The sequence below is a fragment of the Artemia sp. Qi Xiang Cuo genome, chromosome 2 (genome assembly GCF_049724085.1).
Source record: "Artemia sp. Qi Xiang Cuo chromosome 2, ASM4972408v1, whole genome shotgun sequence".
Classification (NCBI taxonomy): Eukaryota; Metazoa; Arthropoda; class Branchiopoda; order Anostraca; family Artemiidae; genus Artemia; species Artemia sp. Qi Xiang Cuo.
In genome coordinates, this window is record NC_142795.1 from 73,233,554 (window position 1) to 73,350,427 (window position 116,874).

The following is a 116,874-nucleotide window of genomic DNA, read 5'->3' on the forward strand; positions in this document are numbered from 1 at the left end:
TCGAACAGCCTTATTCTTGAAAAACTGATAGAACTGCAAGTATGCAGTCATATCTTACCAGAATTTTATCCACTGACTTATATCAGTAAGACCAACGTGTCACAACTGTCCTTTCAAGCGTTATCACGGATACGTTGGCAGTTTTCTGGGTTTCGACAAACAACTGGTATCGAGTGTTGCTGTTGGAGACAAAACCAAAAACTGTTTGCAAAACTGAAAACGAATCCTTTACATTTTCTGCATACAATCGCCAATCACAAGTTTAAGTCTATGGGAACGACAGTGAGTGTACACCACTTGCAGTGCTTTTTCTCGGAGACGGGCCTGTACTCCTGAAAAACGTCCGCTCGTTAGACTTGCCCCGTCATAGCACTGTCTGACACATTTTGACCAGTCAAGGCCAATATTCTTTATTTTGTTGTAAATAAAGTCGGCCAAATTCTCAACGTCAACCTTGCGCATGTGGTAGCAACCTATGGCTCTTTCTTTGATTTTCATATCATGAACATAGCGAATTAAGATTGTAAGTTGTTCCTTTTTTGAGAGTTTTTTTTTGTCAGCAAGAATGGCAAAATATTTTGATTATCTGACTTCTTTTGCGATAGAACTTTTAATTTTATTTCCTATGACCTCAATGTATTTGTTTTGGTACTCGTGTGACAAGTAATGGCCATAGGCCTTGCGAGACTTGTCCATCAGGCCCGGATTGATTTCCGTTAAAAGACCTCCCGTCTCAACAAAATTCCTTCGATTAACACTGGACACTCCTTCATCATGGCCACAAAACGCAAGACTGTGCCGTCCAAGTAAGGCTGTAGTCTTTAGAAGAGCCTTTACGTACCGTCTGTTCTGTAATATTTCCTTCTCCCGTTGTTTGGAGAGGCATGAGGCATCAGATTCGGCCGTCTCCGTCTGAATAGCTTTAAACTTGGTTCAGGAAATGATACATGCTATGTGCTGGTCACTGCTTTCGTACTGCCTTACCAGCTCTGAAATGTCTTTCCCCTTTCTCAATCCTACGTCGATGAACGCTCTTGTGCCATATGATTCGCCTGATCTTAGCGATGATCCACTGAAGTGTTAGCAGCAGAAGTAGAATATTGAGTCCTGTTCCTTTGAATATTCGAACCATGGATATGCTAAGAAATACGAGCTGTTGAATTTTCTTGTGCGATTCTTGATGGTAGTGACAGGATAATCAGTCAGAACTGGCTGACAGGGGTTATCCTATGGGTTCATGGATATATCTGTACTGTTTATGCTGGAAGCTGTTCCCTCCGTTTGGGGTTGACACAGATATGTCTCCCCAATGTCTCTAAAAAAAAGATACTGCAGTATACAGTGCACTAAATACAAAATGAGAAATGACACTCCAAGACCCTAGCCCAGATACCCCCTTTTCTCGGATGTTGCAAATGACTTTACAGGCTGACAGGGTAAATAAGTTATTGGAGACAGTATAATTTGACAGGCCGAATCAGACAAAACCATGCCAAAGGAGATATTCTTCAAATGAGTGACTTTGCTGCAAATCTTTGAGTGTCTTCAATTTTCTGCTTTCTAATGACCTGGTTTTAGGCTTTTCAGGAATAAATTGAAAGCAACAAAAAAATTGGAAAAGGAAGAATAAACTATGAGTTTCAGATTTGAAAATTGGGCCCCTAAAAAAATCAGGGGGGCATTCCCCCCTCCTCCCCCTCCCAAATGGCGCCACTGCTGTTTACTACAAAATTTTTCAACAGTAAAGGATTTTTCTGCAAAGATTTTGCAATGACCCTTTCTTAGAAAATCTATTATACAAGGTTTTCACATCCAAGGGAGCTAAGTACTTTGTCGAAAGAACCTAAATTGACATGTCTCAGACACATGTAAATATCTCAGAAATTATTACGAATGTGGGGTATCATATTCTTAGCTCTCATGGTGAGGTTGAAAACCCAGCTCCATGCTATTTTTAGCTCAACGGTAAGGTTGAAAAAATGCCTTAAAAATTTTAAATTAGTTTTATTTTTGCTAGGTTCTAACTACCCGAGGCGGGATTTAGCGTGTATTTCCATACAATTTTTTTTTTTTTTTTTTTTTTAGTTTTCAGTATAAAGAATGGGTCTAGTTAATTATAGATGGGAATTGTCTAAGTTAAATCGGTATCACGGCTGTAGAGATGGATGAAACCTGGTAAAGAATAAATCATGGCACACTTTGGATTTAGTCAGCTGCCTGATTCTTTGAAGTTCGTCTCTTACTATTCCAAATAAGAATAAGCCATAGGCTTTTTCCTGTTTGTAATCCAAGTTGCAGCAGTAGCTAGCAATCTGGGTTGCAGTAGTAGCTAGTATTATCAGAGGCAACGCTATAGCGTTGCCTATAGTAAAGATCATACGACTTCAATGTTTTATTATTTATTTTTTCCCAGAGGCACTTCATATGTAAGGGGTCGTCGTAAAAACTTCAAAGGAGGCTCGTTTGATTGGAAATCGAGAGTTCTAGTGCCCTTTTTAAGGGTCAAAAGTGATTGGAAGGCAACGAACACCTCTTCTACGCCCACCATTTCCCCAAACACATCCAATCAAAATTTTGAGATAGCCATTTTTTTCTACGTAATTGATTTCCAGATAGAAATTATGTTTTTGATTGGAAATTCGGTTGGAAATTCAAAGGGCTAGTGCCCTTTTTAGTAGTTGAAAGTGATCGAAGGGCAACTAACCCCCCTCTCATGCCCACCTTTTCCCCAAACACATCCAATCAAAAGTTGGAGATTGCCATTTTGTTCAACGTAGTTAAAAATTCGGAAAATTAGGTCTTTGAGGATGATACCCCCCAGCCCACAGGGCAAGAGAGTGTAGAAATTTAAATAACTAGTGCCCTCTTTAATAGTCAAAGTGATTAGAAGGCAACTAACACCCTTTCCACTCCCACCATTTCCCCAAACACATCCAATCAAAATTTTGAGATACTCATTTTGTTCAATGTATTTAAAAGTTCTGAAAATTATATCTTTGAGCAGGACACTCCCCCCACTGTCTTCACGGCAAGGGTTATGGTTTATGCCCTGGGGGCATATATGGTTCTTATTGAAGGAATTCTCGTATAAACTTCAGAGAGAGCTCATTTGATTGGAAATTGAAAGTTCTAGTTCACTTTTTAAGCATCAAAAGGTATCAGAAGGTAGCAAGCCCCCCCCAAGTTCTTTTTCCCAAATACATCAAATAAAAATTTGCAGAATTAGCTATTTACTTAAAAATAGTTAGTGGTCAGATAACAAAAACTCCGGTGTTAACAAAACCCCCCGGGCCCAAGGGTTGACATTGAAAGTTATGCCCTGGGGGCATATATGGTTCTTATGGAAGGACTTCAGAAAGGGCGCGTTTGATTGGAAGTTGAAAGTTCGACTTCACTTTTTAAGATTCAAAAGAGATGGCACCTAGAGGGCACCTAGCCCACCCCCTCCACGCCCTTTTTTCCTCAAACCCATCCGATAAGAACTTTGAGATAACCCTTTTTTTAAATAGTCCAAATACCATATAACGAAAAATCTGGGGCGGACACAGCCCCCAGGGCCCGAGGGCAGGCGTTATAAGTTATGCCCTGGGAGAATATATAGTTCTTATGGAAGGGATGCTCGTAAGAACTTCAGAGATGGCTAATTTAATTGAAAATTGAAAGTTCTAGTTCAGGTTTTGAGAGTCGAAAGAGATTGGAGGACAACTGGCCCCCCCACGCCCCTTTTTCCCAAAATGTATCAGATAAAAATTATCAGATAGCCATTAAGTTAAAAATTGTTCAAAAGTTAGACAACAAAAACTCAGGAGTCGACACACACCCCAGGGCTCGGGGGCAGGCGCTGTAAGTTATGCCCTGGGGCATATATGGTTCTTATGAAAGAGATACTCGTATAAAATTCAGAGAGGGTTTATTTGATTGGAAATTGAAAATTCGAGCTCACTTTTTAATAGCCTAAAGAGATCCGAGGGCAACTAGCCCCCCCCCCACGCCTTCTTTTTTTCAAACCCATCTTATGAAAATTTTGAGATAGACATTTTGTTAAAAATAGTTCAAAGGTTGGATAAGAAAAATTGCGGTGTCAATACAACCCCCCAGGGCCCAGGGGAAGGCGTTCCAAGTTATGCCCTGAATGCATGTATGGTTCTTATGAAGGGGATGCTCGTATAAACTTCATAGAGGGCTCATTTGATTGGAAATTGAAAGTTCTAGTTCACTTTTTAAGAGTCAAGAGATTTAAAGGCAACTAGCCCCCCCCCCTTCACCCTTTTTCCCAAACCTATCCGCTATAAATTTTGAGATAGCCAGGTTTTTGAAAATTGTTCAAAAATTAGATAACAAAAACTCCTCTGTCAACATAACCCCCAGGGCCCGGGGGGAGGCGTTGTAAGTGTTGTCCTGGGGGCGTATATGGTTCTTATGAAAGGGATAATCGTATAAACTTCAGAGAGGGCTTATTTGATTTGAAATTGAAAGTTTAAGTTCACTTTTTAAGAGTCAAAAGATATCCGAGCACAACTAGCCCCACCCCACACACCCTTTTTTCCCCAAACCCATCCCATACAAATATTTAGATAGCCATTTTTTTAAATAGTTCAAAGGTCATAAAGCGAAAACTACTTTATCGTCAATACCCACCAGGCCCCAGGAGGCAGGCGTTGTAAACTATTTCCAGAGGCCGTATATGGTCCTTACGTAAGAGATGCTCGTATAAACTTCAGAGAGGGCACATTTGAATGGAAATTAAAAGTTCTAGTACATTTTCTCAAAGTAGAAAAAGATCGGATGGCAACAAGCCCCTCCATGCCTTTGGGTTTATCTGATGGATAAATCCATCCGATAAAAATTTGAGGTGAAACTGTAAAAGTCTAAAACCTACTGCGTCATTGGCGCTTTACTGAAAACTATATGCGTCTTGAAAAGTCTTGGAAAGTATAAAAAAAAACAAATTGAATAATTTATGTATAGTGATATTAATTGTTTTTTATTTTCAATTCTGTATGAACTGACGCAGTAGCTTTTGGTTTTATTTACAGTTAAGGAAGAGGGCAGTATCCAACTCTCAGACGTCGTAAAACTATATTCATTTCAAACAACTTTAAATGGAGTGAATAAATTAAGCTTAAAATTTGATTCACAATAATATTGATTGCTTAAAGCTCATCCCCTCAAAATTTTGCTACAGTTTTAATGTTTATTTTCAGTACCAAGTACAAAAGAAGATATTTGTCATAAAATTGGTTTTCAGTAAAGCGCCAATGCCGAAGTAGGTTTTACACTTTTACAGTGAGAGAAGGAGGCCATACCCAAACTCTTGTTTGTAGTGATTTTTGTTCGTTTCAAGCTTGATTTGCATATTCAATATAATTTTCACTCGTTTTAAGATTTATTTATTCGTTTACAATAATATCTATTGCATGTTTGTTTGCATTGATTGTTTATTTTTATTCTGTTCGTTTTAAGTTTTATTTATACTTCAATAGCAAAATATTTGTTCGTTTTAAGCTTGATTTTCATATTCAATCTAAGCATTGCTCGCTTTAACATCTATTTATTCATTTATATTATCACTTGCTGTATGTTTTGCTATGATTGTTTATTTAATTTCTGTTCGTTTTGGGTTTCATTTATTCTTTAATAATAATTTTTGGTCGTTTTGAGTTTGAATTTTAACAGATATTTGTGTCTGCTGAGCTTAAGTTTAAAATGAGCTTATTTTTCGAAAAGCTTTTATTTAATTGATTATAATAAAGAACGAATATAAGGTTATTATAGAAGGCACTTTGATATAGGTACATAAAGGATCTATAAAGTTCATTATAGTATAAAATAATGAAAACTGCAAAAATATTTACGGTATCTGAATCTTATAATTCAAACTAGAAAATACCTTGAAATTTTACAGATAGTTTTATTTTTTGCTAGGTTCTAACTACCTGACGCAGGATTTAATGTATTTCCATACAAAAGACATTTTCTTTTATTTTAGTTATAAAAAGGCTCTGGCGAAATTTGAACTCAGCTCGCATAAGTAAGCATAAGGCTCATTTTAAAGGAAATAAAGAAGTTATAATTCGATGTGCATGTTGGCCTCCTATATATGGTTGAAACCCAAAGTAATTCAACACATAATCAACTTTTGGAAGAATTTCAGGAAGCAGGACATATTCAAGAATATTATAATATCGCATTTACTTTAAAGCTATATATGGTTACAACCTAAGAATATGAAGTCATTCGTCAATCTTGTCCATGAAATTACAGTTTTCCGTTAAGAAACTGATTCAATTTTAAATATTGTTTTTGTAAATTAGAAAAGGTTTTAAAATACATCAATCTCCTTTAAAATGAGTTGTTAAATAGCTCTCTGTGATGTTCCAGTGCCCCGCTAGCCGCGGAGGACAAAAAAGGAAAAAAGATGCCCTCGATGCAGAATATCGTATTTCAAGCAACTTTCCATATTTTTCAAGCCAATAGCTTTTCTTAGATAATTAAGCACGGAGCTGTAAGTTTCCTAAATAAGGGTTTCAGACAAGGTGATTCTAATAGTATACTTTGTGTTTAGAACAGACTCTATTTTTAGGAGTTATGGGCTAATGTATTTCTTAGTATGGGACGTGATGTTTTCTTACTAGGGTGCACGCTACCGCTGCAACCTGGATATATATATATATATATATATATATATATATATATATATATATATATATATATATATATATATATATATATATATATATATATATATATATATATATATATATATATATATATATATATATAAACAAATTTATTTGTTATTAGTAGGTTAAAATCACCTATCGAAGCTGGTTAGACCTGAAATAAAGGCATCAATTATGTTACGTAGGTATATTGTAAACTTTGAAACCGAGTGTACTAAATTAACCGGTATTTAATATCCCGGTAGCTGCAAACTAGTAAAAACCGAACCAAGGTCTATAGTATTATATATATATATATATATATATATATATATATATATTCGCCAATTTTTTTCAATGGGAAGACCATTCGCTAAATTTTCATTTTTCTTGGATAGATTAGAATGGATTAAATATTACGATTTGGCATTGAGTAATGAAGAATATGAACTACATTTTATTTGCATCTTAAATAATTTTCATAGTAAGAATAGTTAGATGGTGGTTAGGTGGCATTTGAAAGATATTCTGGAAACAAAGATCATCTGGATAATTCCTATAATAGGACATAACTTTTTAGTAAAAGCATATGATTCAGACACTATCAAACGTCTATCTCTTATCAAAATGTTATATATTGTGCTTGCTAGGTTTAAACGAAATAATGGTGCACGTTGACGTATTTTTCCCTAAAATCTCACGTAGACGAGATTAATGGTTAATAAACACACAATTTTAAAGCTTCATTTAAAAAATTTCCGGTACCGGGAACCGAAGGGGGTACTGTCCCGTAGTATCCAAAGGACCTGTACTACTGTTGCAGTCCTCCTCCACTAACTTCTTCAGCAATTGTCGTAAAATCCGATAAAATTATCTAAAGTGAAGGCAGAAGAGACGTAACTCTGGTTTACACCAGATTTCCAACTATCGTTTTTGCTATATTCTTCCGATGTTTATTATTTTCAGAGACTACGCCAGTTACTATAATGTAGTACTTTGGAATTCCATACCAATGAAGGACTTTGACAGTCTATCTATTCTATCTCTTATGTTCATAGTTGGATCTATTATAAAGTCATTCCAAATATTCAATTAGGTATAATGACGTCATTTTGAAGGTGCTCTGCGCAATGACAATTCTTTAAAAACTAAAATCATAGAAATGAGTGTAAGGCATCATATCAAGCAGGAACACTAAAAAAGGGAATGATGGAACCGTGTTTCCTTCCTCAAAAAATTCTAAATTCACGATCTGTGCCATTTCTTCTCTCTTTTTTCTTCATTTCTGGGCCTAATTTTGCCTTGTGTCGCATCCCTGCAGTTTATTTCTGTCTCCATATCCCCACTAGGTACTTGATTTCTAGTTCATCTGTTTACACGAAACTTTTCTTTGTCAAAAAAGAAAAAAACTTAATTCATCAATAGTGCAATAACATACTGCGAACAGTTGGTGAGTGGTACCAAGGTAGATAAGCCGATTGCCAGATCAAGTCAAATTCCTTCGGTCAGGCTAGTAATATTTTGATTTTTCAAAAATACACTATCAATTTTTTTTTCGAAAACCCGCCTGGCGAAGACATTGTTCCATCTTTTACAATCGTGGTCAGATGACTTAGCAAAAAAAAAAAAATAAATAAAACCTATGCCCAACTTTTAATTTGTATCGCCACTTTGAAAAATTTTGGCTCAATCCGGCTTATATATTGGCAGTACAACGCTATGAAAATATGTTTGTCTTTTTTTATAAGCTGTCTAATTTATTTTGACAATCTGATTTATTCTCATCGGGATGAGTTCTTTAACTACAATCAAGGACTTAAGCACAAATCAGAATAAAAAGACATAGTAGAACAAAAATAAAACAGTAAAAATTAAATATAGACTATTCACACGTACAAAAGATTTCTTTTTTTTTTTTGGGGGGGGGGGAGAGGAATGATAAAAGAAGGGGGAGGGAATGATAAAATATGGAGGGGATAATAAAAAGAAGATTAAAGGGAAGTTTTGGTTTCAGGGAGGATCTTCCCCCTCCAACCCTCTGTACTTTCCTGAGGCTGGTCCTTATTATTGTCAGATCCATTATACTGGCTAACTAATTTTGAGCAGACCTTTCAATAATTTAAGGTGATTTTAAAGATTTCAGTGTACAAGGAGAAGAATTACGACCAATCAGTCCTTTAAACATATTAGTCTTTCAAAAACAATGAGTCATGGGTTTTGAAGGGGGCAAGCTGGGGAGGGTATAGGACTACGCCCCTTAGACTTTGAAAAATACCTTCTTAATCCTATTTCATAGCTATTTTCTATTTCAGTTATGTAGTATATTAAAGCAGTGAGACTGTCTAACTGGTCGTTTCTATTTTTCACCACTGTGCTTCGTTTTTTTTTTATCAGCTTGTAAATAGTGATGTACTCCTAAAACTCATAAAAATGGTGCCAGATTGAAACACACATTAGAACCACCTTGTCCGAAAACCCTGTAAAGGAAACCGACAGTCCATTGGCTTGAACAAAAAGGAAAACGCACTGGCATGAAAAACAAGGAAAGTGGCTGGAACACCGGTATTCTGTATCGAAAATAGATCCCGGTGCCGCGCCGGCGGATCGACCAAACGCCGCCGACGAGAGGCCCGGTCGAGTCGCTACGAAACCGGCGCACCGCCACCGGCAGTGTTGGCGGCGTTCGGTTGACTTTAAATTAATTTCGCTGCAATTCTTTATTGCGTAAACCGTAAAGTCCGAGCTTTTCTTTCTCGTGTGGTTTAGTATTTCGATTTTCCTGATTAGAAATCAAGCAGGGTTTACACTATTCCCGAATTTTCGGGTATTTCCCCAAAAATCTATGCGTCACCTCGAAAAAAAATTTGGTTCCCCGAATCTCCGAAAATCACGCAATCACGATGCCACCCTTAGCGATTTATCACCAGTGACTTTCCCTGCCAAATATTACTTTGCATACCATAATTCTTCATTACTCTCTTGTTTGTTAATTTTCGTCTCTTTTGTTACTTTGCATAAAAACCAGACAGATGCAATATGCAATTGCAAATATTGCAATATACACAGTTCTTCATGTGTTGACAAAAAAAGTATCGTCTATATGACATGAGTTTAAATAATTTCGAATGCACTTTCTCAATCGCTATTTCTTACATCATTCGTAGTCAAGAATTTTATTTTCAAGCTGAATAGAATTATAGAAGGCATTCACTACTATATAGCTTCAGCATTCAGTTGGATCTTGAAATTGATAGCCGACAGATTGTTTCTACAGATGAATTGTAAATTTGCGGAATTTTTTTTCAATTGCTTTTTTTAAGTACGATTTTCTTAATGTTAAATAATCAATTGTTTAGCATCTTATGTATTAAAGAAAATATAATCTTCTTTCTGAAAAATTTTTACCCCCCCCCCTAAAAAAAAACTTCTATTAAGACAACATTTAGCTATAGACTAAGTTGGGGTACATAGTTGGGGAATTAAAGATTGAAACGGAAGTTACCCCAAAAATAGGATTCATAATAAAATTGTAAATTATTTCCTATAGGGGGGGGATAGGGGGCTATCATTTTTAAATGATAATACCTCTTTTTTATTGAAAGCAGGGATGCCAAAAAGATAATTATTTTTTTCAATGAAAGTGGAGACGGAAGAAAATGATATCAAATTTCCTGGGAAACCATTGAAATATTTTGATACAGCCAGGGCCCCCCATTGGGACTTGTTCATTGTCTTTGGTATTTTGCAATTTCTCATAGGCTACTGGCCTAATTTGGTTTTTGTGTGTGTTCCCTTTTAATTAGATTCTTTGGGTCTTTTTGAATGCCACGGCGAATCTATGACTCAGTTTTCCAATAATTGGGGGTATATCTGAATAATTTCGACATTTTTGTTGGTGTCTTTGTACCCCTTTACTTATACCCTCAATTTTTTTTTCCAAGGATCACTATGCTGTTTAACGTTATTTTGCGTGTTTGTTTGAACCATATAAGTGACCTAGTTATTTATTAAGTAAATTGTTTTTTTTAATGTACAGCTGAGACGGTATCCTATCAAGGTAGTATCCAGAGGGAGGTGGGTAGGGAGGTATTACATTTAAATGATAATATCTCAAAGTTTTTTTTTTTGAAAGAAGGGGTGCCAATAAGTTAATTATTTTTTTTTTTATTTAAAGCAGAGACGGTATCCTAACAAGATGGTATCCAGAGGGGGGGGGGCTTAGGGATTTATTATACTTGAGTGATAGTACCTCGAATTTTTTTATTGAAAGCAGGGATGCCAAAAAGTTGAAAAGTTGACAAAAATTAACAAGATTTTCGTGAGTTATACTTGATACAGCACTTGTAGGCTATAGTTTTATTGTCCGAAGGGAAAGGGACACATGCGTCCAACCCGTTTTTTTCTTATTGATGAAACAAGTTTAATTTGAAAACATTCATTCATAAGTACCAGACAGATTCACACTAAAACGAATTGGTGTGACGAACTGGTATCGACAACCAAACCTAACGTTGCGCTCGAGTGCGCCCTTGGTCCAGTGCTCAAGTTACATTAAAAGACCCGGTCATAATAAAAGCTTTCAATTTGGGAGGTTCAAGGAGGATTCTTTGACAGTCTTATGACCTCAGGGTACTAGATGCTGCAACTTTCTTACGTATCTACAGTGGTTTAAAAAATTCAATCACCCCACAAATGATGACCAAACATATGCATAAATATAAAAAATGTAATATTTGGAATATTAGAACACTTTTTTCAGAGCTTTGAAGAAAAACAAAAAAGGCTAAATACCCCTAACTATGCTTGAAAGCTATTTTAAAAAGAAACTCTTTGGAGATTTCCATGGATATGACCATAGCAGAAGCTTTGAACCTGAGTGGGAATCAAAGAGGAGTCTTTGAGTATTTTGACCACAGGTGACTTATTGTTACGACTTTCTTAAATTTGGTAATTTTTGTGAGCATTTGGAAATCAAAGCTTAAACTCAACAACTGACACTAAGTCTCCTAACATTTTGCTTGCATTAAAAGTGACGAACTAGGATGAAAACCTCAACATCTTCCTGAAGCTACTTCAGTCTGCATATTATTGCATTTAATTACATTTAAAACGGATGAGCTTTTCGTTTTTTTACCTAAGAAAATAGCTGGCACTTCATTTTTCTTCATACCGAATAAACCATTAAGTGTTTTTTGTTTTATTGTAATTGAAGTGTTCTCATGTGAAGTTTTCATCATGTATTTTTCAATTTAATAAATTTACTCCTTTTAGGTGCAGTTTATAATTTAGCTGATATAAGGTATTTATGTGTTCATAATTTGGAATGAATCCCCATTGGAAAAAATGAATAATATCCAAAAGAGCAGCCAAAAGCAAATGTATTTTTTTTTTAATTGTTATTAAAAACCAGTTTTTAATACAAGGAAGGCTTTTTAGGAATCCAAAAGCGCAAAAAAAAATCCATATCAAAGTCTTCCATTTCAACTGTTTTAAAGCTGACAAAATAGATATAGGCAAAGGCCATTATGAAAAAATTAAGCTTCCAAGTTCAAACTTGTGTTCAAAGTTTTTATCCAGATAACTGACGAATTTTGTGATACGGTATTTGAAGTTTTGTATGCAGTAATGCTCGATGAAAAAACTACTAATTTTGACAATTATTTATGTTAAGAATACATAGCTAATAGATACTTCAACTATTATGCAAGGGTTCTGAAACACCACAGCCATTTCGTTTGAACCAGATTTCTACTTCTCTTGATGAATAACGAAGAAGACCAGTTTCCAGCCAGCGACTTGTGACGTTTTGAACTCGTGAATAGACTCAAATCTGTTGTAAATTTAAGCTGTGATTTGAGAAAGACTGATGAAAACATTAATGTTTGCGGTCAACTTTAATTGCGCCGGTGGCGCGCCACCGACATCTTACCGGCGGCGCGCCACTGACATTTTACCGACGGCACGGCGGCAGAGCGCTATTTTTGCCCCCGCCGCCACCGGTCTTCCCTTATCGGCGCGGCGCTGGGGTCTAATCGAAAGCACCTGTCTTTCCGTTTCGTTGCCGATTCTCTACAGCTAGCGGGGCACTGAAACATCGTAGGGAGCTGCAATGCCTCGTTTTAAAGAAAATTGTTTCATATAGTTTCATATGTAAAGTTTCATATAGTTTCATAATTATTTCATTTGTAATTAACAAAAATATTTTTAATCGCTGTTGTACCGGTAGCTGCAACCTAGTAAATCGTGGTTCCTGCTGTAGCTGCTAACTAGTAGAATTAAGGTCTGTGATTAACCTCTCTTTTAGGTATATTTGCTCAATGTTGTTCTCTTTTATCTTCATTAAAAAAATCGTAAAAATCCCCCCCCCCTCTACATTTGCGAATCAGCGCCAATGACAAGGAGGGTCGCCTGACAAGGAGTAATTTCGACATTTCAAATTGAATCTGTGAATCTTCGTGTTAATAATATTAGATATCTTGGAGTTATTTTGGATAAAAATATTTCGTTTTGGAATATATGAAAACAAAGCCTCTAAAAATTTTAAAAATACTAAAATTTTCCCATTTACGTCAATTTTTCTTAATTAATATTTTAAAGACAAATAATTTTTTTTGTTACTCCATATTTCCTCTACTTTACTCTTCACTCTGCATTTAGTTTTCCTTTTGAAATAGGGTATGATTTTAGGATAGAGATTTAATTTAGAATTCCACAAGGTTCCATCCTTGGCCCTTTCCTCTATCTTGTTAATGCTAATGACTTATACTGGGCAATAAGAGACAAATCTAGGTTTAAGTATTGTAGTCCATGTGTCCTTAGTAATCTGTTTGATCCAAATTCAGAAACTGTACAACAGGATGTTAATCCGTTTCATATTGCAAATGCTCTTCAACTAGTGTGTACTGAGTATCATCAACCAGGTTTGTCAGAGAGAAGAAAAAAAAATGGTAAATAGAGCTTATGCATGTTTTGAAGCAAATAACTTTGCTCTGAATGTTAACAAGTCTCAGTTTTTAGCAGGGTTGCCACCAGGTGAAAATAAAAATCAGTTTTTGGTTGATTTAGAGATGTTTTTCCCAATAATCTAGTGATTTATGAACTGATTAGTGATTTATGTCAACAAGTCTCAGTTTTTAGCAGGGTTGCCGCCAGGTGAAAAAAAAAATCAGTTTTTGGTTTATTTAGAGATGTTTTTTTCCAATAATCTAGGGATTTGTGAGCTGGTTTAGTGATTTTTTTTTATTTAGGCAATAGAAAAAATCACTATAAATAGTGATAGGTGGCATCCCTGTTTTTAGTATGCTCAAGAGTAGGATTTAGCTTCCCATATTCAAATATGGGAAGCTATATCCTCATTATGAGAGATTTATTTCAACATTGCAGAAAAAGGTTAGTCAGGTATTTAGGTATCCTCCTTGATGCGAATATTTGTTTTAATGTTATATTAAGCTCCATCATATAAAACTAACATAAATTTAGGTACAATGCACAAACTCAAGCATGCTTTTCCTGGTTATGTTTTGAAGCGTATTTAAAACTCACATAAAGTCCTACATAAATGTTTTTTTTTTGTCTGGGGAGGGATGTCCTTTTCCTCTTTGTTAAAAACTCTTTCTCTTCAACTTGAAACAGTTCAGAAGTTTGCCCTCGAGATGAATTGGTCAAAGAGAAATTAAACAGTTCGTGGTAACGAACTGTAAATAAGGAGCGATGCGGCTCAATAGTAACCGAAACTAAAAAAACAAAGTTTTGATAACAATAGATACCTCCAAAGAATTCAATTTTGATACTATTTCAAAATATGTAAAATCCATCAAATTTAATTGTACCCATTAAAAGTTACGAGCCTGAGAAAACTTGCCCAATTTTTTAAAAAAGGGGAAAACATCAAGTGATATCAATGAAAATCACACCATCAGATTCAGCATACCGAAAACCCTACTGTAGAGGTTTCAAGCTCCTATGTACAAAAATATAGAATTATGTATTTTTTGTCAGAAGAAAGATCACGGATGCGTGTTTATAATTTTTTGTTTTGTTTTTGTTTTTTTGTGTTTTTGTTTTTATTTCCCCAGGGGCGATCAAATCAAACCTGTGATCGTATAGGATTGAGAGAGGGCTCATTTGATCTGAAGTCAAAAGTTCTAGTGCCCTTTTTAAGTGACCAAAAATATTGGAGAGCAGCTAGCTCCCCTCCCATACTCATTTTTTTGCCAAAGTGACCCGATCAAAATTTTGAGACAGCCAGTTTTTTTCGCACAGTCGAAAAACCTAATAACTGTGTCTTTCAAGATGACTCCCCCCCCCCTCCACAGTCCCATTGGTTATTAGGAAGCATACAGACGTTTTCAGTTGAGATTTTCTGGTGGAGGGGAATATTTTTTTATGGGGAAAGAAAATTTTCCGTGGATGGGGAGCCGGATTTCCCTGCATTATTTAAAAAACTGATCAGAAATTAAATAAAAAAACTAGTTTTTTTCAACTGAAAGTAAGGAGCAAACTTAAAACTGAAAACCAACAGAAATTATTACGTATATGAGGGGTTGGACCTCTCGTCAATACCTTGCTCTTTACACTAATTTTTTTTAGTACTTTTAAAAGAGCTTTTTATTCTAAGTAAAGGGTCTCTGTGATTCAGGAGTCATTTCTAAGGACTGGTAAAAAATTTGAACTTTAGCGTTCCAAGAGTGAGGTATTGACGAGGAGGTGACCCCCTTACATACGTAATAGTTTCTGTTCGTTTTAAGTTTTAACTTTGTTCCTCACTTTCAGCAGAAAAAAAACTTGTTGTTTTTATTTAATTGGTCAAGGAATTGGTCGAGATGAATTAGTAAAGCCTTTTGTGGGAATAATTACTAAGAGTTTTGATTTTCGCTAATCTAAAGCAAATCTAATTTGCTTTTTTAAGACAAATTTTATATGCTTCAACCTTTTTGATTTAAATGGCTGACTTTAAATTTTTTTACTTGACACCAGATTTTGCCACATTGCACCTCAGAGACAAAAAATGCAGGGTAGGGGCCTAGTCGCCCTTCAAAAGGGCACTAAGAACTGTTCCGTTCGAATAAGACTTACGCTGAAATTCTAGAACAAGTGAATCGACAAGTTCACCAATACGGCCACACAATAAGGCCAAACAACAATAAGGCCAAGCAATGTGCCTGATGACCAAAAGACGCAGAACTACACCAGACTTACACACATTTCAGAATTACACCAGACGAAGAATTTTTTCCAGGATGGGAAAAAAACAAAAAATAATGTTTTACTTGGTAATTTGAGCAAAAACTGCCCAGAAACTCAGGGAATTTTTTATTTCGAAATGGCCTAGGCCCCTATCCCCTGCTAAAGTCCCTAAATATTGCACATCAAAATGAGCGTAACGCATCCATCTTCATATTCTGCTTGAGTATTTCGTATAAATTAAAGCTGACTCAACTAAAAATTCAGTTTATAACTGGAATCACTTTTAATTTAACAGAAAACATACTAATTTAACCAAAAGTAATCCCAAGAAATTTAATTTGAATCTGTGAAAAAAAAATAATTTAAGTGGAGCATAAAATACTGAATAAGGTCATTAAATGTTAAAATATCGATCGCTTAAGTATTTTGAGTACCAATTGTGCTTTAAGTATAGATCTAAAGCATCCATCGTTGAAATATCGTTATCGATACTTTAGCTTTAAGGTAAAACCTTTGCTAATTACCATTTTCGTTAAAAAGGAAAAGAATCTTGTTTTTAGCAACGCTCGAAATTTAGAGTTCTAAAAAGGGTTCGTAAGTTACGTCCTATCCCATGGCTACACCGTTTGAATTTATGTCCATGAAGATCAAGATTTATAATCATAGTTATCATATAATTGTTGATTTTCCTAAGACACTCGAGCTTGATTTAGGGTATCAAATAAAGATTCTCATGAATACTTAACTAAAAATGTACTATAAATTTGACACGCGAATTCTGTTAGATCAGCTGAAACACCCAAGCCTCTGAGAGAGGACTGGTGCTTTTTATCATGTGTGGCTGGAGTAAATCATCAGTGTATTGACACCTCATCAGAAAAGTAGCAAGGGGAGGTCAATTGATATGGACTTTTTACTGGTTCATAGTCATTTATGATGCAAACTAAAATTTAACCAATCATCATCCGTTTTTACATCTTGAATAATAATAGCTGGGCAAGATTTTATGAGTGTACATTGCTAACAAAGTAAAGAACAAAACTATCAATAGAGAAAGCTTTCCTTCAACTAAGCATTTTCTGTCCAAAAATATTTGTTAAGTGGGGAAGAGAGAGACAAACCTAACACAGCCCCTCCTTATTCACTGGAAATTGTTAGTTCGAAGGATCCAAGATTCCTAGAAGAGTTGATTGGGTGCGCCGACTCTTCCTGAATTTGATTTTGAGGATGATGAGAAAGAAAGATTATATGAGTTCAGATCAAGGTCCTTATTCTACTTTTTGCCCTGCCACAATTGAACATAATACCCACAAAGTCGTAACTTATGACCTGGTCCAACCCTTTAATAAAATACCTTTTCTGTCATAAATTTGGCTCAAGAACCTTTTTTGGGGTTCCTTTACGTTGGGACGTATGGGGCTTCGTGCCCATATTTACCTTGAATCTCAAATCCTTTTTAGATTTGTTCTATGATCCCTATAATTTTACTACTGATAACAACTCAGTACCTAACCACCTGAGGCCAATACAGTTGCACACGCTCCTCCTTCAACCCAGTCCAATGCTTCACTCTTTACCTCCATTCATGAAGTTTCAATTTATGTATATCCTGCTTTTCGTTTGGCCCCATCTGTGTGGCCTAAAAGCACAGTCTTTGAAAATTTGTCTTTTTTCACCCGTAAATCGTCGTCATCTTAATATTTCTTTCAAATAAATAACAAAAATCAATAAACAAATAAAATCAACAATCTCCATAATGACGCCATGGCCTGTAAACGAGAGGGGTAATAAGATACAACAAAAATACAATAATTTATATTATTGTATCCCTAGAAAATGGGATTAAACATAATTTTTCGTACAACTAACTATTTGTTATACGGTTAGTTAAACTAGTATATAAAAACGTCCTTAGATAATTTCTTTGGAAAAAAATTAACAAAAGTTCTTCGGTCTTTCGAAGCGCCTACCTTACAGAACCACGCTTGACGATTGTCATGACGCTGGCTTCCCATCAGGGTTACCACCAGTAGCACGAAAGTACTATTTTAACACTGTTTCATTATGTGTAGCACTGTAGCATATGCTCAAGGTTTATAAAACAGAGCTAAAATAGCGCGAAAGTGCTATTTTAGCACTATTGCAGTCAATTTTTTTACTATAGCATCGAAAATCGCTGTTTAGCACGCAAATTTGGGCAATTGTAGCCCTTTAGCACAGTATATATAATTAGCAGTATGATCTTTCCATATCTCACCCATTATAAAAAATCGGACCGAATTGCGAGTGCTCCAGAGAACGTATAAACATAAGCGACATTATATCTTTTCACAGGTAGACAAAGCATAATCACCTACGGAACAAGTACTGACAAAACCACTTGACCGGCTCACCAATAAGTGGACAATAAGTGCACAAATAAGTGGGAGGAGCTTTTTGTTCGCACCGAGAATGAAGAGCCAGAAATCATCTGCGGTAAACTTACTGCTAATTATATAAACTATGCCCTTTAGGAACTAACCGTGGTGGCAACCCTGCTTCCAATAGCCTGACCAAATAATGAGGCCCGTTCTTTTGCACTAACATCTTACATCTAAGATCTCACATCTTTCTACAAAGATTTCCGTTCTTTCAACTCATCTTTGTTCTAAGATCTTACAGCTCACTGATGTTAGGAAAAAGTGTAAAGGACGCCATTTTTCTGCCATATAGAACAAGGATGAGAGAATTTTGATGATATAATCATCATTGTTCACCGCTGATCAGAGCAGAATGATGAAAGACGTTTGCAAAAGAACGCCATGATGTAAGATCTTAGTGCTAATATTTCACTTTTAGCGTTCTTTGTCAAAAGATGTAAGATCTTAACACATAGATGAGTAAAAGAACGGCCCTATGGTCTTCAGACGCAATTCGTGCGTTATGGCGTTGGCATCTAGAGTACATTTAAGTTTTTATTACACGCTTTTTCATAACCAAAAAAGTTAATTGACAACAACCGGGCAAAAAATAATGACAAATGATTTCTACTTCATTCATTAGGAATTTTTTAGTACCCCATGAGTTACGGCGCGTGGTTTAAGACCCAGTATTACTGGCAGATTTTAAAACAAATAACAATAAATCAAATGCACTACAACTGTTCAGCTCATACCAAGAAAACATGACAAATTAAATTTTAGACCACTTACTAAATAAACAGATTGACAATCACGATACGTTCAAACCCTCACTCTAGGTGGCAGTTATTGTGAACTAAATGTTTTTCGCTGAATAAGCTTTATTGCACTAGTCACTATAGAGTCCATTGCACGTGTGATTAATGATGCCAATTTTTAAGATACAAATCACACATTTTTTCTGTCTGAGGAAACCCTTGTTACACTCAGCTTGGAGCCCCGAGTTACAAATCGTAAAGTCAAACTCGCTTGAGCTTGGTTCCGTTAGAGCATGATGAAGTACATTTGAAAAAAATTCAACAAGGAACGTGGAATTTCTGTAATTTGGACGCCCCTTTGTGAATACTGGCAAATATCAAACAATTCACTGTTAAATAACTATGGGCAAATTACATTTACTTGCTATTTGTTATCTGATGCATTTGGTCGTATGTCTCTTTAACACGCTGACATGTCATGTACAAAAGCTTCATGATTATTTTTTTTTTTTTTTTTATTTTCACTTTCGTTCAGAGAAATTTTTTCATCGTTATCGTTGCTTTACAAAGTAACAGCTTTACCGGGAGTAAAGTAGAAATACTTTTTACGAATAATCTGATGGATTAATTTATATCAAAAAATTGTTTCACTGCATAAACATTTTTTGTAGGTTCAAATTAATCAGTCTTTTTTATTTCCAGTAAAAAATTAAGTTAAAAATTAAATACTCAATTTCCTGTTCCCTTTTGTAAAATCGTATGTCCACTCTAGTGTCGTATCCAGGATTTTTTTTTTTGGCGGGGGGGCTGGGGTTGTAAAAAAACACATCAGAAATCTGTTTATATTCATTTTTTTTACGTTTTTACGTGTCAGACCAACATTTGGGAGGGGGGGCAACCCCCCCCCCCCGGAAACGGCCTTGGTCCACTCTAATATCGAAAGGCGATATCTTTGCTAAGACGAACTTACGTAGAATTCCTTCTTGTTCGGAATCTTCATAAAGGATGTTTTGGAGGAGATGTGGGTGAGAGTCCCTTGTGTCGGCTCCACTACGTACGTGCCTGTTTGAAATAGTCTGATCAAAGGCTTAGGGAATTTTCTAAATGTTTAATGGAATGCCCTCAAACTACAACATTTTTCTCTTCATTCTTTGCCGTATTGTAGTATGTAGCCCCTGGGAATAGGGAATAGCACCATATCTAGGCTATCGCTGAATTCTGACGAAGCGAAACCATTCAGAACTGAAGTGCACAGTAAACTATATGCAGATTGCAGAGACGGTTTTAGGGGGTGAGGAGACAGAGAGGGCACTTTCCCCGGGAGCACAAATTTTAGGAGCGAAAGACTTCAAATAAATAATCTAACATTTATAATCGTTCTGTAATTTTTGAAATTATAATTTTTAAAATAAAGTAGAGGGCGGAGTTGGCAGTAGGCCTAAGTAAAAGCAAATTGAATCCGATTTTTTTATTTTCCCCAAATCTTTTCCCATATAAAATAAGAAAAGTCCGATTTAAATAAATAAAAAATTTTGTTAATAAATAAAATTTTTTTGATAAACGAAAATTTTATTAAGATTTGGCCTGAAAATTTTTGGAAGAAAGGGAGAAAGTGCTAATCAATATTTTGCCCTGGGCGTAAGAGGGCCGCAGCCGCCACTGACTGTATGATCACAGAACAACTGAGGAACGACCTGTAAAAAATCCTGCGACCCAAAAACGTTCTGTTCCTTTTACTGGCTTAAACTTTCGTACAGAAGAACCAATCCAGTGGGATTTAACTTTTGTTCTTTACACTGGCTTAAAATTTTACACAAAAACATGTTTACAAATCGAGTTTTTAACAGGCGGGGTTGTCTGGCTTCCCCTTCTAACGTGCACTTAAGGAATGATGTGATTGGCTTAAGAAAATACGTCACATAAGAAGACTAGTGAAATTAAACTTTTGCTACGAAACTAAAGGAAAGTAATCGCTCTTTTTCTTCTTGGTTTTATACCGTAATTGGAACAAATTGCAGCATCACCAAAGAGTACTTTGTTTTTGCAAAATCTATTTTTTGGTTGACCTGATAGTACTGGATCTTATCAGTATACCCCTTAAGGAGTTGTATCCACCTAAAAGACTTATTTTTCCCTGTTCTTGGAATTTTTCCTAGACAAAAACTTTCAAAGAGGATATGAGTCAATTCCAGTAGGAGGGCTCTACCCCTAAATTCACCAATTCTTTAACCTCAATTCACACCCTTGCTGTAAATTACTGCCGAAATAACCCATTGGTTTCTAGAGGAAGGGAGAACTCTATTTTGGAGGTGGGAGGTTAAAATGTACTTTTCTTATGGAAAAGCAGAACCTGTCTTAAAAGCCACTTGAAACAATTAACAATTTAAAATAATTTAGTGATGCATACATTTCATTAAAACGTCCATTGTCAAGAAATAGGCCTTCTTTATAAACGCCTTTAACGCTTACCAAAACAGGAAGACGACGCAGTTCTTGTTAAAAAAAAAAAAAAAAAAAAAAAAAAAAAAAAAAAAAAAACACTTCATATGCAAAGAATTTTCCCATGAAACCAAAAGGGACTCCTAATAATAAGGTGCTGGAGTAGATGAAAGATTTAACCCCTCAAACAAACAACCTTTAGTGTGAAAAGCTTGAAAACCTGGTTTTCGCTATGCTGTAAAATTACAGAAATCTCAGCTTGGCCTCTTCAGAATATCAGAATTTTTAAGATTCTTCCCGTAATATTTGTTCACTTCGTTTTTTTTTTTTATTATTTTGACAAAAATACAGACCCAAAACTAAGGGGTGGTTCCCCATTCTGGAAAATCATATACATGTGGATGGCATTCATCATGTGTGGTGTGAAGAGAGACAGCGTGACGGAACTGTGCCACGCTTGGCGGAACACGTGATACTTCGAGATATGAACCAGGCTCGGAGAGTACCCAACCACTCAGAAAAGTACCCCCTCCCTGAGGTTATTTCCTTTACAAATACCTTGTGATAAGGCAAGAAAAATAATGGGACAATCTCCCAACCTATGAACTCACCAGAAGCGTTAAAAATGGGGGGGGGGGTTAATGCCTGTAATTAACTAAAAAAAATATATTTAAAGTCGTCAGACTCTATTCACAAGACAAATCTTCCAATTCTCATTACACATTATGCCCCTATGTAACTTTATGCTTATGAGCATGCATCCCACTACAAACGGGCGCAGCTCTACATTGCAAGAACCATATCAAAATATTAACACTTTTAAGTCCCATCATTTACAATCGCGTCAGCCGTCTTGTACCGGCAGCGACTTTACATGTCTAGTTTTTCGTAATTTAGGATCTTCAAAATCTCGAAAAAGAATCTAATTTCAACTCTGTTAAAAATCAAACAAACCGCCCTGACTGATCCCTTTGTAGGGAATTCAATAAGACGATCAAACGAACTGTCTGATAAGGTTGTGTTTTCAGTGATACATTGCTACCCCCTTCGGAGCTACTGTAGACTTTTAGGAGCCATGCTCGACAGACACGGGTAGTCGAATAAGAGGAGTTTATTTAGGACAAAAAAGGATGAATTATCGAAATGAAGTTTCGCCTACCTGAAAAAATAAGACACCATTATCCCACAGAGACGCGCGCAAAATATGTTTGGAGGAGAATTGACGGGTGTTGTAGGGACGTAAGCAGGAATTTAGACTAAAGATGAAATTTCTTTTGGGATAGGGGGCGATACAATCTTGAAAAGAAAATAGGCGAATTGGACGAACGGTCTGTAAAATCATAGGATGTATATCGGAGGAGGGACCGGGCAGAAATTCCCTCCTCGTTACGCGTATGGGGCAGATTCTGCCAAGAAATACAATAATAATTATTCTAAATTTTCCGATGAAAAAAATTCCGAAGGTAGTTTACATCAAAGGCATTGCACATTTTATGCCTGCCTTCTAGGGACGAGAATCTCGGCATATCTACAATACTTGATCAGTGATCAGTTGATCAATAATGTAAACAAGTCAAGCCTATTGCTCTTCAAGGCAGGATTGTCAAATTAATTTTAATGTTGGAGCTTGCACGAAAAGCTAGAGCTATGGTTCCAGAGCATAGTCCAGATTGGTCTTCACCTCCGGCAAATATCAATTATCAATGTCTTCACCTCAAAAAATAAGCAATACAGAATATAATGGGAAGGTATCCGTTGTAAGAGCTATTGAAATTATAGCTGTTACGGGGGGGGGGGGTACGGGGGCTGTCCTAGATGCCGTAGTTGGGAAGAAATCTGAGGCCAGCGTTAGAAACGCGATTAAATTAGTCATTTGCTAATTAAAATTACAAAATTAGGTGGGAGGGACAAGGTTAACTTTATCCCTGACTCAAAAAAGCCATAGGAATGGTCCCGATTGTAGCCTATTTCATATAAAATTTTCCTGGGACACCAACATTAGCTAAAACTAAATGCGCTATGTTCCATTGAACTTTACTAAAAGAAAAAGGAGCGAGGTGGAATAAATGATAACTACATAACCAGGTTTACCATTCTTTTGTATTTCCCCTTTAGATCTTAGGAACAGTCCCAACCTTGGGATCTGGTGATATAATACATATTACACACTACCATTTGTTTCAAATGTTTAGTGTCCTCTTAAGCTTATATTGGGGTGCTGTAGTATCCGCAGCGGCAGCCCTGTACAAACCAAATATTAATGGAAACATCATAAGACAAGGTCAGACACGTACGCAACAAGTTCATACTTACGGTCCTAGTTAAAATGGCGTATCTAATAGTTTTGGATGGTCTTCCAAAGAAAAAAGCCTGATGAAAAATCATAGCTTATTCCAAATAAAGCTTCCGGGTTTCTATTTGATCGCACCTCTGCTTCTCCACCATAGACCTAAACTGAAGGATGTTTTTATGTCTTGCAAACAATTACTGGGAAAAAATTTTACTATCAAATTTGTTTCTATAAACGATCAAAAATCGTTGACAAATTTGCAGCAAACATAGCTGACAAATCGAAATGTACAAGAAAAGTATTGGTGGATGAAAGTAAAACTTGTGAGCTTCTTCATTTAGAAAAATAATTATAAACTGCTTTTCTGTTGTACAATTTCATATTTCATTTTTACAGTTGTTTTACCGTATAAATGCTGTTTCCAATCTTGTTTATCTCATAGAACTTAAATTTTGGATGTCCCACAAAATCGTGTTCTGATGGATCTTGAACGGCAAACTTTTCGTTTGGAATTGGCGTTTTCACACACCAGCAAAAATTCCTGTTAACACCTAAATAACAACAAAACTCTCTCTTCATCCTATGTCACTTGCTTCATTTGTCCCACAAATCGTCGTGGGGTCTTCTTTTCTTAAATTCTGACAACCAAAGCAATCATCAGACATGTAATTTGTTTCGAAAACTGAATCCTTTTTGTCCTGTCCAGGAAGTACGCTTTTGTCACTTTCATCTTTTGAAAAAAAGAACCCCTTCTGTTTGCCATTATTGTTACTGTCCAAGTTCTTTGGTTTTCTTCTTTTCTCTTTTCCTTTCTCGGTCGTCTTTTTCTCCTTCTTGCCCCTTTATTTTTTTCCAAATTATCAGGCTTTCTTAGTTTACTCTTATTTTAGCTTTTTTGCGTTAGTTAGACATCACCTTTTCAATTCTTTTTCTTTTCGTGGAGATAGGGAGTACTTTCATGGAGAACTTGTACTTTCAGGTCTTTTAAATAGTTAGGTTCCTGCAAAATACTCAAAAATATAAGTTAAATCACAAATTGAATTTTTAAAGTAAAAAGGTTCTTTGAAAAGGTTCTCTTCACCATTTACATCTCTTCCCTCTGATCAGCTAGGACATCAGTCCCAAAAATTGTTTGGGGAAGAATGTCAATATAAGAGTCAATATAAGAAGGAAAATGATGCAACAGTTATAGAAGATGTATAACCTGTAAAAATTCCGCGAATTTGGCATGCTCAAACACAAAGTGAACGGCATTTCCAAAAAATTTATGTCTTTGGATTTTCATATTTAATAGACGATTAAGCATCCATAAGCATTTTCTCGTTGCGTAAAGTTAAATTTAAAACAAAAAAGCGAACGCAGGGGGGGGGAGCTATTCAAAATAATTCTAAGGGGTATATAAATTGTCAGTTTAAAAACTCAGCAAGATATTTTGAACGATAAAAAGAAAAAAACTGCTTAGAACTGTTTCAAGCGGATTCATTTAAATTAAAAATAATGGATAGTGTAGTCAATGCCGTATTCAGGGGAGGGGTCTTGTCCTGAAATGTTTGTCCAGTTCGTAAAAGCGTAATAAAAACACATAAAACACATCTTTGATGCGCTTTTAAGTTTTTTGTACCCCCCCCCCCCCAAAAAAAATCCTGGATAAAGCCCTGGCTGTAGTGCATTTACGCTTAGAGTAGCATTTTACACAGACTTTCAATATAACTCCGTCAGCAACTATCGATTCAAATCTTAATAATGTCTCAATATGTTGTATCAAATCTTTAATCTTTTTTGCCTTTGTGGATTCAAAAATATATGAAATTGCCAAATCTTGGCAGGTGAAAATATCAAAATTATTAATGAAAGATCTTCAAAACCTTCCAAGAAGTTATTGCTCACTTTGCACTTTAGGGGAGCGGAATCCTAATACCTATTTTTTATACTTTAAAATAATGGTGGGTATACAAGAATAGTGAATGGCAATCGATACTAATCATAGTTCAGTGACTGAAATATACCCAAAATTGAGTCATTTTGATGCTCATTAGGTCTGTTTACACAAAGACCTCGCCGCATATCAGACTACTGGATATATTCTGGCGTTTTTACGATCAAAATTTTCACAGCGTGTCGCAGGTAGAGATTTCAATTGAGGACTATTTTTTATGTTTTATATTTTCGTTTTATGAGATCAGAAACTGCGTGTAAATTGCAAAAAAAAGTGATCTTGAATTCTAACTTGTTTTTGTTTTTCATTTTGCGCGTTGGATGCTCTTCCTTAACGATCTTCAACTGAAGGAAAAATGTAAAACCAAAGTACAGAAAGCCCAAGACGGCACGAACCCAGGCAAGGGAAGACTCCCCCCCCCAAATCCAAATACAATCCCAATTTTCTGGAGCTTCTTACATTTACTAAATTTTTTATTATTATTGCTGCCCCCCTCCCCCCCAAAAAAATGTGTAGAGGGCCGTATCCAGGATTTTTGTTTGGAGGGGGGTACACAAAAAACTTGAAAAACACATTGAAAAATTCTCTATATACATTTTTGTTACGTTTTTGCGAGTCGGAAAAACATTTTGGAAAGGGGGATTCAAAACCCCTAACCCTTCCCCTGGATACGGCCTTGAATACTTAGCCTACGTGCCTAAGCAAAGGGTATTGGTGGAACAGTTATCGGTTTTTTTGTGAACTATAGACACGCGCCTTAGAATAAATGACATGTTAATGCCCAGAACTTACTGAATTAATTAGTAAACTAAATGAAAAGGGTACCCTTTAATTTCCATTTTATGTATTAGTGATACACTCTTTAGTGGTAAATGCCTGTCGAAGGCGCTACTGGTACAAATGCTGAGTAATAGACCGTGACTGTTGTCAGAGGAAGTGAATTTAGTAACTTGATCTCATTTAAAGTGATCTAATAGGACAATGATGATGGAATTTTATGAAATGACGGAATAAAAACGATATTGCCATAGAATATCACATGTTGGTGTTGGATGACAAATACTAACGACTGAAGAGAAGTAATAATAAAAAGACATAAGTGTAAACTGGAAATAGACAATTAGTTAGATTTAACTGCTTGAATTTTGACAATCCTGAAGGAACAGCATTAGCATAGTCAACGGGGGGTAGAAGGGTTCAAATCCTCTGTAATTTAGAAACCACAGATTTTGGATAACGTAGAAAACACTATAAATAAGTAAAAAAGCCTAATATAAGGGTTATACCCAGTTTCGTATCCTAGATTTTTTTTTTCGGTGGAGTAGGGGGATACAAAAAGATTTGATCGGGGGGGGGGGGAATTTGTTAAAAAGGCACCAAAAATTTGTTTAGTACTTATTTAGTAGCCGCGCAACACGCGAGAAGAACCGCATATAGAATCTCAAAGATCCTATTGAAAAACAGGTTTCCGCTGCCTAGTGAGGTATTGCTCAATCTGTGAAACATATTTAAACTTTAGTTTTGTGGGGTTAAAGGGCCAAAAAAGGTACCTAGGTTAGGTTACGTATTTAATATATGCTATGCCTTAAGATCAATTGATCTTAATGAAAATCACAACAAGAAATTCAGGATATCAGAGTACCCTCCTGTAGAGATTTCAAGTTTTTATATACAAAAAATGGGGAATTTTGAACTTGTTGCCAGAAGCAAGATCATGGATGCGTGTTTATTTTTTGTGTTTATTTTTTACCCAGGAGTGATCGTATCGAACTAGTGATCCTAGAAGATAGGGGGAGGGCTCATTGGATCGAAAATCAAAAGTTCTAGTGCCGTTTTTAAGTGAACGAAAATACTGGGGGGGGGGGGCTGCTAGCGCCCCTCCCACCCCCCTTTTCCCCAAAAATTGTTGAATCAAAATTTTGAGATAGCCATTTTCTTCAGCATGGTCGAAAGATCTAATAACTATGTCTTTGAAGATGACTTGACCCTCCACAGCTCCCGGGGTAAGGGCTGCAAGAAGTTATGAAGTTTGCCCATTGCTTATTTATAGTAATGGTTATTGGTAAGTATGAAGATATTTTTCGGGGTGGGATTTTCTGGTTGGGGTGTTTACGTGGAAATATCTTTCCGTGAAGGAGTTTTCGTGAGGAAAGAGAATTTCCCATGGGAAGTGGAGCTAGTTTTCTCAGGATTGATTAAAAACTATCAGAAATGAAATTAAAAACAATTTTTTTTTTCAACTGAAATGAAATTAAAAACAATTTTTTTTTCAACTGAAAGTGAGGAGCATCATTAAAACTTAAAGTGAACAGAAATTATTAGGTATACGAGGGAGTTGTCCCCTTCTCAGTGCCTTGCTCTTTACGCTAAAGTGATTTTGAATTTGTAAAAAGCTTATTATTCTAATTAAACGGTCCTTACATATCTGGAGTCATTCTTAAATAATTGGAACAAAAGGTTAAACTTTAGCGTAAAGAGCGAGGTACAGAGGAGGGAGTAACCCCCTCTTATATGTAATAATTTCTGTTCGTTTGTAGTTTTAATTATCCTCCTTCCTTTCAGTTGAAATTTTTTTTATTATTTAATTAGTTTGAGATTTATAAAATATGCTTAAACTTCTGAACCATTGGATTAGTTGAAGCGGATAAAGTAAAATACGGCAGAAGTTCGATGACGACTAAGTAAAACCCGATACCAAGGCCGTATCCCGGGGGGGGGGTGGTAGGGGTTTGAACCCCCTGAAATGTTTGGCCGAGTCATAAAAACATAACAAAAATGAATATAAGCAAATTAAGTACTTTTCGGTTATGGAAACACACCCAAAAGTGAAGCTAGGTTAATCCTAATGAAAAATAGCAAAGCATGATGATAAAATAATACTTTAGAAACAAAATTATGGAAACATAACCTAATCCAACCTAACATAACCCATCCTTACGTAACCTAACCCCCACCCCCACCCCTAATGTGTAAATATATAGCCCAAATTATACAAGGCCAATGCATTCTGTCTAGGTCAAATGCGTTGTATCGTCCAACACTTGTTTTTGTAGCTATGAAACCGGTTTTTGAGATGTAACCTAAGCGTAATTCTTGAATCTATTTTCAATAACCGACAAGTGCCCAAATCTTTGATACATTTTTGTAGTTTTTTTTTGTTACCCCGCACCCCCTCCCCAAAATGCTTTTATAACCCCCTCTCCCTGAAAAAAATCCTAGATACAGCCCTGCCCGGTATACTTACAAACATTTTAAGCATAATAATATTGAGCCTGCCCCAATATAAGGGTCAATCGCTATTAGGGACAAAATATTAAAAAGGAGAGGTGGTGGCTGCCTAATCTACTCCTAATTTGCCAACGGTATAACCCTATGGAGACATAGTTTTCCTATGTGATGTCTATATAGTGGAGTCATTTCAGAGTGGGGTGGGGACAAGGGGCAGTTGCCCCCTTCCCCCCCCCCAAATAATTTGGAGAAAAAATTATTATATAGCCATGCCCCTTGAATCTCCAGATGTAGACCCCTCTTGTTCCCGCACCCTAATAAAAATGCTGGAGCTACGCCTCTGCGCTTATATATGTCATTGGGCTTCATCCAGGGTTAACAGTCATTTGCAAATTGTTTAAAAAGAAGGAAAAACAAAATTACAAGGTAAATGACATCTAAAATAATTTAGTCAAGACAAATCTAATTGACGAAAAGGCATTGCACTAAGAATAATGTATTTAAGTTTTTAATTTCAATAATTTATATAAATGCATTTAGTTTAATTTTTATGAACGAGAAGTCTTTGTAAAATTGATAATGTATTTAATTTGTTTCCTTAGTATCATGGCTACATAAGGGAGACACATACCTCGAATATATGAAAACGTATGAAAAATATATGAAAACGTATAAACTTTTTTCTATAGGTGACTTATTGGTTTTCTATAAATTTGAGTTATTAAAGCATATCTATGTTGACGCAAATCTCGGCCGCTGAAAATCAAACTACATTCCAGGCATAAAGCAACTTTTTCTCAACTGAAGTGTAAAGTGAAAAAAATGTACAGGATACGATAGCAGAGGAATTATCTAGCATTTTCGCATATATTTGCAATTGATACCAGAGGTGTAGATGGGTTTTTAAGCACCCTGGGGCAATGTCAGTTTTTGCCTCACACCATAGACGCCCATAAGCTGAATTCCGGGGGGGTGTCAAACCTCATCTAATTGGCACTTTTAATGATATATAATAGAAATCTCAGAACAAAAATATAAAAATAAGGCAGCATCATTCAGCCAGGGGGGGCGGGGGGGAGCCCCCTGCCCCCCCCCCCCCCATATGGGCGCCCATGCCTCACACCTCTAACAAATAATCTGGGAATTATAAAAATACGGTTATTCTTATGGCGTTATGCTACACCCTGGGACAAATGTACCTTATAGCCAAGCCGCTCAGTGAAACCATTTCATAAAACTACTGGGGGGGGCAATTTTCTTAAGTATTTTTCAATTAAAATACCAGATTATTCCTCGACAAAAATACAAAAAAATTCTTGAAATCTATTGTGGGGGGGGGGGCAAAAGATTTAGCCCTCCCTCCCAATTGGTGCCAGCGATCCTATTGTTGAAAAAACAGGATTAATAACCAGATATAGCCTAGTATTCAAATTTTCAAATTTTTCAAGGTTCAAATTTTCGGCAGTCAAGCTCTGTCCATACAGAAACCCCAAGCCATGATTACATTGGAAAACTAATCATAATACCAGGACATAAATTTCAGACCCCTGAAATCAAACATATTGTAAAAAGCATTTACATGTGTAAATGCTTCACTATCTTTTACCGATTTTCTATACAGGTTAATCGCTATGCTGTATCGATTTTTAACACCTGAGAAAATATTAGATTGAGAAAAAACTAAGAAAAATATTAGATTTTTTTTCAATAAGTCTCAGTTAAAACCTCAACATCTACCCAGTCGTGCCAATAAACGAAAATATTGGTGTTGGGCAAGATGTATTTTTCAAAATCTAGCGGGAGGAAAAATTTGTCTTTTTTTATTTGTTTTTTTTTTCCAATGAAAATACCAAAAAGGGTATTTTTTCAATAAAAGTACCCAAAAAGGTGTTTTTCGAATTCCAAGGCGGGTGATCAAAGATGTGGTAAAATGCCTCCTCCCGGGTAGTATCCAGGATCGTTTTCAGGGGGGGGGTACAAAAGGATTTCCTTCGAGATTGGGTTGACAAAAAACTTAAAAAAACGGATCGAAATTTGTTCACTTTCATTTTTGTTATTTTTTACGAGTCGGACAAACATTTCGGGGTTGGGGGAAGGGAGAGGGGTTCAAATCCCCTAACCCCCCTGGCTATGGCCTTGACCCCCCTTCTCCCATTGGTGCCACTGTATTTACCATGATTTCTTATATAACCTTGGGTGTTTAAATTCCAACGACTAAAACCACAAGCTTTTGCACAAGATCCGTTCTGATTTTGAACGGTCGATTTGACCAATTGCTTCTTCATGAGCGTTTAACTAGGCATAATCAAACCTTTGCTTGTTCTGACTGCATTCAATAACCATAATGAATAGTCTCCAGGAGTTCCAATTGGCTGTTTCCATTTTCTTCAAATTTGATGTTTTTCTTTTTCGACTTATATATATTGTTCGAAGTTCGTCGGGACTACCATATTTTAGAGAAGGTTCATTAACATTTTGGTTACCTATAGATTGCAAACTACTTGAGGAATTCACTCAGAGGTGCTAATAGTTTACGAAGACAAACCACTTCACCATAGGCTATTTTGCTATTTGCATTATATCGCTTCTTCACAAGGGTCCATAAGGGTATGAGTGACAAAATATTTTTCGATTTATCTAACCCTCGTCAAGACTTTTAGATTGATAACGCCCCAAGAATGCCAAAGACGACCTTTGTTTTAATTGCAAGATGGGTTTGTTGGGTATCACTTAGACGAAAACACCTGTGACAAGGTATAAACGAAATTGGGGTAAGTCAGAGTAATCCTTGGTGATTGAATATAGTTTGACAGTCAATTTTCTTCATAAACAAGTTGGAAAGTTATTTTTGCGAAAATAGGAAGAAAGTTGAATTTTTTTGAAAAATATAAACAGACTCAATACGAAATTGGAATAAGTGCTGTCCCGATATGCTATCTATATGCAGTACCGTTTAAATAAACGGGGTACATTATCACCAGAATTTTGTTTGTAACTGAAAAGTGTCTGTATTTTTGCTTCTTTGGTCTTTGGTAAAAGACTTATAATTTCTGGGACTTTTATTTAAGAGACTTGGTACTTCCTTTTTAGCTAGAACACACTTGAGAATTTGTATTGCGAAGATCAAACAATAACTGGTTTTTACAGTCTTTATACTAGGCAATTAGCTTTGGCTAGGTGAAAAGCTGCATTGTAGCTATATTTCAATTAAATATTAATAGTTTAGAAACAAATTTTGGCTATATTTCTCCACATTAAGGGGGGGGGATGGTAAAGTATATCGGATGCAACAATTCTTATTTCATAATATGCAAAAAAATTGTACCTAACACATTAGGCATGCTGACCCGTTATACTTCCCCCACCCCTTAATGTGCGAATATATAGCCCAAATTTGTTTCTGAAGTATCAAATTTTCGTCATACTTAGGTATATTTCATTTTGATTAACCTCAGTTGGAGTCCCAACAAACATTACCTTTAACCCTACTTACTTTACTTTTGATGGGAATTAGACACTGCTCCCCCTCGCCCGGCGACTAAATATTACCAGCAGCCATTTTCCATGAGACGTGGTCTTGTGCTATGGTTTCGATATCTTACAGCCAGCTCCTGTCCTAGAGCCAACAGATGAGGTGGAAGCCTACAAGCGGCTCTCTGCCGTTCTTCACAATTGACCACCAATCTTTCCTCTGACCTTCAAGTCAACGTTTGAAGTTTTCAAGCGGATGTTCTTTGACATCAGACTTTGTAATACATCGCTGGTCATGACGACGAAGACGATGGTCCAGCCGCAAGAGCCATCTTCCCTTTACAATATGCGATAAAGTATACTGCTGTTTAAAGCGCTTGCAGATCTCCTTGTTAGATATTTGGTCATGGCACTGGACACGCGAAATACGATGGAGACATACTTGATCAAAAACATAAAGCTCTCTACTATTTTGAGCTTTGACAGCGCATGTTTTGCACCCATATAGGAGAGCACTTCTGATAGTTGCATCGTAGTCCCTAATTTTCATTGTGAGGCTTATGCTTCGATATTTTCATACTGATTTATTGAGCTGCACAAAGCTAGCAGAGGCTAGGCGAATTCAACTTTCAATTTCTTAGCCAGATCTTCCTTCTGAATCCACAAGGGATCGGAGGTAAACGAATTTGCTGACTGGCTTGATGTTGTTGTCTCCAAGAGATATAGGAGGGGGACCCTAGAAATTAGCAGACATCAATTTGGTCTTTGTTTAATTACTTCTTAATCCGACCATGACAAAGCTGTGTGCAACAGTGTCCAACATAATTCAGATTTTCAGTGAATCATCTTCAGCGAGGATGATGTCGTTTGATAAAAAAAAAAAAAAAAAAAAAAAAAAAAAAAAGACGTCGGTGTAACCCAAGTCAATAGCCTAAAATCTTTTTCAGACTTTCACTCCTACGTGAGTGCTGACAATTCTCTCCCAAACGCAGTCGATCATGCAATTGAAAACAATGGGGGATATGACGTTACCTAACTTGACTCCTGAGTTTACAACAAAATTTCTTGACTCTTCACAATAAGCCTGAACCTTAATCTACACGCCCTTAGAGTAGGCTTTTAAAAGCTCTACAAAATACGAGGGCTTTCCCTCTGCCAGGATACGCCAGGGAGCTTTTCGCACAACTGGATCGAAGGCTGCTATAAACCGACAAAAATAAGGGTCAGCGGCAGACCGCTAAGACACTGCTTAAGCAGCAGCTTTAGGATTAAAACTTGCTCGGTTCAAGAAACACGGTTCGAAAGCCATCTTTTTCTTTCATCATTTTACTTCTTGGACCTGTCCAGATCTATTCAGGAGAAGGATGGTAAACAACTTCGCCATGATATCAATGAGAGCAATTCTACGGCTATTTTTAGATTATGACTTGTCACTCTTTTCAAAGAGGAAAAAGAACGGAGACTTTCAAATTCTTCAAAAATTCTTTTCGTCCATATTGTGTCAAGCAGCGGTATCGGTTGAGCTGTGACAATCCCATCAGAAGCTTTATATGATTTAGGAGGCAGAGCGTCTTCCAGTAGAGTTGTGATTTTTCAGTGGCCGAATGGCTTTCTTTTTTTCATCGACATCAGAGAATTAAAGGCAAACTTCATATGTGACTCAAGGGGCCCCTTGGAAGACTTGGGGCTATGCCCTATGGAAGATACGGCATATTCCCCCCACGGAAAATTCCTCCCGGTGTATTACCCCCTGGAAAATTCCCACGGGATAATTCCCACCCATATTTCTCCTGGGCAATTCCAGATGTTCATTAAAAGGGAAATTGAAAGTTATCCATCGCTGCTAAAGTGTATGAACCAATATGTTGGTAGCTTCAGTGAACATTGGCTGGTAGCTTCCTCCTTTTTTAGTGTTCTGCTTGAGATTTCAAATATTGGATTGTAAGTAAAACTTTGGACAAGATGTGACTATTTCGTCAAAATTTCCAATGGACAGTATTTTTGTTGAATAAGTTCTTAATAATAATTTTACTAAAGAAATTCAGATGGACAGAGACTGGTATTATTGTTCATGTGGATGTAAGTTCTGCATGACCTGGTCTTCTAGGTGGCTGAAGCCACCACGACCTCCGCAATAGTGTGCTCTGATGTTTAAATACACTGTAATAAGTTTCTTTAAATGTATTTAAACATTTTGTACAGGAAAAGAGGAAAATTACCATCAAAAGCGATGAAAACAAAGCTCCTGGTAGTATCTGTTACCAACCATCCCCCAAACATTTCCTTGCAAGGCCCATGGTGTCCTTCCTCACCTTTCCCCTCTGTGCCGGTGGGAACGTGAATTTAATATTTGTACAATTCCAGTAATTATACCCTTAGGGATGTCACCCCCCCCCACAGCCCTAAGGGCAAACTCAGTAAGTAAGACAATCCGTCCCTTGTTTACATATAGTATATGTTATTGAGAGAGGTATTCATGTTTTACCTTTACTTTCCAAAAAGACGAAGGGCAAAAAGACGAAGGGCACGAAGGGCAGACAATTAATTTGGAACTTTTAGGAAATGATAAGGGAGACGATCAATTGACCAAAAAGGCAATATTTGCAATATTTGTGTTACCGTGAATGTCTGAAACCTGTCTAATGTCGACATTCACCGGTGAATGTCCGAACTTCCTTATTCTCTGCTTGGATCCAATTAGCTTTGCGAGTCGGCTTTTCAGTCTTATGCAAGCTATGATGGTAAAAGTTAAAGTTAGATTAGATTATGTTAGTTTAAATTTGGTTATAAATATTAGAAATAGGTTAAAAACCAAACCTAAATTTACCTAATCTAACCTGTCATCATCAAACCTTGCATTAAATTGAAAAAGTTGAATGGCAACGCTGACTAAATCCATGAAGAAAAAAAAGGTATTTCGGACACTCACCGGCGAATGTCGACGTTTACGAATTTCGAAAATTCACGGTAACGTTTGCACATTGGCAATTTGCAATATTTGCCCATTTCTGGTTTGAAACGAATAACAAAGAATATAAATACCAGAGATAAGAAAAACGAGAATGGGTTTTATAATTCCAACGAAAAAACAAAACAAACATTTCAAAAGGACAACAGCCTCTCTTCTTCAGCGCTATAAAAGAAAAACAGAAGGAAATATGTCCATATTTTCTGAACGAAAAGGTGAATAAAACAAACAAGGTACTAACAAACAGCGCGGAAAACAAACAGAAAAAAGTAAATAAAAGCCATAAATGGAAGAATTTAAAAACATAAAAACAAACAACGCGGAGAACCATCAAAAATAACAAACAGGTAAAATAAAAATTAGCGGAATTGATAATTGAAAAGCCAAAAATCCAAACTTTTAAAGCGATTCACTTACCAAAATCTAGGACTAGTAAAAAACAACACTATTCGAACATAACTAGATCAGTGGCTAAATTGATAAAAAAAAACTTTCATTCGCTAGGTAAGTGAACCCAATTGGCTAACTTGGGAAATACTACGTTAGGTTTTGTCTAATTCTAATTAGCACTTCTTATAAAAGGCCTTTCTCATTATTCTTTTCTCTGGGTTGTATTCTTTGTTATGGTAGGCCAATATGATTTACAAAATTATTACAAAACCCCCGTTATGGGGTTACCCTGCTTACTATGTTCAATGATACGACAAACTGGCTGAAGTAACTGAAAATATTCATTTCCTCGCACCTTATTTGGTTCTCAGAATAATCGGAAATAGGGTTAGATCCAGGTTTTTTTAGGGGGGAGGGGCAAAAGAATTATTTTAAAGGTGGTGGGAATTTACAAAAAGCTTAAAAACGCATCAAACATTTATTTATATTCATTTTTGTTACGTTTTTAGGAGTCGACAGACATTTCGGTGGGGAGGTTCAAGCCCACTACCCCCCCCTGGATAGGGCCTTCCTCAAAAATCTTCTTTTTTATTTGCAATGTGCAACATATGTCTTTCACATTTCTACAAATACTTGGAAAATGAAGCTGTTGATTCTAAAATTCTTATTATATAACGAGGTAAAACAGTTACTATGAATACACGTAGACAATATACATCAATATACAAACTAGTACTGTAAATTTCAAATTCATATCCAGAATCCTTTCCAAACAGAGATAGAGAAAAAAAAATGCATTTCGAGTAAGAAGATAACAGCAGATTAAAGATTGGCATATGAAAACAAAAAACTTCAGTACTTAGAAATAGCAAAGTGTGGAATAGAATCTCTAGACAGAGATAAATTAAAAAAAAATTTTTTTCAACTGAAATTAAGGAGCAACATTAAAACTGAAAACGAATAGAAATTATTACTTATATGAGGGGGATTCGGCCCAGTCAATACCTCGCTCTTTACCCTACACAAATTTTGTTCTAATTCTCTAAGAATGACTCTTGAATCACAAAGGCCGTTTAGTTAGCTCTTTTGAAAGTACTAAAAAAACTTTAGCGTAATGAGTGAGGTATTGACTAGGGGAAGAATCCCCTCATATACCTAATAATTTCTGTTCGTTCTAAGTTTTAATGTTGCCCCTTACCTTCAGTTTTTATTTAATTTCTAATCGTTTTTTAAATAATGGTGAGAAATCCGGCGCCCCCTTCAAAGAAATGTCCCTTCCCCTGAACACATCCTCCATGGAAAGATCTTCCCACGTAACTTCCTCCTATGACCCCCTCCCCACCAGAAAAAATCCCTCCTGAAAACGTCTGTTTGCTTCCCAATAACCAGTACTATATGTAATATGTAAATAATGGGCAAAGTTCATAACTTGCAGCCCTTCCCCCAGGAACTTTGGGGGATTAAGTCATCCTCAAAGACATATATATTAGATTTTTGACTATGCTGAACAAAATGGCTATCTCAAAATTTTGATCGGGTGATTTTGGGAAAAAAATTTGCGTGGGACGGGGCCTAGTTGCCCTCCAATTTTTTTGGTCACTTAAAAATCGTACTAGAACTTTTAATTTCCGTTCGAATAAGTACTCTCACGATATTCTAGGACCACTGGATCGATATGATCACCCCTGGAAAAAAAACAACAACAAAGAAACAAATAAACACGCATCCGTGATCTTTCTTCTGGCAAAAAATATTCAAAATTCCACATTTTTGAGATAGGAGCTTTAAACATCTACAGTAGTGATTTCTTGTACGCTGAATCTGATGGTTTGATTTTTATTAAGATTCTATGACTTTTAGGGTGTTTCCCCCTTTTTCCGAAAATAAGGCAAATTTTTCAGGCTCGTAACTTTTAATGAGTGAGACTAAATTTGATGAAACTTATATATTTGAAATCAGCATAAAAATCCGATTAAACTGATACCGTTTCTTAGAGTTTCGATTACTATTGGGCCGGGTCGCACCTTACTTACAGTTCGTTACCACGAACTGTAAGATCCCTAGAACGGTCCACTTAGAGATGGATTCAAACCTTTCAAATGTTTTTTGTCAATTCTCAAATTGATTATGTTAAGACTAGGAATTATATATGTGAATGTGCTTCGATATTTTGAAACACCTATCAAAAATATTTAAACATAAAAACAGAAGGGCAATTTTTGTCTATAAAACTCTTAATTTTCACCATTTTCGTATTTACTTTTACTAAACGCAGAGAGGGATAAGTCATATCTACATAATTCCAAAAAATAAAAAAATGTTGCAGTCCTACCCAAGAGAAAAGGAGAGGCTACTCTAAGAGTGTTGGTAACTTAAAAGAGTGGAAAATGGCGCCAGTGTAGGCAAACCACCCTCAACATCATCTAGTGTTTAGCGACACTCGGCATTTTTCCGCATAATAAAAAGAATAATTAATTTAGTTCATGTAGTTGGTAAAGTTAGTGCATTAGTAGTGTCTGATCTCAGTTCCTGACAAAAAAAACGATTACAAAGATTATAAAAAAGGAGCGTGTTGCCGAACATTAGATGGCGTTGATGGTTTTTTGTCGACACTACCACCAGTTTCCATAAATTACCCATGCTTTTTGAGGCTACTGTCCTCTACTTCAGTGTGGAAAAAGTGAGCTTTAACTCCATTGTTTTTTTCGTTAATCACTTTATTGTTTTAGTGTATGTCAGAAAGGGGAGTCAGTTCATCCCTGCCTTTCTGCCCGTTGTTGCTACGCCAAATTTGAATCAGTCAAAAGAACACAAACCTGATGGGCTTTTATGTATGAAATACAACTACAAAGAAAAACATGGTTTTTAGCAACAAACATTTCGAGTTGATTTTCTTTATGGCTTTGTTTGGCAAATATTTATTAATTCTTAATTCTGACTGGGATGCCATCTACAATACATTCCGGTATATACAAAATATTTTACGCTTTTTCTTCAAACCACCAGCAAAGGTTTCCTAAGCTATTTGAAGCAGGCAAAACCAGTTATTTAATGGTGCTTCTCTAAACTGATTAATTGATTACCAATGTTCCTACCGATGTTGTTATATGCGTTGTGCCTGTTTACTTCTTCGCATACTCTAATGCTTTTTTATATTATTTTCAAATAATTATTTGCAAAATAAAAACAATTTATATTATTTTCAAATTAATTATTACAAATCAGTATTTTCAAGAGGAGGTCGGTTGGATAAATCTAGCGGTTGCTGTTAATGTTAGGCAACAACAGAACGGACGAATCGAAGTTTCGTGCTAAAAGACGACTAAGAAACGCTAAAATTACGCTAATATTCGTTTTTACTTCTCGTAAGCACAGACAACGAAATGTCGAACTTATATGGTCCTGGATAAATATATATGCCATAAAGTTTCACTCTCATAGAAATATTCAATAAAGCTTCCAGTTTATATTTGCTTTCCATTATGGATGTCTTTTCGTTCCTGTTGCAGGTATTTATACTACTGCTACCACTAACAACTCACCGCAGCACCAAACCGACTGAGGCCAACACAGCCATGCAAGCTACTCCTCCATCCCAATCTATTTAGTGTCTCCCTCTTTACACCCTCCAAAGAAGTTCCCATTTCATTTAAATCTTTCCTTACGACATCTTGCCATCGCAACCGGGGTCAGAGAACGTGCCCTAGCCATCTCAATTTTTCTCTTATTATAGCCTAGAATGCGGTTTGGAACCACACTTTTCGTACAACGTCCTGTTTGAGATATGGTCAGTCAGTCTGGTACCCAAAACAATCCGTAGGCATTGTATAAGGTCGTAATTACCTACTGAAATGCCATCAATTAGCTACTAAGAGTCGGCTTTCGTTATAGATAAGTAATATCATCAATCAGTTGAATAATCATAAGCAGCGCGCCAGCGCTGCCTAAGTAAAGAACGATGTGGGCACAATGTGTTGTTTTTTTGGTTCTTTATACCCGGGCACTTCGTATCGAAGGAGTTGTTGTAGAAACTTCGAAAGGGGCTCATTTGATTGGAAATTGGAGTAATTAGTGCCCTTTTTAATAGTCAAAAGTGATTGAAGGATAACTAGCACCCCCACGCCCATCATCCCCCCAAACACATCCAATCAAAATTTTCAGGTATCCATTTTGTTCAGCATAGTTGATTTTCAGATAAATAATATGTTTTTGAGGAGGGCAATCCCTCGAAAGCCTCAGGGCAAAGGTCTTAAATAATGTCCTGGGAACATATAAGGTTTTTATAGAAGGCATTGTCGTCGAATATTTAAAACAGGCTGATTTGATTAGAAATTCGAAGGGCTAGTACCCTTTTTAATAGTCGAAAGTGATTGGAGAGCAACTAGCCCCCCCCCGCACCCATCATTCCCCCAAATACATCCAATCAAAATTTTTAGAATGCCATTTTGTTCAGCGTATTTGATTTCCAGATAGAAAATATGTTTTTGAGGGAGACACTCCCCCACAACCCTCTGGGCAAGGGTTTTAAGTTATGCCCTGGGGCATATAAGGTTTTTATAGAAGGTTTTGTCGTAGAAACTTCAAGACAGGCTCATTCGATTGAAAATTCAAAGGGCTAGTACCCTTTTTAATAGTCGAAAGTGATAGGAGGGCATGTACCCCCCCCCCCACGCCAATCATTCCTCCAAATACATCCAATCAAAATTTTGAGATAGCCATTTTTTTCAGCGTAGTTGATTTCCAGACAGAAAATATGTTTTTGAGGAGGACACTCCCCCACAACCCTCACGTCAACGGTTTTATGTTATTCCATGGGGCCATATAAGGTTTTTATAGAAGGAGTTGTCGTAGAAACTTCAAAAAAGGCTTATTCGATTGGAAATTCAAAGGGCTAGTGCCCTTTTCAATAGTCGAAAGTGATTGGTGGGCAACTAGATAACCCCCCCCCCCCCCCCACGCCCCTGGGGGCATATAAAGTTTTTATAGAACGCGTTGTTGTAGAAACTTCAAAAACGGCTCATTTGATTAGATATTGAAATGGCTAGTGCTCTTTTTAATAGTCGAAAGTAATTGGAAGGCAACTAACAATCCTTCCACGCCCACCATTTCCCCAAACACATCCAATCAAAATTTTGAGATATACATTTTAAGATAGCCATTTTGTTCCAGGCAGTTAAAGTTCAGGAAATTATACCTTTGAGCAGGACACTCCCCCCACAGTCTTCAGGGCAAGGGTTATAAGTTATGCCCTGGGGGCATATAAGTTTATATTGAAATCTTTGTCGTAGAAACTTGAAAAAGGGCTCATTCGATTGGAAATTCAAAGGTCTAGTGCCCTTTTTAATAGTCGAAAGTGATTTGAGGGCAAATAGCCCCCCTCTCTCGCCCACCCCTTTTCGCCAAACACATCCAATCAAAATTTTTAGATAGCCATTTTATTCAGTGTTTTGGATTTCCAGATAGAAATTATGTTTTTGAAGAGGACACTCCCCCACAGCCCTCAGGGCAAGGATTGTAAGTTATGCCCTGGGGGCATATAAGGCTTTTACTGAACGCGTCGTCGTAGACACTTCAAAAATGACTCAATCGATTGGAAATTGAAATGGCTAGTGCCCTTTTTAATAGTCGAAAGGAATTGGAAGACAACAAGCACCCCTTCCACGCGCACCATTTCCGCAAACATATCCGATAAAAATTTCTTGATAGCCATTTTGTTCCACGAAGTTTAAAGTTCAGGAAATTATACCTTTGAGCAGGACACTCTCCCCATAGTCTTCAGGGCAAGGGTGATAAGCTATGCCCTGGGGGCATATAAGGTTTTTATTGAAATGGGCAACTAACCCTCCTCTCACGCCCACCATTTCCCCAAACACATCCAATCAAAATTTTGAGACATCCATTTTGTTCAACGTAAGTCAAAAGTCCTGGAAATTAGGTCTTTTAGGATAAAAACCCCATCAGAGCTTTCAGTGCAAGGGTTGTAATTTGTGCCCTGGGGGCATATAAGGTTTATATAGAAAGTTGTTGTAGAAATTTCAAAAGGGGCTCATTTGATTAGAAATTGGAATTGCCCTTTTTAATAGTCGAAAGTGAGTGGAGAGTAATTAACCCCTCTCTCACGCCCTCCATTTCCCCAAACACATTCAATCAAAGCTTAGAGATAGCCATTTTGTTCAACGTAGTTGAAAGTTCTGGAAATTATGTATTTAAGGATGACAAACCCCCGAGAGTCCCCAGGGCAAAGGTTGTAAAGGTTGTATATGCCCAGGGGGCATATAAGGTTTCTAATGATAGAGTTGTCGTAAAAACTTCAAAAGGGGCTTATTCCATTGGAAATGGAGAGGGCTAGTGCCCTTTTTAATAGTTGAAAGTGATTGGAAGGTAACTAACCCCTCTCTCACGCCCACCATTCCCCCGAACACATCTAATCAAAATTTTCAGATAGCTATTTTGTTCCACGTAGTAAAAAGTTCTGGAAATTAGGTCTTTGAGGATGACAACCCCCTACCCAGCCCTTAGGGCGAGGATTGTAAGTTATCCCCTGGGGGCATACAAGGTTTTTATTGAAAGCGTTGTCGTAAAAACTTCAAAAGGACTCATTTGATTGGAAATTGAAGGGGCTAGTGGCTTTTTTGATGGTTGAAATTGATTAGACAACGACTATCACACATCTCACGACCACCTTTTCCCCAAACACATCAAATGAAAATTTTTAGTTATCTGTTTCCTTTAATGTCGTAGATCGTTTTAGATATTAGTTCATAGAGGAGGACAACCACCCTAACTGCCCTTAGGGCAAGGGTTGTAATTTATGCCCTGGGGCCATATAAGGTGTTTATAGGAAGTGTTGTCGTAGCAATTCGAAAAAGGCTCATTCGATTGGAATTCGAAAGGCCTAGTGCCCTTTTTAATAGTCGAAAGTAATTGGAAGGCTTGACATTTTTATAGTAAAGATCGATGTGGATATAATGTATTATTTTTTTGTTGTTGTTGTTGTTGTTTAGACCAGGGCACTTTGTATCAAAGGAGTTGTTGTAGGAACTCCAAAAATGGCTCATTCGATTGAAAATAGAAAGGGCTGATGTCCTTTTTAATAGTCGAAAGTGATTGGAGGGAGACTAATCCCCCTACCACGCCCACCCTCCCATTTGACTTTATGTTTAAAAACTAAATGTTGCCATAAGATTAAATCAAAATGCACTGTGTTAATGCTAATTCCCAGTAAGGCATCTCAGCAGTATCCCAAGAACTGCTGAGGGTATTATGTTCAAACTTTTGGGGCTGCTTCTGCTCTTAAAATTTAACCAAACCAAAAAAGTATATGTTCATCTATGCTATCAAAGGAAGTAAACAGATTTTTTTGCAAATGGAATCAAGTTTTCCTTTTCAGGTCAACTAGAGGAGGTATGAAACTAAATCAAACAGTACTATTTGTACTCAGATATTTAAAAGGGTGTATGTTGTTAAAAATTACTGAAAATTTCTCTCCAGCCAACAAAAAGCAGGACAAACTAAAAATTTTTCAAAAAAAGAAAAGATTAAAAGTATTGTTTTCTTTTTCTCTGAAAGCACTGTGTCAATACAAAACTAACAGAGATTAACTAAAAAAAACTCTTTCCAAGAAACAAGTTTTTCAAATAAAAGTAAAGCGATAATAAAATCGAATAATCTGCCAAGCTTGAAACTACCACAAATCAGCATCGATAAATAAATGAAACCCAAAACGAGCAGAAATTACAATAAATAACCGAGTCAAACAAAAAACGAGCAGAAATTAACATAAGTTGGGTTCAAAACCCTATCCCTTCCCAAGGCCAGAACATAATTTGCACTTTACTGAAAAAATACAAATGAATGTGCATTGTCAGTTTAATATACATTTACTGATATTTAGTAATCAAAATCAAAATCTTTACTTTTCTTTGAAAAACTTATTTTGTGGAAAAAGTTTTTTTTAATTAATCATTTAAAAAATGACACTTCCAGGAGAAGGCTCGTTAACAAAGTCCAGTGATTGTTATTAATATTAGGCAAGAAGAGAGCATGCTGCACCAACAGAAAATTTTCCCAAGGAAGGGGGATGTGAATAGCCAGGAGTCTTTTTTTTACTAGGCTTAAATGGGGGCATTTCTGATTTTTCTCTTTTGATACATTTTTTAAAAGTAATCAGATTTCCCAGTGGGGGTATCCCCCAGATCTCTTCTTGGAGGCACTTATGCACTTACTTAGTTAATTGAGATAAATAATAAATTATCAATCAATTCTACCATAGAATTTTGCGAAGTAACGTCATCCATACGATCAAAAACCAGGTCTTTGAGAATTAAAGCGGACTACGTTATTTTAGGCATTGTACTGGTGCTGGTGTATTTTTGGTATTGGTGTATCTAAGACAACCGAAGTTTAATATTTTCTAAAACCAAAAATAAAAACTAAGTTCAACAGCGGTAATTAAAAAAGCGTTATGTGACAATTTTGGAGAACAAAGATTTATGCTCCACCCCTCCATCAAGCCAACCAAGCTCCATTGGTTGATTCAATTTGTCTCCCCCTATCTCATTTGTTTCCTAAGATATCTAGAAGTCTCTCTTTTTTTGCCATTATGCATTATAATTTGTTTTCTCCAACAGAAATGGACTGGACAGAGAATGAACTTTGGACTCTCCAACAGAGGGGATATTAGTTTCTTCTGATATTAGTTCCTTTTTGTTTTACCATACCTGGAACGTAAAAACCCCCAAAAATAAAATATACATTCCACATTGTGTAATATACCGCCTTTAGAATTACAGCAATCGAATTCAAGTTGTGGATTGGCTGAGATGTTGCAGCCGTTAGTGAACTAATCTAAAAATATGTCATACCCTTCCATTCTAACCAGACCCAATTCACAAGGCTTTTTAATTGGTAATTTTACTCAAGATTTACAAATCATTTCGTACTTATCCTTACAAATTGGTCTTACGACATACAAGACTACGAATCGCTTTTGTGCGAAAAATTAATCTAAGACTTAGAAGGACGAAAATAAATATTAATCTGTGGCCTGAAGGGTAGTCATGTTAATGGAGGTTGCCATGATTCTTCTAAATTTGCATATGGCGACCCTTAGAATTTGAACTTTGGCTAAAGTTTACTGGTCTTGGTGTAAGCCTAGAGAAGGATCTCTAGAGTAGGAAACATGTTAAGAAACCAATTTTACTTCATATTATGCAGAATAATTACAGTTAACATATCTTGCATGCAGCTAAGCTTTTTCTCCCCTTATTTCAGTGTTTTTCCCCTTCTTCTAAGAAATTTATAAATTTTTCTCAGTAACATTCCTCTAGGTTAGAAAAGTGTGACAAATGCAGCACTGTCAACTCAAGATTCTGATCGTTTTTTTTTTAAACAAAACGCTTTCAATATTTTCTTTTTCATAGAAGTGTCTTTAGTCGAAAGACTATTTTCATGAATTTACTGTCGACGCCACTGCAATTACTTAATGTCCTCTGCTAATGACTTTTGTAAAGGGTGCTCTGTTTCAGAGATGATTCAAAATTGAAGAAAAGCTTTTGAAGAAATTTATAAATATATTAGAAAAAAAAAAAAACACTGAGATAAGTGAAGATAAAACTTTTCTCAGACGATTGTGTAAGAGACAAACTTTGGGAGTCTTTATCACCTGACTTACACTTCAATAGTGTAATCACTGAGGCAGGATTTATTTTTTTGAAGGGGGGAGGGGGTAGTAACAAAAAATCAAATTTACTTTATAATTCGAGTAAAGAAAGTGCCTAGAAATTTTGAAAATTTTCGAGTTTCGGGAAGGGAGAGCGGCAGGTTCTAAGCCTCCTATATACGTCCCCGGGTAAACCCTCACTTTATTGTCGGAAGGTTTAAACAAAAATACATATTATTATTCAGTTTTGATACTGCGTTGGATCTGTGACATTGAGAAGTCGCCAGGTTTATGTTTCCTATGCAAGTTTGGGGTAAGTTAGTTATCTACAGTCCTTTGGTTTTAATTGTTGGACGTAAGACAACAATTTTGCTTATCAATCGACAACAGAGATTCGGCTTTTCCATCTTTATAATTAAAGTTTCAAAATTTGGTTTGCATATTTTTTAGATTAAAAAATGCGGTTAAAATACGCCAGAAGTATGAAAATTTTTTTTCCCCAATTTTCCAAGCAAATTTTGATCATACTTTAGAGTATTTAGAGTGGATTTGAAAATAATGAATCCAACAATATTACAGCCGTACGATTATCACACTCGTAAGTTTCATAGGAAAAATAAAGCTTACATAACAAAAAATAAGACCTGTACACAGGATTATCTAAAGTAAAAAGACCAGGTTACAAAAAGATCCCGCACAAAGGTATACAACGGATGTACACGCTTGCCATCTGAATGTTTTCCGAAAGGTTGAAATTTGGAGTTTCTTTTAATTATTCGGGATAAAGCTATTTATGGTAATATTATGGCAACCTTTTTATTTGAAATATCTTTTAAATTTTATACATGATATTTTTTTTTATTAACGAGTATTTTTAAGAACCAGTTGTTGCCCTATAGTCTTCCACAAGATTCTTTATCTCCAGCCCTTTCTGAATCGATTCAAGAATTAAAGTTACAGTCGTAACTACCGCTATTTCAATTCTCCATACACAAAGAGTATGGGTAACTTACGTGAGTAAGAACTGGCGCTTGTGTAGACAAAACTTAAACCCCATCTAGTATAAATAATCTAATTTTGTAGTTGATAAAATTAATATGGCAATAAGGGTCAATAAGTTTTCAATGCATAGTGACCCCCTCATATAAAGTCTGTGGATTATCATCAGGGGTTCAGGGTGTAAAATTTAATTAATTATTAGACAAAATTTGGACATTTTTGGCGTTGGGGTCTAACTATCTGGGCTTTAATGTTTAGGCGTGAATACTAAGCAATGGACATTTGCGGGAGTTGGGCTATATTTGAAAAAGACACAAAGATTTTGTGTAGGCGTGGAGCACATTTGTACCGCTAGGGAAACAGTCTAAGCTTTCATGGACTCAGTCCTCCGTGAACAAGTTTTAAGGCGAAAGAGAAATTTACGACAGTTTTTGGAGGCTCCCACGTGTCCAGTTTCAGGCAAGTCAAGTGACCCAAAACTTGAAAAAGCTGAAATTTGCTCAGACTGATGTATTGGGCTGAGGCAATGACAAGATACTATTTGGAAAGTGACTAGAGATGGTGGGTATCCATCGACAAGTGCTAAATTGAGAGAGGAATTCGGGACAATATTTGGGGGCGTCCACCCGCCCAGAGTCTCGGGCAAGTGACCCAAAAATTTAGGACAATTTTTGGAGGCGCCCACGTGCCCAGTCTCAGGCAAGTCAAGTAATCGAAAACTATAAAAAAATAAGGAAAAATGCTCAGACTGATTTACTTGGATTAGTCACTGAAGATATACAAATTTGAAAGTGACTAGAGATGGTTGGCATCCATCGACAAATGCTAAATTGAGAGAGGAATTTGGGACAATATTTGGGGGCGCCCACCCGCCCAGAGTCTCGGGCAAGTGACCCCAAAATTTGAAAATTTTTTGAAAAATTGAAATTTTCTCAGAATGTGGGGCTGAGCTTAGGCAATGAATAGGTACTATTTGGAAGATGAAGATGACTTTAAACGATTGTTTGTTTGTTATTTCAAGCAAATTAATGGCCCTGTTTCAATTCTAAATTCTAGGTGAACCTTCTTAAGATCATAGGCAGGCGTGCCTTGTTTGTCTCTCATTCCAGGCAATCTAACAACCCTATGTCAATTTTATATTCTTGGTCAACCTGCCTGAGACTCTAGGCAGGCTGGCGACCACAAACAAGTATTTGTCCAATAAGAGAGTCATACTTACTCCCACCATTTACCCGTGCAACCATCTAAACATTTGCTTCTCAATTACTTGGTCTATCTGTCTTGGCTTTTTCTTTCTGCAATTAGCCATGTCTTGATGCCCTACTTCAAAATACTTGATAACTTCAATTCAAGTCTGATCTCAGTTCTTGACTGAAAAACGTTTACAAAGCTTGAAAAGGCCTAGTGTCGCCAAATGTTAGATGGCGTTTAAGTTTTGTCGGCACTAGCGCCAGTTGTCACTCTTATAAGTAACCTATAATCTTTGGTAAATATGCTACGTTTACTATTTTTTAAATAGTTAACTTAATCCTTGAACTGTTATTATTGAAGAGATATCCAAATAATTAGCACCAATACAGAGAATCCATTTTTAATCTACACATAAAGTAAAAAAAAAAAACCAAAAAACTCTGAATTATCTCTTCCTTTCTTGTTTGAAGACATACACTGGGGCACTATCTTTTGTCCCAGGGGCTATTCTTTTGGCTGGTGGTTCCGTCTTCTTCTGAAAAGATAATAACAGAATTAATAGAGTAGTCATAAAGAAAAACAACAATAACACAAAAAATAACAACTAATGCGAAATTAAACTTTTACCGCTTCTCCTCCAGAAGATACATGACACACTAAAACTGTAATTTTTGTAACATTCGGAAAAAAGAGATCTTTTTTGGATTTCAACGGATACAAGCCAAACATTAAATGAATTAAAAAAGGGAGTTCCTAGCATTAAACCTGGCAATATTCCAGGATTAACAGCTACATTTTGAAGAATAAGTGAAATGATTTAAAAAACTGGCCTAAAATTCAAACCATTGTAGAGTTTAGTCACAGCCATTTCTCCTAACAACATATTATAGCCTCATTCATTTCTCGTAACATGTCGACAGAACAGAGAATTTGTGTGCTTAATTTTTTTTTTGTCGACACTACAGGATTCGATTGATTTTCTATTGACACGTGTCGTCTTTCTACGAAATAAATTTAAAATCTTTTTTCACGAAACAAGTTTTTCAAAGAAAGTAAAGAGCTCCATTAAGCCAAATATGACCTGAAAAAAAAGAAAAAAAAAAAAAACTACCGAAAGAAAAAAATGCCCGTCGATTGTCAGTTTAATACACATATACTTATATTTATTCCTTATAGTTTTAGCATTTTTGTATTTATTACTGTAAAAATATTAAAACATTTAAGATGTATTTTGTTTTCAGTAAAGTGCAAATTAGTTTTTGGTCTTGAGAAGGCATGGGGGTTGTCAGCCCTACTTATGCTCATTTTTGCTCGTTTTGAATTTGACTCGGTTTTGAATCGTTTCGAGTTTCATTTATTCATTGTTATGATTAGTGGCAGTTTTACGCTTGGAAGATTATTTGACTTTATTTCTGATCATATTTGGCTTAACGGAGCTCTTTACTTAGCTTTGAACAACTCGTTTTGTCGAAGAACTTTTTTAAATTAATTTATGTTCGTTTTTTTTTTCTATAAGAATCCATAGTTTGACTTGCTATTTGTAAGTTGAAGAAAATTTTTGAACAATTTTTAATCCTGAAACAAATAGTATTGTTAAATTTGATTTTATACCTTAAGTTGACCTTAAAAATAAAACTTAATATAATTCCCAAAAAATTCTATCTATGCTCTTTAACAACTTGGACACACATACATTCTTTTGATTTAGTTAAACTGTAAGTGTAGAAGTAGTAATAGTAGTAGCCCCGGAAGTTTCAACTTAGTACCCCCGGTCGTTCCAGAGACATTGCTGAGGTGTCTCATTGGCAACTATAGATACAGTGCCTTTTGATTTAGTTTCAAAACAACATTTAGTTTTAAAGCATAATGGATCAATTGCATAATTGCGGGGCATTGACACACCCAAAATCCCTAGAGACATAGTTGCTGGACCGTTCTACTATGATCAATAAAATGGCTGTCTCAAAATTTTGATTGGATGTGTTTGGAAAATGAATAGACTTGGGAGAAGGGCTGCTTGTCCTACAAAATCTTTTTACACTTAAAAGGGACACTAGGACTTTTATTTTTGAATCGGATTAAGCTCCTTTAAAAGTTTCAATGATATTTTTAGCTACTATAGAGCGTTTCTGCCAGTGATATTACTTATATGCCCTTTTGAATACCTGCATGCATACAAATTTTTTGTTTAATTGACCCCCCCCCCCCCCTCACCCTAAACATACCCTACAAGTTTCTACTTAATACCCTTAGCCCTTAGTTCCCTTAATACCCTTAGTTTCACCTTAATACCCATGAGTTATAGTAACTGTAATGTTATTATGAATTGTGCACACATAGTGCCTTTTTCCTAATTAAGAACCTATGACGACACATCCTTAAAGGTCTAGTCTAATAGTTTAAGCCGTTCTTGAGATATTGCTCTGTCATCTATTTGAAAATACACATGCTCATAGTTTGTTTTGATTTAGTTTAACATCCGCATAATATCCCTTAAAAGCTTCCCCTTAATACTCTTAGCTTGCGTAGTAGCAATGCTTGAAGTAGCAATAGTAGAACCATGCACATAGCACCTTTGTTTCTTCACCATTCCCTTCAACACACGCTGAAAATTTCAACTTAATATGATAGACAGTTCCTGAAGCATTTTTGATACGTCCTCTTGATAACCTGTGTGGGCATAGTTTGTTTCGATTTAGTTCCATACAGTTTCACTATATTCTAAATTTTTCAAGTTAATACCCTAGTTTTAATAGCAGCACTAGTAGCAGTAGAAATAATAGTAGTATCATTAGCTTTAGTGGCAGCAGTTGTAGTAGAAGTAGTAATAATATTAGCAGTAGTATGAGTAGAAGTAGTAGCATTAGGATGCAAATATTTCCTTTTGGTTATTTCAACATCCCCCGTAACAACCCTCATTAGTTTCATCTTCACGCACGAAACTGTTCCTAAGAAATTGCTGTTAAGCCCTTTTGACAACATGCATACAGATGGCGTGTTGTGAATGAGTTTACCCCCCCCCTCCCTTTATAAAAAAAACCTTGAAAATTTCACCTTCATACCTGTAGGCATATTTGTAATACTAATCACAGTGGTAGTATTGGTATTACTAGTAGTAGTATTAATTGTAATAGCAGTAGTCCTAGTAGCAGCAGTAGCATTAACGTAATGCCATTTGGTCAGTTGAACATCCCAGTCATCAAGTCCTGGAAGTTTAACTTAATACAATTAGCCATTGCTATGACATTGCTGATATGTCCTTTTGATAACCTGCTTGTTCAAATACTTTTTGAAATTTTAATCTCAATGCTCTTAGCCTTACAAGTAGATCCAACAGAAGTAGTAGTTGAGGAAGTAGTAGTGGTAGTAAATGTAACAGTGATATTAGTATTAGTAGTATCGTGCAAATATTACCTTTTCGTCAGATGATCTTCCCATTTAAGCATTCTCTGAAAGTTCCAACTTAATACCCAAATCAATTCTTGAGATACGCTCTTTTGACAACATACATAGCGTCTTTTGATTTAGTTCAATTTTCACCTCAACATTGTATATGGAGTAGTGTGGTAGCAGTAGTAGTGTTGATAATTGTAGTAGTAGTGACAGCATGCAAATATTGCATTTTTGATCATCTCCCTTATCATTTCCTGAAAGTTCCAAATTAGCATATTCAATCATTCCTGAGTTACGGCCTTTTGACAATCCACATAACATGTCTGGATTTAGTTCAACACTCTACTCAACATTCTCTGAAAGGCTCGCCTGAATGTCCGTCGTCTTTTTGGAAACTTCAGAATACAAACCTTTTTCAATAACATATACTATATGTAAACAATGAACGAATTGCCCTGAGGACTGTGGGGAGGTTGTTATCCCCAAAGACATAATTACTGGATGTTTCAACAATGCTCTCTACAACTCCCGATCAACGTATACGATCACCCGTTCCATGCCCCGCGGCATAACTTATAACTCTTACCCCTGGGCTCTGGGGGGTGGTTTCCACCCTGAAGAAATTGTTATATGATCTTTGGAATATTGTGAAGAAAATAGCTAACTCACAATTTCGATCGGATGCGTTTGGGGAAAAGAGGATATCAGGGGGGGGGGGCTAGTTGCCCTCCATCACTTTTGACTCTTAGAAGGGAACTAGAACTATACATTTTCAATTAAATGAGCCTCTTTTAAGGTTCACACGGTCACTCCTTCAATAAAAGCTTTATATGCTCCGTGCCCGAAGATTCTGGAGTTGTGTCAACCCAAAGACCTTGTTATGCAAGAGGGGATGCTATTGAATTAGGTGCTATTTAATCAGTAGTGAAGAAAAGTAGCTATTTAACAAACAAGCTACTTGGTGAATTTAAAAACATTACTCAATACATTATAATCAATAAACACACATTAAACAATCATAAATATAAGTGCTGGTGCTTGGCTTTTACTAAAATTGTCAGCAATGAATTGCTGCAGACGACAGTAGTATAGCATAAACAAGCTTTCGGGTGGGCGAAGGTGAATGTCGTATACACTTGGCTTTTTCTGCCAGATTCAGCACTAATGCTGTAGTCATACATAGAATGTACACAGAATGTTGTGCATTGATGCTTTTTTTGGGATTTTTAGTTTAAGATCGATTAAGCTCTTTGGCTTTCAAATTTCATCATTTTGGAGAATTCAGCGAATCAATTTATCTAACGAAAGGTTTTTGTCCCCTAAACTTGTGAGACAACTAGATTGTCATAAATTTTGTCAAAAGATTTTCGAGAAAATTTAAAGCAACGTTCGATAAACGTATTATTCACCACTTTTGTTCTATTACAGGCATTTTGTGTTTCGTAGCATCACATAATCTAGAAGAAATAGAAGATATTATGAAGGCTCTGTAGAATGTATCAAACAGTTCGTGGTAACGAACTGTAAGTAAGGAGCGACCCGGCTCAATGGTAACCGAAACTCTAGAAAACGGGTTTTTGATACCAATAGATATATCAAAAGAATCAGATTTCAATGCTGATTTCAAATATATAACTTTCATCAAGTTTAGAGCTACCCATCAAAAGTTACGCGCCTGAGAAAATTTGGCTGATTTTCAAAAAAAGGGAGAAAGACCCCCTAAAAGTTATAGAACCTTAATGAAAATCACACCATCATATTCAGCGTATCAGAGAACCCTACTGGAAAGGTTTCAAGCTCCTCTCTAAAAAAATGTTGAATTTTGCATTTTTTGCCAGAACACATATCACGGATAGGTTTTTTTTTGTTTGGTTGTTTGTTTGTTTGTTTGTTTTTTTTTTTTTTTCCCATGGGTGATCGTATAAAAGCAGTGGTACAATAATAACGTAGGAGGGTTAATTGAAAAGAAAATTAAAATTTATAGTGACCTTTTTAATTGACCAAAAAAAATTTAGGGCAACTAGTCCCCCACCCACGCTCATTTTTTTCCCAAAGTCATCCGATTAAAATTTTGAGATAGCCATTTTGTTCAGCATAGTCGAAAATATGATAAAAATGTCTTTTAGGATGACTTGATCCCCCAAAGTCCCCAGGGGAGGGCTGAAAGTTATGAACTTTACTCAATGTTAACATATAGTATTGGTTATTGGGAAGTATACAGACTTTTTCAGAGGAGATTTTTTCTGGTAGGTGGGGGAAGGAGAGGGGCGGGGGCTATATGGAAGGATCTGTCCATGAAGGAAGTTTTCAGGGGGGAAGGGACAGTGCTAGGAAGGGGGCGCCGGATTTCCCAGCATTATTAAAGAAAAAGATCAGTAATTAAATAAAAAAAAAACAATTTTTTCAACTGATCAACTGACTGTGATTAAGAGGTCATTTTTAAAGAACTGGAAAAAAAAATTTGAACTATAGTTTAAAGAGCAGGGTATTGACTAGGGGGCGAACCCCCTAATATACGTGTTAAAAATTTATGAATATAGAAGTTCGTTACGTAAGTTAATTCTAAGTTACGTATATTTATTACTAATAAAAATGTTCGTAAATAAAATTAAACAAGTTTCGAGAAAGCCATTTAACCAAATAATATGAAATTTTGTTTTAATTATTCATGTACGGTGAGCCAAAATCAAAACCTGCATTAATTCAAAAACGTTCAAAAATTAAATAAAAAAAACAAGTTTTTTTAACTGAAAGTAAGGAACGACGTTAAAACTTAAAACGAACAGAAATTATTCCGTATATGAAGGGGCTGTCCCCTCCTCAACGCCTCGCTCTTTACGCTAAAGTTTGACTTTCTCACAACTCTATTTTTTTAAACAATAAAAAAACTTTAGCGTAAAGAGCGAGGCGTTGAGGAGGGGACAGCCCCCTTCATATACGGAATAATTTCTGTTCGTTTTAAGTTTTAACGTCGTTCCTTACTTTCAGTTAAAAAAACTTGTTTTTTTTATTTAATTTAAACAGAGGCTTCCCTCTGATTCTCCCCAATTGTCGGTTTTACACTCAGCTACACTATTGCCGTGAAGCCCTCAGCCCTTAGACTGGATTTGACAATCAATATTGTTTGAAAAAGATAGCGTGCATTTTTTGTAAAAAAAATATTTACGCTATTGTGTTTTTTACTTTTATTAATAAGTATTTGTTTGGCACAAAGAAGAATCTGTTGGAAGTTGGAAGCGACAATCAATTTTTTTTTAGTTTTTTCTTTTACTTTTGACTGTTTTTGAAGAGATGGCTATCTCAAAATTTCCATCAGATTTATTTCGGGAAAATACAACTTGGGGAGGGCGGGGGGTTGGTTTGCTGACCTCTGATCATTTTGACTCTTAAAAAGGACACTAGAACTTCTGGTTACCAATTCAATGAGCCCCCCCCCCCGAAGTTTATACGACAACCCTTTGTATAAAAACCTTACGTGCCCCCCGGGTATAACTTACACCCGTTTCCCTGAGGGCTGTGTGGGGGGGGGGGTGGTGGTGTCATCCTCAAATACACAATTTTCGGACCTTTCAACTACGCTGAACAAAATGACCATCTAAAAATTTTGATTGGATGTGTTTGGGGAAATCATGGGCGTGGAAGGGGTGCTGGTTGCCTTCCAACCACTTTCGACTATTAAAAAGGACACTAGCCCTTTCAATTTCCAATCGAATGAGCCCATTTAGAAGTTTCTGCAACAAATCCTTTTATACGAAGTGCCCTGGTCTTAAAAAAGGGAAAAAAAAAAAAATTAAAATAAATATTACATTGTGCCCATATAGCTCTTTACTTAGGCAGCGCATGCGCTGCCAATGATAAGAAAATTAAAGTTTCTTTTCTCTGTCTTTTTTTTTCTTTGTCGACAGACAATGTTCTAAACGAACAAAGCTTATGATACATGATATTAAATATCTTTGACCCCAAATATCTTTGAAAAAAAAAAAAACTGGAGTTAGAGGTGGATAAAATAAAACTGGATTTTATTTTCAACGACTCCGTTTCCCTAACTACCCACTCACTTAGAAGCAAATTGAGATGTAAATAATTTCTGGGACCACGCTGGCTAATCATGACAAAACGAAAAAATCATAAAGAGAGAAACGAGGATAATAACAGCCAATGAAACAACAAAGAGAATAAATGCAAATATTTCGGGTGAGAACTCCGCTTGACCGTCTACAGTGCAGACCCCCCCCCCGGGATACGGCCTTGGCAAACTGTCCCATTTGCCGAAAACTCATTATATCGATAATAAATAATAAAATAGTAATAATAATAAAAAGCCATTTCTAGATTTAGGAGGGGGTTGTCTTTTCGACATTTTTAAATAAAAGTACAAAAAAATCCATTTTCGTAGCTAGATGGGTCATCATCATCACAGAAAATTGCTGTCATCCTCAAATACACAATTTTCGGACCTTTCAACTACGCTGAACAAAATGACCATCTAAAAATTTTGATTGGATGTGTTTGGGGAAATCATGGGCGTGGAAGGGGTGCTGGTTGCCTTCCAACCCATTTCGACTATTAAAAAGGACACTAGCCCTTTTAATTTCCAATCGAATAAGCCCCTTTAGAAGTTTCTACAACAAATCCTTTTATACGAAGTGCCCTGGTCTTAAAAAAGGGAAAGGAACAAAAAAATTTTTTAAATAAATATTACATTGTGCCCATATCACTCTTTACTTAGGCAGCGCATGCGCTGCCAATGATAAGAAAATTGAAGTTTCTTTTCTCTGTCTTTTTTTTTCTTTGTCGACAGACAATGTTCTAAACGAACAAAGCTTATGATACATGATATTAAATATCTTTGACCCCCCCCCCACCATACCCTTGACAATCTAATTAGGTTTTAGAAGGTGGGGTTATTCGAATATTTAAAAAAAAAGGACTCGTAAATTGCAATACAAGTGTACATTACAAATACGGAGCCATTGAAACCAAGTCCCAGTTTGTAATATAGTCTTATAGGAAACTTATTGTTCAGGTCCTATATGGTATTAAAATCTTACCCCAAGATATCTTTTGAGTTCCATTCGTTCCTGGGCCACTTTTAACTGATGCTGTCGTTCTAGCCTTTTCGTCAGTTCTTTGTATTTTTTCTCCCGTTTCTCAGCTATTTCCTGTAAAAGAATTAAAGGATGTGTGTTATGCTAGAGCTTAATAATAATTCTGAGTTTGTATTTACCAAATAAAATATAAAGAGTTTGACACTTTCGGGCATAAATTGATAATATTATAATTATTTCCCATAGTTTTGACTGAAATTCGCAATAAAAACTATAACCTTTCTTCAATTAAATAATTTAATTTCCGTAAATAAGTTTCCTTTAACCAAGTATAAATTTAAAAATATAAATAAATTTGTATAATAAAAATATATTGAAATTATATTAATTACTTTTTTTACATATCTCATAGTCTTGATTAAAATTTACAATACAAAATTGTCTCTTCAATTAAACAATTTAATTTTCTTTCATAAATTTTATTTAATTAAGTATGAATTTAAAAATAAATAAAAGCCAATAAAATAAAAATATAAAGAAAACTTGATTTTTATAAATTTTCTTATTTTTTTTCATAATCTTAAATAAAATTTTCCATAAAAAGAAGAAACATTTTCTAACCAAGAAACGACTCGAGCTCTCCAAACGTTCTTTGATGACAAAAAAAGTATTACTTTTCAACTACAGGTTATAGTTGTAATATAATCGTTCTAATAAAAACGTAAATCTGAGTAACTTTGCTTTTTCAGCCCTTTTAACCAAATCATTTTACGTAGTTATAATCTTACTTTCAAGACTTTGTTTCTTAGTTCCACTGGTATAAAAACAGGCAAATAAGCAGTATTTGTTATTAAGATATGAAACAAAACTGGAGTTAGAGGTGGAGAAAATAAAACTGGATTTTATTTTCAACGACTCCGTTTCCCTAACTACCCACTCACTTAGAAGCAAATTGAGATGTAAATAATTTCTGAGACCACGCTGGCTAATCATGACAAAACGTAAAGAGAGAAACGAGGATAATAACAGCCAATGAAACAACAAAGAGAATAAATGCAAATATTTCGGGTGAGAGCTCTGCTTGACCGTCTACAGTGCAGAAACCCCCTAACCCCCCCTGGATACGGCATTGGCAAACCGTCCTATTTCACGACAACTTATTATATCGATAATAAATAATAAAATAATAATAAAAAACTATTTCTAGATTTAGGGGAGGGGGTGTGTTTTCGACATTTTAAAATAAAAGTACAAAAAAATCCATTTCGTAGCTAGAGGGGTCATCATCATCACAGAAAATTGCTGTTATCGGCCAATTCTTTGCTTCAAAATACAAACTTCTGGTCAAATGTGGTTAGAACGCTATCAATGGAAAATTCTGAGGAAATCAATCAGCTTTAAACTACCAAGACTCTGTGCAAACCGTCCCATTTCCTGAGGATACACTGCCACGGGATGGGGACTCTGTCCCTATGGTGCAGAATAATAAAAAACACAGATATAAGTCCAAAGGATAATATAAAAACCAAGTTTAAAACAAACGCTGAAACTAAATAGGAAGACTCTTTCCAAGTAACGGTGAAAGATTAACTTAAAGGGAGTTTACTACTTATTTTTCAACTTTTCCTTTCTCTCTTCTTTACGATTTTTTTCGTTTTGGCAAATTAAGACTGACTCTGTATCCACTACCCTGTATAATAGCACGACTAGAACTTATTCAACTGTATCTGTATCTATCTAAATATGCATCTGTAACTGCATCTAGAATTGACTCTGTATCCACAGCTCTATATAAGTACAACTACATCTTTCCCATTTTTTCAGGTTGAAGCTATGGAACAAAGTCTAGAGACTTTTGAACAAGAACTAGAATAAATTAGATTCCAGAAGGATAGTTAACTCATTTTTTTCTCTTCTTTTTTTTTATTTATTTCTTTTTCTTTTTCCCGGCTGGCAGAGGAATTCGTATTAAATTTTGTTGTTCTGAGCCAATTTATCGCCTACCTTGATTTTCTTTTACTATTAATTTAATTTTTGTTTGCATTTATTTTATAAACCTCAAATACTGATAAAACTCGTATTAAAACAAAAGTTTGGTCACCCATTTGCTTTAAGTACTATAGTTATTGAACACAAAACCCTAATTATACTAGTAAGTTCAAGTTGTTTGAAAAAAAAAAATGGTAACAATGGTACGAAACAATGGTAACAAAATGCGATCAGCCTTCACGCGGATGTCTTCTAGCGTCAAGAACTCCACACGACGCGAGAAGCAATAGTGATCAAAGAAATTTTGAAGACAGCAAGTAAGAGCTAGATTTATTTACAAACGCGTGCTATAAGTACAAGAATAATGTTCATGATGAGGTGCTTGTATTTATGAGGCAGTTCAAAATTTAAGATAGTTTACAACGAGCTGCCATGTTCCGGCAGATGTTTTGCGTTAAAAATTATTTTTAACTTATACATAACGTACAATGCGTATATTCTTCAAAGAAAAGGGTATGAAGACAAACAGATATTTTACCTACATTAAATCCAGTCAAACTGGAAGCAGTGCTTATTTTCAATAGATGTTTTCGAAATGTAATAAAACAAAATTTGATTGTTATGGGTATGGTGTTTTGTTTAGAAGAGGGGATAACGATATATAACGCGATTTCAATATGCCTTTTCCTTGTCCATGAAATATACCTTACAGGTGACATTCTCAACAAAGTGACCTTGTGACAAAGTGACCAAAGTGACTACCTTAGACTAGAATACGACCATAGAGATATTTACATAAATATTAAAGAACTGCAGAGTGAGATCAAAGAGAAAGGACCAAAAAACTTGTAAGGACTCCAATTAAGGCGTGGAAAATTCAGTTGCTACTCTTTATTTCTATTATTATATCTATTTCTATGTGTGGTGTACTCGCACGGAAACTCTAAAAATTAGAAAATGGCGGCCTGAATCCCCTTTTTCATGTTTAAATCGAACTACTCCCCATCTCCTACCTAAAAGTCAAGCGCTTGTGCACCAAAAAGTGATATGTACAGGGGAAAGAAAATCCTTTTTCATAATTCATTATAATATTAATTTTTTGCGTAAATATTTTGCAATATGTTAAAAGTTTTTCTGTTAAAAGAAAACAAAAAAACTAAGATTAGGAACCAACCATAAGACCTTTAGGCTTTTAATATTTTCATATATATACCTCTATACTTTCTCTATATTATCATGCGTAACTTAACCAGAGACGTAGCTCCAGTATTTTTATTAGGGGAGCAAGAGGAGTCCATGTCTGGATAGTCAAGGGGCATGGGCTATATAACAATTTTTGCCCCCCCCCCCAACAATGCCCCTGAACTTTACGCATGATAATTCTCAACAGTTTGACAGTTCGAACTCAACAATAGTACGACACTAGGAGATATACCAACAATTTTGCCTTAGGAAAATTTAAACAATCTCAGGTTTCTCGATTTAACTTCACCGACGTTCTGCGTTGCCAACGCTTTGAAATAAACTGTACCAGTTCTCTGACTAAAATTTTACCGCAAGAGATTAATTTATACCATATGAACAGCTGGTTAAAAAAATGCCGTAATACGAAGACATTTTTCGAAAAACTAGAACTTGTAACATATGTCCGAGTCAAAAAGGAGCAAGTAAAACCAGAATGTAACAGAAAATTCGATTGTGCCAAAAAGTTTTCAATGTATTGCATTGTACCAAAACCTCTAAATAGTACCAAAAACGGTACAATTGTACCGCGTTGGAAACGCTGTTGCAGTCTACTAATTTTAGGTCTGACGGATGCAGAAAGTACTAGAGAAAAAAAAAAGGCCCAATAATAGTAAAATCGGTCTATTATAGATATTGTCTATTATATAAAACACATTTGAGAAGTGAAGTTTATAGAATGCTAATGAAATAAAACGAAATTATGATGAAAATATAATAGTTTAGAAACAAATTTAAACTATATATTTGCACATTAGGAGGGGGGGAAGTGATAGCATATATTAAATAAGTAACCTAAAAAACCTATTTTAACCTAAACAAACCTATTTAACCTAATGAAAAAAACAACAACAAAATATGATGAAAATAGAATACATAATTAGCAAAATTTTGAAAACTACAACTTGGAAATATGCTCCCAGAACGCGAAATGCCCTCAAGAAGCGCTTTAAAATGAACTCGGGCTTCAGCCTTTACTGCCGCCTACCACACGTAAACTCTGAAAATAAACTCTACTAAGCACGAATGTAAATCATGGCAGGATGTACCTCGGTGCCGGTTGCTCCTTCATTTTGCGGAACCCCGCATTCTCTCTACTTTTCGGGTAGGGGCGCCGGTTTTTGAGTCGACTAAATTATTTTTGTAGTTCACTTTCAAATGAGTGAAACCTGCTTGTTTCAGCTCAGTTTTGTTGTAGCCCTTCCAACAATCTGAAATAATTCTTGAACAAACTAACCGGTGTCCTCAAAATTCACGTTAATAATGAACTAAAATGAACTAGGTCAAGAATCCCGTTAATGATGAACTTTTCTTTGTCTTTGAAACAGTCAGCCAACGCCGAAGCTCCCAATTTAATAATTCACAAATGGCCTTTACAATTTTGCTAATAAAGTATTATATTTTCATCACATTCTATTGTCACCAAACTTCACTTCTTGAGTGTGTTTTATATAATGGACAAGTACCGTAAAATCTTTCATCACATGGAAAACAACAAGAATAAAGGAGATAAAATCAGACAGAGCTACAATACCAAGAATATATCCCACGTGTAATTTGTTAAGTTGGACTATGGATGAATTTCAAGGATGATTTTTATGATTGACCAATCCGAGTGGAGATTTATGGCATAATTTTTTGAAATTAGAAGGCATGGAAACTTGGCATAACAGTTTCCCTATCTGTGTCGTTAATTTGAAAAAAGAAATGAATTCATAGTATTCACACACAATACTTGGAAAAAAAAAACAGACAATAAAAAGACAGAAACAATAGTAATAAATCAGTCTAAATGAGAACTATACCAATAGGCTCTGTAATTGATTACGGTAAAGTTTATACATGGTGTTGACAAAATAATAAATTAATAAAGTATTATTTATATTGTCTGGTCTTTGTAAATAATGTTACAAATAAAAGAAAGTGAAATAAAAAGGAATTATTTTAAGACCAAAAAATTTTAGTAAATGAATATTTCGGCTCTATATCGAACATCCGTCATCAGCAAAGCAAATATAAACATAAAATTAGACTAACAACAAAATACGTGACAATTAAAACTAAATCAAACTTAAAACAGTCCTAACATCATTACTTAAATGAAGTTGAGCTAGGAAGTGTTATTCATAAAACATAATATACCATTCGGACATTATTCATACTGGCCGAACATTATAACAAGTATTCATTTCAAACACTTCTGCCAAAACAAGTACGAATTGTACATTGGATAGTAAAATTTCGACTAAATAAATTTCACATTAACCTCAATTGAGTCGGCATCAATCAAACTGGACATATTGAATGATTCAAGTTGTTCCGACTTAAGCCGATTGTAGGTTCGGTCCAGCAATTCTGGCTCTGTTCCAAGTCGTTTGGCAACATCGAAATTTTTAGCTAAAAAAAAAAGAAAACCAGTAGAATGCAAGCCAGACAATGTAAACGTATTTAATTTTCTATGTTGTCATACCTCTCAAAATTAAGGAACTACGAAACGAAGCAACAAAAAGAACCGAAAAAGCATCTGGCAGTCCAATAGCCGAGTTGTGTTTTCAGGCACAGGGTTTGAAGCGCGTTTTGAACGGTTCGACAAAAATAATTTTCAAGTTCTCCGCGTTCAACCCAGCAAAACATCAGAGCGTTTTCATCTTACGGGTTCCGATCCAAGCGTGTTGAACACGGGTTCTTAAAAATTGTAATGCGCTAGAATAGCATAGTTGAACAGGGGTTCTCAGAAGACATTCGCCGTGTTTAACATGACACCCAAAACGATAATCCGCACAATCCGTGTTGGATGTAGGTAGCCTGAAAACAAGGCTCTGATTGAAATGGAACCATTTTGGGTAATTGGGGGAGAAAACCAAACAGATGGGGCAATATCGAAAAACAACACTTTCTCTTTCTTCACATGGTAGGTATAGCGCTGGACTGTTTTTTTTTTTATTAAAGATGGATAACTTCAATAAATTACAGTTTAGGTAACAATTTATATAAATAACTTTTGGCAATAAACGATCAAGCTGTTACCGGTATTTATTCCGTTCAGTACCGGATTCAGTGCACTCGAGTTTAAAATTTTCGTTTTACTTAAGACTCTATTCAATCCCTTAAACAGTCCACTATGCTCTTTATTTTTCGAATTTGATTCATAGCTCAAAATATGGGCTTTATACATCTTTTCTATCCTCTCTACCAATTCTTTCTAATTAAAAAGCTAATGTTTGTTGGAAAAGTTAATAATTTAACTAAACTAAAATAATCAAATAAAAATTCGTGCCCAAATCGGTTAATTATCAACTCTCTGCAGCACCAACCCACCTGAGACCGATACAGCTGTACGCACTACTCCTCCATCCCAATCTATTCGAATCTTCCCTCCCTAACAGTTCTAATTTTTTTTTAATCCTTTTTATCAACCCTTTCCACCTCACTCGAAGACAACCTGGTTTTCGTTTCGCCCTAGATGGATGGCCGAGAAGGACGATCTTTGATAAGCTTTCATCCTTTGCCCACATAATGAGTTCAAGTCATCTCAACCTTTCATTCTTTATAGCCCTAGAAAACCAGATAGAACTGTATTTTTTTTGTACAGCTTACAGTTTGAAATACAGTCAGTTAAACAGGTACCCAAAACGATCCATAAATATTTCCTCTAGAAAACACCCAACAAATCCCCCTCCGTCTTCCGAAGCGCCCACGTTCCAGAACCATACTTGACCACTGTCATCACTGTAGCTCCCAATATTCTAGTCTTGTCTTGCAACGGTTTGTAATCTTGGAAATGAGCTCATCGGTCATTTATAGCTATAGGGATGGGAATTTGTTCACACATCCAGAATTCTCTCTATTGGTGTTTGCAGCCTAAATTCCAACTGCACATACAAGTGTCGTAGAAAATATTGACTACGAAGAGCTTTCTACTGACAAATAATACGACTAATATGTGTTTTACACAAGGACGCCCATTCACCAAAATGTAGAGGGGGGGGGGGTTGGTTGTGGAAAGGACCTTCTTCTTTTTTCATCAAATAAAGACGACAGAAAAAGGTACTTCTTACAACCTAGGGGGGGGGGTGTTTTTCAAAGAAAATACCAAAGTATGTATTATTTAAAATCCAGAGGGGGACAAACGCCCCCTCATAAATTGACGCGCCTGATGTCGCACACACTTAAACACTTTTATCATCTTAATCAGTTGATAAAAATCAAGCTCGTTAGTTCTAAAGAAATCTCATCAAAACTGCAAATCCTTTACTAATCTTAACCCTTTCTGTCACAAAATTTTACTTGATTATCCACATTTCATTCCGAAAAGTTAGTTTCTTTCACAAATGTTCTTTTCCTTTTTTTAAACTCTAAAGAATTAATTGAAAAGTATGATAACCCAGATTCTCAGCTCAAATCATATAAACAAAGCAGCGCTTTAGAGTGGTTACTAGACTCCCATATCAAGAGATAGAGGGTTACGCACGTCAAAATATTCGTTCCAAAGACATACTAGCCAGGGTTTCAGAGTATGAGCTGCTCAGAGACAAATATGACCCACGTTCATAAGAGAAGTATTAATTGATAAAGATCAAGTTAAAAAACCTAGTCGAGTAGAGTAAATTAGTTACCAATACTATCCCTTCCAGTCAGAAACACATGTCAGTTCTTATACTAATCATTTTAAAAAAAAATAAGCCTGTTACATCCTCCTGCATAGGACGATCCAGTTTTTGTCAAAAATTTCATTTATTCAGTTTTTTATTCAGTTATTTCAGTTATTCAGTTATTTATTTCAGTATTATGTTTGATTATATGCAACGCAATAGCACTGCCTAAGCAAAGAGCGACGTGGGCACAAAATGACTTTTTTTCCATCAAGCCACTTCGTATAGAAGGAGTTGTCGTAAAAACTTTGGAAGTAACTCATTCGATTAGAAATTAAAAGTTATAGTGTCCATCTTAAGAGTCAAAAATGATTGGAGGGCAAACAGACCTCGCCCCCCTCACACCCATCGATTTCCTAGACACATCAAATCAAAATTTTGAGATAGCCGTTAGCTTCAGCATTGTTGAAAGGTCCAACTACTATATCGGTGGGCACGTTTGACCTTTAGTGTCCAAAAAGACACAGGGTATTCAGGTAAACCTTTCAGAGAATGTAAAGGGGAGTGTTGAACTAAATCAAGACACATTATGCGGATACGGGTAGTCAAAAAGGCTCAGGAACTACTGAGTGTATGAATTTGGAACTTTTATGAAATGATGGCGGGGGGGATGATCAATTGACCAAAAAGTCAATATTTGCACGCTACTACTACTACAATACTAATACTTCTACCACTACTGCCACTATAACTACTGCTTCTGTAGCGAGTACTACCAAGACTGAGGGCATTGAAGTGAAAATTTTAGGAAATGATGAGGGGAAAGTTGAACTAAAACATAACATATTATGTGCGAACAGATTGTCAAAAGGGCGTATCATCAATATATTTGGAACGGCATACAATATCAACAAGAAACTTCGAGGGCATCATGAGGGGGATGTTCAACTGACCAAAAGGCAGCATATACATACTACTGCTGCTACTACTATTACTACCACACCTACCGTTATCACTACTACAATTATGCTAATACTATTTAAGGCTAAGGGTATGAAGGTGAAAATTTAGGTGACTATTCGGGGGATCTAAACTAAAACGCACAATGTGCATGCTGATTGTCAAAAGGGCGTATCTCAGGAATAAATTCGGGTATTAGGTCGGAACTTTCAAGGAATGCTTAAAGGGGAAAATCGATTGACCAAAGACAATATATACACGCTACTACCAATACTACTACTACTTCTATTGCAACTACTACTAACACTAAGATTATTAAGATGAAAATTTAGGGAAGTCTTAAGGAAAAAGTTGAACTAAATTAAGACACACTATGAACATACAGGTTATCAAAAGGGCATATCGGCAATATCATAGCAATGGCTAATTGTATTGAATTGAGACTTCCAAGGCTTGATGAGGGGGGTATTCAACTGACCAAAAGGTGAAATGGCTACTAGTACTTGTACTACTAACTACTGTGACTACTATTACAACTAAGGCTAAGGGTATGAAGGTGATATTGTCAGAGAATATTGATGGGGGACGTTGAACTGAATTACAACACGCCGTCTGCAGGCAGGTTGTCAAAAGGGCGGATCAGCAATATCTCAGGAACAGCTTGGTGTGTGAAATTGAAACTTACAGGGCTTGTTGTAAGCGATGTTGAACTGACCTAAAGGCAATATTTGCATCCAACTACTACTACTAAAGCTACTAGTACATATTCTACTCCAAATACTATTATTAATTATACTACTAATACTGCTACTAAAGCTAGGGGTATTAGGGCGAAAATTTTCGTGGATGTTGAAACAGTGTTGAACTAAATCAAAAGGCACTATGCACATATAGGATGCCAAGAGAACGTATCAGCAATGCCTCAGGAACAGTTTAGGACATTAAGTTGAAACTTACAGCGTGTATTGAGGGGGATGTTGAAAAAAACAACAAAGGTGCCATGCTACATACTGCTACTACAACTACTGCTACTAGTGCTACAACAATATATCAAGATCGGCTAATATTATTAAGTTCTGACTTTCAGCGTAGCCTAGGTTGTGGCGGATTCTGAACTAACCAAAAGGTAATATATGTATACAACTATACTACTACTAAGATTGCTGTAACTAATGAGGCTAAGGGTATTAGGATGAAACTTTTAGGGAAAGTGTAGGGTGAGTTGCAATTAAAAAGAAATATATATGCATGCAGGTTTTCAGAACAGCATATAATCAATATCATAGTCAGTGCAGAGATATCACAGAACCTTTCAAAGGAACTCATTTGATTAAAAATTAAAGTTCTAGTGCCCTTTTAATGAGTCAAAAGTGATTAGAGGGCAAGCAGTCCCACTCCCAGGCCCCTTGACATCCAATTCTCCAAATAAATACAATCAAAATTTTAAGATAGCTGTTTTGTTAAGTCTGTTGAAAGGTCCAGTAACTATGGCTCTGGGAATGTTGGGAATGTCAACTTTCCACAGCCCTCAGAGCAAGGACTGTCAGTTATGCAATTTGCCCATTGTGTATATACATAAGCAATGTAAGACTTTTGATGTTCAAAAAGACCAAGGACATTCAAGAGAAGCTTTCAGTGTTGAGGGGAGGGCGGAACAAAATCAAAACCTGTTATGTGCATACAGATTGTCAACAGAGAAAACTCAGAAATGACTAGTGAGAGCATTAAGTTGAAATAGGAAATGATGAAGAGATGATCAATTGACACAGGACATGTTGAGGGGGTGTTGAACTAACCAAAACACACTATGCGCATGCAGGTTATCAACCGGACGTATCATAAATATCTCAAAAAGGACCAACTTATACTATTATAGGCAGCGTAACCTAACACCCATTTATATGAAGACGGCATGCTGTCATTGTAAACTGTAATGTGGAAGTTTCCCCAGTATAATTTATATAATTATATATAATCTATATATCTAAATCTCTATAGTCTATATTTCCTTTAAAATGAGGCCTTAAAAAGCAATCTGATGTTCCAGTGCCCCGAAACTAGTGACCTCAGTACTTCCCCTGCAAAAAAAAAGTGGGTTTCCTTGTTGTTCAAACCAGGGGATAGCAATTTGCTTAAAATGGTTTTTGGTCCTGGTGTAGCCTACTTTTTATTTCGATCCAATTTCGTTTCAAAGTAATCAATTTTGGGTAGCTATTAGCCAAGAATCGTCCTTTACTAGGTTGCAGCTACCGCTACAACCACGATAGGCCTGTCAAACGTATACTGGCTAACGTAACGCCCTGGAAAAGATCTATAGTCACATCTTTCAATGTAACCAATTTTCTTCCAACCATATAAATTACTTAAAGCAGGTACCTAATCTAAGTGGCTTCGGACACGCTAAGTTTATGTACATACCTTCCTGAATAGTATCAACAAAAAACACATGAGTGTTCTTTGGTTTTCCTTCAACGTCCAATAGATGGAGACAAGCCTTTAGTCGGTCAATTTTTTTAGCTTCTAAGTCTCTTTTATGAGCAATGTACTTGTAATCTTGCGTCTGCATAAGCATTAGCTGATCTGCAGGAACCTCTTCTTCTTTAGGTATCTCCACGTGAACCCCATCCTAAATTAAAAGAGAACGCACGATTAAGTAACAATCTTTCCAGAACTCAATACATTTACTCTCTTTAAACGAGAAACTGTGCATGTATGTATATATAAATTTTTCTTTAACGGCTCCACATTCATTTTTTTTTTTGAAAATTTCTGACCTGAGATTTTCTGGCTTGAAAGAACGATCTAGATAGGCCAAGAATTTGCGAGATCATACAAAATCGTGTAAGAGGATGAATGAATCCGAACAGCCAAAGCTAAGGGGACGCCAAAGTCTCTTAGTTCAATTGAAATTGCTGATTTGCCACTCTATGACATAAAACTAAACCATAGAACGGTGATCTTTGGTTTAAAGCCAAGCGACAGCGAAGGTTATATCGAATCGTAAAAGAACTCTGCAGTTAGAAGAGAAGCAACAGCAAGAATCACAACGAGTACCATGAGAAGACACATCCTATTAAATGTACGATTCTGTGAAGGATATATAAGAAGGAGAAATTGAATTCACGCCAGAATCTCTTAACTCAATTGAAATTTCTGATTTACCATCCAATGGCTTGCAACAAAAGAATAAACAATAATTATACTAATGCGTAACTTGAGAATCACATATACAAAAGGCTGCCGCGTGCCGAGCACGAAGGTCCGAGCGAAGCACTGGCTCTTGGGACTATATCAAATATAAAAAAACATGTTTTTTCAATTGAAAGTAAGGAACAGCGTTAAACCTTGAAATGAACATAAACTATTACGTATATGAGGAGGGCCACTCCTAGACACCATTCGATTCTTTACGCTGAAGTTTTTTAGTACTTTTAAAAACAGGTGTTTGTTGTTTATACTGAGAAAACATTGCATTACAGGGGTTATTTTTAAGGGGTTAGGACAGAACTCAAACTTTAGCATAAAGAGCGAGGTCTTGAGGAAGAGCAACCCCCTCTTATACGTAATAATTTCTGTTAGTTTCAAGTTTTAATGTTACTCCTTAGTTTCAGTAGAAAAAACTCGTTTTTTTAAATATTTAATTTCTGATCGTTTTTTAAATAACCTCCACGAAAAAATCCCTCCTCCCCACGGCTTTATTCTCTAGACAATTCAATCCTGGTGAATAGTTACCTTGGGCAATAACCTTTAACATCTCAACGCGGAAAATTGAGTCGGCAAAGAGAAAGCAAGATATAAGACGAATTTCGTATAGGAAATCTGGTAAATTCCCCCAGTGTAAAATTTTCCCTGAAAAATTCAATCCCTGGAAACTTCCCTCCCCAAGGAAAATTATCCCCGTGGAAGATAATTATCCCACTAGCAGAAAATTTGCCCTCCCCTCTCCCCGATAAATGTATGCATACTTCCCAATAACAAATACTATACATATACAATGGGCATATTTTATAACTGAAAGACCTTTCTCCAGGGGATGTGAGGGTTATGGCATCTTTAAAGGCATAGCTAGGCGGCCTTTCAACTATCATGAACAAAATGGCTATCTCAAAATTTTGATCGGACGATTTTGAGAAAAAGGGGAGTGGGAGGGGGCCTAGTTGCCCTCCACTTTTTTGGTCACTAAAAAGAGCACTGGAAGTTTTAGTTTGCCTTCAAATGAGCCATCTACCGATATTGTAGGACCACTGGGTCAACACAATCTTCCCTGGAAAAAGATAAAAATAAACATGCATCCGTGATCTTTCTTCTGGCAAAAAATACAAAATACAACATTTTTGCAGATAGGAGCATCTACAATAGGGTTCTCTGATACTCTGAATCTGATGTTGTGAATTTCATTAAGATTCCTTGACTTTTAAGTGGCGTTTCCCCCCTTTTTTGAAAACAAGGTAAATTTTCCCAGGCTTGTAACCTTTAATGGGTAAGACTAAACTTAAAGCAACTTAAATATTTGAAATCAGCATAAAAATCCGATTCGCTTGATGTATCTATTGGTATCAAAACTCCGCTTTTTAGCAATTAAGTGTTTCATTTGCAATTCAGTGTCTTAAAAATTTGCTCATTTCATTTATGTTCTCAACTGTTGGTATCATATTATTAGGCAACGTGGAACATACCCAGAATAATTGCCACAGAGGCAGCGTTAAAAAAAAAACAAAAAAAACATGTACAACACGAAATACAGAATTATGAAGTTACGGCACTGTTTTATTTTTTCTTCTGCACAAAAACATAGATATTTTCATTAGTGCAGTAGTTGTAAATTTAAAAATTTAAATTGCAAATTAAATAATAAAGTCAGTATATTAACAAAGAAGCCAAAAAATTTACTATTTTATGTTTTAAGGCCGTAAAAAGATTTCTAACATTTCTTTTCAGAAGGGCCGGAACACACTTAGACGTTTTTTACCAATCAGATATTTTTGTAGCCGCTGTAAAATAATGTAGTGTTTACACCCTGGACGGTAAATAATCTCACCGATGCAGAAAAATAATCAAGGGTGTATTCAGGATTCTTGTTCATTTTTATTCAAACTTTCAAAACGCATCAAAATTTTGTTTATATGTATTTTTGCTACTTTTTACGAGGCGAACACAAGTATCAGGGATAGTTCAAACTCATTGACTTTAAGTTCAGAAAGATTGAGAGTAGGGAATTAATTATCCATCACACAATTTTTTGATTACACAATCTTATATATTTGTACAGAATAAGCTACAAGATTTTATAAATGTTTGGTCTTTATTAATTACAATTCGGCAAAACCCATAGTGGTCGTTGAAGATAATGAAATTACTGAAGGACTTCGCAGTTCGAGAATAATTTTCGTAATGCCGAGTAAAAAAAAAAAACAACCAGTGAGTGGCTGCATTGCTGCCGACGGCGTTAAACACTCCTATTGTTTATTTCACCACTCAATGTATACATGACAAACGAGGGGCTAATAACTGACCGTCGCAGGTGTCCCTTCCTTCGTGCCTCCGGCTGTGCCCCCGTGCCTCCGGCACACCTGAAACAGCGTGTTCCTGGAAGCGAAGGAACACAGTTTTATCTTTGGCTTATGGAAAGCGTACAGCACGTTTTTTACGACGGCAAACTTTCTCCTCTTGAGAGCTTATCTTTACTTGGTCGTGTTGTTTACTGCGTGCGACATTGGAGATCCTGGGTCCTAAAAAGTGGACATTATGCTTTGAACGAGAATTTTATTACCACAAACCTTTACCAGTGCCTAGAGATTTTCCTTCTTTTTTTCAGACACTTTTTTCCTTCTTTTTTTTCAGCCCTCTTTACGACCAACCTTAATCAACAAAAAAACCAAAATACAACCAACCCATCAACAAAAAACCAAAAATAACCTTAATACCGACGTGCATGAGGGCAGATAACTGAACAGGATCCTGAACCAAATCTCCTATGGACGAGTAAACCATCCATAGTGGGGCTGGTCCTTCCAGCTCAAGTGCGTGTGCCCCTCGTCCCCCATTCGCTTGAGTTCTTGATATAATTTTATGAGTCTCGAATACATTTCGAGATCTAGGGCAGCGGAAGCGATGAGTACCATCGGAAAACTTGTTAAGTTCAGTAGAAGACTTAGTGCTTATACTTGTGCTAACCGAGCTTAGTTTGATTTACTGAAGCTCATTTGTCCAGTTTCTTAGGGTTGTCATTTGAGCTGTGATTATCTAGATGATTACTGAAACGTACCAATATATATCTGAAAAACTAGTTATTTTTTTAGTTGGTTGCTTTACTTAACGCTTTTTACTAATAACTCGGTAGTAACAGTTTTTCTGACTGTTGCTCTACAGTTTTCTCTTCAAATACCCAAAGGCCTGGGTTTAATACCAAGAAAGTTACCAAGTTACCAAAAATACGAAGTAATACCGGGAAAAAGGGATCTGTGTTTCTTCTGGATTCTTTCGTGTCAAAGCAGCAGATTCCTTTTTTTTAGTACAATTAAGAATCCGAGATCCAAGGGTATGTCTTGGCACAGCCACTAAACAGAAAAGCAGGTATGATAAAAGGGAAAGGGACGTGTGAAGACGTGATAAAAGACAACATTTACCGCTGGCCAAGCCATATTGAATAGGGCTGCGAAGCGTGACGTCAATTCTTGGGCGGTAAATTCAAATAACGATGAAACGTGGATGCGTAGACGTTTTTTCGGAACTTTGGCGAATTTTTTTGGTCTAAAATATTTGTCGTAGATCCTACTAATCCACCAGAACGTTTTCACGTCGAAATAATGCTAGGAATATTGACAATGAGTTGTTAGTTACAGCTAGAAACCACGTTTCACGGTACTTTGAATTTCTCACCTTGCTTTTTACGTCATCACCGCGCAGCCCTATGTTGTACAACTTAAAAACCGTGTTCTGGGATTTTTTTTTTGAAATTTCGGGATTTTTTGAAGAAAAATCGGAATTTTATTTTTGAGCTGGTGGCAACGCTGCAAGTGTAATAGGAAAAAGTGACACATTCAGTGCCATCGTAGGATTACCTATTTTTTGCATGGATATCAACAACTTGCAGTCTTCCGTTCTTCTTCTTTAGGTACATATCAGTTGTTTTCAGTCTTGGGGGTTCTTTTTCTTGCCAAATAAACCCGTAAATGATTTTTTCCAAGTTTTAAAAGATCGCTTTTGAAGGTGCTGAAATATTCGACATATACCGAATAACAGGCAAGCTGTATATATTTACATATTGCGCCCTTTGGAATATGCCTCCGGAGGCATGCTTCCGAGCCTCATGCCTCCAGGTGTCCCTCAAAATGCCCAGTTGTTAACCCCTCGATGACAAATTGACAATACCATCCAATTCGCCTCTATTACCTCTTTCAGTTACTATGGGCTAGCGGTCGTTCTTTACTATAATGATATTGATACTTTATGTAACAAACAGGAAATAGCCTACAGCTTTTTCTTAGTTGGAATAGTAAGACACGATCCTCAATATGGCACCATACCCAAGATAAGCAACTTTTCAAAAGATACTAGTATTATCTTAACTTTTAGTTACTCTTTCCCGTGGTTTGTTCTTTACCAGGTTTCAGCTATATTTGATATAACTTACATATTTCCCATTTATAATGAACTATATCGATCCATTATGAATTTCTTATACTATCTTATCGAAAGATAATCGTGTATAAAAGTTGCATTCACTTATCACGTTATATACATTTGCAACTTACGATTATGACGTCATTCATGAAGTTTGTACATGAAAATGCAGTTTTTTGTAAAAAGTGACAATATTTTAAAAACTATATTTTTTAGTTACAGAAGGCACTAGATATAGCAATTTTCTTTAAAATGACCCGTTAAACAGCTCTCTATGAATTTCCAGTGCCCATCTAGCTGAGAGGGAAAAAAATATGCCGAATATCGTAGTTAAAGCTAAGAGACTGTAAGTTTCCTATGAAGGAGTTTTGGACAAGGCGGTTCTATTAGTGCACTTTGTGTTTCGTTCTGGCACTATTTTTAGAAGTTATTGGTTATTGTATTTCTTAGTATCGGACGTGATCGTCTCTTACTAGGTTGCTAGCTACCGCTGCAACCCAGATAGCCTAGAAAAAGCCTACGGCTTTTTCTTCTTTGGAATAGTAAGAGACAAACATCAAAGAATCAGGCAGTTAACTCAGTTCAATATATGCAATGGTTTGTTCTTCTAATGATCATCTTTTAGTATAAAACATAAAAGAAGTATTTTAAAATTGTGTCCATGAAAGCCTGCGTAGTGCAGTGGTTCATTTCCTGCCGCGGGCAATTTTTATACATTTGTCAATTTAAAGTCTAAACAAAACTTCCATTAATAACTACTACATGAGATTCTCTAGACTAACACCATTTACTATGAACTATATCGATCCTTTATGAAAAAAACTTTATGTAAACTCTGATTACAAATAGTAAAAACCCTACGGCTCAGGCAGCTAACTAAGTCCAATATATGCAATGGTGTGTTCTTATAATGATCGTCTTTTAATATAATTTTATCTAAAATTTTCCAGAATCATTCTAAATCAATTCACAAATCAGATTTTTTTGTTAAAACTTTAAAAAACTCATTGCATCTTAGATAACTATATCTACATGCTTTTATAATGTTAAAAATACAATTTTGATCTTCGATATGCAAGATGAATGCATACAAAATAACATTTGTTTCTGCAGTGTCATAATAAATTACTGTTTTTTGTAAAAATTTATTTTATTTTAAAAATTATTTTGTAAATTACAAAAGATTTCTATATACAGCAATTTCCTTTAAAATAAGCCATTGAACAGCTCTCTATTATGATGATTATAAACCTACGAGTAAGACGTCATTCATTAATCCTGAACAAGGAAATGCAGTTTTTTCGTAAAAAAAAAGATTTTACATTAAAAATGGTTTTTTTTAATTACAAAAGGTTTCTAAATGCATCAATTTTCTTTAAAATGAGCCATTAAACAGCTCTCTATTATGTTCCAGTGCCTCGCTAGCTGTGGGAAAAAAACGGAAAGAAAAAAACAAACCTGCTGTCGATGTGGAATATCGTGGTTGCAGCCAGTTTTCTTGATGTTCAAACCAATATATTTCCTTTGTTATTCAAACCAAGGGACAGTTAGTTTCCTATATAGGGGTATTGGACAAGGCGGTTCTAATAACGTGCTTCGTTTTTGATCTGATTCTAGTTTTAAGAGTTATCGGCTATTTCATTTTTCACCATGGGGCGTGATCGTCACTTACTAAGTTGCTAGCTACCGCTGCAACCCGGATAAGTAGATTTAACGTAATAGAAAATAAAACTTAAAATGGAAATTAAAACTTTCAAATGTTTCTCTAGTTTTAATTAAAAAATTATAATTTTTGATGAAACATAATAAGTATTTTGCAGTTTACATAATAACTTTAGATTCGGAACTGAGAACTAAGTTGAATTTAACTTTTATTAATAATAAAAAAGATACTTTTAAGTTCAATTCAAAATTATATTGGCACATGACGTCATATCTTTTAGCCGTATAAATCTTTGTTCTTCACTTGTGTTTTTGACTTGTTGTAATTGTTGCAGACGAAAGTCTTCTTACTGTATATATTTGTTCTTCATTTTCGTTTATCATTACTTAGGAATTTTTTTTTTAAATACCCTTTACCATAGCTGCTCAGATTGCTCTTGTTACGTTTGATGGTCTAGGTTGTTAAATTGTCCTCTAGGCATTATGAAATAAATATGACGTCACTGGCATGAAATTTTTTCCTAAAATTAAAGATCTTAACGAATTTTCTCAAGCTTCTGACCTATATAGATCGCTCTTTAGGCCAGAAAATCCCAGGATGCCAATTATCCCGAAAAAATATGGAGCCATTTTCGAGAAAAAATAAGGCTACAAAATGAGGCTACATAAATAAATAAGATTATATTTTACTTAATTCAGTAAAAGCGTTTCCTTTATAAGCAATGACGTGCAGTAATTTAGCACTCTAGGTTCCCAAGATACTTAAATTCTGCTATGTCTTATATAAGAGAGAAAACATGAATACATATATATAGAGAGCATTTTTTAAATTAATATGAGCCGAAACTATGTCAAATTGTAGTTTACACCTTTACATGTCCAACGTAGAAAATGTTCCCTTCATTGGATTTCGTTTCTGTTTCTAAGCGCAAGTTATTTTCTGAACAGCCCTTGCATAAAAAAAAATAAAAAAAAATGTTTGAACAGAACTAGAAAATGATTCCTTACCTGCACGCGAGAATTTATCATATGAAATCGAAATTCATCTGGATTTCTGTCTAAGGCTTTCCTTGTTAAGACTTTCAATGCACGCCTCTTCTGCTGGAAATCCCTAAAATAACACAACAAATAAAAAATATAAATTGGTTAATTCTCAGTCACGGTTAGATTTAGCTAACGTCGAGAATTAACCAACACCGAGAACTAGCTAACACCAAAACCCTTCATAAGATTTATATGATTGGTAGTTGACATTAGTTACGATAGAAAATGTTCACTAACACATTCCTATACAGTTCTTTTTCAATACAGACAAGGATTGATAATGGAGCTCTCTGATTGGCTGGCCTTAGCTAAATCATCTTAACAATAACTTAACTTAATCTCGCTTAACAATAGGAGGGGGTACAAATGTCCGTTTTTGCGTGTTTTCATTGAAAGGAATCCAAAATATGTCCCCTTTAAAATTTGAAAATATGCCCTTCCCCTCATTCTTGTGAGTTGTTGGCGCCACTGTTGGGTACATTAGAGGAAAGGACGTAGATGCAATGAAGATGGAAGAACTAGAATAGTCAAGGGGCAGGATAATTTTTCAAGTTAAAAAGAAAGGATAGGAAGAATAAGAACACAAGTTTTAGAATGAAGAGTGGGCAATAGAAGCCATAGAAATTACAAATGTCTAGTACAGTTCTTAAATGTAGACAAAATACAAAAAGACGATAAAAACATGCAATATATTCACCAGATAAATTGTTAAAGGATAATTATATTTAGTTAATTGAACAACTTCGAAGCCATAAGGACAACGTCAGTCAACTTCGAAGCCACAAGGACCCCAAAAGATGAAGTCCTAATATTTTCTCCTAAAGAAGAACTGCATGTGAAAAAATATGCTATATATAAAAGGTGGTTGGACTACATTGTTTACAACAATTATAAGAAAAAGGGGAAGGTCATTTTCTGGGGATGAAAGGTGATTTGTTGCCGAATATTGCTTAAGGCACTCCAATTCGGGTAAAATTAAAAAGCCCAACATATTCAAATGAGATGGAACGAGGTCATAAGAAAAGATATAAAGGTAGTGCAAACCTCACAATATGTAGTAAAGAGTACTCTTGATAGAGCAGGATGAACCAGAAGTGTGGGTAGCAGTGTTGATCTCAGATAACTTTTGGTGGGATGAGTTGCTAGGGGTAGTAGTATTTGCAATATACCCTTCAGGATATATGATTAGACATTATCATAATGTCTGTACAAGCATATCTGGTAAAACAAGTCCAGTACTACTACTAACAACTCACTGCAGCACCAAGCCGAATGAGGCCACCACAGCTATACACACCCCTCCTCCATACCAAACTATTTAAAGCCTGCCTCTTTACACCATTCCAAAAGGTCCCTATTTTCTTTAAATATTTCTTTTCGACATTCTCCCATCTCGTTTGGGGACAGCTTGCTTTTCCTTTGGCCCTAGACGGTTGGTCAAGAAGGACAATCGCTGACAACATATTATCGTTCATCTGCAAGACATGTCCTAGCCATATCATCCTCTCTCTCATTATAGCTATAGAAAATGGAATTGAGCCCCATTTTTGTATAGCCTACTTCCGAAATTACCAATGTGGGACACATACCCCACCGGTGAGGCATGACAAAATTTTGGTGGGCCACGGGCAGGACGTGCATCCTTTAGCTGACTTTACTTTAGAGCTTTTATTAAAAAAAATTTTTTTCGCGTGAACCGCGTCACATTCAAATGCGTCTGAAGAGCACAAAAACATGATAGTGTTGCATTGTTATACATTGTATAAAAGGGGTCTGCATGTAACTGAACCCATGTAAAAGAGCTTCCAACGAACTGAACCTTTGTGCAACTGAACCCACGTTTAACTCAACCCCATTTTATAGGACCGTCGTGCAGTTGAACCCCCGTTTAACTGAGTCCCGTGCAACTCAACCCTATGTAACTGAACCCTCGTTTGACTGAGCCCCCGTGCAACTCAACCCAACTTACATTACATAAAAGGGACGTGTGTGTTCCAGTGCCCTTATGATGTTCCAGTTACCAGCTAGTGCTGGGGAAAAAGAGAAAAAAAAAAAAAAAAAACATGTTTCGGGCATCAATCGGTTTTGTGTAATTTCGAAGAATTTGTATCGTAATTAATTTAAGTGCTGAAAGAAAAATAAAATAGCTTCTATCATTGACGTATCAGCTTTGTATTCGGATGATTTTTTTTCACTTGGTAGTTTTTTCTAAACATTTTTTTTTACTTTCCACTTGCAAAGGTGACAGGGAAAAGAAGTATTCAAGAGAGGGATTTTAAACGTCAGAACGAGGATTTTCGATTATGAAGATTTCAGCAGTACATCTTTAATGGTTTCAAGCCTTTACACTCCTGAATTGACACTAAAATTGGATTTCGGTGCCATAATACATTTTATAATGGTATTGTCAAGAGTAAATTACAAAAGGTGTGTAAATGTGAATTTTGTATTTCAAATATCACTAAACAGCCCTCTGCGTTATTCTAATGCTCTATCAGTACTAGAGAAATAAAACAGAAAGAGCTCTTTCTTACAGTTCCCAGAATTTTTTTTTCAAATAAACTTTTACTTTTAATTTAAATAATAGCTATCAGTCCTGAATCAGCATTAACGGTAACTTTTTCTTATAAGATATATTTTTTTTTAATGTATCTTGAAGATTTTGCCCACTACGGGCTTTCTTTGTACTAGGATCCAGCTATTGCTGCAACCATGACCTTCAAGTGTGTTCAGGCTCTGGGCAGTGTTACCAACACCTCAAAACAAAATGTACCACAAATTGCATGAAAAATGTACGAAAGACAAAAAAAATGTACCATATCTCAATTTTTTTTGCGTGTTACGCTTCGCGTAACACGCGGATCGTCGGTGAGGTAAAGTACTATCTATGAAAATTTTGCATAAGAATATTTCATTCACTTTCTTTCTCAATTCCTTTGTTTTTCTTTCTCTTCTAATACAGTACATTACTCCTGACATTAGTTGAAGAAATTGTTAGGAGTAACATATATTACAACAGAAACATTCTACTACAGGCCCACAAAAGTCGTTGTTTTTCGGCCATTTACGACCATTTATAAACTTGGCAAACTTTAGCAATCTTTTTCAAACACAAAACGAGCAGAAATTAACACGAGTAGGGCTCACAACCCCCTATGCCTTTCCATGGTCAGATTTTTGGCTTAATGGAATTCTTTACTTTTCTTTGAAAAACTTATTTTGTGGAAAAAGTTTTTTTAATTTAATTTCTGTTTATTTTATATTGGCATAGTCTTTTCAGGGAAAAAGAAAATAATAGTTTAAATCATTTCGTTTTTTTAAAACTTTATAGTTTGGCCTGCTATTTGTATGCTGGGGAAAAAATTTCTCAATTTTTAACGACATACACCCTTTTAAAAATATGGACACAAATAGTAGTATTTAATGTAGTTTCATACCTCCTCTAGTTAACCTAAAATAGAAAACTTGATACCATCCGCAAAAAAATATGTTTACTTTCTTTGATGGCATGGATACACTTACGCTATTTTGATTTGGTTAAATTTTAAGAGTAGAAGTGGCCACGAACGTTGAGCATAATACCCTCAGTCGTTCTTGGGATACTGCTTTTAATCTTAATTTAATCTTAAGGCAAAATTTAGATTTTAAACATAATCGGCAAATGGGAGGGTGGGCGTGGGAGAGGGATTAGTTGCCCTCCAATTAATTTCCACTATTAAAAAGGGCATCATCCATTCCAATTTCCAATCGAATGAGCCCTTTTCGAATTTTCTACGACAACTCCTTCGATACGAAGTGCCCTGGTCTAAAGGGGAAAAAAAATAAATAATACATTGTGCTCATATCGTTCTTTACTTAGGCAGCGCGATTGCGCTGTCTATGATAATTTCTGTTCCTTTTAAGTTTTAATGTTGCTCCTTACTTTCAGTTGAAAAAACTTCTTTTTCTTTTTTATTTAACCACTGATACAGGCACATCCAAATATTTACATGAGTCTGCAGTTTGCCTGAAATAGGACATCTTTCCTGTTGCAGAACCTGAGTAATCAAATGCAGACTGAAACCATATGTCATCTCATTCAGAATAAAAGAGGCACTCAAGTTCACAGCATTCACCTAACACAGTAGTCACCAACCATATTAGTTAAGAGACTCAAATATAAACAACAGGGACGATTATTTAATATCTGACAACAATATATGTTTATTAATGTATCAAATCTATATCACAGATTTAGATCTTGACTCAATTGCGAATGCCCCACCCGCAATTGCCCCCATCCACAACCACCTTGGGTGGTTGGTTTTGTTTTTATTCCGCTAGATTCCCAACCATCACGAATACTAGTGTCATTATAGCTTCATTTTGAGTCTTTCATTTTCAATCAGTAAGACTTGATACTCAAAAAGATGTTTTTGTCGACCTTTGGACGCCGGAAGTGAAGTGTCTGTTTACGAAAAAAAGGAAAATAGGTGACTGCTTGTCTGTCTCTTATCTTGACTGTGCTGAACAGATCAGGGTGAAATAAAATATTTGTGGATGAAAGAATACAAACATAGGTACAAAAATACTGAATCGTACCACATAGTACCATAATTTTGTAAAATGTACCATATTTTGTGATATTGTACTAATTGTACCAGTAGAGGTGAAATGTACCAAATTGGTACAATTGTACCTCGTTTGGCATCACTGGCTCTGGGTATAAAAAGCTTTGCTAATTTTCAAATATATAGGACAGAAGGATAAATTGTTGTCTTTTAGATTAGGGAATAGTTTTACATAAAAGCGATATAAAAGAAAAGACACAAAAGAATTAACCAAAAAATAAACATCATTTCATTCGAGTCAGCATTTGTCACGTCCGACAAAGCGAGCTGAACTACATTTTGCAGTTATATTATTGATTTGAGGAGTGTTGAGCTAAATGTGGGTGATTTGAATGGGGGGGGGGGGGCGAGTCAGACAGGTCTGGGTTAAACACGGGTTGAGTTGAATGAGGACTGAGTTAAATGAGGGTTGAAGTGCGCAGAAGGTTTATGGGGTTCAGTTGCACGAGGGCTCGATTAAACGTACGTTGAGTTGCACGAAGGTTCAGACAAACGGGGATTGACCTGCAAAGGGGCTCAGTTGCATAGTGGCTCAGCTACGCGGAGGTGCAGTAACACGGGGAAGCAGTTGCACTTGCAGTCAGAAACACGAGGTTTCAGTTGCAGGGAAACCTATAAGAAGTGTTAAGTTCAAACAATATTTTCCATTAATACAAAAAATTCCAGATGACGACCCTAAAATAGATACCAAGTTAATGGTCATTTAAGTTTCCTTGAGGTGAATACATGAAAAATTTTGAAAACCAAAATTTAAATACCACGAGGGGGGCATCAGGATTTTAGAAATGTCTTAGTGGGGCATGACCCAAATCAGTTGGGAACCACTGGTCTACTGTTTGAGAAACGGTCTGTCAGTCGGGTACCCAAAACAAAGCATAGAAAATTTCTCTGAAAAACATCTAGCAAATTCTCCACCGTTTTTCAGAGTGCCCACGCTTCAGAACCATACTTGACCCCTATCATCACTGTAGCTTCCAATATTCTAATCTTGCTTCACAGATTTATCCTCCTATTCTTCCAAACTTTTAACATCTTCACCGCACCCACCATCTTTACTAGTAATACTCCATAGATATGATAATGGTAATAAGCTTACCTAAGCTTATTGGTGAGAATATACTCCATAGATAAGTGAAGCTGTCCCTTTGATCGATCTTCTCCTTACCCAACATCACCCCTTCACCATCACTTTTTCCTAGTCTTAACGACTTCGTCTTCTTAACATTATTTTTCGAAGTTTTAAAGCATGACACTATGAATTTTTCCTGTCTGATTAAGTTTAAAAATCCAAATTGTTTATTGGACTACCATTTGCATAAGCATTTGGAATTTTTTCACACTTTATCAAGATACTCTTTGAATACCTCTAAAGTTTTTTTTTTCTTTTTTTAGTTCCAATGATCACAAATTGTGCATTGAACCCGTTTGGCTCGACTCTTTGGATTGCAAAATGCTTGATAGTCCAGGAAGTGTGTGAAAAAAAAGGGCCTAACCCGGAACAAATTGCAATAGAAATGATTCTTTGACTACCCGACTCAGAAAAATGTCCTGATACCGATTATTGACAGTTTACGCATTTAGCTGTTTCACAAATACGTTTTTTTGGGGTTGATGTGAATAATGAGGAGGAGAAATATGTCTTTTGCAAAAATGCGTAGAACCACGAAAAACAATATGCATTTAGGGGTAATAAAGTACGCTGAATCTGACTGCAAGGATAAACAACGGTTATCAATATTTAAAGGGGAAGTATGCGGGAGGAAGGTGAATTTTCTCATCTAGTGTTAAACCACGCTGAATCTGAAAGAAAGCCGTCTTAAAATGTAGAATGAAAACTACCACCCATTTTGATGGTTTAATTAACGATTAAAGCATTCTCAACTTTTTCAGTTATATAATATACAAATGTGATAAAAAAATGAAATATCAATGTTCATTGATCTTCATTATCATCGAGATCATCAACTCCAAGAAACTCAGTTGTACCACAGTTCGCACAACTTGTTCCCTTGCAAGCTCCACAGGCCCAGGTGCATTTCATGCCATTTCTTTTGCAAGTGCATCGTATATTTGAGCAGTCGGTTTTGCAGTTACAGCGAAAAAATGCAGGGAGAGAATTGGGGGCAGCGGGGAGTTCACCAAAAATAGGGCGATATAATCCATTTTGAATTACCCAACCAAACTGGCCAGGGTCAAGATTACATCCCAGGGTTTTCCACGATTCAACTTGCAAATAAACTCGAAATGAGTGGAAGCTGCAAGCATCACTGGTGGGAGGGAGAACTTTAGACTCAACATGCGAAGCAGATTCTGTAACTTTCTCGATGAATCTGAGATGATGAAATTGATCGAGGGTTGAAGTTGAGCCTGGACACTTAAACAAAAGCATCATTGCTTTCTCCCCAGCTGCTGAAATGTCGTGCTTGGTGGATAGTGGATCCATAAAAACTTAAGCGGATTCATAAAACTCGTTGTTTTTTATCAGAAGCTTTAGTCCCGCTGACTTCTCAATGCCACAGATACGAAGATCTGAATCGCGCCCTATGAAGGTGCTGACACACTCAATTGTGCTACATATATTAGATCCAAGTTTGAGTTTTAATTTATTTGTATCCCTAGATCCATTCTTTGTGATTTCACCTCGAGGTTCAAAGTAAAAGTAGATCGCTTGGCTATCTGTCTGTGCGTGATAACAGAGGAGTATAAGCAGATCTGTGTCGTCTCTAACCAAGACAGTAGGCATAAGAGAAGCAGACCGAACTGTGGTTAGAACAATGAGAAGATCAGCGTCCCCTTCTGCTTGGTATACCTGACACCCAGCTTTGGTCAGGTACTCACTGGTCATGGCTATTATTGCTTGCTTATTCTTGAAGTTGCTTAGGAACACTTCTTTCTTTGTAGAACAACTAAAATTGATCTGCGGGCACGATCGTTTCCCTTTCCGTCTCAAATGGGTGATGTCTTTGGTTGAAGGTGCTTGGTCGTATCCGTCGAAAATCACCGAGGTTCTTTGCGCCCCGTATTTCCGTGCCACGTAGTCAACGTATTTCTGGCAGATACTATCATACGTTGAGTTTCTTTCCGAAGGAATTTGTTGGAGAAGAGTCCCACCATCCAGAACTATATGCTTGTCACTGAAATCTTCGACGAAGTCTTCAGTTTTCGACTGCTGCTCTGCAACTAGATGCCACATCACATCGGCGAGGGCAGGCTTATTGGCTGTTCGTGGAATTCCTTTTGCTTCAAAAAGTGACGGAGGCGGTGAACACAATTCATACTTAAAGTATGACTCCAAATCATCTTCGCTATTTCTAGCAATTGTCACCAGCCACTGAAACATCAATGCTGGATCAACGGCAACTGACTGTCCGTTAACAACTTGTGCAGCTTTATTAGTAAGCGTTACGGCCACAGACTTTTTCTTGAATGTGTAAGTGTTGACGTTTTCCCCTGTCATGCTATCCATGATTTCTTGTCCGACGGATCTAGCTGTGTCGACGTTGACTTTTTCATCAGCCGTAACTCCAGAGGTAATGTTTCGCAAGCTCGGGTCTTCTGCGAAAGGGGTATTTTCAGCAAGAAAGCAAAGGAGCTTGCTAGTGTCATGGTTGTCACGTTCAATCCTCGACTCTCTAACTTCTTTGTGCTGTTCGCTCGTCTTGTATTGGACCTTAGGAAAAGTTTGCATCGACGTATTAATGCACTACAAGTTGGTGCTGAGAGTAACCAAGTCAGCCTCTGCAACTCACTCATGCCGCTTCCCCTTGTAAGATTACCGTTAGTTTTCAACGAGCGCATGAGGACCTGCTTAATGACCAGATCTGACGACAGGCCCGCCAAAAATTTAAAGACAACAATTTATCCTTCTGTCCTATATATTTGAAAATTAGCAAAGCTTTTTATACCCAGAGCCAGTGATGCCAAACGAGGTACAATTGTACCATTTTGGTACATTTCACCTCTACTGGTACAATTAGTACAATACCACAAAATATGGTACATTTTACAAAATTATGGTACTATGTGGTACGATTCAGTATTTTTGTACCTATGTTTGTATTCTTTCATCCACAAATATTTTATTTCACCCTGATCTGTTCAGCATAGTCAAGATAAGAGACAGACAAGCAGTCACCTATTTTCCTTTTTTTCGTAAACAGACACTTCACTTCCGACGTCCAAAGGTCGACAAAAACATCTTTCTGTGTATCAAGTCTTACCGATTGAAAATGAAAGACTAAAATGAAGCTGTAATTACATTTGGATTCATGATGGTTGGGAATCTAGTGAAATAAAAACAAAAGCCAACCACCCAAGGTGGTTGTGGATGGGGGCAATTGTGGGTGGGGCACTCGCAATTGAGTCAAGGTCTAAATATATGATATAGATTTGATACATTAATGAACATATATCTATATATCTATTATACCTTATCTATTTTTTTTTCTGACAAACTTTCACAAGTTAATCTTGTTTTACTTTTTCTAATACATTTCACATTGCATCGACGAATTAATTGCACTACAAGTTGGTGCTGAGAGTAACCAAGTCAGCCTCTGCAACCCACCCATGCCGCTTCCCCATGTAAGACCACCGTTAGTTTTCAACGAGCGCATGAGGACCTGCTTAATGACCAGATCTGACGACAGGCCCGCCAAAAATTTTTCGGATCTGCGGATAAGATGGCTCCCGTTCTGAAAATTGTCAAACACGTCGGGATTGGTAGTTTCAGCTGTTTCATATTTTGCAGGTACACCTGCATTGGTATATTTTAGACTTTAATTTCGTTGTTGTACGCCTTAATATGAAAACATGAATTTTACATCTTCAAAATTAACATCAACCTCAAAAACATAATTATTTGTAGTTTGCTATATATTCATCGTTCAACCTAAAAAGATAAATGAAAGTTTAAATTTTACTTTCAAACAAAGGTAATTTTCATACTCACCGTGATCTAGTAACCTATTATAGACATCAATTTTGATGTTGTACGCCTATATATGGAAACAGGAATTTCACCTCCTTAAAATCAACCTCAACCTCAAAAAAAAAAAACATATTTGTGAAACAGCTAGATGAGCAAACTTTGCATATTTGGAATCAGCGCATTTCTCTGAGTCGGGTAGTGAAAGAATCATTTCTATTGCAATTTGTTCCCGGTCAAACCGTTCCCTTCCTGGACTATGATAAGCTTCTTGAAGTGGCCTATAGCTCTCTTGCTGGTATCGATCAATGGCGTTTTTTCCGGTCTCGTCTTTTGTTTGTTTTTCTTTCTCCCTGTATTCCTAGCCATAGAGTATTGCGCGGGGAGGGGGGGGGGATTTGATGTTCAATATTTTTTCTTTGGATCTCACAATAAACCTTATCTATTTTTTTTTTCTGACAAAATTTCACAAGTTAATCTTGTTTTACTTTTTCTAATACATTTTCATAAATTAATCAAAATTTCCAGCCTAAATGGTAATTGTTGATTTTCGCAACTTGTGAAATTTTTGAAATTCCACCTTAAACATCACAAAGCATGATTGTTTTGAACAAATATTTCTAGAAAAATCTATCAAGAAACTTGCCGAAAACAGTTTTATTACAATTGTTAAAGATAGAATATGGTTCAAAGCCTGGATTTTTGGTAAACTAAAGAGAAATTTAGCCCTTTCTAACCAAAAAACTTCTGGTGAAAAGTAACAACTCCATAAAATGGCCAGCTGGGCAGTAAAAAAAACACAAATGTACCGGACAGAAAACAGTCACTAGGAAAAAAGGAAACCACTAAAAGTAGGGTGAAATGTGCTGCTTCATTACAGGAAACAGGAAATATCATTAAAGGAAACAATCACTAGGAAAAACAAAAACCACTAAAACTGGTATAATGTGCTGCTTACTGATTGTTAGGTAACACTATTGCATTCAATAAGGGAAATAAGGACAGATTGGTAAATAAGGAACAATGGTTCAGATCCTTAGGAGGAGAAAGGGCATAAAATTTTTCTATGGATAGAGTTTCGACTCAAAAACCCTATTTTAGGTAATTATTTAAATTTTTTATAGGGAGGAGGGTACTTAGGATCAATCTTGGGGCGAGCAGAATTATTCTACCACCATAAATAAGATGGATGTGATCCAAGGGTTCATTGCAATTCTAGTAAAACTGGGTTTGGGTTTGAAATGTCTAGTAAAACTGGGTTTCCCTGATTATTGTTGAACGAGTTTTTTCGTAGTTCTAGTCAGAATTGCGTGAAATGACCAACTATGCAGTAAAAAAAAAACCACAAAGGTACTAGACATAATTACAGGAAATTAATCACTAGGAAAAAAAGAAACCTGCTAGAACTATAGTTAACTTACAAAGGCACAACTCTGTCCACACTGGGTCATAATATATAAGAACATCTGCTGAAATCAATATTTCTTTCAAAGTATTTACACTGTAATTTTAAGCAAATAAAGCGTTTTTATACAAACACTTATTAAATGCAAAAGGGAATTTTCCCCTAACAAACAAAAACAGAGAAAAAAAGAGATAGAAGCAAGAAATTCAGAATACCAAATATTAGGACATTAAACAAATTTATTATAAAAGAACACCCCCCCCCCCGAAAAATTTTTTATTAAAATAGGTGTACTTATTTCCAGGGCTGGGGAGCCTGCTATAAGTTATAACCAACTCCGACTCCATACATTTTCAATATACCAACTCCTACTCCATTCAGCAGAAATTTACTGATACTACGACTTCGCGATTCCGATTCCACAGCCCTGCTTATTTCGGTAAAACTACTTACTTTGCACGCAGCTTGTAGTCCTTTTTCTTCTCGAGAATCCCAAGATTTGCTCGTGCTTCCGGCTGAAATGGGAAACAGAATTCAATTAAACCCACATGATCTCCAGGTCAGTTTCATTGCCTCCAACAATCAGTGAAATTAAGCTTAACAAATCATAGAGCTGGTATAACAGATGTAGATTATTAGATTTACACTAGCAATAGAGAGTGGTTCTAAGCCTGAGATGGAAATATTACACATAAGCATGTGCTTCAAACTCAGAGGATTATTTGTCAAAGCTCAGTTTTAGAAGGATTGATTTTTCAAATGGTAGTTTTACTGAGCTAGGAGCATCAAACATAATCTTTACTGATTTTTGAAGTACTTGGAACAGCATTGGAACAGGCCATGACTGGATTATAACTAACTGATATCACATAGTGGACAAAATTATGCTGCTGACTCAGACAAAGACGTCCTTCATTCAATTACAGATTGTTATAAAACAAAAAAATACAAATAAAACAAAAATAAGGGTTTGAAAGCTGGAAATTTTCTCAAACAAAATTTCTATTAATAATTATTTGACAATGAGCCAAATAAAGGACTACACTGAACTGATGCAGGCTAGCTTTGAAAATTTGTACTGTCTACTATAACTATAGCAAATACCTTATCCTGCAACATGTAAACTTACTTAAAGCTGAAAATTAGGCCAGCAATGATTTTAATTCCATCATCTCAATCAGATTAGGCTACATATACTGACTGATATATTTGTTTGCTCACACTGCAAGACTATTACGAAGACTCATCTGTAGTCTAGTGATTGTGTAAAAATATCGTTTATGTTGTTTTTTGAAGTTTCTGCAATATAAATTTCACTAGGTTTAATATCGCCCATCCAAAGCTATAAGCCTGAGAAAATTTGCCTGTTTTTCGAAAAAGGGGTGTAAACACCCCCAAAATGTCAAGCAATCTTAATAAAAAACACAACAACAAATTCAGCACATCAAAGAATGCTACTGTAGAGATTTTAAGCTCCTATACACAAACATGTGGAATTTTTCATTTTTCTTTATTTTTGCCAAAATAAAGATTATGAATGTATGTTTATTTGTTGTTGTTTTTTCCCAGAGGTGATGGTATCAAACAAATGATCCTAGAACATCGGGAGAGGGCTCATTTAATTGGAAATCAAAAGTTCTAGTACCATTTTCAAGTAGCCAAATAGATGCAGGGGAACTAGCCCCCTCCTATACCCCTTTTCCCCAGTCATCCAATCAAAATTTTCAGACAGCCATTTCATTCAGCATAGTTGAAAGGTCCAAAAACTATGCCTTTGGGGATGACCTGACCTCCATAGTCTCTTGGAAGAGCTGTAAGTTATTCAGTTTGCCCACTGTCCACGTATAGTATTTGTTATTGGCATACGTAATTTTTTGGATGGTATTTTCTGAGGGGGGGGCGGGAGGTTTTCCATGGGGAGGAGACTTTGTGGGGGGAATATTCAAGAAAAATAATACATGGGGGGGGATTTCATATGATGATTTGAAAGACAGCCAGAAATTAATTACAAAAAACTTTTTAATTGTACTGAAAGTAATCAGCAACATTAAAACTTAAAATGAACAGAAATTATTCCTCATATGAGAAGGCTGCTCCTTCCTCAACTCTTGTTCTTTACACTGAAATTTAATTTTTATCACAAATCTTTAAGAAAACCTGCTCAAACACATCAGCTATTGAATTTGAATGAGATGCATTTCTAAAAAACTTTAAGACTTGCCTAAAGAGTAAGGATTGAGGAAGGGACATCAGCTACAAGCTACCAGAAGTCCAGAAACTTACCTGCAACCAAGAATATTACTGTCATAGTCCCCTTTTTTTTAGCATATTTATTACTATTCAACTACTAAAAGATAAAATAATGAATTCAGTTAACCAAATTGAAGAGCTCTAATCTTACTAATTCTTGAATCAGATACAAAACAACTGGATCTATTTTTTAATTTTCACTTTTTTAACACAAAGATTACAAAATGTCATCAATGGTCACTGTTGTTTGGAGGGGGGAGGAGTAGAGTTTGGTGCTTCAAAGTACAGTAAAGGTTTAGAGTAGCAGCTCTCCAGAAGGAGACATGCTAGAACAAAAAAAGACATTTTTACACTGGCAATTTTATATTCATTTTTATACTTTGGTTTTTGACAATTCAGCTCTACCTCCACCTCCCCTCTAATGATCTCAAATAGCCCTAAGCTATATAAAAAGTAAAGATTCACTTAGCCTATTAATCACATAAACACTTTTTTTCAATTTTTATCCATACTTCTAAATTATTTTTTGATAATATAATTTGATTTGATATTATCTGAAACACAGCTATCAAATTCAAAAAATGGTACCATTTGACAGGTAGATTTGCAATGTATATTTACAGATGTTTCAGAAATGGTGTGTCCTGTATGTTAGAAAAAATTAGTAGATTTAGAGTAAGACAATCAGTACTTGGTCACTGCCTAATCTTGACAGATATCCTGATTAGAAAATATTTTTCTTATACATAAGACAACAGGCCTAATCTTGGAAATTATGTCTACAGGCCTATATAGTTTAGCTTGGTTAATAGTTAGGACTGGACTAGTTGGGAGTGGCTGACAACAATTAACAATTTTCTGAAAACTTCTTTGTTTTATCAATATTTAGAGTTACCCCCACAGCCTAGCCTATTTAAATACAATTATTCTGTTTCAGAACGCCTGTTTTAAATTAAATCTGTTGAGCAATGACTGTCTGTCACTTGGATATGTGTTCTAACTTAAAGATCCTGTGTCCAAGGTTTGCCAGTGTTTCCCAAGTTTAATCTCAAGCTTTAAATGTGCATCCAAGATTAGGCTCCATTGTTGTCTAACAATATATTTGAAATTATGAGTACTGTATATGATTAAAATTTTCAAGCTGTCCACTAACTTATTAACAAGATTTGGACAAATTCGATGGTGAAACAAACTACTTTCTAGGTAGTATAATAGAAATTTTGTAATGACTTAGGCTAGGCCAAACTATTGAAGTAGTGATTAGCTATTCAACTATTGAGTATCTTACTAAAGGCTATAATATTCCTTGGTTTTACCAATTCTGCCAGGCAAATAGCACCATTTTTCAAATCTGAGAGCTATATTTCAGATTAAATCAAACAACATTATATTATTGAAAAATGACTTAAAAACAGGGATGAAAATAAGAAAAACAAGGAGGTAGGCTTCAGTTAATGGTTACTTCTAGCATAGCTTTTTATCAGTTAAGTAAAATTTTATGTTAGTTTTTGGGTAAATATTGAGCAGTTCACTTAAATAAAGTTTCACTTAAATCACTTAATACAAATAAAGTGAACATACCACTCAATTGCTTTTTTTTATGCTCTTTCTGAATATAATAATAATTTTTGTTGCAAATTTAATTTTAATTAAACCTAACTTAACTATACCCAAATACATAACCATATTAGGCTATAAATTTCCCATGCTTTTATTGATTCTTATTAATTTTTTATTGTAAATAAACAGGTTTTAATAAGAGTGATGCTAACAGAGGTATATAAGCCACATCTAAAATAAGAGAAAAGGTACCATCTTTGAGGGTCCATAAAGGAATTAAAATTAAATTTACAACAAAAATGATTATTGTACATAGAAAATGCATAAAAAAGGTCACCAATCCATATATACTTTACTTGTAGGTCATTTATAAGAACTAGAGTACTACACCAGCTACCAACACCCACTCAATAAAGTGACCCCTCCCCCCCAAAAAAAAAAACAAATGAGAAAACAACATTTATCTCACTGATTTTTCTTTGGAATGGAAGTTTTTATCCTCTGTTCCATGCTTAACATAAGGCATTATTTCTAGCTCAGTTTGATGCAGCCATTGACACAAAGCCTAGCCTAACTTTTGCCAGTCTAGGAATTTTGCAAGGATTTTGATTTTTTTTTTTTAAAGGCATCTAATTATTATCAATAATTAGATGAAATTTTATCCAGTTTTGAGGGATAGTGTAGTTTGTAAATGTTTTTTTTTTTTTATGATGAATAAACAATCCCCTCAATAATCCAACAGAGTACAGTGTCACTTTTTAGGTCCCAGCAAACCTGTTTCCTGACATGGTTGTTTTTTTTAATCTGAACAGAAAACTGGATGGACAACCATGTTGTAAAATTGGTTTGGAGCCTTTTCTCTTGAATTGTGGCCATAGTATACAGTTTGTAAAACAAATAAAAGAAAATATTATCCTATTTAGTTTTAATCAGGATATTGATAATGCTAAGGCTCTGCCTCAAATTTTATCATTTTTTCTTTTCCAACCTTTTTTTTTAATTTCAGTAATCTTTCACATTAAATTTTTTTTTTCAATTTTGCAAATTTTATATGCCATTTTTCTAGGCAAAATTTTTGCAATTTGCCATCTTTAAGAAAAAGTTTCCTTAAAACTTTACAAACATTTTGTGGCAATGAACTGTAAGTAAGGAGCAACAGAGCTCAATAGCAACCAAAATGCTAAAAAACGAAATTTTAATACCAATAAATATATCAAAAGAATTGGTTTATTATGCTGATTCCAAATATATAAGTATCATTAAGTTTAATGTACCCATCAAAGGCTACAAGCCAAGAAAAATTTGCCTGATTTCCAAAAAAGGGGAGACACCCCCTTAAAGTCAAAGAATCTTAATGAAAATCACACTGAGTAGGCATGTCCAAAAACCCTACAATAGATGTTTCAAGCTCCTATCTGTACAACTGTGGAATTTGATTTTTTTTTTTTTTTTTTGCCAGAAGAAATTGTGGATGCATGTATTTTTTTCCCAGGGGTAATTGTATTGACTCAGTAGTCCAAGAATATTGGGAGAGGGCCAAAGCAAACAGAAATAGGATGTTCTAGTGCCCGTTTTAAGTGACCAAAAAATTGGAGGGCAGCTAGGTCCCCTCCCATGCCTCTTTTTTCCAAAAATGTTGTCTAGCATAGTTGAAAGGCCTAGTAACTATGCCTTTGAAGGTAACATAACAACCCCCCCCCACAGCCCACAAGGAAAGGTCTTTATAAAATTGGCCCATTGTTTATGTATAGCATTTACAATTTATAGCATGCATTTTATGGGTGGAGGGGGGGGGGGTCCACAAAGAGAATTTGTCATTGGGAAATTTCAGGGGTAAAATTTTCAGGAGAAACTTTGCACTGGGTGAATTTGCCAGAATTCATATACAATTTTTATTTTACATGTCATGCCTTCTCTTCGTCAACCTAATTTTATGCATGGAGATGTTAAGAGTAACTGTTGAGAGTAAATTTTCACAAGGATTGAATTGTCTAGAGGATATTTCCATGGGCAGCCATAGGCTGAATTTTAAGTGGGCTTACCTGGTCTAATCAGCACTTCCAGTGCTGTATAATAGAAATCTCAAAACAAAAATAACATAGGCAGCACAATAGCACTGCCTAAGTAAAGAGCAATGTGGGCATAATGTATTATTTTTTTTTAGACCAGGGACTTCTTATACAGAGAAATGTTGCAGAAACTTCAAAAATAGCTCATTCAAATGGAAATTCAGATGACTAGTACCCTTTTGAATAATTAGAATTGATTGGTGGGCAACCCCCCCCCCCCAAGCCAATAATTTCCCCAAAGTATAATTTCCCTCAATATTACCAATAATTTCCCTCAGTATTGATTCAGAGTTCAAAGCGATAGCACCTATCTAAAAACAGATATTTTTTCGAACATAATCAAATTAGTAAGTTTCGCAATCTAATCTCAGTGAAGTAAAAGAACATTTATTTCGTAATGAAATTGGAACGTTTTACGAGCACCATTAGATTAGTAATTTTTGCAATCTAATCTACTGTGGTACGGTGAAGATCAATATATGCAGTGAATAGCTATAGTTATTACATTTGAGTGAAAAAGAATTCTAGTTGTGCAACGTTTGGATTATAAAACTTGGAATATAAAGGATTATAAAACAACCCGTTTTTTGGATTTTCGGGGGGTAGTCAAACTCCCCCCTTATGAGTAAGTCTCGTTTTATGTTTAGAATTATAATTATGATGTTGCTTGATTAACGGCGTAGTTAACATGAGGGTGCTTGTTATAAGTGTTCAGTGGAATATTTGGATTACTTCACGGATTTTCGAAGCCCATATTCCCCTGTTGCCGCTTCTATCACCCAAGTTTGATATTTTGCCATTATTGAGGCGTACCTGTCCTGGTTATATTTTTAGCCATGCTAGTAATTAACAGCCAAAGCCAACAGTACGTTAAGATTAGAGTGAGTAAACAAATAATTGATCTATTTGAAGTGGGCGAAGTCTCTTTACTTTAATTGGTATGGGTCGTAATCGCAAACGTAATCGTCCCGCTGATGACTCAGAAAACCCGTTGAATTCTACATCTACTAGTACCGGAAGTTCTCTCACCCAAGTTACTGTGGAAACTTTATCACAGAATTTTAATAAAGAACTTGAAGATGTCCAAGAAAATGGTAGAAAACTAGACATGGTGAATGATAAGTTAAAACAACTTGATGATGGTGTTTCAAAAATAGAGGGGACCCAGTGTGATCACTGTTCTCAATTTGCTATTCTTGATAGTAGAATTGAATTTCTAACAAATGAGAACTCATTTTTGAAATGACAATTATCAGTTCCTTTTGATGAGGCTAAGGTCCAGGAAAATGCAGTTTTGGAAATGTCAGATAGGCTTGTTAAACTGGAAATTGAACAGAGGGGTAAAAACATAATTGTTTGGAATGCTGGTTGCGAAAGTGAAAATGTTGCTGTTGCTTTGTTCCAGGATATTGTTAAAGTGGGTTTAGAACAGCCTATAGTACCACCATTCAAAGTTATTCAGTGTAAGAAGGATGCCAAATTTTTCAAAGTTGAACTAAGTGACAAGGAAACAAAAATTGGTCTATTACGCTGTGCAAAAAAACTAAAGAATAAGAATGTTGGCCCATTCAAGGAATCGTTTCTTAGTGATGATGCTATCCCTGAGTTATGTCGAGATAGAAAAATTTTGTTTTATAAGCGAACCCAGTTGTGTTATGCACGTTTTGATGCTTGGGTTTCTAAATCTTTCCCACTTTGGGTTCAATTTAAACACCCAGATGGATCAATCGCCAAGTATTTTCAGAATGATGTAATTAGTGAACTTGCTAGACCGGTTATTAGCAATGATTATGGAGGGCGTAGTCAAAAAGGTCGATTCGGAAAGCAGAAGTGAATGTTTTGCTTGTTTGTTGTTAATCAAGGAAAATTATATTTGTTTTTTATAGTTTGTGATGTAAGGTTAAGTAATTTAATTGGCTGTTAGAGTTTAGATTGGATACCCTCTGTGTGATTATGTTGTGCTCTTTGGTGATTAATAATGATTGTTTTCTTCGCTTGCCTTTATTTAGAATTTATATCTTATTTCTTTTGGTGTTTTATCTTTTCATTTTTTCTTTTGATTATTTTTGTTTCATTTTTTGTTGTGAGTATTGAGAGAGTATCTTTAATTGTAATTGCTACATGCTCTATTCGTCACCACAGGCCATTTGGATCTTTAATAGATAGTGGTTAGAGATCTTGTTCTACCCCTGGGGGCTCGTAGTATAATTGATTTGGAAAATAAGAAGGTTAATTTTTATAATTATTTTGATGAATGTATTAATAGAAATTTGGACTTTGTGGTTCCAGCTTTTAACCCCCCTAGGGATTCTAAATTTGTTTTTAGTTATGATTTCATAATGTTGAGTATCGGCATGGTGGATGGGAAGATTTTGGGATTTTTCATTTGAATTGTCTGGGCCTAAATACGACATTTGATTTTTTAGCGAATCTAGGTAAACGTAATCTTTTCCATGTGTTTGCTTTGACGGAGACCTGGTTGAAGGACCACAATTCTGCTCTTTTAGATATACCTGGATATACTTTGTTTATTCGGAACCGGGAGTTACGTCAACACGGGGGCCTTGCGGCTTATGTTCGTGAGGATCTCGAACATAAGCTTATGTTCGTGGTGAGATGAGGCCAGCCTGGCCCTCCCTCCCAAGAAGAAACAAACCAGAAACACTACCTGGAATCAATCCCTTAACCAACAAACAGGATGCACTACCAAAAATGCAATCCCCAAATATATGCTTATTCATTCTAAACTGTAATGCAGTTCAGGCCATGAACATACATCAACTACAGAAAACAAAAATTATTGCAGAATTGGCAAAAATCTACATCCCAGATGATATGCTCATTCAAGCAAAAAAAGATCTTGCTTTACTTTTAACAAAGCTGATCTCGAACATAAGCTTATGTTCGTGGTGAGATGAGGCCAGCCTGGCCCTCCCTCCCAAGAAGAAACCAACCAGAAACACTACCTGGAATCAATCCCTTAACCAACAAACAGGATGCACTACCAAAAATGCAATCCCCAAATATATGCTTATTCATTCTAAACTGTAATGCAGTTCAGGCCATGAACATACATCAACTACAGAAAACAAAAATTATTGCAGAATTGGCAAAAATCTACATCCCAGATGATATGCTCATTCAAGCAAAAAAAGATCTTGCTTTACTTTTAACAAAGCTGAACATTGATACACAGTCATATGAAGAATAAATCAACAACACAACATTTATCAATACTCCAATGGAATGTAAGATCACTCACAGAAAATAAGCTAAATGAACTAATATCATTTATGAATAATAATTCCATTAATATTGCTTGCCTCCAGGAAACTCATTTAACCCAAAATCAACAAATTAATTCTCTGGGATACACTATCCTGAGAAAGGATAGATCTTCAGAGAGAAAAGGAGGTGGTGTAGCTTTATTAGTTAATAATAATATAAAATTTTGTGGCATCAATTTTCCAGATTTTGAAAATGATGTTGATGTAATTGGTATAAGTGTTTGGCTGAATAATTTAAAAACCTACATAATAAGCTTTTATAACCCTAATGGCCAAACTTCAGATGCCAAGGATTTCTTTAATTATATAAATAATTCTAATATGTTAAAAAACATCATTATTTGTGGTGATTTCAATTCCCACAGCCTTTTGTGGGGGAATAAACCAGCAAATAAAGCTGGTAAATTTATTGAGCATATGATTTCAAATAATAATGAATTAGCTGTTGCTACCCCTCCACACCTAAATACATATTTTAACCCCAAAAGTGCCAAATTCTCCACAATTGACCTACAAATTGTGTCTTTAAATTTTTTGAACAAAATTTACATAAATAAAATTGATAGTCTGTGTACAGACCACTTTGCTATAGTTTGCTCCCTAAATGAACCTGCTGAAACTTCTTCTCATACTTCCAAATATATCAACACTAAAGCAAATTGGTCTATTTTCCAAAATAAGCTAAATGATGAAATTACAAGTTTCACCCAAAGTTCATGCATTTCTAACACAACAGTTGACACACATGCTGAAGCCTTGACATCTTTACTAATAAATACAGCTAATCATGCTATCCCCAGGACAACACCTAAGAAAACATTCCCTAAACAAATTCCTAAAGCATGGTGGACAAATGAGTGCCTAAATAAATGGAAGATAAAAAAGGCAGCTAGGACAGAATTCATAAAAAAACCAACACCTACTACATATTTAAAAAAATTACAAGCAGAATCTAATCTAAAAAGGACTATAATAGATGCTAAATATAAATACTGGAATAATTTTGCAAATAATCTCTCCAGAGAAATGCATGAGCCAATTATACATAAAGTCATAAGCCACATATGTGGGAAAAAGACTTCTCCCAACCCACTCCTGTATGACCTTATACATAATAATACCCATTATGACAATGATATTGAAAAGGCTAACCTATTTGCAACTCTTTTTGTTAATAAGCTAACATCAAAAAATCAAAGCAAACTGTCCACAATTCCTATGAACCCTAGTTACCAACCACACCCAGGATCTGAGTACATAACTAATCCATTTTCAATCCAGGAATTGAATAATGCAATACATCATATTAGGTCCAAAACTAGCAGCAGCTATGACAATATACACTCCACATGGATAAAGAATCTCACACCATCATACAAACAAGAACTGCTAAATTGTTATAATCACGCTTGGGCATCCTCTAGGTTCCCCAATATATGGAAATGTTCGTCCCTCCTACCAATCCTAAAGAAAAATAAACCAAAAGATAACCCTGAGTCTTATAGGCCCATAATGATTACACCTGTGATGGGGAAAATAATGGAGAAAATGATTTATCACAGACTCCTCTGGTTTGTTGAGAAAAATAACATGATCCCACACACTCAAACTGGATTCAGGAAATACCACTCCTCAACAGATGCTTTCATTTTGCTAACAAATGCAATAAATGAATCTTTCTCAAAAAATAATATCCTAGTGGCAGCTTTCCTTGATTTTGAAGGAGCATATGACAATGTGAACCACCAAATCCTTTTAAATAAACTTGCAAACCTTGGAGTACCTCCCAAGCTAGTATCCTTTATTAAATCCTTCATAGAAGTGCGAAGTTTCATTGTTTGTGTTGGTTCAGCCTCTTCACCCCAAAAGACAATATCCAAAGGCCTACCTCAGGGAGCAGTCCTCAGTTGCCTCCTATTTGCCCTATATCTCTGGGACATGAACCTACCCCACACGAATCTACAATATGCTGATGATCTGGTGCTATGGTCATCTGGCAACACCTTTCAGATAGCACAGTCAAATCTGCAAAAGTCACTTTTCCAGTTTGAAAAATTCTCTCAACATTCAGATTTACCCATTGCACCCACCAAGTCAAAAATAATCCAATTTCACAGGAAGCGAAACCATGTTAATGCAAAACTAACTCTAAATAAAACAACTATTCCAGGAGATAATAATATTAATTACCTAGGTCTCATGCTTGACCAAAAACTTAATTTCCACCTCCACATTTCAAACACAAGAAAAAAATGTTATAGAAAAGCAAATATACTAAAAAGACTTCTTTCCACACCCTGGGGTTGTAAGGAGAAAACCTTACTCCAGTTTTATAAATCACATATAAGACCCCATATTGATTATGGGCTCATTGTCTATGGTGCATGTGCAAAGACCCAGATGCAAAAAATTGAAACAACACAAAATGATATAATACGTCTCATATTTGGTCTTAGGAAACCCACAAGCACCAAGTTTCTGCTTATGGAGAGTGGATTAACAACAATAAGGGAGAGACGTAGCTTTCTCTTGATAAAACATCTTACAAAAATTGAATCAAATAGCTCACACACATTACATAATTGGTTAAGAAATCCAGCCATGTATAGAGGTATTGCAGATGAGTATGCCAATATTCAAAAGAAGTTCCCTGTACCAGCAAAGTCTATTGCACCTACTTTCCCCCAATCCCCTCCATGGAATTGGTCATTTCCCATAATAAATACTGAATTTTCAAAATGGAATAAAGATTTAACCCCCATTGCTTTTGTTCAGAAAAAATTTGCAGAACTTAATACAATTACCTATAAAAATCACTTCCAAATATTTGTTGATGGGTCAAAAATGGATGAGAAGGTTGCAAGTGGTGTTTTCCTTCCTCACCTGAAAATTGCAATGGGCGAGAGATTATTTAATAATTTATCTATAATGTCTGCTGAGTTAAATGCCATAATCATGGCATTAGAACACCTTAAGCAAAACCAATCTTTGATTGAAAATTCGAATAATATTATCATTTATTCCGACTCAAGCCTTGAGTTGCTGGCCTCAGCTCCTCAATATAAGTTGGACATTGACACTTATCATTGTCTCAGTATTATTGATAATCTTGCTTCAAGTGGCATAAAAACTTACTTTCAGTACATTCCTAGCCACTCTGGCATAAGTGGTAATCATCAGGTTGATGAAATAGCAAAAAATGCTATAAATATTGACCAGCCAAGTGGGAGACCAATCCCAATTAGAGATATTTACCGATGGAGGCTATCAGATATTAATTTTAATAAGATTAATCCTATCATTTCCCCCTTTCCCAATAAGTATCTTTCTAAAATTTATCATAGAATTCGTTCTGGAACAAATGGACTAAATTTCCTTGCATTCTCATATAAGCTTTCTAATTCAAGTGGTTCAATTCCCCTGTCCCCTCTTTGCAGGCATTGTAATATGAATAATGAAACAATTGACCATTGCCTATTTGAATGTAATATGCTGACGTCTGCACAACATACCTTGCTTTCTAAACTGTTACAATACTTCAAACACCACAAAATCCCACTATCAGCCAAGAGCCTAGCCAACTATACCTGCACACAGAGTATAGAAATCGACATCTATCATCTTATATTTGAACTCCTAGAGTCGAATGATCTGCTGAAAGATATCTGAATATATCTAATAAATATGAGGCAATCAAGCCAGTAGCTCTGTAGCCCACAGAGTGAAGCAAAAGGAAAAGGTCTAAATAGTGTTACTGAAAAGCCCGCCTGCTGTTAAATAGAAGAAGAAAGAAGAATCTCCGTGTTAGAGTCCGAGATGATCTAAGTGAATATAAGGAAATGGTGTGTGAAACACTAGTATTACAAGCTAAATTGAATAATGTTTATACATATTTAGTAATTGTATATAGGCCTCCTTCTGGTTCTATTCAAGAATTTTTTGAGAATCTTCATGAACAGCTGGCAAAAGTACAAATTCGTAATAACTCTTGTTTTGTTCTAGGTGACTTTAATATTAACACGCTGGATATGGAGTCTTTTGTGACTTCTCAGTTATTAAAATTTGTGTATGTCTTATGGGCTGTTCCCAACGATTAACATCCCAACTAGAGTTTCTAGGACGTCTGCAAAACTTTTGGATAATACTTTTTCCAATTCACCTTTTAGATTACCAAGAGTTCTTGTAAATGTGGAATCTGACCACTTTGGTGTTTTTGCAGATTTTAAGGTATCTATTCCTAAGTGAGAAACTCCTGAACGGAGTAAAAGAGTTGCAGTTATTGTTCGTAGTGCCCTATTGAAATTAAAAAATAATATGGTTCATATTGAATGGGTATCTCTGTTTGGAAATGACAGTAATGTAAATACTAAATTTTCACTCTTTTATAGTAAGCTTTTAGAAATGGTTAAGGAAGTGGGAGCAGTGAAGAATTCGAATGGTCGAAAACATAATGGGAGTAAGCCAGGGATAACTCATGACCTTCTTCGAAAAATAAATGTAAGAGATAGACTGTTTAAGTCACAAGCTTTAAAACCGACGGATGAGAATAAAGAGCGATACCGTGTTTTTCGTAATTGTTTGAATAATCTCCTCCGTGAGGCTAAACAAAAATATTTTAGTATGAAGTTCAATGATGTTAAAGGTAGCCCGTTGAAAACTTGGCAAATAATCCGTAATGTTATAGGTCAGCGGTCTAATATTCTACCAACAGAAGTGACTGTTAATGAGGTTATAATTGCAGATGGTACTGGGATATGTAATGAGTTTCTAAATCATTTTTGTTCAGTAGGCCTACAAATAGCCGAGATGATTTCCTCGTTTCCAGATGACCCACCCTTTGGATCTACTCTACCATCTCCTGCAAATGTATCGGTACATCTAAAGATGATTACATTAGATGAGTTAAGGGATATTATCTATAGTATGAAAAATAGTTCGTCCGGTAGTGACCTAGTTAGCCTAAAAATTCTAAAATACATTTTCCCTTGTATATCTGGTGTTCTGACATCACTGATTAATGATTGCTTCCGTTAAGGAAGGTTTCCAGATTGTTTAAAAAATGCAAGAGTGACACCGGTGTATAAAGGTGGTGATAGAAATGATTTGGGTAATTATCGCCCAATATCAGTCTTGCCAGTTATTTCTCGTCTTATTGAAAAATGTTTTAGTAATCGGTTGACCTATTTCTTAGAGAAGTTTACATTGTTGAATAATAATCAGTTTGGTTTCAGAAAAGATAGGAAGACAGAGGGTGCATTGATATTTTTGACTAGCATAATTAACATAGCTTTAGATGAAGGATTTAAGGTTGGTGCAGTGTTTCTAGACCTACAGAAGGCTTTTGATACAGTTGACCATGGCCTACTCCTGGAAAAATGCGAGGTCTATGGGATCCGAGGTAAAGCTCTTGACTTTATACGGAGTTTCCTTAGTAGCCGGTACCAGTTTGTAGAGATGACTTGTATACAATCAGGCGCCCACCCAGTGACTAGTGGTGTCCCGCAGGGGTCAGTTCTTGGTCCGATTCTTTTTTTATTGTATATTAATGATATGCCTAATTGTATTCCAAGTTGTTGTTTTAGTGTTAGTGATATGGCTAAAAATCCCCGGAGTGAGACGGTGTCAATATTTGCTGCTGACACAGTTGCTATTAGTGCCGTGATGACAGAAAAATTACTTCAGAGAACGATGAAAGATGCTGTTGAAAGGTTAAATTCCTGGTTGAGGGTAAATAGGTTAAATATTAATCTGGGTAAGACTAATTTTGGTATTTTTTCCCGTTCACCAGATTTTTATCCATGGTTTCAGGATATTGTAACACAGTATGGAGCATTAAAGCGGATGTGTTCTTATAAGTACCTGGGGGTTTATATTGATGATGTTTTATCATTCAAGCGCCATGTACATTATGTTTGTAAAACCGTGTCTTGTAACCTGGGTATAATGAGAAAACTTAAGCATTTTTTTCCTCCTTTTGTTATACGCCTTCTTTATTATTCCCTTATCCATCCATATATATTGTATTGTAGTAGCGTTTGGCTTGGAACATTTCCTTCTATTGCTCGGCCAATACGAGTTCTACTAAAAAACGCTGTTTGGCTGTTAGATGGCCTACAACCCCGGGATTCGGTACGCAACGTGTATGAGCGTGTAAAGATACTGCCAGCTTCCGGATTACGGGAGTTGTATAAACTTCTATTCATTTTTAGGATTCAGAGGGGTATAAACCTCCCGTGTTTTGATAACTTGGCTAACCTGAGATCTTCTGTCCATGATTATGATACTAGGTAATCTGCAGAGATTAATATTCCACTGGTAGTTTCGGCCCGATCGATGTTTTCTTTGCTTCACAGGGGGATCAGAAGTTGGAACCATCTTGATCAAAATACAAAAAATATAGGTGATATTTCTTCGTTTAAGATAGTAATTAAAGGGATGCTTTTTAGTAAGTATGATTTCTAGGTTTTTTTTTTTTTTTTTTTTTGTTTTCTATTTTTTTTTTTTTTTTAAATAATGATAATGGTAAATTTTTATGGCTCTTGGGGGTGATGATTATGAATATGATTGCAAATTTAATGAAAATGTTAAGGTTTAAGGTTTGTGGTGCTGTTTGGGGACTGTGATATAGGTAGGTTATTATTTTTTTTCATTTTTTTTTATTGTTTTGTTATGTTAGTGTATTTTTGCCACCCCCTTGGACAAGTTTTTACTTCTTGGGGTGGCCACTAAACTTATGTTAAATTGTTTGTTTGTTTAGAATAAATCTCTCTCTCTCTCAAACACATCCCATCAAAATTTTGAGATAACCATTTTGTTCAGCATAGTTTAAAGGTTTGAAAATTATGACTTTGAGGATAACAACCCCCTCCCAACCCTGAAGGGTTGTAAATTATGTCCTGGGAGGATATAAGGTTTTTATGGAAATGGTGGTCATATAAGCCTTGCAAAGGGCTCACTGGATTGGTAATCAGTAGTTATAGTGGCCTTTTAACAGTCAAAAGTGACTGGAGGTCAATCAGCAGTCAATTTATCCAATCAAAATTTTGAGATACCCATTTTGTTCACCATAGTTGAAAGGTCCAGAAGTTATGCCTTTGAGGATAAACTTCGCCCCCCCCCCCATAGCCCTCAGAGCAAGGGTTGTAAGCTACCCCTGGGAGCATTTAAGATTTTTATAGAAAGGGTGGTGATATAAACTTTGGAGAGAGCTCATTAGATTGGTAATCAGAAGTTATAGTGCTCTTTTTTAGAGTCATCAGAGGGCAGATAACCCCCCCACACGCACACATGTATTTTTCCCTAAATACATCTGACAAAAATTTTAAATGGCCATTTGTTTTTGTAGAAACTTCAAAAAGGGCTCATTTGGTTGGAGATTGAAAGGGCTAGTGCCCTCTTTAATAGTCAAAAGTGATTGGAGGGCAACCAGCCCCTCCCACTCCATCATTTCCCAAAACACTTTCTATCAAAATTTTGAGATAGCTATTTTGTTTGATATAGTTTAAAAGTCCAAATATTATGACTTTGAGGATAAGAATCCCCCTGCAAGCCTCAGGGCAAGGGTTGTAAGTTTTGCCCCAAGGGCACATAGGGTTTTTATGGAAAGGGTGGTTATAGAAACTTCGGAGGGGGTTTATTGGATTGGAAATCAGAAATTTAAGTGCCATTTTTAAGAGTTAAATTTATCAGAGGGCAGCTAAATCCCCCCCCCCCCAAATCATGTTTTCCCCAAATGCATCCAATAGAAATTTTGAGACCCATTTGTTTAAAAATAGTGCAAAGATCAAATAACAAGGCCCTTGGGGTTGGCACAAACCCCCAGAATCTGGAGGTAAGGGTTGTAGGTTATTTCATGGGGGCATATAAGGTTTTTGTGGAAGGGGTGGTCTTGTGAACTTTAGAGGAGGCTCATTTGAATGGAATGTACAGTTCTAGTTCCATTTTAAGAGTCAAACATGATGGAGAGAAAACAGCCCACCCCCCTTGACATCCTCTTTTCCCCAAACACATTTGATCAATACTGCAAGATAGCCATTTTGTAACCAATAGTCCAAAGAGAAAATCTCAAGAACAACTTATATTATTAAGTTACACCTTTAAAAGTAAGTTGTAGAGAATTTTGAACTAGCCAGAAGGCACTATGTGTGTACTTTTAATACTACCAATATAGTTGTTGTAACTAATGATGCTAAGAGTATTAAGGCAAAACTTATAGGAAGCATTTAGGGGGAGTTCCAATTAAACAAAAAAACTGTATGCAAGCAGGTTTTCAAAAGCACATATAGGCAATATCATAGGTGGCACCATTATATAATAGCTAGAAATATCATTGAAACATTTAAAAGAGCTAATTCAATAAAAAACTAGAAGTTCTAGTGTCTCTTTTAAGAGTAAAAAGACATTGGAGGGCAATCAGCTGTCTCTCAAGTCAATTCATTTCCCAAACACATGCAGTAAAAATTTCAAGACAACTTTTTTGTTCAGCATAGTAGAATAGTCCAGCAACTATGTGTTTAGGGATATTGGGCATGTAACCCCCCATAATTATGCAATTGGCCCATTATGCTATAAAGCTAAATGCTACTTTAAAACTAAATCAAAAGACATTGTGTTTATGGCAGCCAATAAGACACTTCAGCAATATTAAGAATGACTGGGGGTTACACTTTAAATAAATCAAAAGAGTGTAAGTATATTCAGGTTGTCTAAGAGCATAGATAGAATCTTTTGGGAATGATATTGAGTTTTATTTTTCAGGGCAAATTGAGGAGGTGTAAAATTAAATTAAAAATACTATTTGTGTCAGGATTAAAAATTGTTGAAGAAGTTTCTCCCAACATAGAAATAGCAAGCCAAACTATGGATTCTTATAGGAAAAAACCGAAAAGATATATTTTTTTTCATGAAATGACTATGTTCATAAAAAACAAGCAGACATTAATTAAAAAAAAAATCCACAAACAATTTTTTTCAAAGGAAAGTAAAGAGCTCCCATTAAGTCAAAATGGGCAGAAATAAAGTCAAGTAATCTTCTAAGCATAAAACTACCACAAATCACTGTGGTAGTTTTATGCTTGGTCTAATTTTTCCATAAAATTAAACCTTGAATATCTGAAGTTTTAAATGTAAAGGAGCTGGTCTGATTCCTATTGGAAAACCAGTTGTCTCCTATGTCAGTCTTCAGGTTGATAGTTGGGAGTATGTGAATAAAATTATGTGCTGGAAAATTGTTTTGGCATGTTCATTATTGTGAGTGCTTGAAAAGTACTTTAATATATTATCAATGTTGCTTTTAGCATAAATTTCAAAGTGTGTGAAAACTAGCAGTGACAGAGCTTTCAGTTGATGCATAAATAGTACCTGGGCCAGTTGCTTTGTGGTTTTTGTGCTGGTTAAAGAACAGAACATTGTTCCAATGATCAGCCTACTGGTTTAGTAACCTACTCAATATTTTGAGTAGTTTTTGAACAGCCTAGTTTGGAAAAATTCTACTTTAGCTGCTTTTGGCTATCTTGGAAAGGGGTTAGGAAAATGAAACTTTCCAGGATGGGTCTACAGGCTAAAGTATGTCTCAGAAAGATATTTTGAAGTACCTACCTCCACTATATCTCTCTCTAGAGGGTCCTGACCTTTGATGACCTTTAAAAATCTGTGTGTTATAAAAGTGAAACCTTGCAAAATAGATTCTCTGCTTAAATGAAGTACAACAAAATTATTTTCAGGTTTAAAACTTTGCTCAACCTCAATTTATAAGGTTTTAAAGGTATGCAAATACATTTCCTAAACTTTGAAGAAAAAAAATCATTGATATGGCTTAAAATTCTACTCAAATAACAGGAATTGCATTTTCAGAACTAAAGCCAGAGAAAAAGAAACTGATAACTAAATGTTGTTTTGTCAAAATTTCAATAGGTATAGACCTGTCATGTAGGCAAATTCCAGGACCCTCTAGAGGGAGAAGGAGTGGAGGTGGGTACTTTGGTATAAGTTTATGAACAGTCCTGGTCATAAGGAGACATTAAGAAAACAATTCTTACTTCATGATATGCATAATAATCCTATTTAAGATATTTTCCAGATGGAAAACTTTATCATTACTATTTTCCTTATTTTCCCCGTTTTTTTTTATCACGTTTTTCAATATTTATGTCAATCCTCTAAGCATTGCAAATCATTTTAAAACAAACACCAAAGAGCCATCTAGCTAATATAACCTACCTTAACCTAAATTTATTAACATTAGCCTATTCATATCTTTATGGTAGATTGCAGTGATGGTGTTTAATTTTCATATATAGAATATTTGAAAACGGATAAATGCAGTGAAATCTGTTTATTTTTCACAATTTTGTTAAAACAAATTGTACAACAGTGAAAGAAGTGAGGATAAAGGTTCTCCCCCTGGAAAATATGTTAACTAGAATTATTATGCATATTATGAAGTAAAAATTGTTTCCTTAACATGTTACCTTATGACCAGGACTGGTCATACACTTAAACCAAAAATATGTTAGCTAGGATTATTATGCATATTATGAAGTAAGAATTGTTTTCTTAGAATGTCTCCTTATGACAAGGACTGGTCATACACTTATGCTGGTACTTCAAAATACCTTCCAAGGACATAGGGTAAAAGACCACTTTTCTTTGGCATTCCAGAAAAATAGCAATGGGATTTTGGACTACCCCTTTTTAGGCCTATTACAACATGAAGCAATGTGAGGGCAGTAACAAGAACCCTGCTTTCTTGATCAAATTTTCACCAATGATTTGTCAGCATAAATTGAAAATATGGTCTGTGTTTTGAAAAGCAATTAAAAAGAAAAAGTATATTTAAGTATTTGTGATTTATAGAATGAATATCAAGCAATAAGTTACATTTTTAGAATCAGAAGAAAATCAGCTTTCTGTTAATAGCCTATATGTATAAAACTGAAAAACTAAAAGGATATATACATCAAAATAGGATAATTGGTATTTCCAAAAAGTGGTTCCTGCCGGTAAGTAAATAGATTAATAGTTTCAACTGGCTGATCTTAAATAATTTGAATAACAACCATATTGATGCATTGTTTAGACTTTTGGCTATTCATTACTATACTCAATCCTTCTCAATTCCTCTGTGGTAACATGATATGAGGGTTTTAGTTTTACATAATTTTGCTCAATCGGATACTGTTTTTTTACCCTAGCCTACTTTAGCCTGTAGACCCATCCCTGAATGTTTCATTTTCTTAACCTAACCCCTTTCCAAGATAGTCAAAAGTAGCTAAAGTAGAATTTTAGGTAAAGTTCTACAAAATCATATTATTGAGTTAGGACTAAAGTGAATACAGCATTTAATGCCTTTTTTAATGCTGATTAAGAATATAATAAGCATTTCTATCGGAAGGAGGAGAGTGACCTTGGCGTCATCGTTGAGTCCCAGTTGAAAGTCAGCTCCCATTCACAGAAAATCTCCGCCTATACTAGTAGAGCACTAGGCATCATCAAACATATCATCAACAGTAGGAATAAACATGTTATCACCAAACTCTACAAAGGATTCTTAAGAACTAGACTGGAGGTGGGGACAATACTGGCCACCCCTCGATTCAAAAAGGACAAGGCAGTTCTTGAGCAAATCCAACAAAGGGCCACTAAGATGATTGCCGGCATGGAAAACAAGACATACAGTGAACAGCTGAAGGAACTCAACCTCCCCTCCTTAGTATACAGACGGAAACGTGGAGACATGATCCAGGCGCACAAAACTCCTCTCAACCAATCGAGAAAATGAGATCCTGGAGATTGACACCTCCCACAAAACACAAGGACACCCTAGACAAATCCACAAACATCACGCTACAACTGGAGCAAGATGCAATTTCTTCTTGAATCGTATTGAGAACCTCTGGAATAACCTCAAGGTGGACACTGTTGCTGCTGAATCAACAGATGCTTTCAAACGCCATCTGGATGCTGACTGGAAAGATACACCGTGGAAGTTTGACTTGGAAGCACCAGAATCTTCCACCAGAGCTTAACCAACTACAACAGTCATCATAAGGAGTGATTCAAAAGGATCGAAAGTCCTTATTTCACTCCAAGCTGTGATTTAAGGTAATTTAAGGTAAATGAATTTCAGCCCCCCCCTATATAGGCTATACCTAACCCTGAATTGGCATTTAAAGGGGGGGGGCTGAAATTCATTTCCGATAGAAATGCTTATTATATTTGTAATCAGCATAAAAAAAGGTGTTGAATGGTGTATTCACTTTTTTTCTAACTCAATAATATGATTTCGTAGAACTTTACCCAATTTTAACACTAGTTTTGCATGAGACCATTAATGAGAGGCTAGGGATGAACTGTCAGATATGTTAGCAAAATCATAAAAATGAACATAAAATTAGAAATTTATATATAGCCTAGCCTATCTCTCCTTATTTTATTGTTCTAGTGGCTCTGCATCTACTCCTAAGAGTTTAATTCAAGAAAAAAATATTGCATGAGGATTAGGCTAGTTAAGCCTAGCCTATGCAATATGTCAAATCCTAGCTTAACCTTGTTTTATTTTGAATAAAATACTCAGTTTGACTAACCTGATGTCTTTCTCTATGCTCCTTTCTGGACTTCAGTGCATTCTTTAGTGAAGACATTTTAGGCTATAAAAGCAACACCAAAATTAATCTTCTTCTTCTTCTTCTATTTAACAGCAGGCGGGCTTTTCAGTATAACTATTTAGCCCTTTTCCTTTTGCATCACTCTGTGGGCTACAGAGCTACTGGCTTGATTGCCTCATATTTATTAGATATATTCAGATATCTTTCAGCAGATCTTTCGACTCTAGGAGTTCAAATATAAGATGATAGATGTCGATTTCTATGCTCTGTGTGCAGGTATAGTTGGCTAGGCTCTTGGCTGATAGTGGGATTTTGTGGTGTTTGAAGTATTTTAACAGTTTACAAAGCAAGGTATGTTGTGCAGACGTCAGCATATTGCATTCAAATAGGTAATGGTCAATTGTTTCATTATTCATATTACAATGCCTGCAAAGAGGGGACAGGGGAATTGAACCACTTGAATTAGAAAGCTTATATGAGAATGCAAGGAAATTTAGTCCATTTGTTCCAGAACGAATTCTATGAAAAATTTTAGAAATATACTTATTGGGAAAGGGGGAAAGGATAGGATTAAGCTTATTAAAATTAATATCTGACAGCCTCCATCGGTAAATATCTCTAATTGGGATTGGTCTCCCACTTGGCTGGTCAATATTTATAGCATTTTTTGCTATTTCATCAACCTGATGATTAACACTTATGCCAGAGTGGCTAGGAATGTACTGAAAGTAAGTTTTTATGCCACTTGAAGGAAGATTATCAATAATACTGAGGCAATGATAAGTGTCAAAGTCCAACTTATATTGAGGAGCTGAGGCCAGCAACTCAAGGCTTGATAAAGAGTCGGAATAGATGATAATATTATTCTAATTTTCAATCAAAGGTTGGTTTTGCTTAAGGTGTTCTAATACCATGATTATGGCATTTAACTCAGCAGACATTATAGATAAATTATTAAATAATCTCTCTCCCATTGCATTTTTCAGGTGAGGAAGGAAAACACCACTTGTAACCTTCTCATCCATTTTTGACCCATCAACAAATATTTGGAAGTGATTTTTATAGGTAATTGTATTAAGTTCTGCAAACTTTTTCTGGACAAAAGCAATGGGGGTTAAATCTTTATTCCATTTTGAAAATTCAGTATTTATTATGGGAAATGACCAATTCCATGGAGGGGATTGGGGGAAAGTAGGTGCAATAGACTTTGCTGGTACAGGGAACTTCTTTTGAATATTGGCATACTCATCTGCAATACCTCTATACATGTCTGGATTTCTTAACCAATTATTTAATTTGTGTGAGCTATTTGATTCAATTTTTGTAAGATGTTTTATCAAGAGAAAGCTACGTCTCTCCCTTATTGTTGTTAATCCACTCCCCATAAGCAGAAACTTTGTGCTTGTGGGTTTCTTAAGACCAAATATGAGACGTATTATATCATTTTGTGTTGTTTCAATTTTTTGCATCTGGGTCTTTGCACATGCACCATAGACAATGAGCCCATAGTCAATATGGGGTCTTATACGTGAATTATAAAACTGGAGTAAGGTTTTCTCCTTACAACCACAGGGTGTGGAAAGAAGTCTTTTTAGTATATTTGTTTTTCTGTAACATTTTGTTATTGTGTTTGAAATGTGGAGGTTGAAATTAAGTTTTTGGTCAAGCATGAGACCTAGGTAATTAATATGATTATCTTCTGGAATGGTTGTTTTATTTAGAGTTAGTTTTGCATTAACATGGTTTCGCTTCTGGTGAAATTGGATTATTTTTGACTTGGTGGGTGCAATGGGTAAATCTGAATGTTGAGAGAATCTTGAATTAATCTTGAATGAATTAATGAATCTTGCTATATCAATAAAGTAAAGCACGGTTGCGCAAAGGTACTTTAGGTTTGCTGCAAAATATCTTTTCGTTATGAGCTAAATTATCCAAATATTTCTGGTCTATTTGAGTTCTACAGAGCACAGTTAATGTTCGATATTCGAATAATGTAGCACCGGATTGTCTGCATAATATCTTTGGTTCCGTTTCTGAACGTCATCAATATCGTACTCGTAACACAGGTATGATTCAACGACCAAGGAAACCATCAATTTGGTCTGGCTTCTCGCTCAGACACCAGCTTCCGTTAACATGGGAAAGACTACCAGTTGATATTCTAGACCAGACGGTTAGACTCGATTTCCGTAGGCTGCTAAGGGGCCATTGTGTTGCTTTAATGATTTTGATTAATGTGTTTTTTTTGTTTTTTTACGTCAAGTAGTGCTAAACAGTATGAGGATCGGGGCGACAGGAATGAGCTAAAGCCACAGACAAAAAACATTTAATGTACTAGTTTCTAAGCCTAATACCACAGGAAGAATATTGAATCTAGATTGTTTTTGCTGCAAAATTATAAAATATTAATGATCAGTTTAATAATGTTTCCTTTTAAAACTGCATTGCTGTTTAAGTATCCCAAAACAATATACAAAAATAAGCGCCAAGTGTCCAACCAAAATAGTATTTGAGTATCAGTAATAAGAAGGGGTGTCGCTTGGAGGGGGCAGTTGCCCCCCCATAATTTGGATAAGAAATTATTTTATATCCCAAGCCCCTTGACTATCCGGATATAGACCCCTCTTGCCCCCCCCCAAAAAAAAAAAATAAAAATGCTGCAGATTCGCCCCTGGTAATAAGTACTTAGTGCTTCAATATGTACTTTTGTACAAAGGTACATATAATCAACTTTTTGTATGCATGGCACAGAAGGAAGTCCCGATAAACTTTATATATTATCTTAGATATTATCATAGGCAGCGCAGTAGTGCTGCCTAAGTAAAGAACGATGTTGGCACAATGTATTATTTTTTTTTCTTGGTTCTAGACCAGGGCACTTCGTATCGAAGGAGTAATCCTAGAAACTTCGGAAAGGGCTCATTCGATTGGAAATTGGAGTGGCTAGTGCCCTTTTTAATAGTCCAAAGTGATTGGAGGGCAACTAGCCCCCCCTCCGCCCACGTCCATCATTCCTCCAAACACATCCAATCAAAATTTTGATAGCCCTTTTTTTCAGCGAAGTTAATTTCTAGATAGAAAATATGTTTTTGAGGAGGTCACTCCTCCATGACCCACTGGGTAAGGGTTGTGGCTTATGCCCTGTAGGTATATAAGAACGTTGTTGGCACAATATATTATTTATTGTTTTTTTTCCTTTAGAGCAGGGCACTTCGTATCGAAAACGTTGTCATAGAAACTTTGAAAAGGGCTCATTCAATTGGACATTGGAGTGGCTTGTGCCCTTTTTAATAGTCGAAAGAGATTGGAAGGCAATTCAACCCCTTCCAGGCCCACGATTTCCCCAAACACATCCAATCAAGATTTTGAGATAGGCATTTTGTTCAGCATAGTTGATTTCCAGATAAAAATATTTTTGAGGAGGTCACTCCCCCACAACCCTCAGGGCAAGGGTTTTAGGTTATGCCCTGGGAGCATATAAGAACGATGTTGGCACAGTGTATTATTTATTATTTTTTCCTTTAGACCAGGGCACCTCGTATCGAAGAAGTTGTCGTAGAAACTTCGAAAATGGCTCATTCAATTGGAAATCGGAGTGGCTTGTGCCCTTTTTAGTAGTTGAAAGTGAATGGAAGGCAACTAACACCCTTTGCACGCCCACCATTTCCCGAAACACATCCAATCAAAATTTTGAGATAGCCATTGTGTTCAGCGTAGTTGATTTCCAGATAGAAATTATATTTTTGTGGAGGACACCCCCCCCCCCCCACAGCCCTCGGGCAAGGGTTGTAAATTATGCCCTGGGGGCAAATAAGGTTTTCATACAAAGGGTTGTCGTAGAAACTTCAAAAAGGCTCATTCGATTAGAAATTCAAAGGGCTAGTGCTCTTCTTAATAGTCAAAAGTGATTGGAGGGCAACTAACCCCCTTTTCAAGCCAACCTTTTCCCCGAACATAGCTAATCAACATTTTACGGTAGCCATTTTGTTCAACGTAGTTGAAAGTTCTGGAAATTAGGTCTTTGAGGATGACAGCCCCTCCCCCCCCCACAGCCCTCAGGGAAAGGGTAGTAAGTCGTGCCCTGGGGGCATATAAAGTTTTTATAGAAAGCGTTGTCGTAGAAACTACAAAGAGGGCTCATTCTATTGAAAATTAAAATGATTAGTGCCCTTTTTAATAGTCGAAAGTGATTTTAAGGCAACTAACACCCTTTCTAAGCCCATCTTTTTCCCAAAGTCATCCAATCAGAAGTTTGAGATAGCCTTTTTGTTAACCTAACCCCTATTATAACTTTGAGCAAGACACTCCCCCCACAGTCTTCAGGGCAAGGGTTATAAGTTATACCCTGGGGGCATATCAGTTTTTATTGAAATCTTTGTCGTAAAAACTTGAAAAAGGGCTCTTTCGATTGGAAATTCAAAGGTCTATTGGCCTTTTTATTAGTCGAGAGTGATTTGAGGGCAATTAACTCCCATCTCACGCCCACCTTTTCCCCAAACACATCCAATCAAAATTTTTACATAGCCATTTCGTTCAGCGTAGTTGATTTCCAGATAGAAATTATGTTTTTGAGGAGGATACTCCCCACAGCCCTCAGGGCAAGGCTTGTAAGCTATTCCCTGGGGGCATATAAGGTTTTTGTAGAAAGTGTTGTCATAGAAACTAACCATTTTGTCCCACGCAGCTTAAAGTTCATGAAATTATACCTTTGATTAGAAAACTCCCCCCCCATATTCAAAGGGCTAGTACCCTTTTTAATAGTTGTAGCGATAAAAGATTTATTTGTTCTAATGGAAAAGATTTATTATTTGTGGCGGTAAAAGATTTGCTTTTTGTGGCAATAGAGGTTTCTTCGGTAACACCACTTCGAGCGCTGGAGATTATGGCACCGCTCTCAATTAATTAGACAGGATAGAATATGTAGACATATAATTGTGGCCTCTTATTTATTGATCTATCTGGAGATCAGATTCCTTTGGGAGCATTTACCTTGGAGACTTACGAACTAATTATCTATTATTGGACTAGACGCAGACATATAAATGAAATAAACACAGATAAGAAAGACAATATATTTATTGAACTTACATGCTTAGTCGAACAGCAACGGGTCACTTCAATAACAATAACAGTGACCGAAATATAATAATTTCGTACTAATCTTTTTAGATCTGACTTCATATTAAAATTAAAAAAACACATCTAACCCACTCCCAAACGCAGTTCTTTCGTCCTGCGCTGTAAGAATTGCTCGCCATTGGACCAAGAGGGCCAAGGATGTAAATCTTTCGTCCAATAGTCTCTTTAAGATTTTTCAGATGATTCAGGCGTTCACACTATTTTTTGCCATTTAAACTTCCTTAGAAATATCGTACGTAGCATTTTTCTTGCTACTAATTATGTTAGTGAAATTCGAACGACTAGCGTCGTTGTCTGACTGAAGCTAGAAATGCAATTTCTCTTTTTGCTGATTAAGAATTTAGACTCTTGGAAGCGGTATTTGAACTCAATTAGGGAACGTTTAATTTCTGCCCGAATCATCTTTAGAAGGAAAGAATCTTATATTTTAAATATATGGTATTCTACTGCTGGTGCACATCACCCTTCTCATCAAATAATGACGTCCCGTCATTAGTAACTGCTCATTAGGAGTGCTTAAAATTTTTCAATTATTTTTCTTATTTTATTCTACATCCCTATCTAAAATTCATCTACCGGACCAAGATTATTTTTTGGTTCTAGGTTAGCTACTATACTAAAGATTTTTTTTTCTATATCTAACACTGATTACTTTTACATTTCCAATAAGGTTGGGACTATTCAGCTTTTACATTAGTTTTTTTTCTGATTTTGCTGTCTATGTGACATACTACGTACTATATATACAACGGTATATGAATAACGTGATAATTTTACACCTAATTCTACTTGTGGTACATACATGAATGATTTATAACATACAATATTTGGTTCATCATATTCACTGATGACATTAAAACACTTTCACTATTGGGATGTTTGAATTGTCAAAGTTATTAGGAAGTAACACATGTAGCTTCACATCTATTCATCACCTTTCGTGTCCTTAGTGTACTACACCCTTCTGTTGTAAGTTACTGTCCTTCACTCCTTTTGTCTTGGCAAAAATTTCGAAGCACTTACGTTATGGTTTCTTCATGGAACAGTTCGAGTCTAGTTGTCTTTACACGGTAAGTTTTCCCTAATAGTCAACTGGGAAATGACCATTAAATATCGTTCTAATAGTCAACTGGGAAATGATTCTTCCCACTAAAGGTGTTGGTGTTTTTCTTCTCAGCATATCACTTTTAGGATTTTTGGGGCACATAGAGGATGTATTCTCTCGTAAAATTGTTCATTTGTGCCTTTTGAAACGGGTTGTCGTCATACTATAGTGACTCTCTTAATATATTGTCTTTAAATTCAACTTCAAACATCTTCAAATATCATTTGACTTCTAATATCATTTATCTTGTACTGCTCGATGGTGTTCTCAGAATTAAACTTCAAATTGTCTCTAACTTCAGTTTCAAATATCTTCAAATGTCTTTAAGTATCTTTCAACTTCAAATATCGTTAAATATCGTCTATCTTGTTCTGATCGATGGGGTTCTCAGAATTAAACTTCAAATTGTCTCTAACTTCAGTTTCAAATATTTTCAAATGTCTTTAAGTATCATTTAATTTCAAATATCGTTAAATATCGTTTATCTTGTTCTGATCGATGGGGTTCTCAGAATTAAACTTCAAATTATCTTTAACTTCAGCTTCAAATATCTTCAAATGTCTTTAAGTATCTTTTTAACTTCAAATATCATTAAATATCGTTTATCTTGTTCTGATCGATGGGGTTCTCAGCATTTATGTGATTATATAGTTCGTTAAAGCACTTGATACTGAGGTTCAAATATAGTGTTACCTGATATGTAATATGGTTCATGGTCAAAGAAACGACGGTTTAAGGTAACTGTTGTTTTCGTTGACGAAGCTGGGATGAAAGTTGCCTGGAGTTATGGTGAGTACTCTTCGTTGGTTGAGATATGATGAAAATAGATGCTACTGTGGTCGTAACTGTACTGGGCAGTTCATTGTAATGCTCAATAACCAATTTGCCATTTACTTCCTGTAATAAAAATAGCGAGGCAGAATCACACGTTCTTTAAAGTAAACACTCATAGTACAAATAAGTCACGTATTAATTGGGTACATTAATTTCTAAGTTATGAGACAGAATTAAATAAATACACTAATATTAGTACTCACAATGGAAATCTAAAAATCTAAATTAGAGAAGTCTTCAAATTTGTTTTGAGAACGGAAATATCGATATTAAATAAACATAATTTACCCTACATTATTAAGTTTGAGGTCTACTTTTACAATATTTTTCATGCCTGCATTGTTCACGCAAGTCAGTATTGTATAAGAAATGCATGTTGCAGCCTCATAACCACACGGTTTTACGCGAACAGTACTACGATGGGGGACCAAGACATAGCAAGGGCGAGTGGAGACCTCTCTACCCACTCGTCTTCTAATGTCCTCCCTATTTCTTGGCTTAGACGTTCTCATGGGAATCCGGGTTTAACGGCTGAAATACAGAGGTTCTTAGTCTCAGGATTTTTCCGTAATTGCAAGTCAACATTGGTGCCTCGTATTCGCCTTTCGAATAAGGTCATTAGGTGCAGGATTTCCAAGCTTGCCTCCGTAGATTCCAGTTAATGCTTGGCAAAGAATATAAGCATAATGAAGAACTGACATCAATATCTTTTTAGAAGGCTATTGTTTGAGCAAATCCTTCAGCAGTAAATAAATAAATAATATATTAAATTCTTATAAGATTATGATAAGTGAAAAGCACCTTCACGTTAAGAGGGAAGTACGGTTGGGTTTTACTTAGTTGCCATTAAAAATTCTCAGGGTTTCAATTCATAAATCAGTTTATCAGCGGGCTTTCAAATTATCCAAACTGTTTTTGAGGTGTAATTCAACATCAGCTGAGAAATTCTACATATAAACGTACCAAGAGGTTGTTTGATTATAGTTACCAATAGTTGGCTATTAGTACATATATTACTCGAGTAAGAAACACATGGATGAGAAATGTGTAGGCAAAAAATAATTATAATCTGAACTAATATAAAATATTTAATTTGATTATACACTTCTGTCCTGGTAGTTTTTTTTTTTTTTTGATTTTATATAGCTGCCAGCTGTAATTCTATTTCCAGCTAAATTGCAAATTTTAAAAAATAAACTTATTTTAAAAAAAACAGACGCTTCCAAATATTCGTGTTTAATTCAGCCAATAAAAAAAAATTTGCTCTATCAAAATATACTAAAACTGGCTGAAATTTGTACGGGTATGATGGTGGGGAAGAAATATACGTTTCAAGAGGAAATTTCTTTAGTATTCACCATATCAGAATTGGGTAATTTAATGTACATGTTGCTCAGATAGATTTCGCATGAACTAAAAAAGGGGGAAACAGGAAAAAAATTGACAAAAATAAACGTTTTTCACTAAATGAAGCACAGTCTTTTCAAGTTAAACATAAACCTTAGTCTAACTTAAATAAATTATCAGGTTCTAAATAGTTTATTGAGATAATTCAATTTTAATTAATAACTTATTGAGAAATTATATTTTAATAAATAATTAAAGTAAAAAATTGAGTACGAATTGATTATTAGAATAATTAAATAAGAATTTGACTGATATTTTAAGCAAGAAAAATTAACAAAACGGCAAGTAAAAAGGATGATTAAACACTAAAAATCTTAAAAATAGACCGAAACACGATTCAGGTCAAGCTCTAGCTATGACTAGTGTCAGATTGTCTAATTTTTAAGTCAAGCTAGGCAGATTAGATTTACATTTGATTGATTTTCTTCATAGTTTAAATTTTTTTTCCAATATTCACGCAGAAGGCACTTTCAGTAGGGATTCTACATCTTAGAAAACTCTTATGCCCATTGTAGGGATGAGATTTCGCCTCGACTTAATCTATG

General features: G+C 35.7%; 1 protein-coding gene and 1 pseudogene across 1 annotated transcript; both read right to left on the reverse strand.

Annotated features, from left to right (window-relative positions):
* Nucleotides 1-228: 228 nt before the first annotated feature.
* On the reverse strand, nt 229-31,280 carry LOC148955589 (zinc finger MYM-type protein 1-like; annotated as a pseudogene).
* A 16,655-nt stretch (nt 31,281-47,935) lies between these two features.
* LOC148955590 (putative U3 small nucleolar RNA-associated protein 11) lies at nt 47,936-107,961 on the reverse strand. The gene is made up of 7 exons (XM_089108265.1): nt 107,824-107,961; nt 86,527-86,588; nt 75,096-75,198; nt 67,221-67,428; nt 61,517-61,647; nt 56,023-56,133; nt 47,936-48,113 (listed from the first exon to the last, which is right to left on the reverse strand). Exons 1-7 carry the CDS (start codon nt 107,878-107,880, stop codon nt 48,024-48,026), a joined length of 762 nt encoding a protein of 253 aa, XP_088964391.1. The 5' UTR covers nt 107,881-107,961; the 3' UTR covers nt 47,936-48,023.
* Nucleotides 107,962-116,874: the final 8,913 nt, after the last annotated feature.

Excerpts from the sequence above, each read along its gene's own strand:
- LOC148955590 (XM_089108265.1), bottom strand. The coding sequence starts at position 107,880 with ATGTCTTCACTAAAGAATGCACTGAAGTCCAGAAAGGAGCATAGAGAA. Across the intron at positions 61,648-67,220 it reads TGTTGATACTATTCAGGAAG|CTAAAAATTTCGATGTTGCC; the intron begins GTATGTACATAA and ends TTTTTTTTTTAG. Across the intron at positions 56,134-61,516 it reads TTGATGCCGACTCAATTGAG|GAAATAGCTGAGAAACGGGA; the intron begins GTTAATGTGAAA and ends ATTCTTTTACAG.